At 44.6% G+C, this 144,179-nt stretch overlaps 3 protein-coding genes across 4 annotated transcripts in view; 2 read left to right on the top strand and 1 right to left on the bottom strand.

Moving 5' to 3' along the window:
* Positions 1-8,330, top strand: part of LOC139390172 (V-type proton ATPase 116 kDa subunit a 2-like) — an 18,844-nt gene extending 10,514 nt beyond the window's left edge. Inside the window, exons 14-20 of the mRNA XM_071137405.1 lie at positions 140-258; positions 452-662; positions 915-1,037; positions 1,208-1,327; positions 6,853-6,970; positions 7,200-7,371; positions 7,507-8,330. Of these exons, the coding sequence (XP_070993506.1) occupies positions 140-258; positions 452-662; positions 915-1,037; positions 1,208-1,327; positions 6,853-6,970; positions 7,200-7,371; positions 7,507-7,609 (966 nt within the window). The 3' untranslated portion in view covers positions 7,610-8,330. The remainder of the gene's footprint in view (positions 1-139; positions 259-451; positions 663-914; positions 1,038-1,207; positions 1,328-6,852; positions 6,971-7,199; positions 7,372-7,506) is intronic.
* Positions 8,331-38,156: 29,826 nt separating this feature from the next.
* On the top strand, positions 38,157-138,334 carry LOC139390178 (EMI domain-containing protein 1-like). 2 transcript variants are annotated; one of them, XM_071137423.1, is made up of 16 exons: positions 38,157-38,892; positions 56,256-56,369; positions 56,519-56,622; positions 109,090-109,200; positions 109,432-109,493; positions 109,773-109,905; positions 117,600-117,644; positions 117,754-117,843; positions 123,502-123,618; positions 127,745-127,834; positions 128,687-128,739; positions 128,886-128,948; positions 129,061-129,105; positions 129,414-129,458; positions 133,273-133,363; positions 136,738-138,334. In XM_071137423.1, exons 1-16 carry the CDS (start codon positions 38,705-38,707, stop codon positions 136,875-136,877), a joined length of 1,491 nt encoding a protein of 496 aa, XP_070993524.1. In that variant the 5' UTR covers positions 38,157-38,704; the 3' UTR covers positions 136,878-138,334. The 2 variants fall into 2 exon arrangements, with proteins under 2 accessions (XP_070993524.1, XP_070993525.1); XM_071137424.1 differs by lacking the exon at positions 133,273-133,363 and adding an exon at positions 133,000-133,084 and having other exon boundaries at positions 38,347-38,892.
* Positions 137,664-142,698, bottom strand: LOC139390179 (rhomboid domain containing 3). Its single transcript, XM_071137425.1, has 5 exons — positions 142,072-142,698; positions 141,586-141,969; positions 141,348-141,474; positions 140,927-141,172; positions 137,664-138,695 (listed from the first exon to the last, which is right to left on the bottom strand). The coding sequence occupies exons 1-5, from the start codon at positions 142,232-142,234 to the stop codon at positions 138,527-138,529; spliced, it is 1,089 nt and encodes a 362-aa protein (XP_070993526.1). The 5' UTR covers positions 142,235-142,698; the 3' UTR covers positions 137,664-138,526.
* Between the last annotated feature and the right edge of the window lie 1,481 nt (positions 142,699-144,179).

Here is a 144,179-nt window from a genome sequence, read left to right as displayed (position 1 = left end):
CAATACAGTAAATCATGGATCATTACTAATTTTAATGTTCTTATAACAATATTTGTTAACAATCCCATCAATCTGACTGTGATGTAGTCTGTCCATACCTCAACCTGACAGGGTTTTCCGAATTCCTTCCACTATGTAGATTTGGAACTTAGCGTCAAATCGTCTGACCTTTCTGAACTCCTACAAGATGAAGATGTCTGTGATTGTGGGTATCATTCACATGAGCTTCGGGGTCATCCTAGGTGTCTTCAACCACTTGTGAGTTACAGCACACACATTCCCCACAATATCAGCACTGGAATGCTAAGAACTATATAAGATTATGGCCAATTTAAAGATACAGAATGTTCTGCTCTGAATCCTAAAAGCTCTGTTTATCCATGCAGGCACTTTAAAGCCCTGTTTGTGCCTGTGCAGACACTTTAAAGCCCTGTTGTCTGTCTGTCTGCAGACACTTCAGAAAGAAGTTCAACCTGTACTTAGTATTCCTCCCGGAGCTGCTATTCCTGCTGTGTCTGTTTGGCTACCTGGTCTTCATGATCATCTACAAGTGGCTGGCCTTCTCTGCCCGTGACTCCCAGATGGCCCCCAGCATCCTCATCCACTTCATCAACATGTTCCTCATGCAGGGGGACGGGGTGCCGCCCCTCTTCCCAGGACAGGTACAAAGATGGTGGATCGCACAGTTCCTGCGTCCCAAATGGCATCCTATTCCCTATATAGTGCACTACTATAGAGCCCTGGTCAAAAGTAGTGTACTATATAGGGAATAGTGTGGCATTTCGGACGCACCCACTGGGAAAAGGGAGTGGTTTTCCCAGTGGGTGTGAAGACATGTATACAAGCCCAACCCGCTCCAAAGTTACTTCGGTGAGACTAACAGACCTGTCTGTTATGTCCCTCTGCTACGATAGGTTGGGCTGCAGGTGTTCCTGGTGGTAATTGCTCTACTATCAGTGCCTGTCTTACTGCTGGGGAAACCAGTTTACCTCTACTTGCTGCACAATGGAGGAGCCAACCTCATGGGAATGTACAGGGTGAGGGTTTGTGTGTGTGTGTGTCTGTTTCTGACCTCAAGAGTCATGGGCGTGTGTGTAGTTTGTCCATATGGGTCTGTGTTCTGGTTGTAACAGTATGCTGGTGTGTAGTCTGTTTATAGGAGTGTGTTCTGGTTGTAACAGTGTGGTGTTTGTGTGTCCCTCCCCAGGGTTATGAGCGTGTGCGGCGGCACAGCGAGGAAGAGCTTTCCCTGATGAGGGCTCATGACATGGAGGAGGGCAGTGTCCACAATGACCTCTCCACTAGCAGAGAGCAGCAGAAAGAGGAGGTTAGCTGATGACAACACCATCACCACCTCCCACTAGCCTCTCATTCAGGCATCAGTACATTACAGTATGGGTACTAGGGTTGAATGGCAGGAACCCAGTTACTGCCCAAAACCACTCCCTTTCCCCGGGGTAAATAACTGAGAAACCAGTAAATTGTATGCAATGTCTAAATATTTTCTACGGCCTCATGATGAATCAACGCTCAGGGTGGGAACAGACAGCCCATCTCAGTATGTTTAGTGTAGTTCACAATGCATGCAGACCTACTTGAAGTATAATCTCATCATGGTAACTTTTTTCTTGTGACAGGTAGACCTATATTTGCTGCAGCATATTCCACAGTAATATAGAGACTTAATACGTGTCTAATATACCCATCTCTATCTGGCTTTTGCGGGTCACCTTTTTTTAATCATAAAGATTAAAAAATAATAATAATTGCAGCTGCTGTGTTTTAAAACAGCTTATCACTCGAATATCGTTGCTTTAAATCCATGCACCCGTGAGCACTCTGTCGTTCTCTCTCGCCATCAACTCCATTCAAATTGCATCCACAATGGATCATCCTGTTCTAGATTGATATATAGATGTCCTAGCCTACCCCTTTCAGGTAATCAATTCAATGCAATATTAGCCTTGTATTTACCGCATTAATAATGGGTTATGCATAATAAGCTTAACTTATAGCCTCTCTCTCTTGCGTAGTACGTAACCACCTGTGCTCCGCTGGCCTTTCTCTTGGAGTCCCATGCAGGAAAACTAGACTAGATTAGTGTAACCGATGTGAAATGGCTAGCTAGTTAGCGGGGTGCTCACTAATAGTGTTTCAATCGGTGACATCACTCGCTCTGAGACCTTGAATTAGTTGTTCCCCTTGCTCTGTAAGGGCCGCGGCTTTTGTGGAGTGATGGATAACGATGCTTCGAGGGTGGCTGTTGTCGATGTGTGCAGAGGTTCCCTGGTATGAACCAAGGTAGGGGCGAGGAGAGGGATGGAAGCTATACTGTTACAATAGCTTGCTGGACATTCCTTTTTTTTTTTTTGCACTTCTTATACTGAAGAGGGATGCAAGCTCTGTTTTGCTGAATGTTAAATACAGCAACCAATAGAACTCACAGGTATTTTGAAAGAAGAGTGAACGCGTAATGGCGGTAGGCTATAGCAGTTATTTATTCAGACCGATTTTTTTATGAGCATGTTCTCATTTACAACTGCGACCTGGCCAAGATAAAGCAAAGCAGTGCAACACAAACAACACAGAGTTACACATGGAATAAACAAACATTCAGTCAATAATACAGTACAGAAAGTCTATATATACAGTGTGTGCAAATGAGGTAGGATGACGGAGGTAAGGCAATAAATAGGCCATAGTGGCCAAATAATTACAATTTAGCAATTAAACACTGGAGTGGTAGATGTGTACAACTAGAGATACTGGGGTGCAAAGGAGCAACAATAAATAAAATAGATAAAAGTATGGGGATGAGGTAGTTGGATGGGCTATTTACAGATAGGCTATGTGCAGTGATCTGTGAGCTGCTCTGACAGCTGGTGCTTAAAGCTAGTGAGGGAGATATGAGTCTCCAGCTTCAGTGATTTTTGCAGTTTGATCCAGTAATTGGCAGCAGAGAACTGGAAGGAAAGGCGGCCCAAGCAGGAATTGGTTTTGGGGGTGGGTGACCAGTGAAATATACCTGCTGTAGTACGTGCTACGGGTGGCTGCTGCTATAGTGAGCTGAGATAAGGTGGGGCTTTACCGAGCAAAGACTTATTGATGACCTGGAGCCAGTGGTTTGGCGACCAATATGAAGCGAGGGCCAGCCAACGAGCGCATACAGGTTGCAGTGGTGGGTAGTATATGGGGGTGGCACTGGGGGTGGCACTGTGATAGCAAATTGGATGCATTCTGAGTAGAGTGTTGGAGGCTATTTTGTAAATGACATCGCCGAAGTCAAGGATCGGTAGGATAGTCAGTTTTACGAGGGTATGTTTGGCAGCATGAGTGAAGGATGCTTTGTTGTGAAATAGGAAGCTGATTCTAGATTTAATTTTGGATTCGTGATGCTTAATGTCAGTTTGGAAGGAGAGTTTACAGTCTAACCAGACACCTAGAATATGTGGACAACTACAAATACCTAAGTCAAAACCGTCCAGAGTAGTGATGCTGGGCGGGCGGGCAGGTGTGGACAGCAATCGGTTGAAGAGCATGCATTTAGTTTTACTCGCATTTAAAAGCAGTTGGAGGCCACGGAAGGAAAGTTGTATGGCATTGAAGCTCGTCTGGAGGTTAGTTAACTTCTCTAGGGTAGGGGGCAGCATTTGGAATTTTGGATGAAAAGCATGCCCAAATTAAACTGCCTTCTACTCAGGCCCAGAAGATAGGAGATGCATATAATTAGTAGATTTGGATAGAAAACACTCTAAAGTTTCCAAAACTGTTAAAAATAATGTCTGTGAGTATAACAGAACTGATTTGGCAGGTGAAAACCTGAGAGAAATCCATTCAGGAAGTAGGATTTTTGTTGTTGTAGTTTTCTATTCAATGCCATTACAGTATCCATTGACTTAGGACTCAAATTGCAGTTCCTATGCATTCCACTAGATGTCAACCGTCTTTAGAAATTGTTTCAGGCTTGTATTCTGAAAAATGAGGGAGTAAGAGCAGTCTGAATGAGTGGACCCTGCAGTGTCACAGAGATTTTTCATGCGCGTGACCAAGAGTGCCTTTCTTGTTTACATTTTATATTGATGACGTTATTGTCCAGGTGAAATATTATCGATTTATTTAGGCTAAAAACAACCTGCGGATTGAATATAAACATCGTTCGACATGTTTCTATGAACTTTACGGATACAATTTTGATTTTTTTGTCTGCCTGTTGTGACTGCGTTTGAGCCTGTGGATTACTGAAGAAAACGCGCAAGGTTTTCGGATATACAGAGAGACTTTATCGAACAAAAGGAACATTTTATTGAATAAATGAATGTCTTCTGAGTGCAAACATATGAAGATCATCAAAGGTAAGTGATTAATTTTATCTCTATTTCTGACTTGTGTAACTCTTCTGCTTGGCTGGTTACTGTTTGTAATGATTTGTCTCCTGGGCTATGTTTTCAAATAATTGTAAGGTATGCTTTCGCGGTAAAGCATTTTTTAAATCTGACACCGTGGTTGGATTCACAAGAAGTTCATATTTAAACCTATGTAAAATAGTTGTATCTTTTCTGAATTTTTATCATGAGTATTTCTGTATTTGAGTTTGGCGCTCTGCAATCTCACCAGATTGCATAGCGGAGAAGGTATGGTGGATTTCGAAATGGTCGGTGATCTGTTTGTTAATTTGGCTTTCGAAGACCTTAGAAAGGCAGGGTAAGATAGATAGGTCTGTAGCAGTTTGTCTAGAGTGTCTCCTGGTCTCTCGCGGTCATCCCCCTCTTCAAAGGGGGAGACACTAAAATCACATTCCTATCTTAACAAAAACATTCATATTGGATGAAAACTTAACAGATATAGGGGGCATCCATTCCAAGTTACAGTATTTGGTCCATACAGTTTTTAATAACATCACACAATGAAAAACAATATTACATTAGTTTTCTACATCTCCCCACTGACCATTCCCCAAATTCTTTGTTAGAATTGTTCCATTCTCCACTTTTGGGATGGTAGAGTTTTGGATGGGCAAAAGTCTCTGGGGACTAAAGTACATTCCTTTAGTTCAGTGGTCGCCAACCGGTCGATCGTGATCTTCAAGGCATTCCTAGTCGATCACCAAATATTTCTGTAGAAAAGCCAACAAACAATAAAGGCTTGCGTTCCTTTTTAAAAAATCGTGTTGAGCTGTTGCCGGTAGGTGCACTTGATTCAAAAGTCTTGCGCACCGGGTAAACAAAGTGTTCCCATGAGACAAACTCTGCCTACCTGGCAAACCGGAAAATCTGTGACTAAATCGAGTGCTCCTGCTCTGCTGCCCAATCGGCTAGCTCAAATCACCGTTGCTACAGAGCTTCCATGACCCTGGCCACAGCCAAGTTTAATAGGCTACTAGCCTACGTAAGATTGAATCACTTTTAAGACCATGACCACCGAGAGACTCAACGATTACAGCAAAGCACTGCTGTTTTTCTGATTTGAGTTTAAGTTTATATTCAGCACTGTCACTTTATTCAACACTATTACGAACGCTCTTCTCCGTACTTCCGCTCTGGCTGCAGCTGCAATGAATGAGTTGCCAAGTATTGATAGCCCTGCGTTTTATTATTAGCAGCTCGTCGTGTCGATTTTATAATATTAAGGAATATTTAACTTTCTCTGGTCATAGGAACAACATGAATTTGTGCATGAGGCAGATGCGGTGCGACTCGAGTTTTGCCAACTGGTGGAAGACTGTGTCCCCTCTCTTTGGGCAGTCTCACCGGAGGAAGGGAAGGAAAGAGCAGGTGGAAGACGCTGTCCCCTCTCTTTGGGCAGTCTCACCGGAGGAAGGGAAGGAGAGAGCAGGTGGAAGACGCTGTCCCCTCTCTTTGGGCAGTCTCACCGGAGGAAGGGAAGGAGAGAGCAGGTGGAAGACGCTGTCCCCTCTCTTTGGGCAGTCTCACAGGAGGAAGGGAAGGAGAGAGCAGGTGGAAGACGCTGTCCCCTCTCTTTGGGCAGTCTCACCGGAGGAAGGGAAGGAGAGAGCAGGTGGAAGACGCTGTCCCCTCTCTTTGGGCAGTCTCACCGGAGGAAGGGAAGGAGAGGGCAGGGACCGTGAGAGGAGGTTGGGGAAAAAAAATAGTTTTGAACGGTCATCCAACTCGGGCATCTTTCTAGAGCTCTGACTTTTCGACCTGAAGATCATTGAGGTAGTGATTTGATCTCGTTGACCATCAGATGCAGGTACCATCAGTCCTGTAATATAAAAAAGCTAACTATTTGTATTCATGCTCCACAGTGCCTCACAAGTGCTAAACCAACTGATCTATTTTGTTTTGCGAAAAAGCTTGAGTTTTGCAATATAAAATGGTCTGACTAACAATATTGGCAGGCCAATCATATAGCCAATATGCTGTGATAATGTATTAGGCCTACTGCCCAAACCTCATTCTTACAAAACTGTTTGTGAGTTAATGTAAAAAATAAAATATATAGATATTTTTTTATCTGAGCAGTAGATCTCAGCTTGCTTTTTGAATGCGAAATGTTTATTGACTCAAAGGTTGGTTACCACTGCTTTAGTTGATACTAAAGGGTAAAGAGTACCCTCCTGCTTAATTTCCAACCGTGTGAACGGTCGTCCATCCAACTGCTTAATTTCCAACCGTGTGAACGGTTGTCCATCCAACAACTCCCCCATCTCCCCTCTTTGGGAGAGAGAAAGAGGCCTGGTTACTGTCTGATGTGACCCATTCTGATCATCAGAGGACAGTCATGACAAGAGCATATAGCTAGCTACATCTATGGGCTTTTGTTTTTCTTTTGTGTGTAATGTGCAATAGCCCATATGTATTAGATAACGGCACAATCTTTTTTTTTTTTCAGTTTGACTTTGGGGATGTGTTCCTGCACCAGTCTATTCACACCATAGAGTACTGCCTGGGCTGCATCTCCAACACAGCCTCCTACCTGCGCCTCTGGGCTCTGAGTCTGGCACATGCCCGTGAGTATCAGCGCACCTAAACAGTTTGGTAAATTCATCTTTCTGATGGATGAGCATTTAAAGTTTATTTTATTGTGAGAGTGGAACACATTGGAAATAAGCCTTGTGTTAACTTATTACAAACATATATTTTTTTTTTGTCTCTGACTTGAAGCCTTCTTTTTAGTTAACAAATACATTTAATTAAATCAGAGACTGATGTGATGTTTATTTGTCCTTGCTCCCCCAGAGCTGTCGGAGGTGCTGTGGTCCATGGTGATGCGGGTGGGCCTGCGGATGGACACCAGTCTGGGCATCATGTTTCTGGTGCCATTGTTTGGGATATTCGCTGTGCTCACTGTGTCTATCCTCCTGGTTATGGAGGGACTGTCTGCCTTCCTCCATGCTCTCAGGCTGCACTGGTTGGTTACTTACGAAACTTGCAGAATTGACAGTGTAGTATAGGAAATCTGTGTAAAAATGCAACACATCACGCCTTTATAATGCTTTGATTAATTCGTACTCTATATTCAGTGATCTCTGTTCTCTCTCCATAGGGTGGAGTTCCAAAATAAGTTCTACGGTGGGACTGGAATCAAGTTTGTTCCCTTTGCCTTCTCCCTCCTGCCCTCTAGCTTTGAACATGATGGCTTGCTGTGAATGTGATACAATGCTCCCGCCCTCTGAGGCAAACTGCCACAATGTACCAGCAGGATCCAGTGCTATTGAGCTAGCCTGCGTACCAGTCTCTTTGTGCCATCATGCCACTCCTTTTCATGCCAAACATGATCATCTACAAGTGGCTGGCCTTCTCTGCCCGCAACATGTGATGGCACAAAACGATTGGTACCCTAACTACTATTGAGCCTCATCGATGTACAGTTCAATTTCATAGTGGTTTTTTTATACTATTTGTTGTACTGACTGACTGCCTTACATATGTACAAACAAATGTCAACATATCATGCTCTTTTCAATTGAATGATATTCTGGGTTACCAAAACTTTGCAAAGAAAAGCCTCATTCAGTCTTGGTTGAAAATGAAAAGTATTTTTAGATGAATGTAGGAGCGGGATGTACATTTTATTTTATAAAAATAAAGTTGGAATGAGAGTTTAGCATTTGAAAGACTACCACATGCTTAACTATAGTGGTGCATACATTCAAGAGAAAATGTATGCATACTGTTGTGCTAAATGTTAGCAAAATGTCCTAACACATGTTGCCTATGCCTCCATCGCTTTGTGGGAGACTACTCTTAAAACTGTACATTCCATCGATGGAAATTGAATGTATAGCTCAAGACATCATTCACAGAGATAGTTCTGCTGGTCAAGAGCCGTTTTAATGACACCAACAATCCCCGATTAGGAATAAAGCAGGTACTGGACCAGTGCAGTGATCAATTCTTGCTGAAGCCTTTTCTTATATTCCCATCCTGTAGCATCATAGCAGGAGAATGTCGTTTTTGTTGTTGGATAATGGCATTGTACCTTTAAAGATGAAAAGAGAAGGGGTATAATTTATTTTATATATATATACAGTACCAGTCAAAAGTTTGGGTTTTTATTTTTACTATTTTCTACATTGTGGAATAATAGTGAAGACATCGCAACTATGAAATAACACATGGAATCATGTAGTAACCAAAAAAGTGTTAAAAAAATCTAAATATATTTTATATTTAAGATTCTTCGAAGTAGCTACCCTTTGTGGTCAAATAGCCCTTACACAACGTGGAGGTGTCTTTTGGGTCATTGTCCTGTTAAAAAAAACAAATGATAGTCCCACTAAGCGTAAACCAGATGGCATGGTGTATCGCTGCAGAATGCTGTGGTAGCCAAAGCACCATCACACCACCTCCATGCTTCATGGTGGGAACCACACATGCAGAGATCATCCATTTACCTACTTTGTGTCTCACAAAGACACGGTGGTTGGGACCAAAAATCTCACATTTGAACTCACCAGACCAATGGACAGATTTCCACCGGTCTAATGTCCGTTGTTCGTGTTTCTTGGCCCAAGCACCTCTTATTATTGGTGTCCTTTAGTAGTAGTAGTAGTGGTTTCTTTGCTGGAATTTGACCATGAAGGCCTGATTCACGTGGTCTCTGAACTGTTGATGTTGAGATGTGTCTGTTACTTGAACTCTGAAGCATTTATTTGGGCTGCAATTTCTGAGGTGCCGTTAACTATAATGAACTTATCCTCTACAGCAGAGGTACCTCTGTCTTCCTTTCCTGTGGCAGTCCTCATAAAAGCCAATTTCATCATACCATTTGATGGTTTTTGCGACTACATTTTCCAGATTGACTGACCATGTCTTAAAGTAATGATGGATTGTCATTTCTCTTTGCTTATTTGAGCTGTTCTTGCCATAATATGGACGTAGCCCTATTTGGTAAAATAGCATCTTCTGTATACAACACAACTAATTCGCTCCAATGCATTAGGAAGCAAAGAAATGTCACAAATGAACTTTTAACAAGGCACACCTGTTAATTGAAATGCATTCCAGGTGATTACCTCATGAAGCTGGTTGACAGAATGCCAAGAGTGTGTGAAGCTGTCATCGAGGCAAAGGGTGGCTACTCTGAAGAATCTCGAATATAATGAATATTGTGATTAACACTTTTTTGTTTACTGCATGATTCCATATGTTTTCTTTAATAGTTTTGATGTCTTCACGATTACTCTACAATGTAGAAAACAGTCAAAATAAAGAAAACCCTTGAATGAGAAGGTGTCAACTTTTGACTGCTACTGTATATATTTTGTATTTTCTAAATGGTATTAAACCCTTTGAAGAGGAGCTAATTGATTTAATTGTGATTACCATGTAACAGAACTTTATGGGGAGCTTGCACCATTTCATTGTAAACTGATTTTCTGTGTTATCAAACCTCAATGAGCTGTATGTTATTGATGCTTAAATATGCTCCTAAAGCAGGATTCTATGGGAAATGCTGCTGTGAAGTTGAGACTAGGTAATGTCAAAATAGTGGCTAGAAAGACTTCTACAACTATGATCACCACTAATTCTTAGAGAGGTGTAGTATGTCATTAGCTTCTTGTCATCTAATCCTTGATAACACAATCTGTGTGGTTTGTTGAAGGGTTGCTGTAAATGTCTGTTCCTGGTCTAGATGTAATCATATTTATTTTAAAGAGTAATGTAACTACTTGATTACTTTGCGCCATTAAAAAGTCCATACTTAGGGGTATCCATACATTCCTCTGTTTTGGCTTTGCATAATTATTTTCTTTTTTATAATGGTGAACATGTCAAAATATGACATGTCACTTGTGAATAAACCTGATGATTTGATTGAAAAAGTATAGAGGCCTAGCATTCCTGACTGAATTTGGACACGCACACTGTTTTTGAAAGCAAAAATTGCTTTCAATCATAACTCGACTTGAAATTAGCCAACACAGACAAGGACATGCTTTTCGAGTGTGCTGAGGAGTAAGATGTCAGGAGTGACCGGGCAACTACTAGACTAGTAACATTCAATTGTCACAGCTGCATTGACCTAATGTAACCTCCATTATTTGTGATCTGGAATCTGTTCTATTCCATCTAAGGCAAAGAGGAAAATAGTTCCAAAAAGCCAGGGGAGCAGGGCACCGATACAACTGCTGGTCAGAGATTTACCTCTTGTATGTTGGTTCTCTATGCATATCTGTGATGTGCTGGTTAGGTCTAACGAGTCAAACTGGAGTAAGTAAGAAAGGTTGCATGGATAGTTTTATTCAAATAGGCCTATCGTAACAATTCTTGTGAGTATAGTAATAAGAGATGAAGGTTTTGATTTCTCTGTTTTTTTTGCAAAGGCGCTCGTCTTTGGTATTGAGTAATAAACACCTGGGCACAGGATTAGCTCCTGGAGAAGAAGGCTGTTAAGGCTGCATTCAGTCCAGGCAACAAGGATGAGATGGAATACTGCTACCCAATTCTCATCTCATTCCTGTGCAATCTGACTGATAGGTATGTTAGGCCTGCATGTTTTGCTCTAGCCTCACATACAAGAAACTGCCAAAATATAGGAAACACCAACATAAAGTGTCGTTAGGCCACCACGAGCCAGAGCTGCTTCAATTGGCATAGATTCTACTAGTGTCTGGAACTCTATTGGAGTGATACAACACCATTGTTCCATGAGAAATTCCATCGTTTGGTTGGTGGTGGTGGTAGAAAAAGCTGTCTCAGGTGCCACTGCAGAATCTCCCGTAAGTGTTCAGTCTGGTGACTGAGACAGCTATGGCATATGGTTTACATTCAGTTCCTCATCGTTGGAGGGAGTACGTTTTACTTCAGCCTCAGTCATTGAAAAGATCTCGAGTGAAGGGTCAAGTGAAGAGTTTCAGATAAAGGCCACCAAGAAAGTCAGAAAAATACTGATAAAATCCGTCAATTGCTTCCCCAGCAAAGTTGATTGAAGCCAGAAAGATTCTAAGATTCTAACATCCACCATTTACTTGAAGCATACAGGTTCAGCTGCTTTTGAAATTGTTGGATCAAATGCGAACGTTATGAAGATAATTTTCCTGCCCACAGTCTTCTACTACTCTATGGCAGGCAGACTTTATCCTTCAACAGAGTGATGAGAAAACGTCAGAAGCCACCGAGCCCACAGCAGTATGATGTGGACACCAAGGAACTTGAAGCTCTCAACCTGCTCCACTACAGCCCCGTTGATGAGAATGGGGGCGTGCTCAGTCCTCCTTTTCCTGTAGTCCAAAATCATCTCCTTTGTCTTGATCACGTTGAGGGAGAGGTTGTTGCCCTGGCACCACCCGGCCAGGTCTCTGACCTCTTCAGCATGTTAGTGGTGAGACTTTGAACAAAAATACAAATCCAAACCCAGTTGACATTGCATGCAAGTCACAAGACCAGGGTCCACATCTACAAAGTGTAGAGCATGTTCGGAGTACACGTTGTGGTAATCCGTCTGGCCCTGCAGCCTTGTGAATGTTGACCTTTAAAGGTCTTACTTACATTGGCTATGGAGAGCGTGATAACACAGTCATCCGGAACAGCTGATGCGCTCATGCATGCTTCAGTGTTACTTACCTCGAAGCGAGCATAGAAGTAGTTTAGCTCATCTGGTAGGCTCGTATCACTGGGCAGCTCGCGGCTGTGCTTCCCTTTGTAGTCTGTAATAGTTTGCAAGCCCTGCCCCATCCAACGAGCGTCGGAGCTGGTGTAGTACAATTCAATCTTAGTTCAGTATTGACGCTTCTCTTTAATGGTTCGTTTGAGGGCATATCGGGATTTCTTATAAGCTTCCGGGTTAGTGTCCCTCTCCTTGAAAGCTGCAGCTCTATCATTTAGCTCAGTGAGGATGTTGCCTGTAATCCATGGCTTCTGGTTGGGGTATGTACATTCAGTCACTGTGGGGACAACGTCATTGATGCACTTATTGATGAAGCCAGTGACTGATGTGCTGTACTCCTCAATGCAATCGGAGGGATCCCGGAACATATTCCAGCCTGTGCTGGATATAATAATGGTCAGATTTGCCAAATGTAGGCCGAGGGAGAGCTTTGTATGCGTTTCTGTGTGTGGTGGTCTAGAGTTTTTTTTCCCCTCTGGTTGCACATTTAACATGCTGGTAGAAATGAGGTAAAACGGATTTGAGTTTCCCTGCATTAAAGTCCTCGGACACTAGGTGCACCACCTCTGGATGACCGTTTTCCTGTTTGTTTATGGCTGTATACAGCTCATTGAGTGCGGTATTAGTGCCAACATCAGTTTGTGGTGGTATATAGACAGTTACGAAAAATACAGATGAAAACTCTCTTGGTAAATAGGGAAGTCTACAGCTTATCACAAGATACTCTACCTCGGGTGAGCGAAACCTTGAGACTTCGTTAGATTTCATGCACCAGCTGTTGTTTACAAATATACATAGACCCCACCCCTTGTCTTACCAGAGGCCGCTGTTCTATCCTGCCGAAAAAGCTTAAAACCTGCCAGCTGTATGTTTTTCATGTCGTCATTCAGCCACGACTCGGTGACACATAAGATATTACAGTTTTTAATGTCCCGTTGGTAGGTTATACATAATCGTAGTTTGTCTATTCAATCGATTGATTGTACGTTGGCTAATAGGATCGATGGTAAAGGTAGATTACCCTCTCGTCGACGGATCCTGTCTCTTTCTCCTGCGAATGATGTGGATGAGGCCCTTGTTGGGCATCTGAAGTAAATCCTTCCTGTCTGACTCGTTGAAGAAAAAGTATTCCTCCAGTACGGGGTAAGTAATCGCTGTCCTGATATCTAGAAGCTCTGTTCGGTCATAAGACACGATGGCAGAAACATTATGTACAAAATAAATTACAAATTACGTGAAAAAACATACACTATAGCACAATTGGTTACGGGATAGTAAAACGGCAGCCATCTTCTTCGGCGCCATTCTCAAGTCGGATCCCTCTGTACTTTGCTCAGTTCATCTTTCCCTCGATCTTGGCTAGTCTCCAAGTCCCTGTCGCTGAAAAACATCCCCACAGCACGTTGCTGCCCCCAACATGCTTTACGGTAGGGATGGTGCCAGGTTTCCTCCAGACATGAAGCTTGGCATTCAGGCCAAAGAGTTACATTTTTGTTTCATCAGACCAGAAAATCTTGTTTCTCATGGTCTGAGAGTCCTTTAGGTCCCTTTTGGCAAACTCCAAGCGGGCTTTTAAGTTCTGTTTACTGAGGAGTGGCTTCCGTCTGGACACTTACTTAAAGGTCTGATTGGTGAAGTGCTGCAGAGATGGTTGTCCTTCTGGAAGCTTCTCCCATCTCCACAGAGGAATTCTGGAGCTCTGTCAGAGTGACCAACAGGTTCTTGGTCACCTTCCTGACCAAGGCCCTTCCAGCCCGATTGCTCAGTTTGGTCAGGGAGCCAGCTCTGGGAAGAGTCTTGGGGGTTACAAACTTCAAATCAAATTTTATTTGTCACATACACATGGATAGCAGATGTTAATGCGAGTGTAGCGAAATGCTTGTGCTTCTAGTTCTGACAATGCAGTAATAACCAACGACTAATCTAACCTAACAATTTCACAACAAATACCTTATACATACAAGTGTAAAGGGATGAAGAATATGTACATAAAGATATATGAATTAGTGATGGTACAGAATGTCATAGGCAAGATGCAGTAGATGGTATCGAGTACAGTATATACACATGAGATGAGTAATGTAGGGTATGTAAACATATAAAAGTGGCATTGTTTAAAGTGTCTAGTGATACAAGTATTACATAAAGATGGCAAGATGCAGTAGATGGTTTAGAGTACACTATATACAGTGGGGCAAAAAAGTATTTAGTCAGCCACCAATTGTGCAAGTTCTCCCACTTAAAAAGATGAGAGAGTCCTGTAATTTTCATCATAGGTACACTTCAACTATGACAGACAAAATGAGAAAATAAATCACATTGTAGGATTTTTAATGAATTTATTTGCAAATTATGGTGGAAAATAAGTATTTGGTCACCTACAAACTTCTTCTTTAAGAGGCTCCTCTGTCCTCCACTCGTTACCTGTATTAATGGCACCTGTTTGAACTTGTTATCAGTATAAAAGACACCTGTCCACAACCTCAAACAGTCGCACTCCAAACTCCACTATGGCCAAGACCAAAGAGCTGTCAAAAGACACCAGAAACAAAATTGTAGACCTGCACCAGGCTGGAATAGGCTTGGTTTGAAGAAATCAACTGTGGGAGCAATTATTAGGAAATGGAAGACAGACAAGACCACTGATAATCTCCCTCGATCTGGGGCTCCACGCAAGATCTCACCCCATGGGGTCAAAATGATCACAAGAACTGTGAGCAAAAATCCCAGAACCACACAGGGGGACCTAGTGAATGACCTGCAGAGAGCTGGGATCAAAGTAACAAAGCCTACCATCAGTAACACACTACGCCGCCAGGGACTCAAATCCTGCAGTGCCAGACGTGTCCCCCTGCTTAAGCCAGTACATGTCCAGGCCCGTCTGAAGTTTGCTAGAGTGCATTTGGATGATCCAGAAGAAGATTGGGAGAATGTCATATGGTCAGATGAAACCAAAATATAACTTTTTGGTAAAAACTCAACTCGTCGTGTTTGGAGGACAAAGAATGCTGAGTTGCATCCAAAGAACACCATACTTACTGTGAAGCATGGGGGTGGAAACATCATGCTTTGGGGCTGTTTTTCTGCAAAGGGACCAGGACAACTGATCCATGTAAAGGAAAGAATGAACGGGACCATGTATCGTGAGATTTTGAGTGAAAACCTCCTTCCATCAGCAAGGGCATTGAAGATGAAACGTGGCTGGGACTTTCAGCATGACAATGATCCCAAACACACCGCCCAGGCAACAAAGGAGTGGCTTCGTAAGAAGCATGTCAAGGTCCTGGAGGGGCCCAGCCAGTCTCCAGATCTCAACCCCATAGAAAATCTTTGGAGGGAGTTGAAAGTCCGTGTTGCCCAGCAACAGCCCCAAAACATCACTGCTCTAGAGGAGATCTGCATGGAGGGATGGGCCAAAATACCAGCAACAGTGTGTGAAAAACTTGTGAAGACTTACAGAAAACTTTGACCTCTGTCATTGTCAACAAAGGGTATATAGCAAAGTATTGAGATAAACTTTTGTTATTGACCAAATACTTATTTTCCACCATAATTTGCAAATAAATTCATTTAAAATCCTACAATGTCATTTTCTGGATTTTTTTTCTAATTTTGTCTGTCATAGTTGAAGTGTACCTATTATGAAAATGACAGGCCTCTCTCATCTTTTTAAGTGGTAGAACTTGCACAATTGGTGGCTGACTAAATACTTTTTTGCCCCACTGTACATATGAGATGAGTAATGTAGGGTATGTAAACATTATATTAAGTGGCATTGTTTAAAGTGGCTAGTGATACATTTTTTACATACATTCTTACATTATTAAAGTGGCTGGAGTTGAGTCAGTATGTTGGCAGCATGTTAGTGTTGGCTGTTTAACAGTCTGATGGCCTTGAGATAGAAGCTGTTTTCAGTCTCTCGGTCCCTGCTTTGATGCACCTGTACTGACCTCGCCTTTTGGATGATAGCGGGGTGGCAGTGGCTTGGGTGGTTGTTGTCCTTGATGATCTTTATGGCCTTCCTGTGACATCGGGTGGTGTAGGTGTCCTGGAGAGCAGGTAGTATGCCCCCGGTGATGCGTTGTGCAGACCTCACTACCCTCTGGAGAGCCTTACGGATGTGGGCGGAGCAGTTGCCATACCAGGTGGTGATACATCCCGACAGGATGCTCTCGATTGTGCATCTGTAAAGGTTTGTGAGTGCTTTTGGTGACAAGACAAATTTTTTCAGCCTCCTGAGGTTGAAGAGGCGCTGCTGCGCCTTCTTCACCACACTGTCTGTGTGGATGGACCAATTCAGTTTGTCCGTGATGTGTACGCCGAGGAACTTAAAAGTTACTACCCTCTCCACTACTGTCCCCTCGATGTGGATAGGTGGGTGCTCCCTCTGCTGTTTCCTGAAGTCCACGATCATCTCCTTTGTTTTGTTGACGTTGAGTGTGAGGTTATTTTCCTGACACCACACTCCGAGGGCCCTCACCTCCTCCCTGTAGGCCGTCTCGTCGTTGTTGGTAATCAAGCCTACCACTGTAGTGTCGTCTGCAAACTTGATGATAGAGTTGGAAGCGTGCATGGCCACGCAGTCGTGGGTGAACAGGGAGTACAGGAGAGGGCTCAGAACACACCGTTGTGGGGCCCCAGTGTTAAGGATCAGCGGGGTGGAGATGTTGTTACCTACCCTCACCACCTGGGGGTAGCCCGTCAGGAAGTCCAGGACCCAGTTGTACAGGGCGGGGTCGAGACCCAGGGTCTCAAGCTTGATGACGAGTTTAAAGGGTACTGTGGTGTTAAATGCTGAGCTGTAGTCGATGAAAAGCATTCTCACATAGGTATTCCTCTTGTCCAGATGGGTTAGGGCAGTGTGGTTGCGATTGCGGTGGAGGTGATATGGTCCTTGACTAGTCTCTCAAAGCACTTCATGATGACGGAAGTGAGTGCTACGGGGCAGTAGTGGTTTAGCTCAGTTACCTTAGCTTTCTTGGGAACTGGAACAATGGTGGCCCTCTTGAAGCATGTGGGAACAGCAGACTGGGATAAGGATAGATTGAATATGTCCGTAAACACACCAGCCAGCTGGTCTGCGCATGCTCTGAGGACGCGGCTGGGGATGCCGTCTGGGCCTGCAGCCTTGTGAGGGTTAACACTTTTAAATGTTTTACTCATGTCGGATGCAGTGAAGGAGAGTCCGCAGGTTTTGGTAGCGGGTCGTGTCAGTGGCACTGTATTGTCCTCAAAGCGAGCAAAGAAGTTGTTTGGTCTGTCTGGAAGCAAGACATCCTGGTCCGCGACGGGGCTGGTTTTCTTTTTGTAATCCGTGATTGACTGTAGACCCTGCCACATACCTCTTGTGTCTGAGCCGTTGAATTGCGACTCTACTTTGTCTCTATACTGACGCTTAGCTTGTTTGATTGCCTTGCGGAGGGAATAGCTACACTGTTTGTATTCGGTGGTTCACGCTTTCAGTTTGACACGAATACTGCCATCAATCCATGGTTTCTGGTTTGGGAATGTTTTAATAGTTGCTGTGGGTACGACATCGCCGATGCACTTGCTAATAAACTCGCTCACCGAATCAGTGTATTCGTCAATGTTGTTGTCTGACGCAATGCGGAACATATCCCAATCCACGTGATCGAAGCAATCTTGAAGCGTGGAATCAGATTGGTCGGACCAGCGTTGAACAGACCTGAGCGCGGGAGCTTCCTGTTTTAGTCTCTGTCTATAGACAGGGAGCAACAAAATGGAGTCGTGGTCAGCTTTTCCAAAAGGAGGGTGGGGGAGGGCCTTATATTTTTTATTTAACCTTTATTTAACTATGCAAGTCAGTTAAGAACAAATTCTTATGTTCAATGACGGCCTAGGAACAGTGGGTTAACTGCCTGTTCAGGGGCAGAACGACAGATTTGTACCTTGTCAGCTCGGGGGTTTGAACTTGCAACCTTCTAGGTTACTAGTCCAACGCGTACCCTGCCACCCCAGGGTACGCGTCGTGGAAGTTAGAATAACAATGATCCAGGGTTTTACCAGCCCTGGTAGCACAATTGAATTTAGAATTTAGGGAGTCTTGTTTTCAGATTAGCCTTGTTAAAATCCCCAGCTACAATGAATGCAGCCTCAGGATATGTGGTTTCCAGTTTACATAGAGTCAAATAAAATTCGTTCAGGGCCATCGACGTGTCTGCTTGGGGGGAATATATGCAGCTGTGAATATAATCGAAGAGAATTCTCTTGGTAGATAATGCGGTTGACATTTGATTGTGAGGAATTTTAAATCAGGTGAACATAAGGAGTTCCTGTATGTTGTTATGATCTCACCACGTCTCGTTAATCATAAGGCATACCCCCCCGCCCCTCTTCTTACCAGAAAGATGCTTGTTTCTGTCGGCGCGATGCGTGAAGAAACCAGCTGGCTGTACCGACTCCGATAGCGTATCTCGAGTGAGCCATGTTTCCGTGAAGCAAAGAATGTTACAGTCTCTTATGTCTCTCTGGAATGTTACCCTTGCTCGGGTTTCATCAACCTTGTTGTCAAGAGACTGGACATTGGCGAGTAGTATGCTCAGGAGCGGTGCGCGATGTGCCCGTCTCCAGAGCCTGACCAGAAGGCCGCTTCGTCTGCCCCTTTTACAGCAATGTTGTTTTGCTTCACCGGCTGGGATCCGAAACATTGTCCTGGGTGGTTGGAAAAACAGAGGATCCGCTTCGGGAAAGTCGTATTCCTTCGTAATGATGGTGAGTTGACGTTGCTCTTATGTCCAGTAATTCCTCCCGACTGTATGTAATAAAACCTAAGATTGCCTGGGGTACCAATGTAAAAAATAACACGTAAAAAAACAAAATACTGCATAGTTTCCTAAGAACGCGAAGCGAGGCGGCCATCTCTGTCGGCGCCGGAAGTATTCTTACATTTAAGAATGATAGAGACCACTGTGTTCTCGGGGACCTTCAATGCTGAATATTTTTTTTGGTACCCTTCCCAGATCTGTGCACTGTCAACTGTGGGACATTATATAGACATGTGTGTCCCATTCCAAATCTTGTCCAATCAGTTGAATTTACCACAGGTGTACTCCAATCAAGTTGTAGAAACTTCTCAAGGATGATCAGCAGAAACAGGATGCACCTGAGCTCAATTTTGAGACTCATAGCGAAGGGTCTGAATACTTAATACTGAATATTTCTGCTTGAAATAAAATGTTTATAAATGTTAAAATGTTATAAATGTGCCGAATTTCTAAAAACCTGTTTTTCCTTTGTCGTTATGGGGTATTGTGTGTAGATTGATGAGGAATTTGTTTTATTTAATCAGAATGCTGTGGTAGCCATGCTGGTTAAGTGTGCCTTGAATTCTAAATACATCACAAACAGTGTCACCAGCAAAGCACCCCAACACCATACACCTCCTCCTCTATGCTTCACGGTGGGAACCACACATGCGGAGATCATCCGTTCACCTAGGCTGAGTCTCACAAAGACACTCAAATTTGGACTCATTAGACCAAAGGACAGATTTCCACTGGTCTAATGTCCATTGCTCATGTTTCTTGGCCCAAGCAAGTCTCTTCTTATTATTGGTGTCCTTTAGTAGTAGTAGTGGTTTCTTTGCAGCAATTTGGCCATGAAGGCCTGAATCCCTCAGTCTGCTCTGAATAGTTGATGTTGAAATGTGTCTGTTACTAGAACTCTGTGATGCATTTATTTGGTCTGCAAACTGAGGTGCAGTTAACTCTAATGAACTTGTCCTCTGCAAGGTAGGGGTGGTATATTCCGGGTCTTCCAGAGATAACTCCGGGTCTTCCTTTCCTGTGGCGGTTCTCATGCGAGCCAGTTTCATCATTGTGCTTGATGGTTTTTACGACTGCACTTGAGGAAACTTTCACATTTTCCGGATTGACTGACCTTCATGTTTTTAAGTAATGATTGACTGTCGTTTCTCATTGCTTATTTGAGCTGTCCTTGTCATAATATGGACTTGGTCTTTTACCAAATAGAGCTATCTTCTGTATACCACCCCTACCTTGTCACAACAGAACTTATTGGCCCAAGCGCATTAGGAATTAGAAATTCCAGGTGACTACCTCATGAAGCTGGTTGAGAGAATGCCAAGAGTGTGCAAAGCTGTCATCAAGGCAAAGGGTGGCTACTTTGAAGAATCTCAAATATAAACTATATTTGGATTTGTTTAACCCTTTTTTGTTTACTACATGATTCCATTTGTGTTATTTCTTAGTTTTGATGTCTTCACTATTATTCTACAATGTAGAAAATAGTCAAACTAAAGAAAAACCCTTGAATGAGTAGGTGTGTCCAAACTTTTGACCGGTACTGTATATATACACATGCACACTATGCACTTTTCATGCAAGTGTCCTATTAGACCTCCACAATAGTCCCTCCACTGCTTTTTGTTCTTGGTTGTTTTTGTTGTCTCCTTCTAGCCTTCATTACACTACACTCTTGACTTTCTGGTGCTCTCATATGAATATCGCAATACTGTCAGTCTGTCAACCAGCTGAAGCTGACTGATGGAGGCTACCAGCAGGGGGCAGCAGCCTCCTAGAATAAGGAGACCAGTGGTGATGGGAACGGGGACAAGGATGAGAAACCTGTGGAGTCAAATTGGTTACCTAATGATTCGTGATGAGTTACTCAAGAGCTGTCACAAGTTCCTGGGTCACATCGACAGGATTCTCCAGCAGCTGGAAGGTGTGTGTGTCTGTGTTTGTGGATCATAGCTACCATGGGCTCTTGAGTGGCGCAGCGGTCTAAGGCACTGTATCTTGAGGCATCACTACAGACACCCTGGTTTGAATCCAGGCTGTATCATAACTGGCTGTGATTGGGAATCCCATAGGTGGCGCACAATTGGCCCAGCAACGTCTGGGTTTGACCGGTGTAGGCCGTCATTGTAAATAAGAATTTGTTCTTAACTGACGTCCCTAGTAAAATAAAAAATTGTCCCTCCTCACAGACAGGACCCACCCAACCATCAACAGGGTCAGGACGTAGTTCATCAACCAATCTACGTGATGTGTGTGAATGCATGCATACATCACGTAACAAGTGCACTGTTTTTCATTGGTGTTTTACACTGTATCTGAATGTTTTTGTAGTGAATGTTTATGTGGTGAATGATAATGCCGTTGCCTCTCCATTGCAGGTGAGATTAAGTTTCACATCCCTGAACTGGAACTGGATCCGGAGGTGGATGTGCTGCTGACCACTCCAGAGGTGATGGAGAAGATGGAGCAGTGTGTGTTGAACTAGCAGACTCAGATCACCATTGTCGTTGAGGAGCAGCAGAAGAAGAAACCACAGGCGAGAGAGGGAATAGCTTTTTGGATCCATACTTTTCATTCAGACCTTTTATGATTTCAAATGAAAATGAATTGAGTAGAAATGGCTGGTTAGTACTATTACTGGTTGTTTTATACATTCCCAGGCACCAGGCCCCATAGCAGACATAGAAACCTGGACCTGTCCATGACCGAGCTAAGCAATCTCCATGTGGGGATTGTGCGCTTCCTTAGCACACTGGAGAGACACTTCAAGGTGGGCTTATAGTTCTGAGGAACAGGCCCTGTTCTCCCCAAGCTTCACATTATAGCAGAAACATTCCATGTGTTATTGAAATATGTAATTCATTCATTCAAGGGTTTCTCTTTATTTTTTCTATGTTCTACATTGTAGAATAATAGTGAAGACATCAAACTATGAAATAACACATATAGTAAAGTCATGTAGTAACCAAAAAAGGATTCAACAAATCAAAATATATTTTATATTTGAAATTCTTTAAAGTAGCCACCCTTTGCCTTGACAGCTTTGCGCACGTGGCATTCTCTCAACCATCTTCATGAGGTAGTCTCCTGGAATGCATTTCATTTAAGAGGTGTGCCTTGTTAAAAGTTGATTTGTGGAATTTCTTTCCATCTTAATAAGTTTGAGCCAATCAGTTGTGTTGTGACAAGGTAAGGGTATTATACAGAATAAAGCCCTATTTTGTAAAAGACCAAATCCATATTATGGCAAGAACAGCTCAAATAAATCAAATCAAAGTTTATTTGTCACGTGCTGTTATGGCTGTCGGAAAGAGACCAAGGTGCAGCGTGGTAGGCATACATTTTTAATGTATTAAATGATCACCAACAAAAAAACAAGATAAACGACACGTAAAGAATTGTAGCGCTAAACCAGCAACTAACAAAAACAAGGTCCCACAACAGAAAGTGGGAAAAAGGGCTGCCTAAGTATGATTCCCAATCAGAGACAATGATAGACAGCTGCCTCTGATTGGGAACCATACTTGGCCCAAAAAATATATAGACAATATAGAATACCCACCCCAACTCACACCCTGACCTAACCAAATAGAGAAATAAAACGTCTCTCTAAGGTCAGAGCGTGACACATGCGCCAAATACAACAGAATATGCTTACTAACAGGCTCTAACCAATAGTGCAAAAAAGGTATTAGGTGAACAACAGGTAGGTAAAGAAATAAAACAACAGTAAAAAGACAGGCTATATACAGTGCCTTGCGAAAGTATTCGGCCCCCTTGAACTTTGCGACCTTTTGCCACATTTCAGGCTTCAAACATAAAGATATAAAACTGTATTTTTTTGTGAAGAATCAACAACAAGTGGGACACAATCATGAAGTGGAACGACATTTATTGGATATTTCAAACTTTTTTAACAAATCAAAAACTGAAAAATTGGGCGTGCAAAATTATTCAGCCCCTTTAAACGTCCCAAGGAGCACTGTGCAAGCGATAATATTGAAATGGAAGGAGTATCAGACCACTGCAAATCTACCAAGACCTGGCCGTCCCTCTAAACTTTCAGCTCATACAAGGAGAAGACTGATCAGAGATGCAGCCAAGAGGCCCATGATCACTCTGGATGAACTGCAGAGATCTACAGCTGAGGTGGGAGACTCTGTCCATAGGACAACAATCAGTCGTATATTGCACAAATCTGGCCTTTATGGAAGAGTGGCAAGAAAGCCATTTCTTAAAGATATCCATAAAAAGTGTTGTTTAAAGTTTGCCACAAGCCACCTGGGAGACACACCAAACATGTGGAAGAAGGTGCTCTGGTCAGATGAAACCAAAATTTAACTTTTTGGCAACAATGCAAAATGTTATGTTTGGCGTTAAAGCAACACAGCTGAACACACCATCCCCACTGTCAAACATGGTGGTGGCAGCATCATGGTTTGGGCCTGCTTTTCTTCAGCAGGGACAGGGAAGATGGTTAAAATTGATGGGAAGATGGATGGAGCCAAATACAGGACCATTCTGGAAGAAAACCTGATGGAGTCTGCAAAAGACCTGAGACTGGGACGGAGATTTGTCTTCCAACAAGACAATGATCCAAAACATAAAGCAAAATCTACAATGGAATGGTTAAAAAAATAAACATATCCAGGTGTTAGAATGGCCAAGTCAAAGTCCAGACCTGAATCCAATCGAGAATCTGTGGAAAGAACTGAAAACTGCTGTTCACAAATGCTCTCCATCCAACCTCACTGAGCTCGAGCTGTTTTGCAAGGAGGAATGGGAAAAAATGTCAGTCTCTCGATGTGCAAAACTGATAGAGACATACCCCAAGCGACTTACAGCTGTAATTGCAGCAAAAGGTGGCGCTACAAAGTATTAACTTAAGGGGGCTGAATAATTTTGCACACCCAATTTTTCAGTTTTTGATTTGTTAAAAAAGTTTGAAATATCCAATAAATGTCGTTCCACTTCATGATTGTGTCCCACTTGTTGTTGATTCTTCACAAAAAATACAGTTTTATATCTTTATGTTTGAAGCCTGAAATGTGGCAAAAGGTCGCAAAGTTCAAGGGGGCCGAATACTTTCGCAAGGCACTGTACATGTAGATATGGATAAAGTGACTATGCATATATGATGAACAGAGAGTAGCAGTAGTGTAAAAGAGGGGTTGGTGGGTTGTGGGTGGGACACGATGCAGATAGCCCGGTTAGCCAATGTGCGGGAGCACTGGTTGGTCGGCCCAATTGAGGTAGTATGTACATGAAAATGAATAGTACATGAATAGTACATGTACATGAATAGTTAAAGTGACTATGCATATATGATAAAAAGAAAGTAGCAGTGGTGTAAAAATAAGCAAAGAGAAACTACAGTCCTTAATTACTTTAAGACATGAAGGTCAATCAATCCGAAAAATGTCAAGAGTTTCTTCAAGTGCATTCGTAAAAACCATCAAGCGCTATGATGAAACTGGCTCTCACGAGGACCGCCACAGGAAAGGAAGACCCGGAGTTAACTCTGCTGCAGAGGATACATTCATTTGAGTTACCAGCCCCAGAAATTGCAGCCTAAATAAATTCTTCACAGTGTTCAAGTAACATCTCAACATAAACTGTTCAGAGGAGAATGTGTGAATCAGGCCTTCGTTGTCAAATTGCTGAAAAGAAACCACTACTAAAGGACACCAATAATAAGAAGAGACTTGCTTGGGCCAAGAAACACGAGCAATGGACATTATACCAGTGGAAATCTGTCCTTTGGTCTAATGAGTCCAAATTTGAGATTTTTGGTTCCAACCGCTGTGTCATTGTGAGACTTAGCCTAGGTGAACGGATGATCTCCGCATGTGTAGTTCCCACCGTGAAGCATGGAGGAGAAGGTGATCTCCGCATGTGTAGTTCCCACCGTGAAGCATGGAGGAGAAAGCGTGATGGTGTGGGGGTGCTTTGCTGGTGACACTGTCAATGATTTATTTAGAATTCAAGGCACACTTAACCAACATGGTTACCACAGTATTCTGCAGCGATCCGCCATCAAATCTGGTTTGCGCTTAGTGGGACTATAATTTGTTTTTCAACAGGACAATGACCCAAAACATACCTCCAGGCTGTGTAAGGGCTATTTGACCAAGAAGGAGAGGGATGGAGTGCTGCATCAGATGACCTGGCCTCCACAATCACCTGACCTCAACCCAATTGAGATGGTTTGGGAAGAGTTGAACCGCAGAGTGAAGGAAAAGCAGCCAACTAGTGCTCAGCATATGTGGAAACTCCTCCAGGACTGTTGGAAAAGCATTCCTCATGAAGCTGGTTGACAGAATGCCAAGAGTGTGCAAAGCTGTCATCATGGCAAAGGGTGGCTACTTTGAAGAATCAAAAATCTCAAATATATTTTGATTTGTTTAACAATTTTTTGGTTACAATATGTATTATTTTATAATTTTGATGTTTTCACTACACTGTAGAAAATAGTAAAACATTAAGAAAAGCCTTTGAATGAGTAGGTGTGTCCAAACTTTTGACTGGTACTGTAGGTCTGACTTTTCTGCTGCTGACATGCTCTTTTGATATGTTGTCCTTCTATCCCTGAGGCTAAGTTGTAGGCTCTTCTCCATGCCCAGAGACTAAGCATTTGTGTTGTGTGTTCCAGAACCTGGCCACCGGGGCAGACTTTTCTGTGATTCTGGACACCATCCCTCTGATGATGAACTGTCTGTTCATGGTGTGGATCATCTCAGCTACTACAACAAGGACAAACACATGGAGCCCTTCACGGAGCGCATTGCCTGGGAGCTGTCTGTGTGTGTGGCTCATATCATCAATGCTCTGTTTGTGCACCAGCTTTCTGCTATGATTATGAATACATGGGGCTGAATGGTCATCTGGTCATCACCCAGCTGACTGACCGCATCTACCTCACCCTCACACAGGTCTAATACCTGAACCTCAACAAAGATTTTGTCTAACTTAGCTACCACTGTGTTTGTGCTTGCCTCAGGCCCTGTCCATGTACCTGGGTGGAGCCCCTGCAGGGCTGGCTGGAACAGGGAAGACAGTCCACCAAGGACCTTGCCAAGCTTTTACATTATTAGCGCTGTTGCAGGTATGGTTATAACGGCAATAACGGCAATTGTAGTCAATATTAATGGTTTCTTTATTTACCTTATGTATTAATTTCTCATATTTCTCCTCTCCTCTGTCTTCCCCCTCTGTGTCCAGGCTGTGGGTAAGATTTTGTCTTGCCTGGCCCAGTGTGTTGCCTGGTGCTGCTTTGATGAATTCAATCTCATCGATGACTCTTGCTGTCTGTCATCTACTCCCAGATCCAGATCATCCGCAATGCTCTCATCCTGCACCTCAAAGTGCTTCCATGTGGGTTATTATGGCACACAGTCATTTCTTTGATGTCTGGAGACTGCCAGGACAGTTCTGGATTGGGAGAGGCTGTTACAAAAACATTGCAATTTGAGTAAGTAGCTAGAAACAATTGCTACTGAACATCAATGATGTACTTATGGCAAGGTAATAACAATTTTGAGACGTTTTCCCTAAAGACTGTTGGTGACATTGACTCAGGAGGCTTTGAACTCAGTTTTGTTGTGGGTGTCAGTTTTCAGGGCCTGGAGATCAGCATGGACGACCGCATGGGAATCTTCAGCACTATGAACCTTGGCTACGCTGGACTCACAGAGCTGGACTCACAGAGCTGGACTCACAGAGCTGGATGCACAGAGCTGCCTGAGTCAATCAAAGCCCTGTTCAGACCTGTGGTGGTCATGGTGCCTGACCTGCAGCAGATCAGTGAAACCATGCTCTTCTCAGGGGGATTCCTCTTGGCCAAAATGAGCAGCATATCATCTCATCAACACACACACACACACACACGCACGCACGCACACACACACACACACGCATACACTCACATGCACAGACACATATACTGTTATAGATAAATGTTGTATCTGACATTGTTAGACAGTCACATTACTCAGTTAGTGATCTTCATTTGAATGCAGATTCTGGCCAAGAAGATGACAGTGCTGTACAAGCTGGCCAGGGAGCAGCTGTCTAAGCAGTTCTGCTATGACTTTGGACTGCAGGCTCTGAAATGTGTGTTAGTGATGGCAGGAGAACTGAAGAGAGGTTCACCAGATCTCAATGAAGACCTGTGAAAGTCCACTGTGATCCATCCGATTCCTCTGTATTTTATTTACAGTAAGTAGACAAAGAGAGCATTCATGATTTTCTGGAAATTGTGGGTGGTTTCATTTCTATGCCCTTGAAGATGTCTTAGACAATTGTTCTTCTCTCTCCCTCTGTTTTTTTAAAATGATCTTTCCCCTTCTCCTTCCCCGACTCCTTCTCACCCTCTCTCTCTCACTGTTTCTCTCTCAGGATGTAGTGTTGATGCGTGCCCTGTGTGACATGGACCTGCCTAAGTTTGTGTTTGAGGACGTGCCTCTGTTCCTGGGGCTGATCTCAGACCTGTTCCCGGGGCTTGACTAACCCCGTGTGCGCTACCCCAGATTCAACGATGCTGCAGAGCAGACCCTTCTCTGTCTCAACGTTAAATCTCAGGGCATAGGAAACTTTGTGAAAATGACCATTAGCATTATACAATTGAAAGATGACAAATTCTGTTATTATTTCAACACATGAAACTGGAGATGTTAAGTCCCTATCCTAATGCTGTGGTGTGTCTGTGGTGTTCAGGTGGACAAGGTGGTGAAGATGTACGAGACCATGATGACCAGACACACCGCTATGCTGGTGGGCCCCACAGGTGGAGGCAAGTCAGTGGTCATCAGCACTCTGTGCCAGGCCCAGACCAGGTCAGTGGTCATCAGCACTCTGTGCCAGGCCCAGACCAGGTCAGTGGTCATCAGACCACTGGGACAGCTGGCTTCCCAACAGCTTGGCTTCTCAAAGCATTCAAAAGAGAGTGTTTTGGGGGATAGTAGCCCTCATAATTGTGGTTGTTTTCATGCCTACAGGTTAGGCTTGGTGACCAAGCTGTACTCCCTGAACCCTGAAAGCCATGAGTGTCATCAAGGTGTACGGCATTCTGGACCCTGTCACCAGAGACTGGACTGATGGGATCCTGTCCAACATCTTCAGAGACATCAACAAGCCCACCGACAGAAAGGAGAGGAGGTAAAGATCATGTCTGACTGCATCCCAGTTGGCACCCTATGTTGGCACCCAGTTGTCCCTATAATTTCTAAGCAAACAGCTGGAGGCAGGGCTTTCTCCTATAGAGCTCAATTTTTATGGAATGGTCTGCCTACCCATGTGAGAGACGCAAACTCGGTCTCAACCTTTAAGTCTTTACTGAAGACTCATCTCTTCAGTTGGTCATATGATTGAGTGTAGTCTGGCCCAGGAGTGTGAAGGTGAACGGAAAGGCTCTGGAGCAACGAACCCGCCCTTGCTGTCTCTGCCTGGCCGGTTCCCCTCTTTCCACTGTGATTCTCTGCCTCTAACCCTTTTACAGGGGCTGAGTCACTGGCTTACTGGTGCTCTTTCATGCTGTCCCTAGGAGGGGTGTGTCACTTGAGTGGGTTGACTCACTGATGTGATCTTCCTGTCTGGGTTGGCGCCCCCCCTTGGGTTGTGCCATGGCGGAGATCTTTGTGGGCTATACTCGGCTTTGTCTCTCGATGGTAAGTTGGTGGTTGAAGATACCCCTCTAGTGGTGTGGGGGCTGTGCTTTGGCAAAGTGGGTGGGGTTATATCCTTCCTGTTTGGCCCTGCCCGGGGGTATCATCGGATGAGGCCACAGTGTCTCCTGACCCCTCCTGTCTCAGCCTCCAGTATTTATGCTGCAGTAGTTTATGTGTCGGGGGGCTAAGGTCAGTTTGTTATATCTGGAGTACTTCTCCTGTCTTATCCGGTGTCCTGTGTGAATTTAAGTATGCTCTCTAATTCTCTTTTTCTCTCTTTCTTTCTCTCTCTTGGAGGACCTGAGCCCTAGGACCATGCCTCGGGACTACCTGGCATGATGACTCCTTGCTGTCCCAGTCCACCTGGCTGTGCTGCTGCTCCAGTTTCAACTTTTCTGCCTGTGGCTATGGAATCCTGACCTGTTCACCGGACGTGCTACCTGTCCCGGACCTATTATTTGACCATGCTGGTAATTTATGAACATTTGAACATCTTGGCCATGTTCTGTTATAATCTCCATCCGGCACAGCCAGAAGAGGACTGGCCACCCCTCATAGCCTGGTTCCTCTCTACGTTTCTTCCTAGGTTTTGGCCTTTCTAGGGAGTTTTTCCTAGCCACCGTGCTTCAACACCTGCATTGCTTGCTGTTTGGGGTTTTAGGCTGGGTTTCTGTACAGCACTTTGAGATATCAGCTGATGTAAGAAGGGCTATATAAATTAATTTGATTTGATTTGAGTCTGAATACTTTCCAAATGCACTGTATGCTGTAGGTAGAGAACATTGAACAGCACAAGGCAATGTCAATAACTACATTTTGACAAAATAGATAGAACCTTATAGTCCCCAGCTCTCGAATTGTCCCCCATCTGTACTTGGCACAATTAAACAGCACCGTCAGATATCAGAACTTCATTGTGTGTCCAGTCCGGATCCTTGTCTTTGTGTCAGTGCTGACCTGCCCCTGTCACTGTTCTGTAGGAGATCCTGGAGGAGTACATTGAGAACAAGTCCAGAATGAACCTGGTTCTGTTTGATGACGCCGTGGAGCACCTGACCATGTGGAAGACAAAGCCAAGGATATCGAGGAGCAGAACAAGGTAATTGCTGTGGGGAAGAGGGATGCTGACTTGCTGAGAGCTCATTGGCTGAGGCCCTGTCTGCCTGCCCTGGGCCGCCTGTGCCCCCCTCCCTAGTTCTGTGTTCCACAAGTTCAACACAGGCTGAATTCCAAATGGCACCCTGTTCCCTATGGTGCACTACTTTAGACTGTACACTATATAGGGAATAGAGTGTCATTTGGGAGGCACCCATAATGTACTGGTGACACTCATATCAGATAGCCGGGCCCGGAGTCTGCAGTCTAGTCCTGATGAAGTGTTACGTTGTCATCTGGCCCGTTCCCCGGCTCTTGGTCCTCAGGAAAATAGGAAAATTGTGTCATAGGAAAATTACAGATGATTTGGGGAAATGTCTGATGTTGATTAATGGAACAAGTTGCTCAGTGGCTTTAACTTACACAAAGCATAGCAGACCTCCAGGAGCAGGACTAAACTGAACTAAACACACATGGTTCAGACCCCTAACCTCCTAGATAGAGGAGGCAACTGTGGTTAGACACAAATCAATGAAAACATATTATAATTAAACACAAATCAAATGCATGTCATTCCCACACATTAAAAACATTAGCTGGGAATACGTTTAGTTTTTATGCCATCTGTTGAAGGAGGATGTAAGTATGAACCTAGTGTGACCTATGCTTTTTTTCCGTTATCCTTACCCTTATTCGTTGAAAACTCCATTTCAACAGTGCTCCAAAGAACATAAATCCTGTTTTACAGATTGCATTGTTGTGTTTAGAGGCTGTATATTCCTCCCTTGGGGGGGTGTAGGATTTGCAAATCCTATTCATTGTACACTTAAATGATGGATAAAAACAAAACAAATATTTTCTGGTTTAGATCGTTTTCCTGCTTGACTCCTTTAAAGCTGGAATCCATGCTTGGTGAAACTGCCACGTCCGTTTGGGATATTATAACGACCTATTATAACAACAAATAAATTACTCCCGAGTCGAGCAGAGGTCTAAGTCACTGCATCTAAGTGCAAGAGGCGTCACTACAGTCCCTGGTTCGAATCCAGGCTGTATCACATCCGGCCATGATTGGGAGTCCCATAGGGCGGCGCCCAGCGTTGTCCAGTTTTGGCCAGGGTAGGCTGTCATTGTAAATAAGAATTTGTTCTTAACTGACTTGCCAGGTTAAATATTATTATTATTTTTTAATTCTTCAAACAACGAACACTGTTTTTCCCCTCAGACATCATTGCTTACGCAATAGAACAGCAGAGTATGTACTGTGATTTTTTTTACCATGATGCCGGACTTTCCTCTCCTCCATTTCATCAACAAAACAAAATAATAACAAATGTGCTGTGGCGAAACAGTGGCACTGTTTTACCTTATCCAAATTGCCTTAGAGCTCCATTCATGTCCATTGATTGTTGTTTTCTTGTCTCTCTAGTTGTGCTTCTGTTTACTCGTCTGACACGCCACCGCTGTGCAAATCGTTTGTCAAGCCACCCAATCAGGTCCAGGTGGTGTGTGAGTGCATCCTGGTTATGCGAGGCCAGGAGATCAGCTGGAAGTCAGCCAAGAGCATGATGGAAATGTACTGGGATGCCATCAACACCAGCCAGGTCAAGACTGTCAGAGGTAGGTCACTTCTGTTCTGTGGTGTTCACACCAAACAGGACAACAATAGGCCTAACAAAATCCACATTGCAACTTTAACATGAGCCATAAAATAGCAAATATACCATTTTACATTAGTCTGACATATGTTCACTCTATTCGCCATGTGTTTCCCCTTGGCCAAACTCTTGGAGAACCTGAACACCAGCTTTGAAGAAATGCAGACTATCAGTAAGGCTGGTTCTGGGATGTTCAAGTTTGTGGAGGCTGTCATGGGCTACTGTGACGTCGCCAGGGAGATCAAGCCCAAGAGAGAGAAGGTTACATGACCCAGGCAATATGATCGAGATAGTGTAAACAGTGTACATTACTTTGACCAGCATTGGGGACCTTCCATAGTTATGAATCTCTTCTGTTTACGTAGGCATAACACTAACCTGCACATGGCCCATGGCAGTTATATGGCACCAGCCAATGAGAATTAGCAGTGTTGTGTTAGTTAGTGGTTTTTCACTCCCCCTGGCTGTCTGTTGCAGGTGAGGTGCACAGAGAAGAACATCTTCCAGAGTAAGCGTGAGCTGGAGCGTATTCAGAACCATCCATAGGGAGCCGGGGGCGCTGGGGGACAAGTACAATACTGCCATGGGGAGATGCAGTTGCTGCACAAAGAGGCTGAGGTCATGGAGAGGAGGCTGATCGCTGCTGACAAACTCATCTCAGGCCTGGGCTCAGAGAACAAGTGGAGTGGATATATTCACACACAGAGAAGACAGCATGGCTTACAGACAGTTGAAAGGCTGAGGACCATGTTGATATGTTCCATTTTCTGACTACCTTTTCTGTATCTTCCAGCCCTTCCACTTCTTCCACAACAAGGAGATGGACTACAAGATCCCTCCTGACGGGCCCAAGAAAAATGATGTTGGTCAGTGGATTAAGTTCATCACTGATCTGATATGCAGACGACAAATGTAGCTTTTTACACACGAGCTCTGCTGCACGACCATTGTTGTTATTAACTTGTCATCATCTTCCATGTTCTCTGATTGACTTGTTATGTGTCACTGGGGAGACTGGGACCCTGCCACTGGCCAATACTACAGAGGCTCATGATCTCATACGTTCTTTCTAACACACATCTCATAGAATATGCAATGAGTGTACAAAGCATTAGGAACACCTGCTCTTTCCATGACATAGACTGATCAGGTGAATCCAGGTGAAAGCTATGATCCCTTATTGATGTCACTTGTTAAATCCACTTCAATCAATGTAGATGATAGGGAGGAGACAGGTTAAAGAAGGATTTTAAACCTTTAGATAATTGAGACATGGATTGTGTACGTGTGCCATTTAGAGGGTAAATGGCCAAGACAAAATATTGTGCCTTTGAACAAGGTATAGTAGTAGGTGCCAGGTGCACCGGTTTGAGTGTGTCAAGAACTACAACGCTGCTGGGTTTTTCATCAAGAATGGTCCATCACCTAAAGAGCATCCAGCCAACTTTGCACAACTGTGGGAAGTATTGGAGTCAACATGGGCCACCATCCCTTGTAGAGTCCATGCCCCAACGAATTAAGGCTGTTCTAAGAGCGAAAATGGGTGCAACTCAATATTAGGAAGGTGTTCCTAATGTTTGGTATAGTCAGTGTATATTATTAAAAGTTGCACTGTCTCAGTATCAAAGCAGCCATGAATATGCACATCTCGTCATAAACAGATACAAAATACAACACTGTGTATACAGTATGTGCATGCATGTTGTGTATGTACTGTGTGTGTAGTTATGTTGTACTGAATGGTTCTTCCTTCCAGGTGGATGAAGTGGAGGCCCAATGGGATGTGGTTATCTGGGTTGCAGGTCCCAGAGTCCTACCTGACTGCTCTGGTTCAGGCCACCTGCAGGAGGAACAGCTAGACTGCTCCACACTCTATACACAGGTCACCCAGTACAGCACTGAGGAGGAGGTCAACGTGAGACCTGGACAGGGTGAGAATCCTTTAACAGACACACACACACACACTGTCACGCCCTGGCCATAGAGAGGCTTTTATTCTCTATTTTCGTTAGACCAGGGTGTGACTAGGGTGGGCATTCTATGTTCCTTATTTATATTTTGTATTTCTTTGTTGTTTGGCCGGGTGTGGTTTTGATAAGAGAATTTTGTTCTCCAGGTACATAACCCAATTTAATTATATTACTCCGTCTGCAAACCAGAATTTGTAAGATCCTGGTTGAATGAAACAGACGGAGGCCCAGCTACAATAGATAGTCAAAAAGGTTTATTCACAGGAACGTCCTCAAGTCAGGAATACAAAACAATTCATTTTATACTGACTTCTCACGACCACACATTCACACAACCATACGCACACACACACACACACACACACATGCATACAAACAGACGCACACACATGTCCTGCTCCCTGTCCTTCTCCCAAATCTCTAGTCAGGTCAGCACCAAGCTCAGACAGTCTGTGTTTATAATACCATAAAGACATATTGTCTTTACCCTAATTCTGACTAGACTACACATTTATTGATTATGATGTTATACATTCTAATCACTTCCATACAATTATATGTTTCAGGGCAGAATATTCTAATCATTCAATTAACCGATAATTCTCACCTAACAGGTTCTCAATCAGAGGCAGCTGTCTATCGTTGTCTCTGATTGAGAACCATACTTAGGTAGCTTTTTCCCACATGGGTTTTGTGCATAGTTGTTTTCTGTTTTTGTGTCTGCACCAGACAGAACTGTTTCGGTTTCATTTATTCTCTTGTTGTTTTTGTTAATCAGTGTTCAAATAATAAAGATGAACACGTACCACGCTGCGCTTTGTTCCACTCCTTCCAACAGCCGTTACACACACACAGTGATGCTTTGATACTGAGGGTGCTGTTTGTGTTCCCCCAGGCTGCTTTGTGTCACGCCTGTATCTGGAGGGAGCAGACTGGGACATAGAGAGGGGTTGTCTGGTCAGGAGTAAAACCATCCTCAAGGTCATCCCCATAGAGGCACATCACCACAAACTACAGTTAGGGGGAAGCACCACCTTATCTGTTTAGAATCTGGATATCTGGGATATCTGGCTGAGCTACTGTCCTCTCAAGCTACTGTCCTCTCAAGCTACTGTCCTCACTAGCTTCTGTCCTCTCTAGCTACTGTCCTCTCTAGCTACTGTCCTCTCTAGCTACTATCCTCTCTAGCTACTGTCCTCACTAGCTAGTGTCCTCTCTAGCTACTGTCCTCTCTAGCTACTGTCCTCTCAAGCTACTGTCCTCTCTAGCTACTGTCCTCTCTAGCTACTGTCCTCTGTAGCTACTATCCTCTGTAGCTACTGTCCTCACTAGCTAGTGTCCTCTCTAGCTAGTGTCCTCTCTAGCTACTGTCCTCTCTAGCTGCTGTCCTCTCTAGCTACTGTCCTCTCTAGCTACTGTCCTCTCTAGCTGCTGTCCTCTCTAGCTGCTGTCCTCTCTAGCTGCTGTCCTCTCTAGCTGCTGTCCTCTCTAGCTGCTGTCCTCTCTAGCTGCTGTCCTCTCTAGCTACTGTCCTCTCTAGCTACTGTCCTCTCTAGCTGCTGTCCTCTCTAGCTACTGTCCTCTCTAGCTACTGTCCTCTCTAGCTGCTGTCCTCTCTAGCTACTGTCCTCTCTAGCTACTGTCCTCTCTAGCTGTTGTCCTCTCTAGCAAATGTCCTCTCTAGCAAATGTCTCTTTTGCCATTTTCTAACTGTGTCCATGATGTCAGTGTATATGTCTCTTAGAACACTCGGAGGACTCCAGTGTACACCACGTTCATGAGGACGAATGTTTTGGGTCTGAGGCTTGTGTTTGAGGCAGACCTCTTCACCACCAAGCACATCTCCCACTGGGTGCTGCTGGGAGTCTGTCTGTGCATCAATGTCGACTGTTTCTGTTTTTGTTTTATATTTATATGTAGATAATTTAAAGGCTGATTTTATTATATCACTACAACACAAATAATTGTTTGGGAAACTATCACATATCGCATTTGATGACATGCTTATAAACTTACTATTACTTAAATAAAAATCTTTCAGAAAATGGATTACTCCACAGGTGTTCTTATTATCGCTCTAACACTAGGTGGCAGCCCACCCCAGTCCCTGGTCCTCTCAGGGTAGTGTAGTAGAGCCCCACAGCAGAACTCCTGTCTCCAGTCAGTCCTCTGGAGAGGTGCCAGTGGATCTCAGAGCCTCTAACCCGAACCCCTGCTATTTTTAATCTCTGAAGACAGATTTCTTTATTAAGTCCTCTGTCTGCTTTATTCCGTGTGACATTTCTAACGCCCAGCATCTGTGCTCAGGTCACCCTGACCAACTGACGGGGGAGATAAATCCACAAGGAGAAGAAAGTCTGCTTTGTATTCGTTTTAATTAAAATCTTAACATTATTTCTCCAGGTTATATTTCATTCTCCCTCCTCCTTTTCCCTGACTACATAGATCTGGCGTATTGGGGGAGGAGGCCCTCAATTCTGATTCAGACTGAAGGGAGATGTTTTAAAATATATATCCCCACAGATTAAATGTAGATTTAGGTCTGAAACTAATCGTACAGGTCAGATGTGTACGTGCTGTCTCCATATGTTTGTACTTGAGTTCTTAGAAACATGTCATTTTTTTCATACATAATCCAAAATGTCTCAAAAGGAATTCAGTCAATGTTTAAAGATTAATGGATTATAGCTGTCGCATTGGGAAAACCAGGAGTCTGGAAAATGTGTATCTGAGTGAAACATTGACCAAAGTGCGCACTGTGAAACTTTTCCACAAACTTATCCTAGACCTCCTATATTCTTATCCTTTTTCATTATTTGACTAAGCTCTGGCTATAATCTTTGCCTTTGTTCTCTCCCTTAAAGCTATTCAGAGTGAGCAAATAGACTTTATGATATTGACTAATCTCAGGTAGTGAGGTGAGACAGCAGTCTGGGTCACAGAGGGTCTCCAGGGTGACCATGACATCAACATACAGCACATGTACAGGCAGTTCTGTCTGGAATGAATTGGCTAATTCACCCAGCTCAAGCTCTGTACTGTATAATCCCACAGCAGTGAACAGTGAGCAATGTGACTTTAGTCCTCCTGACAGTGTGCGGCAATGGTAAGAGAGTGGGAGCCAGACCAGAGAGCACTCACTGGTTTCACTGGTACTCTGTCATAAAGCAGACAGCACTGTGGACAGGAGCGGAGCAAGAAACACTTTTATTAGCCTACTCAGGAAGGGGGGGGGGCAGTAAAAAGTCTGTGTTGCCACTCCATAGAATAGGGAGTGGGAAAGGTCTACCTTTTAGTATATGTGCACAGCAAATTAGTCAAAGGAACTTCAGTAATTCAACCTTAGGGAGGCAATAGGTAAAGGAACTATTTATGTTTGATTGCACAGTGGAGAGAAGAAAAAAGGGTAGGAAAAAAAACTCCATGAAAACGACTCCCACCTCCCCCTTCAGAGGCCAAGATTATTTTCAGCTGCGAGGGAGGGATTTACATTAACCCTAAACTCTTCCAGTTCCTTCTTGGCACCGCTCTGCACCGGCCTGCTGCCTTATAATATGCCACCAGTGCCCTGAATCAAAAAATACAGACACATCACTAGCCCCCCCGCTCCCCGGTGTGATTGGGAGCAGGTGAGCCTAGGAGAGAGTAGACCAGAGCTCCCACTGCGCTGCGAGGAGAGCCCTGTGCCAGTCCTAAACCATGCCCATCTGTGCCAGGGTGTCTCTGAGTCTGCACCCACCCTGTTACAGCCACAACTACAGACACTACATTAGGGAAGCTTGGCCAGTGGCCACCTAATGTGTGTAAGTGCTACCTAATCGCATCATCACCAATGCAGGAGTGAACCACCACACAACATAATGTGTGCCCTCAGGAGGACAGGATGCCAAGATGTCTGTCCTGTGTTGTGGTGTAACTGTGTGCTGGTATGAATCATGCTCTTAGATGGCCTCTCTTCCTATTTGGCGTCTCTTCCTATTTGGCGTCATGCCTGCAGTGGTGAACGCTACTGTGCTGCCCATTGGGAGACCTGAGAAGTGTAGTCACTCTGACCACAGATATAGATTACTGGTTTCCAGGCTGCCAGGTGTTTAGCTTGGAGCCGTCCCACAGCCCTGTGGTTAGTGGCTGTTTGGACAGAAACCCTCCAAGTTCCACCTCCACTGGGTACGGGAAAGAGGTTACAGAGAGCTAACCTCCCCTGCTGTCTGGCTCTGTCTGCCTGGACCATGCCCAAACATTGGTGTTTGCCCGCACGGGCTGCTGAGTTATGATGCCAATGGCAACCACATAGCTCAAGGCTGGACAAAGGCCAAGATTAGGTGGGAGGAAGAAGGATACAGAGAAAAGCGAGAACAAATAGCATGTCTCTAAAAGGGTTGGGGTCAATTTAATTTCAATTCCAGTCAATTCAGGAAGTACGCTGACATTCCAATTCCAATTAAAGTCAATGCTTTTCAATTAGGAAAATGTGTAATTGGAATTTGGTTTACTTTCTGAATTGCCTGGAATTTAAATGGAATTGACCCCAACCCCGGTCAATATAAACCAGATGACACAATGCAAAAGTGTGTCTGGCATATGGGTCTTTTGTCCTACAGTAAAGCATGCTAATTTATATGACACTCAATGACAATCAATAACAAAGACTTTAATTTAAGGTCATCAACACCACCATAATATTAAACTACAGTATGTGTATGTATTCATGTTTATTATCATCACTTTATTATCATCCTATTCACTTCTTTATTTCACAATCATGTGCACATGATTCCCACTTGTACCATAGTAGACTTTCTAAACTAAATGATTACTGAGGAATATCAGTCACTCTGGGGTAGTTCAGTGTTTAGTGTAATGACGTGATGACAGATGCGTAAAGCGAATCCGTGTTGTTGTAGGCATGCCTTGTCCGCGGTGAAAGGTTGAAACGGGGAATGGGCAGGGTAAAAGACTGCAGGCTCTGCTTTTAAAAGACTCACGTAGAGTATAAAACTATAGTTTCTTGCCCATTGTGAGACGCTCGACACGAGACAGGCTACATTACGCACAGACGGGGGGAGGGAGAGTTGATATTGAAAAGAAAAGAGACTGACCAGTCACAATTCCAAGTTTACTTCGTCTGGTTGCTTCGGAACACTGCTGATAGATTTGGGCATGTGGGGAACTTTCGGCTAAGTCCGTGATTTTGGTTTTTGTGCGACATCACGGGGTGTCATTGTCACCTTTCTTTTCGTGGCATTTAAAAGGCACCCACTTAATTTTTTGCTATTATAACGGTACGTGTAAATTATATATTTACATTTTATGTATTTGGTTGATGATGGAATGCGCTCCCTCTCGGTGACGCAAAAACCTGGACTTTAAGGCATATAAATATTTCACTCACTAGCTCTGCTTTCGGGTCAGCCTGAGCTTTTTAGGAACGTTTCTGCCTGTGCTTTTTTGAGGCCGCGGAAATGGGAGCGTGTCAACGGGACGTTGTGTCCGCGCTTTGCCGAAAAAGTTTCCGTTGGATTGTGCTGCTGCTGTGGCTGACCTCTGCAGCTCATGCCACCTGGAGAACAGGGCTTTACAAATATTCAGCTGGGACCCAACTCAACAGAGAGTCGTCCGCAGCGTCTCAAACCTCTATTTATCAAAAAAGGTATGGATACATGCATGATCATTTATTGTTGTTTATCTTCTAATTTCGTGTATTAGAGGCTAATTATAACATTTCATGGAAATGTTGATGATACTGTAAGTAGGCTAGATCATCATAAGGCATAATAAAACAAACGTGTCAAAGTCTCACTCAAAGGTTCTGTGTCCTTCAAGCATCCGTTCAGATGAACTACCTGCTTTAGTGTGCGTACCATTCTTAATGCATATTCACAATGTGACACATTCATAGACTGTGCTACATTTAATGTCCCTAAATAAATACTCTATCCACAACTCGTTTTAATTGACTAAAATGCTATTATTTATTTTCCAATATACTTATAATTAACCTCCTATTGTTATCAATTCCATCCATCTCCTCAAAGTCCCCTTTTCTGCCTGTTTATACAACCAACAATGACAGAGCTTCCCCATCCCTATCCTATCCATCTAGCAGGTCTCATTGTCTTCTTCACACTGGGTTTTCCTTTTTCCTGTCCAAGCAGCACACTGTCCCATCCTCATTGTCTCTGCGTTCCTGCCTGGCCTGCCCACTGTCGCTCTGGGTGGCCTATTGGCTCCTGTCCTGTGAGAGAAGCGCTGTCTCTAAACTGTGCTCTAGTCTGTCCAGCAGCACCTCTCTCTTCTCTCCAACATCTGCTGCCGCTCAGCTGTCAGGAACCTCCTCACATCTGACCAGGCTCAGTCCTCAGTCCTTTGAGGCTCTTCCACTAAGCCCCATACACATCCTTAACGACAGGCACAAACCACAAACTCAACACTCTCATCTGGGGAGTTCTACAATGGGAATGGGTAGTGAATGGACAACACTGGTCTGTTTTATGTTATAATAAAGTGGATCTGCTGAATTAAGGTACTATTTATCATTCTTTGCACAAATATACAAATATTTTGTGTGAACTCAAAAGATCTCTGTTTAGTACTCTCTCTGTCAGTGTTTTGTATTTCACCCTTTGTGTGTTCCTCCCCTGTGATCCTCAGAGGTGAGTGTTCCACATGACAGCAGGGTTGTTGATGAGGGTGGTTCTGTGAGCAAAGCCCTCAGACTAAACACAGAGGGGGAAAACACCAGCTTCCCTTTAGAACAAGTTTTTCACAGAGCCCAGACAGCCAATGTGGATGTGATTAAGTTCCCCATCACACTAATATTTACGCTCTCAGGTTCTGAGTGGTGGGGGGCAGTGGGTGGAGGATCCTCCTGATGGGTGAAGTGTCCCTGGGAAGTGTCCAGATGGTGCAGAGAGATCCTGGTTTTGGTCCGCTGGTGCTGTGTTCACTACCCCACCCTGAGCCTCTCTCTGTCATTAATGTGCCGTGGTTGGTGGACATGTTTGCTAAGCACATGCAGCTGCAGCCCTAATGCATCTGGACTTGGAAGAGGTGAAGTTTACAGTTTACTCGGCTGCTGTTTGAAGGTTACTTGGGCTAGTGGGGAAGGGAGGGTGGAGAGGGGGGTATTCTAGTGAGTCAGCCCTGGTCTGAGGATGGGATCAGTGGGTTTGACATGACATTAGAGGAGCTGCATAACTAATCTCCCTCCACCTGCTGTCTGTCTAGGCTGCTTTATGTAGACAGGCATGTTTATGGTGTGTGTCAACAAGACCAGTTGGGGGCATTATCATTAGCTATGTGTAGGACAGAGGGCTGTCCTCTCCGCTCACATGGCCATAGTAGGAGCACTGTAACATTCCTAAAGGCCCAAGTCCTTTGTCCACATACAAGGCATTGAACAATGTATTGACAACAGAGGTACTGAGAGAGATAAAAGTTGATTTCAACAAGGGAAGGGTGGTCAAGAGATAATGAGTATTGGTCAAGAGATAACAATGACTGAAAGAAGTCTCCAGTCATACCTACCTAGTGCTAGATTCAGAACAGCAACCAGAACGGCATAAAAAATAATAAAAATAAAGAGAGACCTGGACCAAGACCGCATCATGAACACGTCAGCAGTTGTGTAAAGCACATAAGTAAAAATACTTTAAAGTACTGCTTAAGTAGTTTTTTGGGGAGCTGTACTTTACTTTACTATTTATATTTTTTACAACTTTTACTTCACTACATTCCTAAAGAAAATGATGTACTTTTTACTCCATACATTTTCCCTAACAGCCAAAAGTACTTGTTACATTTTGAATGCTTAACAGGACAGTAAAATGGTCCATTTCACGCACTTATCAAGAGAACATCCCTGGTCATCCAAACTGCCTCTGATCTGGCAGACTCACTAAACACAAATGCTTTGTTTATAAATTATGTCTGAGTGTTGGAGTGTGCCCCTGGCTATCCATACATTAAAAAAATCTTAATATAAGGGTTTTTAAATTATTCGTACTCTTTCTTTTACTTTTGATACATACAGTGCCTTGCGAAAGTATTCGGCCCCCTTGAACTTTGCGACCTTTTGCCACATTTCAGCCTTCAAACATAAAGATATAAAACTGTATTTTTTTATGAAGAATCAACAACAAGTGGGACACAATCATGAAGTGGAACGACATTTATTGGATATTTCAAACTTTTTTAACAAATCAAAAACTGAAAAATTGGGCGTGCAAAATTATTCAGCCCCCTTAAGTTAATACTTTGTAGCGCCACCTTTTGCTGCGATTACAGCTGTAAGTTGCTTGGGGTATGTCTCTATCAGTTTTGCACATCGAGAGACTGACATTTTTTCCCATTCCTCCTTGCAAAACAGCTCGAGCTCAGTGAGGTTGGATGGAGAGAATTTGTGAACAGCAGTTTTCAGTTCTTTCCACAGATTCTCGATTGGATTCAGGTCTGGACTTTGACTTGGCCATTCTAACACCTGGATATGTTTATTTTTGAACCATTCCATTGTAGATTTTGCTTTATGTTTTGGATCATTGTCTTGTTGGAAGACAAATCTCCGTCCCAGTCTCAGGTCTTTTGCAGACTCCATCAGGTTTTCTTCCAGAATGGTCCTGTATTTGGCTCCATCCATCTTCCCATCAATTTTAACCATCTTCCCTGTCCCTGCTGAAGAAAAGCAGGCCCAAACCATGATGCTGCCACCACCATGTTTGACAGTGGGGATGGTGTGTTCAGTGTGATGAGCTGTGTTGCTTTTACGCCAAACATAAAGTCTTGCATTGTTGCCAAAAAGTTCAATTTTGGTTTCATCTGACCAGAGCACCTTCTTCCACATGTTTGGTGTGTCTCCCAGGTGGCTTGTGGCAAACTTTAAACTACACTTTTTATGGATATCTTTAAGAAAAGGCTTTCTTCTTGCCACTCTTCCATAAAGGCCAGATTTGTGCAATATACGACTGATTGTTGTCCTATGGACAGAGTCTCCCACCTCAGCTGTAGATCTCTGCAGTTCATCCAGAGTGATCATGGGCCTCTTGGCTGCATCTCTGATCAGTCTTCTCCTTGAATGAGCTGAAAGTTTAGAGGGACGGCCAGGTCTTGGTAGATTTGCAGTGGTCTGATACTCCTTCCATTTAAATATTATCGCTTGCACAGTGCTCCTTGGGATGTTTAAAGCTTGGGAAATCTTTTTGTATCCAAATCCGGCTTTAAACTTCTTCACAACAGTATCTCGGACCTGCCTGGTGTGTTCCTTGTTCTTCATGATGCTCTCTGCGCTTTTAACGGACCTCTGAGACTATCACAGTGCAGGTGCATTTATACGGAGACTTGATTACACACAGGTGGATTGTATTTATCATCATTAGTCATTTAGGTCAACATTGGATTATTCAGAGATCCTCACTGAAATTCTGGAGAGAGTTTGTTGCACTGAAAGTAAAGGGGGCTGAATAATTTTGCACGCCCAATTTTTCAGTTTTTTGATTTGTTAAAAAAGTTTGAAATATCCAATAAATGTCGTTCCACTTCATGATTGTGTCCCACTTGTTGTTGATTCTTCACAAAAAAATACAGTTTTATATCTTTATGTTTGAAGCCTGAAATGTGGCAAAAGGTTGCAAAGTTCAAGGGGGCCGAATACTTTCGCAAGGCACTGTAAGTATATTTAAAACAAAATACTTTTTGACCTTTACTCAAGTAGTATTTTACTAGGTGACTTTCACATTTACATGAATCCTTTTCTATTAAGGTATCTTTACTTGTACTCAAGTAGGACTATTGGGTACTTTTTCCACCACTGCACATCAGTATCACACAAACAGGTACATGACATACAATCAGGCAAAAATGACATCAATGCAATAAGCAGCACGTCAGTAAAGAACATGTACACGACACAAGCCAGAAAAATATCAGAGTGCAATACGTCAAGCATCAGAGCTTGCAAAAAATCACATGGCTATTACATTTTTCCAAAATATTTTTAAGTAAACCACTATGCATTCTTACAATAGAGGCATGCTGACTAGTGACAGCCAGTGGCAAGTAGAAACACTAAAGTATTAAAGCCATTACAGTATCAAAAATAATCGTACTAAACAACTATGCTTTCTTACAATAAGGCAATGCAACTAATGACATTGGATAATAACTAGAAACAACTGCATGCCTCAAAAACCTGTTCAATAGAAATAGTACCACCTATGCAAATGGAAGGGGTTAACTGTACTTGAGTGAGCTCTTGACTTGTACCGTCCCTCTGTTGAGTAGCCAGCCCAATGCAGCAGTTTTTTCAACCGTGGCCTTAATGAGGGCTATTGGAGCCAAGCAGAGGGAAGGGTTAAGACAGCAGCTATTTCCTGTGCTGCCTGAGGAGGGGAAGTCATGGTCTGACTGCCAGACAGCCTACTCCCTGTGGGACCTTTAGAACCTGACCCATCACCACCTCCACTCAACCTCACCACGCATTCCCCTGAACTACCCCCAACAGAGGAGCTGACAGTCACACACACACACACACACACACACACACACACACACACACACACACACACACACACACACACACACACACACACACACACACACACACACACACACACACACACACACACACACACATCACAGGTGAACTCCAACCTGTTGTCTTGGCCACAGCTGGGCTGGATGAGGATGGGTCCATTCAGGCTCACTGTGTCAGACTGCTGTGTGATACCCACTTGTCTTCCAAAACCCCTTCAAGGCCTCGCTCTGGTACTTTGATGGTGTCTAGGTGTTTTCATTGGGCGTTCACTGACCCAGGGCAGGGACGTTTATCCAGTATGGAAAGCCCTTTTGCCGGCTCTGCTTGGCCCCCTCCTCTCATTCACCTTGGCCTGACTGGCCCCTGACATGTCCTTTGAACCTGATTGAACCAGCAGCACAATAGGCCACCCCTAATGTCCCCAATTAAACTCTCTCATTCAACACCTCCTCTACACCACTGCAGTATTTCAATCCACAGAGCAGTGCCGTGAAGACCATGAAACTTTCCATATTAGTATTACTTATATCATCTTTACTTTTCTTTGGCGTTATCTTTTTCTATTGATCTCTTTTGCGTTTCTCTATCTCTATTAGTGTGGTTTTCTAAAAGAAAATACCCTTCTTATCTAACTCTGTGTTGTATTCTCTGATATCCTTGATAAAAAATCAGTCCTTCTAACTTTCCCTCTAGCTTTGTGCAGAATAATGTATTTAATTTGTTGACTAGCTAGTCTAGAAGCTCGCTCTCATTCTTTCTAGCTCGTTCTCTCCAGTATCAAAAGTATCAAAAGTAAAAGTGAAAATAATTTCTAATTCCTTATATTAAGCAAACCAGACAGCATCATTTTCTTGTTTTTTATTTATTTACGGATAGCCATGTTCTTTTGATAAGTGTGTGAATTAGACCATTATCAATGTCCTGCTAAGTATTTGTGCGTACCTTTGGGTGTAAGGGAAAATGTATGGAATAAATATACATTAATTTCTTTAGGAATGTAGTGAAGTAAAAGTAAAAGTTGTCCGAAATATAAATAGAAAGTACAGATACCCCAAAAATCAACTTAAGTAGTACTTTCAAGTATTTTTACTTAAGTATTTTACACCACTGTTAATAAGGCTAGGGGTTCCTCGACAACAACCGCTGAAAAGGCAGAGCGCGAAATTCAAAAGCTTTACGAAAAAAGCACTCCATGCAATAATCTGAGTACGGTGCTCAGACACAAAAACAAGCCATACAGATACCCGCCATGTTGTGGAGTCAACAGAAGTCAGAAATAGCATTATAAACATTCACTTACATTTGATGATCTTAATCAGAATGCACTCATAGGAATCCCAGTTCCACAATAAATGTTTGTTTTGTTCGATAAAGTCCATCATTTATGTCCAAATACCTCATTTATGTTAGCGTGTTTAGTTAACAAACTCACAAGGCGCGGGCAAGTCCAGGCGAAAGTTCAGACGAAAAGTCCAAAAAGTTACATTACAGGTCGTAGAAACATGTCAAACGATGTATAGAATCAATCTTTAGGATCTTTTTAACATAAATCTTCAATAATGTTTCAACCGGAGAATTCCTTTGTCTTTAGAAAGGAAAAGGAACGCACCTACCTCTCACTGGCGCACGCGAGACTGAGCTCATGGCACTCTGCCAGACCTCTTACTCAATCAGCTCTTATTCTCTCCACCTTCACACTAGAAGCCTGAAACAAGGTTCTAAAGACTGTTGACATCTGTTGACCCCATTTGATAGGCAATGAGTTGAAAACCTACAAACCTCAGATTTCCCACTTACCTGTGCCTTTGGACCCAAAGTGCATCCTAATTGGTCCATCCTCTAACCCCTTGTCTGTCCTACTGGGGGCTTCCTTTGTGAACTCTATGGTAAAATGACCTCTGCCTCCTCCTCTCCTCCTCCTCTCCTCTCCTCTCATCTGGCTGTCTGCCAAATCTGTCTATTGTCATTTGTTCTCCACAAGCGCTTTTCCCACAGCCAGAAATCTAGAGAAAATCTGTGAGATTTTTTATCATACTAAATTTCATATTGTTTTGCATTCTACCCTCCTCACACAGCATAGGGGTGGAGAAAGAAGGGAAGAAGGGGGGCTGGGATTCTTAAACTCTGTCCCAAAGGCAGAGAGTTATTGAGAGGGAGAGGGACTGAAACAGGAAGCTCAGTGGGGAACGCACCTGGACGTTATTCACCCTAACCTGGCCTTCTTCTGTACTCTGTGAGCCTGCCTGCCTCAACTACTTTTTCTTTCTCTTTGCATCTGAGGGCTTAGCTCTGGGGTTGTTCCTCTCTTTATCTCTCTCACTCTCTCTGTTGTTGTTCATCTCTTTCCAATGTCTCTCTTAAAGCTTAAAGTGTTATTACCTAACTATATATGGTCTTGAAGGAGCCTCCTTGTGTTAACAGTCCCCAGCCACACTGCAGTGAGGGGACAACAGCAGCAAATCTCTTTTTGAAGAGTAGAATCTTGTCATCAGCATCACGCTCCCCCCTCTATTTTACTGTCTTGGCGAGATCTTTCTCCCTTATGGATTTCTATTTTCTTTCTCCTTCTAAACATTGGCTGTGATCTGTTTGAGTGCTCATGGTGCTTTGTGATTTACATGGTTTTGGCCCGGCATCAGGAGTAAAGGAGGGAGGCAGGGAGGGAAGCTGGCAGGAAGGGAGGGAGTGTGGGGTGTTTGCAGAGAGACCTGATACCCACTGTGGGCCTGCCTGCCTGCCTGCCTGGTGCCAGTGCCAGTTAAACACAGCCGTGCTGTTGGGTTTCACACCTTGTACCCATGGGAACAGCTCAACGCTGTAGAAGGTTTGCACTAGAGGTCTTCACGGGTCCAAAAAGTTGGACCTGTTTCGAAATAGATCTGTAGCTTTCCCACCCGACCTAATGTGCATAAATATACTGTATATATTTTTAAACATAGACCCGTTCCGAAAAAGGCCCATTGGAAAAACAGACCCAAACAGACACGTGCCGGTTCGGATCCAAGAGAGCAGTATCCACATTGGATGTAGTGATCCTAATATAATAGCCATGTCTAGAAAAACCAAAGTTCCCGAAGACTGGACCTAAAATTGTGTATAAACAATCAAACAAGAGATTTTTCAATGATTCCTACATCGAAGGCATCACTTGAAGCATTTATTAAACTGCTTCTTCCGGTTACTGATAGGCATGCATCCATCAAGAAACTGACTTTTAGAACTGCCAAATCCCCATGGATAGATGATGAATTGAAAAACTGTATGGCTGTCACGCCCTGGCCATAGAGAGGTTTCTATTCTCTATTTTGGTTAGGCCAGGGTGTGACTAGGGTGGGCATTCTAGTTTCTTTATTTCTATGTTGGTGTGGTTCCCAATCAGAGGCAGCTGTCTATCGTTGTCTCTGATTGGGGATCATATATAAGTTGTCCTTTTTCGTTTGGGTTTTGTGGGTAGTTGTTTTCTGTTAAGAGTCTGCACCTGACAGGACTGTTTCAGTTATCCCTTGTTGTTATTTTGTTCGAGTGTTTTTAGTATTACATTTATCATGAACACTTACCACGCTGCGTTTTGGTCCACTCCTTCATACGACGATCGTTACAATGGCTGAGAGGGATGAGACAAAGGGAATAGCAAATAAGTCTGACAACACAGCAGACTGGCAAACACACAGTAAATTGAGAAATCACCAAACTAAACAAAAAGAAGAAGAAACTATACTATGGAACAAAAATAAATGACATAAAGAATGATAGTAAAAATATATGGAGTACTTTAAATGAAATTCTAGGCAAAAAGAGAGCTTGGCTCCATCCTTCATGGAGGTAGATGTCTTGTTCATAACAAAAGTCTTTGATATTACCAAACTAGTAACATTTTTGCTGACAAGATTAGTAAACCTAGGTATGACATGTAAACAACAAATGCTGAGTGTTCATATTCATGCATAAAGGACCAAATAATGAAAGACAAGCGCTGTAGTTTTAAGTTCCACAAAGTGGGTGTCGAAGAGGTGAAAACATTGCTGCTGTCTATATATAAGTACAAACCACCTGGTACCAACACCTGGATGGTAAATTGCTAAACGTTGGTATCGGAATACATTTGGACTACATATTGTGTGTATGTATTGATATGTAGGCTATGTTTGATGTTTTAAATGTATGTATTTCAGTCCTGGACTAATACTATTCTGTACTATGTATTGTGTCATGTTTCATGTGGACCCCAGGAAGAGTAGCGGCTGATGGGGATCCTTAGAAATACCAAATACCCATTCATTTCTGAGAGTAGAAAGAAAGAGAGAAAGAAATCTCCCACCGGGCACTGCCAGCGCCATCAAATGACTGAAAATGGCCAAATGATCCACAGTTACTTGTCCTTAAAACCTGCCTAAAACAAATTACAAAAAAATATTTATTGTGTTTCGTTGTGTAGGATATTCAAAACTTTATAGCCTATTGTTTTATTCATTTTTACTTTCCTAAAACAATAATTGTTCACCTCACGGTTCAGCTGTCAGAGATTTGAGCACTAAATGCATCAGGGCACTACATACATATAGGCCTATAGGCTTAGGCGTCTCCACTCTACAGTAAATGTATATATTTTATAAATATAATGCTTAGGCGTCTCCACTCTACAGTATATTTAGATATTTTATAAATATAATGCTTAGGCATCTCCACTCTACAGTATGTTTATATATTTTATAAATATAATGCTTATATTTAGATATTTTATAAATATAATGCTATGGCATCTCTACTCTACAGTATATTTATATATTTTATAAATATAATGCTTAGGCATCTCTACTCTACAGTATATTTATATATTTTATAAATATAATGCTTAGGCGTCTCCACTCTACAGTAAATGTATATATTTTATAAATATAATGCTTAGGCGTCTCCACTCTACAGTATATTTAGATATTTTATAAATATAATGCTTAGGCATCTCCACTCTACAGTATGTTTATATATTTTATAAATATAATGCTTATATTTAGATATTTTATAAATATAATGCTTAGGCGGCTCTACTCTACAGTATATTTATATATTTTATAAATATAATGCTTAGGCATCTCCACTCTACAGTATATTTATATATTTTATAAATATAATGCTTAGGCATCTCTACTCTACAGTATATTTATATATTTTAGAAATATAATGCTTAGGCGGCTCTACTCTACAGTATATTTATATATTTTAGAAATATAATGCTTAGGCGGCTCTACTCTACAGTATATTTATATATTTTAGAAATATAATGCTTAGGCGGCTCTACTCTACAGTATATTTATATATTTTAGAAATATAATGCTTAGGCCTATCCTTAGAGACCGAGAGAAATATAGACATATTCCGGCGCCATGTTCCTGACACCGACATGCATTTATACTTGTCAGATAGGCTACTATTGCTATAGAGATATAGGCGTACAGAAGGATAAGCATTATTGTTAGATTAAAGTCTGGTAGGCCTAAAACCTTCTTCCTCAGCTCAAGTTCAACTGTCGGAGTCAGTTGAAACACTGGTGCGCATTGCCTTCATAAGCCTGCAGTAGTCAAACCTAATAATAGCCATACCACACCAAACCTTCACAAACGTTTCTTAACTTTATTAGTGTAATACCAAAAGTAGACCTAAGTCAAGTCATACAAGCAAGTTATTATATTGCAGCATTGAATTAAGTTTTGCATCTCGCCCTCTTTGGTTTTTCCTTTTTATGGTTTTGAGTGCGAGTAGCCCCAGGCCTACCAGTAATTCTGTTATATTGCGGCAACATAACATGAACATAACATGAACAAAGAAAATGGCATTAGACACATGTACCTTGTGCTGGGGACAATAAAAGTCCACTAGAATGTGCAGTTTTGTCACACAACCCAATGCCACAAGTTTTGAGGGAGAGGGCAATTGGCATCCTGACGGCAGAAATGTTCACCAGAGCTGTTGCCAGAGAATTTTATGTTCATTACGCTACCGTAAGCGTGTGATATCCAATTGGTAGTTACGAACTTGTCTCATCGCTGCAACTCCCCAACGGACTCGGGAGAGGCGAAGGTCGAGAGTCATGCGTCCTCCGGAAACATGCCAAGCCGTGCTGCTTCTTAACACACTGCTCGCTTAACCCGAAAGCCAGCTGCACCAATGTGTCGGAGGAAACACTGTCCAACTGACAACCGAAGTCAGATTGCAGGCACCCGACCTTTCACAAGGAGTCGCTAGAGAATGATGAGCCAAGAAAATCCCACCGGCCAAACCCTCCCCTAACTCGGATGACACTGGGCCAAGCATACGCCACCCAAGGGGCTCCCAGTAATGGTTGGCTGTGACAGAGTCTGGTATCGAACCTGAGGCTGTAGTGACGCCTCAGCAGTACAATACAGTGCCTTAGACCGCTGCGCCAGTTGGGAGGCCGTTTTAGAGAATTTGGCAGTATGTCCAATCGGCCTCACAACCGCAGACCACGTGTGACCACGTGTAACCACGCCAGCCCAGGACCTCCACATCCGGCTTCTTCACCTGTGGGATCGTCTGAGACCAGCCACCCAGACAGCTAATGAAACTGTGGGTTTGCACATCTGAAGAATTTCTGCACAAACTGTCAGAAACAGTCTCAGAGAAGCTCATCTGTGTGCTTGATGTCCTCACCAGGGTCTTGATCTGACTGCAGTTCGGCGTTGTAACCTACTTCAGTTGGCAAATGGCCACTGGCACGCTGGAGAAGTGTCCTCCTCATGAATGAATCCCAGTTTCAACTGTACCGGGCAGATGGCAGACACCGTGTATGGCATTGTGTGGGCAAGCAGTTTGCCGATGTCAATGTTGTGAACTTGGTGCTCCATGGTGGCGGTGGGGTTAGGGTATGAGCAGGCATGAGCTACGTACAATGAAAACAATTACATTTTATCAAAGGCAATTGGAATGCACAGAGATACTGTGAGATGTTGAGGCCCATTGTTATGCCATTAGTCCACCACAATTGCCTCATGTTTCAGCATTATAATGCATGTCCCGATGTTGCAAGGATCTGTACATGATTCCTGGAAGCTGAAAATGTCCCATTTCTTCCATGGCCTGCATACTCATCAGACATGTCAACCATTGAGCATGTTTGGGATGCTCTGGATCGACGTGTACGACAGCGTTTCCAGTTCCCACCAATATCCAGCAACTTCGCACAGCCATTGAAGAGGAGTGGGACAACATTCCACAGGCCACGTTTCCTAAACGTTTCCACTTCACAATAACAGCACTTACAGTTGACCAGGGCATCTCTAGCATGGCAGAACTTTGACGAACTGACTTGTTGGAAAGGTGGCATCCTAAGACTGTGCCATGTTGAAAGTCCCTGTGCTCTTCAGTACGGGCCATTCTACTGCCAATGTTTGTCTATGGAGATTGCATGGCTGTGTGCTTGGTTTTATACACCTGTCAGCAATGGGTGTGGCTGAAATAGCCGAATCCACTAATTTGAAGGGATGTCCACATACTTGCTGCACGAAATCTAAGGAAGTCTCTAGATTTACTCGTCTGAAGTAGAATGTCTTATGATGAACTGTAGACACACTATTTGCCAAGAGAGTTTCCATCTATACTTTTCATGGCTGTCTATTTACCACCACAGATGGATTTTGGCACTAAGACCGCACTCAGTCAGCTGTATAAGGAAATAAGCAAACAGGAAACCATTCACCCAGAGGCGGCGTTCCCAGTGGCCGGAGGCTTTAATACAGGGAAACTTAAATCAGTTTTACCTAATATCTATCAACATGTTAAATGCGCAAAAAGAGGGGGAAAAATTATAGATTACCCGTACTCCACACACAGAGACACGTACAAAGCTCTCCCTCGCCCTCCATTTGGTAAATCTGACCACAATTCTATCCTCCTGATTCCTGCTTACCAGGAAAAATTAAAGCAGAAAGCACCAACAGTCTATAAAAAAGTGGTCAGATGAAGCAGATGCTAGACTACAGGACTGTTTTGCTATCACAGAATGGAATATGTTCTGGGATTCTTCCGATTGCATTGAGGAGTACACCACATCAGTCACTGGCTTTATCAATAAGTGCATCGAGGACATCATCCTCACAGTGACTGTACGTACCTACCCCAACCAGAAGCCATGGATTACAGGCAACATTCGCCCTGAGCTAAAGGCTAGAGCTGCCGCTTTCAAGATGCGGGACTCTAACCCGGAAGCTTATAAGAAATCCTGCTATGCCCTCCGACGAACCATCAAACAGGCAACGCACCAATACAGGGCTAAGATTGAATTGTACAACACCGGCTCCGATGCTCGTCTTATGTGGCAGGGCTTGCAAACTATAACACACTACAAATGGGAAGCACAGTCGCGAGCTGCCCAGTGACACGAGCCTACCAGACGAGCTAAATCACTTCTATGCTTGCTTCGAGGCAAGCAACACAGAAGCATGCATGAAAGCATCAGCTGTTCAGGACGACTGTGTGATCACGCTCTCTGTAGCCGAAGCCGAAGTGAGTAAGACCTTTAAACAGGTCAACATTCACAAGGCCGCGAGGTCATACGGATTACCAGGACGTGTGCTCCAGGCATGTGCTGACCAACTGGCAGGTGTCTTCACTGACATTTTCAACATGACGCAATCTCTGTTGCACTCCACACTGCCCTTTCCCACCTGGACATAAGGAACACCTATGTGAGAGTGCTATTCATTGACTTCAGCTCAGTGTTCAACACCATAGTACCCTCAAAGCTCATCACTAAGCTAAGGAATCTACTAAACACCTCCCTCTGCAACTGGATCCTAGACTTCATGACGGGCCACCCCCAGGTGGTGAGGGTAGGTAGCAACACATCTGTCACGTTGATCCTAAACACTGGTGCCCCTCAGGGGTGCATGCTTAGTCCCCTCCTGTACTCCCTGTTCACCCATGACTGCACGGCCAGGCACGACTCCAACACCATCATTAAGTTTGCAGATGACACAACAGTGGTAGGCCTGATCACTGACAACGATGAGACAACCTATAGGGAGGAGGTCAGAGACCTGGCCGGGTTGTGCCAGGATAACAACATATCCCTCAACGTAACCAAGACTAAGGAGATGATTGTGGACTACAAGAAAAGGAGGACCGAGCATCGCCCCCATTCTCATCGACGGGGCTGTAGTGGAGCAGGTTGAGAGCTTCAAGTTCCTTGGTGTCCACATCACCAACAAACTAGAATGATCCAAACACACCAAGATAGTCATGAAGAGGGCACAACAAAGCCTATTCCCCCTCAGGAAACAAAAAATATTTGGCTGGGTCCTCAGATCCTCAAAAGGTTTTACAGCTGCAACATCGAGAGCATGGTTGCATCACTGCCTGGTACGGCAACTGCTCGGCCTCTGACCGCAAGGCACTACAGAGGGTAGTGCGTATGGCCCAGTACATCACTAGGGATAAGCTACCTGCCATCCAGGAACCTCTACACCAGGCGGTGTCAGAGGAAGGCCCTAAAAATTGTCAAAGACCCCAGCCACCCCAGTCATAGACTGTTCTCTCTACTACCGGAGAGCAAGCGGTACCGGAGCACCAAATCTAGGACCAAAGGCTTCTCAACAATTCAACCCCCAAGCCATAAGACTCCTGAACAGGTAATCAAACGGTTACCCAGACTATTTGCATTGTGTGTCCCCCCAACCCCTCTTTTACGTTGTTGCTACTCTCTGTTTATAATATATGCATAGTCACTTTAACTATACATTCATGTACATACTACCTCAATTAGCCCGACTAGACACATTGGCTACCCGGACTATCTGCATTGTGTCCCGCCACCGACCACCCGCCAACCCCTATTTGACGCTACTGCTACTCTCTCTTTATCATATATGCATTGTCACTTTAACCATACCTACAATTGGCCTGACTCACTAGTGCCTGTATAGAGCCTCGCTACTGTATATAGCCTCGCCACTGTTATATCTTTTTACTCTGTTTTTTTTTTTCTTTTTTTTTCTTTACTTTGTCTATTGTTCACCTAATACCTATTTTTTACTTAGAAATTGCACTGTTGGTTAGGGCCTGTAAGTAAGCATGTCACTGTTTTACCTGCTGTATTCGGCGCATGTGACAAATAAACTTTGATTTGATTTGATTTGCATTGGACCTTTAACCCTACCTGACCACAGCTCTGTCGAGACTGAATGGTACTACTGTGTGACTTCACCTGGCTTCGGGAAGGTGGAGGCTCTAACAGTATTAAATAGGGAAAAGTGACAGTAGCTGTTGTCGTGGTCTGTGTCAGGTGGATCAGTGTTTCCCCTAGGATTTTTTTCAGCAGCGGTGGCAGAGTTAGCAGGGTTGGGCGTTTTCCTGGGGCATACGTCTCTATAGCTACACAGTAGATGGTGCGCCACTGACTCTGCTTAAAACATATTGGAAAACCTCTGGGTGGATGAATAAGAAGCAAGAGTTTAGCACTAGCATCCAGAAGTATGTTAGTTAGACGAAAAACATGTAAAGAAAGACTTCATTGTTCTGCTTGTGCTAATTCACCATGAAAGAGATCATTGTGTTTGCACAATTACGCATATTAAGTGTGTAGGTGGGAGGAAGACCTGTGCTCACGCATGGCCACTAGGAGCTGCCAATAGTGTCCTGCTGCATCCCACCTCCCCTCCTCTGTCTTCTAACGCCAATAAGGAAGTTGCATTTAGGATTTTATGCCCTTGGAAATTGCTCAAATAGTTCAAACTGGTTCCCTATATCATACAGCCCTAGTAGGGGCTTGTGTACGGACACCACAGCATGTGTGGATTGTTACTGTGAGCTGTTGGCATTGTCCAGCAGTGTACACACACACACAGTCTCACACACATTCAGTACAGTCATTGGTTGAAACATTGTGACTCCAGTGTTACTGTATCACATCTATTCAGCCCTAGCCATATGAGGGTAATCAGGGTATTTGTGCACTTCATTGTTAATAAAGGACTGCTAACACATGTTTTGTGGAATAGCCTCCGTACGTTCCTCATACATTACATTTCTCTAAGTGCCACTCCATGTTTCCTTGATTTATGGTTGTTGGGATGGCTGAAGAGGAAAAAAATATGATTTAATCCATTTTAGATTAAGGCTGTAACGTAACAAAATCTGGAAAAAGTGAAGGGTTCTGAATCCTTTCCGAATGCACTGTAGGACATGTTTAACGAATACCATGGAGAGGTTTTCCCCTTTATTTCTGAGTATTGTTTCCCTTGTTAGCATTTTCTTCCGACCAATAATGCAGTGATTGAAACCATCCCATAGCTCCTCTCCAAATCCGACTCAGATATCTATTCTACACGGCACAGCCCAGGGAAACAGATCTAGTCCTGGTTGACTAACATGGACAAGAGCTGGTCCAGGCTAACTGATACACTACTGCACTGACTCCCTGTTCTTTGTCCTTGGCTGCAAATGGTTCAAAAGAGGTCCGAAAACCAAGAGCTTCGCTAGTAGTGAGAGCTTCAGAAGTAGTGAGAGTAAGTATACAAAGCCTTTATAGAGACTATATAAAAACTTGAGGTAAATGTGTATAACTTATTCTTAAAAGACACATTTTGACTAATGAGGGCTCCAGCATCTGGTGTTGACCTGTGACCTCTGGGTAAGCTGTTTTCCTGGCAGGTCATCCCGCTCCCAGCCTTTCCAGCTGTGCAAAGCAATTCCTGATAACGTATTACGAAAGGAGTCGTCTTGGAAAAGGAGTGGGCCTATGACCTACTATTAGCCTGTGTTTGAAAACTCACTCTATTCTCTGTGTGAGACCCTGCCCCCTCTGGTCCCCCTCAGTGACTCTGCCTCTTCTGAGACCCAGGCGGGAAAAAGCCAGCGGATGTGTATTGATAGGGGAAAGACCGCAATATAAACACAGCCTACAATGCACTCCCGCAAGTGTCACGGCTGATTGAACTCATGTAAACACCATAAGGACTTTGAAAAGAAAGAGGGCAGAGAATGAGAAAAGAGATTCAAATCCCAGAGTAGACGGCTTACTGAGTGCGAGGGCACGGCTAATTTCCCTTTGTGTGTGTGTGTGTGTGTGTGTGTGTGTGTGTGTGTGTGTGTGTGTGTGTGTGTGTGTGTGTGTGTGTGTGTGTGTGTGTGTGTGTGTGTGTGTGTGTGTGTGTGTGTGTGTGTGTGTGTGTGTGTGTGTGTGTGTGTGTGTGTGTGTGTATGTGTGTGTCTGTGTGTCTGTCTGTGTGTGTGTGTGTCTGTGTGTGTGTTTGAGAGAGGGAGAGAGAGATTGCAGGGTGTGTGTGTTTTTATCAGATAATGATATGACCACCTGTGGCTTGTATTTTTTTTTGTACAGGTGTGGAGCCAATAGTGTGTTTCTCTTACCCTTTGTCTTGTTGAATTTGAGTGTGCATGCTGAACCTGCTCTGTGTCCCACTTTCTCCCTCTCTCTCCCTCTCTTTCTCTCTCTCTTCCTCTTTCCTCTCTCTCAGGAACTGGTGTCCCCATACGGTCACTAAGACGGTGACATGCCAGGTGCAGAATGGGACAACCCTGCAGCGTGTCTACCAGACATGTCGCTGGCCACAGGGATGCACAGGGGGCAGGTGAGTCTGGGACCTCTTATCCAAAACACTGCATGTCAAAACCTCACCAAACACACCCGACATCTACACCTTGATGAATGAGCCACAAGATCAGAGGAACTGTTTCCTCCTTACACTGTTTGTGATGTTGGCCTGTGTGTGTTCCCCAGCTACCGGACAGTGGTCAGACCCTCCTATAAGGTGGTGTACCGTACCATCAACTCTCTGGAGTGGAAGTGCTGTCCAGGCTACAGCGGCACGGCCTGTGAAGAAGGTAAGAGGGCAACAGAGGTCAACATCTTCTGGGATTTATGCACTTACAGATTTCTCTGTTCTTCTCCAGCTGAGCACATCTCTGTACTTCTCTGTACATCTCTGTACTTCTCTGTACTTCTCTGTACATCTCTGTACTTCTCTGTACTTCTCTGTACATCTCTGTACTTCTCTGTACTTCTCTGTACATCTCTGTGCTTCTCTGTACTTCTCTGTACATCTCTGTACATCTCTGTACATCTCTGTACATCTCTGTACTTCTCTGTACTTCTCTGTACATCTCTGTACTTCTCTGTACATCTCTGTGCTTCTCTGTACTTCTCTGTACATCTCTGTACATCTCTGTACTTCTCTGTACATCTCTGTACTTCTCTAGTTTCTGGTCCCTGTAGTGCCTTTCTCTCCTCTCTCTGCATCTCCCTCCCCCCTCAATGCTCACAACTGAAAACACATGAATGTGAACAGAACAATGAGGACATGAGATTTTGGTGCGAGGAGAGAGAGAGACCAGAGGAGGTGATGGTGATTAAGGGCTGAGGTAGTGAATCCTAGGCATGTGATATGTAGTCCTGGAGCCTGGTTCTGACGCAGCTCTGAGCGGGGGCCAGCCCATCAGCCATGTTGTGGTCGGAGAAACCATGAAGACCAGACGGCTGCCAGGACTGCCTTAGCTCTCCCCCACTTCCTCCTTCTTTCCACTCTCACTTCCCCTTCTCACTCTCTCTCGTATGGTTCACTTTCTCACTCTCAAGTTTGATATCTCTCTCATTTCTCTCTTTTTTTGTCATCCCTTTCTTCCTGTCTGTAAGTTATCTTTTCTCACTTATCTCAAGTTCAATAATGTATCTTTGTCTTCGTTCCATTCCCCATTTCAACATATCTCTCTATCTCTATTTTCCTCGGTGTTATCCAGTATCCCCAGTTCCTCACTGTTAGCCTCTTAGGGGTTCCTCAAAGCTAATAAATGAGTAACATGGATAAACACTAGGATATCCCTCTGTTTGCCTGCATATCAATACACTCACTCGCCAGTGGTCTAGAGAAACCTCACATCAGCATTTTAGGGCAGAGCCAACAGCCCCCAGTTTATTCATCTTTTAGGTTTTTTAAGTGTCCAACTTGACTGTAATTGAATTGCATAAGGTCAATTATTTTGTATGGTTTTGCGTTTTATGGTCCATCTGCAAGTATGGTTTCATCCCCTTAAAATGCCAACACTCTGTTATTGCTATTCTGATCCTTTCAACTCCAGTAACTCCCCCTGCCTACACTCCACACACACTTCTCCTCACACCACTCACCCAGAACAGAGCCTAATAATTTCCCTTGGCGCTGGCTGGCCCCCTGTCTGGTGTAGAGGGTGGAGTGACTGTTTGCCCCAGGACCCAGGGCTGATTACAATAACCCTTTACTGTGATAAAACGTTGAGGTCTCAGTGGTGTTGACATGGGACTACTGTTTCCCTCACCAGCCAGCCCACTCCTCCCAGGTGAGCTAACAGTCTCTCTGGGGGGCTCACCTGCTGAAGGGTGCTTTAATAGGGCCTCATTTGGGAGAAATTACCCCACTTTTCCCACCAGCAACCCCTTTACACATGTGCCTAGGGCTGTGGTGGTCACGAAATATAGTCAGCTGGTGAATGTCAAGCAAATAACTGTCAGTCTCACGGTAATTGACCGTTAATTAACATAACACATTTATCATCTCCTGGCTTCCACACAGTGGCCTACAAGCCACTGAAGCAGACTTTTGGAACATCTACATTTTGAAAAGTCTAATAAATCCATATAATATAGCCTACACCTTCACAAGAAATCCATTCTTTATTTTAGACAGTTCAAAAGAAGCATGATATGAAGAAAATGTAGTCTATTTCAGAAGAACAAAATAGCATACTCTGAGATGTCCTTATGTTAGGTCCTTATCTGGCTATGCCATATGGCTTTGGGCTATACTAGTTAATTTAGCAGACAAGATTTGCTTAGAATCTTGTGGCATTATTTGATATTATTTTATAGTATGAAGAATACAATTGAACAAAGCTGAATAAGATATAAAGGATATTTTCTCCAAAATATTTGAGGGAGTGCGCACATGCAGCTATTCTGGGTTGAGTGGTTAACGAAGATATGCTTCTATATGCTTAATTTCTAGTTATTAATGTAATTTTATTTGTTCTACATACGTTGGGCTATTTGTTTTGATTTTCAATACACTGTAATGCTGCGTGATGCGACTCTAATGATTATTTGAAAAAAGTTGCTTGAAGGGCATGTGCTCTGCTTTGTTTTTATGCGCAGGCTGTACACACTCAGTCTCTCATTCACAATTTGGCAAGCACTTGATAATGCCTCGGATTTCACAGCGGCATCCCCTATGTGTGGATGTAATGCACCCTACAAAAATCCATGCTTTTTTAAGGCCAATGGCTGCGGTGCCTGGGCCCGGAGTGCTGCATTGTGCCCTTCTCCCTGAGTGCTGCACGCTCTGAAGCACCTCTCACTCACATGGCTCTCCATCCGTCTTTCTCACAGGCTACAAGTGAAGACAGGCACATCAGGGATGCAACTGCATGCGTCCTTATCCAATTCCGAGGTGCATATTGAAGATATTGGAAGAACTGTCCACATTTACTTTTCGTCAGCCGACAAGATAAGTAGGCCTAATGAACAGCAAAAGCACTAGCCTATGTCAATCTACAATCCCCCAAAGTACAAAAGTCAACCCATTCTTTTCTGTGCGAGAAATAAAAATTCCAAACATAGTCTGGAACAGTTGTGGGATGCGATGGATCCCAAATGAATACCACTAGCATCAAAAATACTTTTTTATGCAATGTGGCTGACACAATATCAGAACGTTTAGCTTGAAATGTTGATAAACTATTTCTTCACATTATAAGCGCAGCAATGCGTACATGGCAGAAGGCTATAAGCGCAAATGTTCCATTAGCGGGAAAACACTATTATCAAAAGTGACCACAAATGTGATTATGCATATAATGCTTTTATTATAAAGGTGCATTTTTATTGTGAAAATGATCTTCCCCAAACTTGAAACTCAAGTGCTGCTTATATAAATCAAATCAAATCAAATTCAAATCAATTTTTATTTGTCACATACACATGGTTAGCAGATGTTAATGCGAGTGTAGCGAAATGCTTGTGCTTCTAGTTCCGACAATGCAGTAATAACCAACAAGTAATCTAACTAACAATTCCAAAACTACTGTCTTATACACAGTGTAAGGGGATAAAGAATATGTACATAAGGATATATGAATGAGTGATGGTACAGAGCAGCATAGGCAGGATACAGTAGATGGTATCGAGTACAGTATATACATGAGGTGAGTATGTAAACAAAGTGGCATAGTTAAAGTGGCTAGTGATACATGTATTACATAAGGATGCAGTAGATGATATAGAGTACAGTATATACGTATGCATATGAGATGAATAATGTAGGGTAAGTAACATTATATAAGGTAGCATTGTTTAAAGTGGCTAGTGATATATTTACATCATTTCCCATCAATTCCCCTTATTAAAGTGGCTGGAGTTGAGTCAGTGTCAGTGTCAGTGTGTTGGCAGCAGCCACTCAATGGCCTTGAGATAGAAGCTGTTTTTCAGTCTCTCGGTCCCAGCTTTGATGCACCTGTACTGACCTCGCCTTCTGGATGATAGTGAGGTGAACAGGCAGTGGCTCGGGTGGTTGATGTCCTTGATGATCTTTATGGCCTTCCTGTAACATCGGGTGGTGTAGGTGTCCTGGAGGGCAGGTAGTTTGCCCCCGGTGATGGGTTGTGCAGACCTCACTACCCTCTGGAGAGCCTTACGGTTGTGGGCGGAGCAGTTGCCGTACCAGGCGGTGATACAGCCCGCCAGGATGCTCTCGATTGTGCATCTGTAGAAGTTTGTGAGTGCTTTTGGTGACAAACCGAATTTCTTCAGCCTCCTGAGGTTGAAGAGGCGCTGCTGCGCCTTCTTCACGATGCTGTCTGTGTGAGTGGACCAATTCAGTTTGTCTGTGATGTGTATGCCGAGGAACTTAAAACTTGCTACCCTCTCCACGACTGTTACATCGATGTGGATAGGGGGGTGTTCCCTCTGCTATTTCCTGAAGTCCACAATCATCTCCTTAGTTTTGTTGACGTTGAGTGTGAGGTTATTTTCCTGACACCACACTCCGAGGGCCCTCACCTCCTCCCTGTAGGCCGTCTCGTCGTTGTTGGTAATCAAGCCTACCAAATCAAATCAAATCAAATTGATTTATATAGCCCTTCGTACATCAGCTGATATCTCAAAGTGCTGTACAGAAACCCAGCCTAAAACCCCAAACAGCAAGCAATGCAGGTGTAGAAGCACGGACGACCACTGTTGTGTCGTCCGCAAACTTGATGATTGAGTTGGAGGCGTGCGTGGCCACGCAGTCGTGGGTGAACAGGGAGTACAGGAGAGGGCTCAGAACGCACCCTTGTGGGGCCCCAGTGTTGAGGATCAGCGGGGTGGAGATGTTGTTGCCTACCCTCACCACCTGTGGGCGGCCCGTCAGGAAGTCCAGTACCCAGTTGCACAGGGCGGGGTCGAGACCCAGGGTCTCGAGCTTGATGACGAGCTTGGAGGGTACTATGGTGTTGAATGCCGAGCTGTAGTCGATGAACAGCATTCTCACATAGGTATTCCTCTTGTCCAGATGGGTTAGGGCAGTGTGCAGTGTGGTTGAGATTGCATCGTCTGTGGACCTATTTGGGCGGTAAGCAAATTGGAGTGGGTCTAGGGTGTCGGGTAGGGTGGAGGTGATATGGTCCTTGACTAGTCTCTCAAAGCACTTCATGATGACGGAAGTGAGTGCTACGGGGCGGTAGTCGTTTAGCTCAGTTACCTTAGCTTTCTTGGGAACAGGAACAATGGTGGCCCTCTTGAAGCATGTGGGAACAGCAGACTGGTATAGGGATTGATTGAATATGTCCGTAAACACACCGGCCAGCTGGTCTGCGCATGTTCTGAGGGCGCGGCTGGGGATGCCGTCTGGGCCTGCAGCCTTGCGAGGGTTAACACGTTTAAATGTCTTACTCACCTCGGCTGCAGTGAAGGAGAGTCCGCATGTTTTCTTTGCAGGCCGTGTCAGTGGCACTGTATTGTCCTCAAAGCGGGCAAAAAAGTTATTTAGTCTGCCTGGGAGCAGGACATCCTGGTCCGTGACTGGGCTGGATTTCTTCTTGTAGTCCGTGATTGACTGTAGACCCTGCCACATGCCTCTTGTGTCTGAGCCGTTGAATTGAGATTCTACTTTGTCTCTGTAGTGACGCTTAGCTTGTTTGATAGCCTTGCGGAGGGAATAGCTGCACTGTTTGTATTCGGTCATGTTACCAGTCACCTTGCCCTGATTAAAAGCAGTGGTTCGGGCTTTCAGTTTCACGCGAATGCTGCCATCAATCCACGGTTTCTGGTTAGGGAATGTTTTAATCGTTGCTATGGGAACGACATCTTCAACGCATGTTCTAATGAACTCGCACACCGAATCAGCGTATTCGTCAATATTGTTATCTGACGCAATACGAAACATGTCCCAGTCCACGTGATGGAAGCAGTCTTGGAGTGTGGAGTCAGCTTGGTCGGACCAGCGTTGGACAGACCTCAGCGTGGGAGCCTCTTGTTTTAGTTTCTGTCTGTAGGCAGGGATCAACAAAATGGAAGTCGCGGAAGTTAGAGTAACAATGATCCAAGGTTTTTCCACCCCTGGTTGCGCAATCGATATGCTGATAAAATTTAGGGAGTCTTGTTTTCAGATTAGCCTTGTTAAAATCCCCAGCTGCAATGAATGCAGCCTCCGGATAAATGGATTCCAGTTTGCAAAGAGTCAAATAAAGTTTGTTCAGAGCCATCGATGTGTCTGCTTGGGGGGGGATATATACGGCTGTGATTATAATCGAAGAGAATTCTCTTGGTAGATAATGCGGTCTACATTTGATTGTGAGGAATTCTAAATCAGGTGAACAGAAGGATTTGAGTTCCTGTATGTTTCTTTCATCACACCATGTCTCGTTAGCCATAAGGCATACGCCCCCGCCCCTCTTCTTACCAGAAAGATGTTTGTTTCTGTCGGCGCGATGCGTGGAGAAACCCGCTGGCTGCACCGCCTCCGATAGCGTCTCTCCAGTGAGCCATGTTTCCGTGAAGCAAAGAACGTTACAGTCTCTGATGTCCCTCTGGAATGCTACCCTTGCTCGGATTTCATCAACCTTGTTGTCAAGAGACTGGACATTGGCGAGAAGAATGCTAGGGAGTGGTGCACGATGTGCCCGTCTCCGGAGTCTGACCAGAAGACCGCCTCGTTTCCCTCTTTTTCGGAGTCGTTTTTTTGGGTCGCTGCATGGGATCCATTCCGTTGTCCTGGGTGAAAGGCAGAACACAGGATCCGCGTCGCAAAAAAAAAAAAATATTGGTCGTACTGATGGTGAGTTGACGCTGATCTTATATTCAGTAGTTCTTCTCGACTGTATGTAATGAAACCTAAGATGACCTGGGGTACTAATGTAAGAAATAACACGTAAAAAAACAAAACACTGCATAGTTTCCTGGGAACGCGAAGCGAGGCGGCCATCTCTGTCGGCGCCTAGATCCTATATACACACACACACACACCAGTTAGGCTCTACTGTACACCCCTTGTATTGCAAAGCAGATTAATGTGCTTAATTTTAAGAAGTTTTTTGGCCACTTTAGTTGTGATACAAACCTTATCAAAAAATATAGCCCTACACTCTACATAAGGTGTGCCACTATGATTAGAAAAAGTTGCAAAAAAAGGCATTGTTTCTTATGCTGGGCATCATTCATTCTAGATTGAATCTTGTCTTTACATATACTAAATAATATATGTGTGAAATTTGTTTTGATTTAGAATGGACCATTATTATGCACCTGTCTTGAAATACATGCCCTCTATGCACTTAAATAGCGAATGGAGGATGCTTTTCCCATGGTTTATTTTCATGCCAGCCAGGTAGCCTGTATTCCTGTTGTAAAGATAAGCAATGTGCTTAATATTAGGAAAGTTGAGAAATAAAAATAGTAGGCCTAGCCTATAGAAAGCTGATGGGAGCCTCCTCTTTTTAGTAGAGGCCATCCCTCTGTTTTCTCGTACAATTGCATAGCCTACAGAAATGTTGCACAACATGAGGTCATGGGCTCTCATGAAGTGTTTGAATCGATTTTTGATTACATTTGCATTGATGTCAGAGTTATTAAAGGGACAATAGAGTGCTGAGTACCAGGCAGTTAGCAAGATTGGTAGGCTATTAATCACCATCAGCAGCATCAGAGCTTGGAGAAGCCTAATTACCGTGACTGCCTTCATGAGTCGTGACAGCCGGTGTGGCGGTAACATGGTCACCGCAACTGCCCTACATGTGCCTACACATGTTGACACAAGGTGTACCGGTGGAGGCTCCTCAGAGGAGGAAGGAGAGGGCCATCCTCTGTAAATTTCATAAAAACAAAACATTTTAAACATTGAAAAAGTTATACTTTTTAGATAAAACTATACTAAATAGAATCACGTCACCAAATAATTGATTAAAACACACTATTTGGCAATGAACGTCTACAGTAGCCTTAACAGCACTCTGTAGGGTAGCACCATGGTGTAGCCGGAGGACAACTAGCTTCCGTCCTGCTCTGGGTACATTGCCTCAGTACAAAACCTAGGAGGCTGATGATTCTCACCCCCTTCCATAGACGTACACAGTAATTATGACAACTTCCAGAGGAGGTCCTCCAATCTATCAGAGTTCTTGCATCATGAACATGTTGTCCACCCAATCAAAGGATCAGAGAATTAATATAGTACTGAAAGCATAAGCTACAGCTAGCTAGCACTGCAGTGCAGTGCATACAATGTGGTAAGTCGTTGATTCAAAGAGAGAGAAAGACAAAAGTTGAACAGTTTTGAACAAATCCATTTCTTCCAAAATGAAGTAGAAGCAAGTGAAAGATAGATACATCATTTATTTTTTAACTTTCAGTTTCACTTACTTAGCTAGCAAATGCGGCTAGCTTGTTTAACCTACTCAAACACCTTGCTCAAAAATAAGGATGCTATGTTAGCTAGCTGGCGATGACTATCCAACAAAACACGAGAACTCTTCAAAATCAAGGTAAGCTTTTGGTTTTACTAATTTATTGCTACCGGGCCTGCCGGTGTAAGAGCTAAACTGCTTACTGACTGTAGACTGTAACGTTACTGTAACATCTTTTAGCTATGTTGACTATGACGTTACTTTAGGTAATATGGTGACAACGATGTAGGCTGTGTGTAGTGGTTATGATATGGTTTGGCTTGGAAAGTTTTTTTCGCTTGATCACATACAGCTGATGTGTTGTGCATTGAAGTCTACAAGCGAAGGGACAAGGTGATAGGAGGAGAGAAGGAATACAACTCTGCTATGAAAGTGAACTGTGAAATGTGATCAGAGGTGTATTCATTCTGCCGATTCTGTTGAAAAGAGTTTCTTAAACGGAAGCAAACGGAACAAAATGGGGATAGACGTACCTACATTTGTCGAATAGAAACTCTCGTTTGCAACTGTTGGACTAATGATTACACCTTATATCAGCTAGATGCAGGCAAGACTGTGCAAGGCTGCATTTAATGTGTCACTGTCTGTCCATGTGTCACTGTCTTTCACCTTAAATGTATCTCTCGACCTGTGTGCACCTACTTTGTCAAATTTAATTCATAGGCTAGGTTGTAGCAACCTCGTGATGACTATAGGGACATTTTTAGTATCATGTAGTAGCCTAAACCTCTCGCTGTTACATTGAACTGGGTGAATGGGATATGATTGACAGTCATCCAATATGCTATAAATATAGGCCATTCTCATGAAAAAATAAATCTTAAATGTCACTGACCACCACTGAGGTGTACATATGTCCTCTGATACAGCGTATGAGACACTTAAAAACTCCCACACACGCATGGACAGACTACCGAGATACACACACACAGACACACACACACACACACACACACACACACACACACACACACACACACACACACACACACACACACACACACACACACACACACACACACACACACACACACTGTCAAAAGACCTAGAATTATCCAGTTAAGTAGTACTAGAGGGCCATGGTGGGGGTTTGTCTGGGGGGGTTGAGACAGGGACAGGGATGCTGAGATTAGACACTTATGAGAGCGCCGTTCCGGGTGTCTCAGATCACAAGCAGCACTGAGTGGAAGTGTCAGCTCCTATTCAGAGAGCCCTACTATGCAGCGGGTCGATAGCATCCAGGACCGCCGCCGGGACTGTTTAGGAGAGGCCCCTGCCAGCCCCCAACCTGATACCCCTCCTCTCAGCCCCCTCTTCAACTACCGTAAGGACAAATACAAACCAGCGACACTGGATGACTGGAGATGAGACAGCACATGCACAAATTGTTGCCATTGTGTTGCCAAGGGAAGTTAGTGCAGCATTCTCAGTTGATGCAGCATTCGAGTGCGAGGTCAAAGATGAGCTGTGTGTGACGTTGTTGTGATTGTTAGGCTCTAGCTTTGCGGATACATGGCCTAGAGAATGTATTTGTGTGTTTTAGACACATAACATAGATAGATGTATGTTATTCATTATTCGTTGAAGTGGACATACGGGATATATCTTTGGTCTGAAGTTGAACTAATGTGATGTCCTGTTCTCTTGATCTATGACCCATTCAAAGTTCCAGTTAAGAGTAGTCTTAGGTGTTCCCCCCTTCCTTCCATCTACACACTCCCTCTGCTGCCTGTCTGCTGTCTGCCTCTCACAGACTGTGGAAAATGTGCATGATCCTTTGATTTACTTTACCTCCCCTAACTTCTCTGTACTGTACCACTACCCTGACTGACCCCCCTCCCAGGGCTGGTCTGAATTACTGCAGCCATCACCACAGCAGACAGGCCAGCTGCAAACTGGGACTGGGACTGGGGACTGGGGACTGGGGACTGTGGACTGGGGACTGGGACTGGGACTGGGACTGAGATTATCACTGGGAGGGTGAGAGTTAAGGTGAGACTGAATGATGACAATCCTCCTCATTCAGGAAAGCCAGAGCGGTGAGGGCGCTGTAATCGTAGCGTTGATTGTTGAGGGTTGTTTTCACTTTTGTTCCTTCACTCACTTAGCTGAGTTCTTTCCCTTAAATGCGTGTACTCACTGACCTTGTTAGGTGCTTTGGAGTTTGGTCCCCTGCCTGTTGTCAGAGTGGCTGACTAGGGTCCAGTCTGTCTGGTGTGTCTGACCTAGAGATAACACGTCTCTGTTTTAGTTTAGAACCTCTTGAAGTGTTTCCCCCAGTCCCAATGGCCCGGGTGCAGAGTGCCCAGACCCAGGATGAGTGAGTGAATACTATTGGATGGGTTCAAGTCACTCAAGTCACTCCAGAGGATCCCGTGGGATCTGTGGCCCGTTGGCTCCACCACATCCAGCCCATGGGCTCCAAAAACAAAACATTACATCACACACAGGCTGATAACAGACAAACCCACTGAGTCAGAGAGAGTCTATGTGGAGTAAGATAACACTGTATTAAGACAGCCACCCCTCATATTTCTCTCTGTTTCTCAAGCCCCCAACCAAATCTCAAGCCTTGGCTGAAATTCCAAACCAGTGGTGTAATTACCTCATCGTAATTGTTTTCTATGAGGTTGGGGAGATATTGTCTTACTGCTGGACCTGCATTACAATGGTCTTTATCTCTGATTGAGCTTGAAAAAACATCTAAGTATTTGCAGATGGAGGCACTTTTATAAACTGCCAGAGAACATGGATATAATGTATGCCTGGATCGCATCACCCTTCCAAGCAACACAACTCTTGTTTTCACTGGGGATATCCCAAGTTACAATACATGAAATAACGCTATCAAAATGATACCCCATTTTATTACAACAGAATATCAAACATATTCTGTATTCCTTATATTTCATTATGACATTGGAGTTTATGGTTGACTTCAGGAAGCATAAAGGGAACATACCCCAATCCACATCAATGGGACTGTAGTAGAGAGAGTCACAAGTTTTAAATTGTTCGGCGTCCACATCACCAAGGACTTTCATGGACCAACATCACCACCTCCCTTGTCAAGGCGCAACAGCGTCTCTACTTCCTATGGCGGCTGAAGAAATACGGCATTCTGCCCCGGGTCCTCTCAAAATACTACGGCTGCATCATCGAGAGCGTCCTGACCGGTTGCATCACAGCCTGGTACGGGACTTGCTCTGTCCACGAAAACAAGACCCTCCAGCGGGTGGTGAAGACGGCCTAGCACACCCCTGGGATCGTGCTTCCACCCATCCAGGAAATCTACTGGAAATGGTGCCCGAAGAAGGCCGCAGCATCATCAAGGACCCCACACCCCAGCCACAAGCTGTTCACTTCTTTACCATTGGGCAGAAAGTATTGGAGGTCTGATACCAACAGGCTCAGAGACAGTTTCTATCTACAAGCCATCAGACTGCTGAACACTTGAACCTGCTGCTGCTACCAGCTGTATACGCATATGCGCTGTGATAGTATTCCTGTCTCCCTGACATATACGCTGTGATAGTATTCCTGTCTCCCTGACATATACGCTGTGATAGTATTCCTGTCTCCCTGACATATACGCTGTGATAGTATTCCTGTCTCCCTGACATATACGCTGTGATAGTATTTCTGTCTCCCTGACATATACGCTGTGATAGTATTCCTGTCTCCCTGACATATGCGCTGTGATAGTATTCCTGTCTCCCTGACATATACGCTGTGATAGTATTCCTGTCTCCCTGGCATATACGCTGTGATAGTATTCCTGTCTCCCTGGCATATACGCTGTGATAGTATTTCTGTCTCCCTGACATATACGCTGTGATAGTATTCCTGTCTCCCTGGCATATACGCTGTGATAGTATTTCTGTCTCCCTGACATATACGCTGTGATAGTATTCCTGTCCCCCTGGCATATACGCTGTGATACTATTCCTGTCTCCCTGACATATACGCTGTGATAGTATTCCTGTTTCCCTCAGGTCAGGTGTGTTAGTTGGCCTCCTGCCCTTTTCCCCTGCTGTGACTGAGTTATGTGAGGATAGAGTGTGAGAAAGAGAGGATGACAATGGGAGGTTCCAGTTGATATCACAGACTGAACATGATTTATAAAGACAGACACGTGAAACAACACAACACCGGGCAGCTTACCTCAGGAGGGGGCCGCAGGCAGCACATTGAGACATTAGGGAGGCAGTGGAGGCTGCTGAGACACATAATAATGTCTGGAAATGAGTTAATGGAATAGCATCAAACACATGGAACCCATGTGTTTGACATATTTGATACCATTCCACTCCAGCCATTACCAGGAGCTCCAGCCATAACCAACCTCCTGTAAAGGGAGGAGGTTTTGCTGAATTAGTGCGGCTGAAAGAGCCCCATCAAGCCATGTTTCTCAGCCAAGCGGAGGCTGCGGTTTCTGGGCTGCAATTACGGCGTGGCCGAGAGGCAGAGGCTCCGCATCTTTAATAAGCCGCAAAAATGTAATCTGTGTTTTCACAGCTCAGCTCGGCTTATCAGAGGCCTACACTCTAAGCCCCTCACTTTAAACATCGCTGGGCTGCAGCTTGCCATTAGCAAGGGGAGTGTGAGAGTACGTGGGGGCTGGTGTGTTCAGGGTGTGTGTGTGTGTGTGTGTGTGAGCGTGCGTGCGTGTGTGCCTGCGTGCGTGTGTGCGTATGTATACATGAGTGTATATGTGTGGGTGGGAGAGCGAGGTGTTGAGCATTTGTATGATGAAGGATGCAGCTGTTAAGCGTGATTAGCCGTTTTAATGACTGTAGTTTTTAGTAGCTGTAAGTGGAAAGACCCCAGTGTGAGGTCACGGGTGTGGGAGCCGCACGAGACCAGTTCCTCTCTCTCTGAGTGCTGACCACTCCCACTCCTCTTGGATCACACAAAGGAACACTGTCAAAAACAACATATTATGACCCAACATAAAGCCACCACTTTCCAGAGCTGTCTCTGAAGTGGCCCTTCTCTCTCCTCTCAACCACCCCCCTGGTCCCACAGTCGCCTTGTTTGCATTAAACAGGTTTTAAAACCACTGGAACACTGACACGGGACATACACATACACATACACCCAAACACACTCACACATACACATACACCCAAACACACTCACACATACACATACACCCAAACACACTCACACATACACATACACCCAAACACACTCACACATACACGCAAACACACTCACACATACACACGGATTTATTTAGAAGGAAACATAGACACACACGTCACAAATTACACACATAAGCACTTTCAGATGCACACACATACTCCTGCACGTACACGAACACACACTCACCGTCAGCCACAAAACACTATTTGCACAGACACACATAGCCATGAAGGCATCCTATACATCCACACAGACAGGCATGCTCCCAGCCGTATGCAGACAGGCCTGTGCTGCGGAGATTCATGGCTGTGTAAATGGCAAGCGACAGCAGCACAAGTGCTGAGCCCAAATTGGAAGCAGCTGAGGCCAGGCAAGGCAAGGGGAGGAGAGCAAAGGGTCCCAGATGAGATTAGAGACGAGAGAGTCCAGCCCCTGGCACCTCGCTTCTCCACTCAGAGGGGATTAGTCACAACAGTCATTCATTACCATACGACACCAGCCGATTTATTAGTGGGACCAGCCATCGTTTAACTAAAGCAAACAGGGGAAAGGAAGCTATTTCTCTCTCTCTGTCTGTTTTGCGTGCTACTCTGTTGTTGTGTGTTTGTGCTCATTTGTTAAGATGGAAATGGTAAAGAGTTGTTTTAGACTATTTCAAAGTATATCTTAGAGGAAACCAACTATTGCCACAGGTCAGATGAAGGTTGAGATTCCCTGTGCTGCAGGTCAGTTTATTTATGGTTTCGCTGGCTTCCCTGGAGTCCCAAGGCATCGTGGATTATTGAAAATCATGCTTCTTCTTCTGGGGAAATGGACCCAGCAGGCAGAGATAGAACTGTGTGCATGCCTGCCCTCTCCACCACGCACTCACACATACAGACACACACACACACACACACACACACACACACACACACACACACACACACACACACACACACACACACACACACACACACACACACACACACACACACACACACACACACACACACACACACACACACACACACACACACTCCTGCCCTAGCCCAATGGCAGCCACTATGCGCTCCTCTGTACCCAATAAATGAGAGGCATTACCTCTTACCCTGCAGTTCAACATGACCTGTGTGCTGCTGTATGAGTGACCCACAAGCAAAGGACTATCAATGAAAATGTGCAGAAAGGAGGAGAGGCGGGGGGAGAGTGGGGGAACAAACATAAATTGGGTTTAAACATCTAAAAGAGAACCCGTCAGATATCCTATTCTTTTTGTTTTGGGTCTGATCTCCCTGTGTTAGCCTCAGTTCTCAGGTGAAGCTTGTGGTGTAAAGAAGGTCAGCCATGGTGTGGAATTGTGCTGCAGCCCTCGACTGTCTCTGCTCTACATCCTGACTGAGTGATGTCATCAGAGGTGCGCTAGGTCTGTCTGATGAGTCTAAACCTATTACCTTTACTGTAGCTTTGATGGATTATGACAAGGCCGGGAGGTATATTTCTAAATGTTTTGACATCGTTGAGGCTGAGACAATGGCAGCATTAATGGGACTGGCCTGTGCTCTCAGGGTGCTGGTGGTAATGTGCTGTACATCCCTGATGAGTTCACCTAGCCCAGCGCTGGCTCCCAATGGGATTGCCCTCCCTTCGTCTGTGGATCTCTTTCACGGAAGGACCTCCACTCATTCCCTCAAGTTGGGGCGGCACACAATTGGCACAGCATCGTCCGGGTTTTGCCAGGGTAGGCCGTCATTGTAAATACGAATATGTTCTTAACTGACTTGCCTAGTTAAATCAATTAAACCTAAACTATCTTTTCTCTTTTCTCAATCTATCTTCTACCTCTCTCCTCACCTTACCCTGTCAGTCTCTCCACTCACTTCTTCTCTCCTGTCTTCTTGCATCCTCATTCCTCGCCTCTCCTCTTTCCTCTTATCCTTTCGTCTGTTCCTCTCTTATCTCTACTTCTCTCTTCCCTCTCGCTGTGCAGTGCGTCAGTCCTGGCTGCCTCTCAATCCTCCACACTGCCAACTCTCTCTCTCTGACTGATCCCTTTATCATTTTATTACAGCCCTGGGCAGCTGCAGATATTAATCCAAATTAAAATTGAATTATGCCCCTCCCTCCTCCTCTCCTCTTTCCTCCCTCCCTCCTGCAGTTGTCCAGATGCTGCAAAGCAAAATGTTTAGTATGAAACCAGCATGGAAACTATGCTAGCAGTTGCTATGCTGGTGCTGTGTATCATAGTGTATATGCAGTATCTGTTTGAGGTTTTGCATACTCCCAGAAGTCTTAATTGTCTGATTGCACATTCGTCATCTTTACATGAGTTCATAAACATATACGACGCCACATGAAAGGGACTCAAAGAATTGTGGTCCAATTGGTGTGGATTGAGAAAGCAGCTATCTAAACCAAACCATGCCTCCCACTACTACACTCCCCTATCCCAAACCACAGACAGACAGACAACCACAACAAAGCATTGGGCTGCGGTGGATGGATGGGTGGTGTTCATTTCAGGGACCTCCCAAAACCCATCGTCTTGCTGTTCCTCTACAACCCAATCCTTCAAACCTGCAGCCACTGGATAAATAGGTAGACTCAGGTTGCAGTCACATTGCTATCCCCACTCTGCCCTTTGTGAACACTATTTACGGTTCCTCTCCTCTCGTCTGCGTATGTGGTGGAGTGAGGTGGTGCTGAGTCAGAAAGAGAGAGGTTTGGTGATGTTAGTGATTCATTATGGGTTGGAGCTGGAGAAGGGGTTTTGGATGAGCTGCACTTGCACACAGGCTAATTAGAGACAAGCCTGGTTCTGTGAGCAGCAACCAGAGACTACAAAGGACAATACTTCCCTCTGGCCTCTGTGGAACCAATCGCCTTGACTGGGGGAAAATGACTTCACCTCATAGGCTGGAACAGGGAACAGTGGAAGGTATAGGAGTGTCTCTAACGATCCGATTACTGGAATACAGTATGAGGCCAAATTAGGGGTGTGAACATTTAAACGTTTAAATGAAGTTGGGATCCTTAAAGCTGCAATATGTAACTTTCTGGGCGACCTGACCAAATTCACATAGAAATCAGTGGAGGCTGCTCAGGGGAGAACGACACATATTAATGGCTGGTATGGAGTAAATGGAATGGTATGAAAAACATTGTTTTCATTTGTTTGATACCATTCCATTTACTCCATTCCATCCAGTAAACTCCATTCCATTTACTCCATTCCATCCAGTAAACTCCATTCCATTTACTCCATTCCATCCAGTAAACTCCATTCCATTTACTCCATTCCATCCAGTAAACTCCATTCCAGCCATTATTATGAGCCTTCCTCCCAAGTCTAAGAAGCGGTAGATATGCTCTAATGGCGATATTTCTATGCTTCTTGTGCTTACGTTTAGTTTTTTTTACATCTTTTACTTTCTGTTTTGTTCACCAGCTTCAAACAGCTGACAATATAATACTTTTTTAATGGGAACTCTATTTCACAGAGGTTTAGATGGTTCAATGATTCTCTACGCTATACTTGCTTGTTTTGTCACATAAACTGAAATTAGGTGAACTATTCACATTTTTGAAACCAGGAAATGGCGATTTCTGCATCTTTAACGTTAAGGGCATCTTTAACGTTAAGAAAACTCCCTAGCCGACAATATGCTATAAAGTCCTTGGGTAAAGTTGTGTAATTTCAATAAAACAGAGAGGAAGAGCTAAACTAAGCTACTTTGGTGACTCACTCTCCCTCGCGCTGGCTCGCCTGCTTTTGCTCGCCTGCTTTTGCTCTTCGCCAATGATTGCAAGTGTGTATTCAGTCTTCAGTCTGTTGCGTGTAAAATATATTCTCCTATTAATTGATGTTAGGCCCTTCTTTACTGAAATTGCAAGATACAGCATTCCATTGTGAGATACAGCTTTTGATTGCCGATAGATAGCCCTAATGCACGTTTCTGACTGTCTGCCTTGTGGCCGACCTGCTTATACTGTGCCCCTCACCTCTCTTTCCATCCCTCGCTAGCTCGCTATGAAAAGATGTGGGTTCTCGGAAGTATGGCAACTAATCAGTGTTAGGGTTAGAATTAAGCTTAGGGTTAGGGTTCGGACGTAGAGTTAGTTTTAGAGTTAATGTTAGGGTTAGGGGTTAGGGAAAATAGGATTTTGAATTGTGTGTCCCCACAAGGTTAGTTATACAAGACTGTGCGTGTGTGTGTTGTCAGGCCCTGGCTGTGAGCTCAGTGTGAATGAGTGAGAGGATCATAAACACCTGAGGAGGCAGGAACACACAGCTCTCTCATTAGGCTGTATTATGTTCCTGACCAGAGTGGAGCGGGGGAGTCCACTGTTGGCTCTGCATGGCCGTGGAAGGCAGGCGGGGGTCCAACCATAACACAGGGCCATTAACCCATTCTGGATGAGTCCCAGAGGGTAGCAGGGCGGGGCAGGCGGAATGCAGGCCTGGGATTGGAGGGTCAGGGGTACGTCCTCTTGTTAATGATCTCACCCTGAAGAGACTCTCTGGCCAATAAGTTCTCACAGTTTCACTTCAGAATTAAACGTTCATCCATGTTTCTCAAACGTCAAATTTCTAAGTTGTCCCAAACGTCGAAATTCAAAGGGTTTTTAAGGTTAAGTTTAGGCATTAACTCGGTAATCTTAAGGTAAGGGTCAAAAACAACTGTCACACTCTGACCATAGAGAGCCCTCGTTTCTCTATGGTGTTTAGGTCAGAGCGTGACTAGGGGGGTGTTCTAGTCATTTATTTTCTATGTGGCTGGTTTGTATGGTTCCCAATTAGAGGCAGCTGGTAATCGTTGCCTCTAATTGGGGATCATATTTAGGAAGCCCTTTCTCCCACCTGCTTTGTGGGATATTGTTTTGAGAGAGTGCATGTAGCACTTCAGTACTGCATGGTCGTTGTTTGTTTCTTGGTTTGTTTAAGTTTCACTAAAATAAAGATGTGTAACTCCAATCCCGCTGTGCCTTGGTCCGTCTCTCCACACGACCGTGTCAACAACTTTCTATGGCTGGATTCAAACTTGCAACCTTTTGCACCAGAGGCAGATGCTATGCTTACCCCCATCCGCCATCCCTGTCCACAACGCCCTAGCAAAACTGAAACCCACTTGAAGGTAACAGCGCTCACTGTTGCCCCTAGTGGCTGGTTTCCATGTCAACTCCTGACGTCCTCAGACACGGATGGGCGTCGAATACTGACTTGTATCACGGGTGACCCGGCTGCTCTGACATATCACAGGTGACCTGGCTGCTCTGACGTATCACGGGCACACTGCTCTGACGTATCACGGGTGACCTGGCTGCTCTGACGTATCACGGGTGACCTGGCTGCTCTGACGTATCACGGGTGACCTGGCTGCTCTGACGTATCACGGGCACACTGCTCTGACGTATCACGGGTGACGTGGCTGCTCTGACGTATCACGGGCACACTGCTCTGACGTATCACGGGTGACCTGGCTGCTCTGACGTATCACGGGTGACCTGGCTGCTCTGATGTATCACGGGCACACTGCTCTGACGTATCACGGGTGACCTGGCTGCTCTGACGTATCACGGGTGACCTGGCTGCTCTGACGTATCACGGGTGACCTGGCTGCTCTGACGTATCACGGGCACACTGCTCTGACGTATTACGGGTAACCTGGCTACTCTGACATATCACAGGTGACCTGGCTGATCTGACGTATCACGGGTGACCTGCTCTGACGTATCACGGGTGACCTGGCTGCTCTGACGTATCACGGGCACACTGCTCTGACGTATCACGGGTGACCTGGCTGCTCTGATGTATCACGGGCACACTGCTCTGATGTATCACGGGCACACTGCTCTGACGTATCACGGGTGACCTGGCTGCTCTGACGTATCACGGGTGACCTGGCTGCTCTGACGTATCACGGGTGACCCGGCTGCTCTGACGTATCACGGGCACACTGCTCTGACGTATCACGGATGACCTGGCTACTCTGACGTATCACGGGTGACCTGGCTGCTCTGACGTATCACGAGTGACCTGGCTGGTCTGACGTATCACGGGCACACTGCTCTGACGTATCACGGGCACACTGTTCTGACGTATCACAGTCACACTGCTCTGACGTATCACGGGTGACCTGGCTGCTCTGACGTATCACAGGCACACTGCTCTGACGTATCACGGGTGACCTGGCTGCTCTGACGTATCACGGGTGACCTGGCTACTCTGATGTATCACGGGTGACCTGGCTGCTCTGACGTATCATGGGCACACTGCTCTGACGTATCACGGGCACACTGCTCTGACGTATCACGGGCACACTGCTCTGACGTAACACAGTCACACCATCCTTCTCTTTCTCCAGCCCTGAACCCATGACCTGGGAGTACAACACACTCCCTGACCATCACTTGGAAATCTCTGTACCACAGATCTAATCCTCTTCACCAACAAATTTCTATTCTCTAGTGAGGCAGAAGGCAAAAGACAGTGCCTAAGTTTGGTTCTGCCAAAGTCCCCGCCCCTCCATTCTGGGCTTGAAGGAGAGAATATATGTGCGTGTGTGTGTGTGCGCGCTTGCGTGTGTGCGTGTGGATACATGCGTGTGTGGTTTGTGTATGTGTGTGTGTGTGTGGTGTGTGTGCATATGTGGGTGTGTGTGTGTGTGGGTGGGTGGGTGCGCGTGTGCATGTGTAAGGACAGTATGATGGAGACTCTGAGGTGTGACAGTGAAGGAGTCAGGACAGAGGATATATGAGCTCTTTCTTAAATGATGCATGTCTTACACGCTCTATTAACACAGAGTAAACCCTGCAGAGGGAAACGCTCCTCTGTGTGTGTGTGTGTGTGTGTGTGTGTGTGTGTGTGTGTGTGTGTGTGTGTGTGTGTGTGTGTGTGTGTGTGTGTGTGTGTGTGTGTGTGTGTGTGTGTGTGTGTGTGTGTGTGTGTGAGAGAGAGGGAGAGAGAGAGAGATAGATAGAGGCAGATAGAGAGAGAGGCAGAGAGATAGGGAGAGGCAGAGAGAGGCAGATAAGCAGAGAGAGATAGAGAGAGAGATGAGGTCTAGACATAGTATAGTCTCAGTGCTACTGGGTGGGAGCACAGCAGGGCCTCCCATCACAGCCCTGTCTATCTGCTGCTGTCGTTGTAGTGAGGTAGGGAGAAGGGTGGCTGTATTATTTATGTTGGCTCACCTCCATGTTGTCTGTCTGAAGGGTTCACCTGACAGGGACTGCACTATCTGGGACTGTCAGTCAAATAACTGCTTATTCTGGAGATAGATACCTGCCTCTCACCTAATGAATGAAATGAAATAATGCCCTGGTTCTCAATCATCTCTGAGATGATCATCAGACTGTACACAAATCTCTCTCTGTCTTAGTCTCCTTAAATATTATTATTCCTCCCTGGACATAAATCCTTCATTACATCCTATTTAGAAATGAACTGAAACCTTATTCCCAGCTAATGCGTTTTGTATGAAACCTCCACTTTGGCTGTGTAAATCTAGCTGCTGGTGTAAACAGAGACACATTCAGACTGTGTTACTGAAACTGTAGCCAGATGGGTTCAGAGACTGTTGAGAAGGGCTGAAAGTCCAAGCTCAGTTTAGATCCTCCTCTCATCTCTCTCCTCTTCTCTTTCTCCCTCTCTCTCAGACAGGTAATAGTCTATTCACCCCAGTTGTAGATGGAGAGAGAGAGGAGCTATTTTGGCAAACTGTAATTCCTTTCTCCTGACTGCACTTGACAGAACAGAAACCTGACCCACTCCTAACAGTTTCATAGAGCTGCGGTGTTCCGTAGTGTTCCATAGAGCTCCATAGTGTTCCATTGTGTTCAATATAGCTCCATTGTGTTCAATATAGCACCTTAGAGTTCCATAGTGTTCCATAGTGTTCCATTGTGTTCCAAAGAGCTCAATAGTGTTCCATTGTCTTCAATATAGCTCCTTAGTGTTCCAGAGTGTTCCATAAAGCTCTATAGTGTTCCTTTGTGTTCAATATAGATCTATAGTGTGCCATAGTGTTCCATAGTGTTCCATAGAGCTCTATAGTGGTCCTTTGTGTTCAATATAGATCTATAGTGTTCCATGGTGCTCTATAGTGTTCCTTTGTGTTCAATATAGATCTATAGTGTTCCATAGTGTTCCATAGAGCTCTATAGTGGTCCTTTGTGTTCAATATAGATCTATAGTGTTCCATGGTGCTCTATAGGGTTCCTTTGTGTTCAATATAGATCTATAGTGTTCCATAGAGCTCCATAGTGTTCCTTAGAGCTGCATAGTGTTCCATTGTGTTCAATATAGATCTATAGTGTTCCATAGAGCTCATTAGAGCTCCATAGTGTTCCATAGAGCTCTATAGTGTTCATTTGTGTTCAATATAGATCTATAGTGTTCCATAGTGTTCCATAGAGCTCTACAGTGTTCCTTTGTGTTCAATATAGATCTATAGTGTTCCATAGTGTTCCATAGAGCTCTACAGTGTTCCTTTGTGTTCAATGTAGATCTATAGTGTTCCATAGAGCTCCATAGTGTTCCTTAGAGCTGCATAGTGTTCCATTGTGTTCAATATAGATCTATAGTGTTCCATAGAGCTCATTAGAGTTCCATAGAGCTCTTAAATGTTCATTTGTGTTCAATATAGATCTATAGTGTTCCATAGAGCTCCATAGTGTTCCATAGTGTTCCTTAGAGCTCCATAGTGTTCCATTGTGTTCAATATAGATCTATAGTGTACCATAGAGCTCCATAGTGTTCCATAGTGTTCCTTAGAGCTCCATGGTGTTCCTTTGTGTTCAAAATAGATTTATAGTGTTGCTATGGAAGCAGCCAAGGAGCCCGAGGGTTCTATCACAACATGCACCCTCGCCCCCCTTTCCACCCTCATCCACCCACAGAAATATGGTAAAATGCTTTAGTGCTGAAATTGCTGTAAATTACTTTAGCATCTCATCTCACCACCAAGTGATGTCATTTATAATTACAAATCTTTTATAAAGATTTTAAATTAAATACTTTTTACGACGGCTTTGTGTAACGACCATTTTGATATAGATGGGAGTATAATGACTTTAAAATACTTATTTTAACATGATTGTCCTAAATTGTCACTTGTGATTTTTACAGATTTCATGAGTAGTTTAACAGGCTGCTGATAAAACATAGATAGTCTGCTAAGTCAAGGACCTTGTTCTTATTAAACTCTACCAAATATATCAAAACATTTTATACTCCCTGAAAAAGGACTTAGGAACTTCAGTTCAATTATACCTTCATAAACCCATTAAGTCCCAACAAAGAGTTGAAGATGGAGAAGGAGAAAGGGAAAGAAAGGATGAGTGTGTGGACTCTTCACTGGTCTTCTTCCTCTTCCCACTGTTGCATCGTTTAGATTAGAGTTACTGTCCAACGGTTTGTATGACAGCTGGATCCAGGATCACCCCATCACTCAAAGCTACGCTCACCATGTAGACACATACTCACACACTCTCACTTATCCACATCCACACACCCTGTCCTGCTTACAGTACCAAACATACGCTGTCACATTCTCTCACTCAGAGACACATGAACACGCACACACTCTCTCTGTCTGTACCTGGATGCCACTATGTTTGATTTATGTTTCTTGTCTCACCAGTTCCTGGGCCAGGAGTGTGTGAGACAGTATACTATATATCCATTCTGCTTTACTACATTACACTGCCATACGCCTAGGGACCTAGGTCTCTCCCAGCCAAGACCTCTGGGCCTCCTCCAGAACACAACACACACTGCCAGACACATCAGGAGGACACACACACACAGAGGAGAGATACAGTGGAGCAGACAGAGAACGTTATGGCTGGATGTTTTATAAAGTCTCTGTACGTGTGTCACAGCACTGCGTCTGGCTGAGTGAAGAGTGCTAGTCTCTGGAGCGTGGAGCTGAGCTGGGCAGGTTTCCATTGTGACGGCTTAGAGGGACTGGGACCACTCCAATAAATCACCCCGACCCCAGTAACCATGGGGGGTCCTGCCTGCACATGATTTAGACCTTATAAACAGTTACAGTTAGCAGCCAGAAAACACTACTTTAACTGCAAGTCACTAATAACTCGTAAATGCAGGAGATTTTCTCTGGTGACCATGTTTGCGTCCAATAAAATCAGGTAATGAAATTATACCCAGTCCCCTACTCGATATCAATGATTTGATAATATTACACCATGTTCCAATTTGTTAGTGTTTCTTTATTATGCCCCCCCCCCCCCTGCTACATGAAAGCATATGGCTAACAGCAATGGGTCATTCACATTGGTTCACCCTTCCACCAAGGCTGATGTGTGTGGGAGGGAATGTAGTACTTAGTGGTTAAGGGCTAAGAGTGGGGGAGCATGTGTTCTTTTGAACCAGTGTGCTGAGATAAGGGCCCCGTCCCACACGTATTCCCCTGCTGGGCCCCTGAGGGTGAGCTGACCCATGTTGACCCTGAGTTGTGATCAAACAGACCCTGTTTTATTAGCTGACGAGAGAACAGCTTTCCACAGATGGATGGCTCTGGATATATATATTCATTATTTCCCTTCGTTGTAGTTTTCTCTACAGTAAAGCCAGTGATAGTTCTATTTTTTGTTCCTTTTCCGTTTAGATCTGCCTCCTCTATTGTCCCTCTCTCTTGATCCTCTAATCCTCTTCCACAATCCTGCATAGGAACCTCCGCTCTGTGCGTGCGTGTGTGCGTTCATGGCGCACGTGTTTGAGTGTGTGTCCTTTATCCCTGCATGTCTTCACATACACAGCTCTGTCTGAAGGCATGTTGTGTTAATGTGCTTTTCAGAGATAAGATAAGACCCTCATCATTCTGCCTGCTGGGAAAAGGAGGGAACAAGAAGGGGGCGAAGACACCGTGAATAGAATCCTCCCGCATTCTCTCTCTTACTCCTGTCCTTCTTTCACTCTCATTCAGTTTCCCTGCCTCAATTTCTCTCTGTCTCTTCCTGTGGTTGACGTGTAGTGTTGAGGTGGTCCAGTGTATTGAGAGAGCAGGCATGTGTCTCCATCATGCTGTTATTGAACCCCAGCCTCAGCTGTATTGTTGCCTGGCGCTTGGGCTGAGAATGAATGTCAGAGGAAGGCTAGATCACTTTATCACTGCAGCAGCATCTCAACAGCTCAGGCTGATAGATGGAAGGGAGTTGGAAGAAGAGAGAGAGAGGAGAGAGGAGAGAGAGAGAGAGAGAGAGAGAGAGAGAGAGAGAGAGACAGCAAGAGGGAAAGGGGGAGAGAGGGAGAAAGAGAGAGAAGGGGAGAGAGAGCAGCCGTCTCTATGGGCCTCTCTCGGAGTCCTCTACTGGCCTTGGTGTATTTCAGCCAAGACGCTGAGAAAGCCCAAACCCCCACGTCTGCTATAAGACTCTGAGAGCACTCATCACACGCTTAATAAATTCGACCTTTAAAATAAACAACTCCCTCTTTTAGCCACAGTAAAACAATAATGACAGGGAGGGGTGCATGCGACGAGGGCATTTTGTGTGTGTGTGTGTGTGTGTGTGTATGTGTGTGTTGGTGTGACTGGTGACATTTTACTGGTGCCTACACCTTGTTTTATTCATGCTTTCATTTACATTTTAGTCATTTAACACACACACACACACACACACACACACACACACACACACACACACGCATGCACGCATGCACACACACTGCTCATGCACACACACTGCTCTCTCCAGTTACTTAAGTGTCTACATTGCAGTCTGCCACTGAGTAAACACTCATTTGGACACTTAACTCTGAGAAAGGCCCCATGTTGAACCAAGTAGCCATCCCCAGTCCTCTCTCCTGATCCACTGGCCCCCGCTGACCCCTTCTCCCCCAGCTCTTCTCTCCCTCCCCAGCCCTGCTCTCTCCCCAGCCTTGCTCTCTCCCCCAGCCCTGCTATCACCCCAGCCCTGCGCTCTCTCCCCAGCCCTGCTCTCTCTTCCCAGCCCTGCTCTCCCTCCCCAGCCCTGCTCTCTCTTCCCAGCCCTGCTCTCTCTTCCCAGCCCTGCTCTCTCCCCAGAGCCCTGCTCTCTCCCCAGCGCCCTGCTCTCTCCCCAGCCCTGCTCTCTCCCCAGCCCTGCTCTCTCCCCAGCCCTGCTCCATCCCCAGCCCTGCTCTCTCCCCAGCCCTGCTCCATCCCCAGCCCTGCTCTCTCCCAGCCCTGCTCTCTCCCCAGCCCTGCTCCATCCCCAGCCCTGCTCTCTCCCCAACCCTGCTCCATCCCCAGCCCTGCTCTCTCCCCAACCCTGCTCCATCCCCAGCCCTGCTCTCTCCCCAGCCCTGCTCCATCCCCAGCCCTGCTCTCTCCCCAGCCCTGCTCCATCCCCAGCCCTGCTCTCTCCCCAGCCCTGCTCTCTCCCCAGCCCTGCTCTCTCCCCAGCCCTGCTCCAACCCCAGCCCTGCTCTCTCCCCAGCCCTGCTGTCTCCCCAGCCCTGCTGTCTCCCCAACCCTGCTCCATCCCCAGCCCTGCTCTCTCCCCAACCCTGCTCCATCCCCAGCCCTGCTCTCTCCCCAGCCCTGCTCCATCCCCAGCCCTGCTCTCTCCCCAGCCCTGCTCTCTCCCCAGCCCTGCTCTCTCCCCAGCCCTGCTCCAACCCCAGCCCTGCTCTCTCCCCAGCCCTGCTGTCTCCCCAGCCCTGCTGTCTCCCCAGCCCTGCTGTCTCCCCAGCCCTGCTCTCTCCCCAGCCCTGCTCTCTCTCCAGCCCTGCTCTCTCCCCAGCCCTGCTCTCTCCCCAGCCCTGCTCTCTCCCCAGCCCTGCTCTCTCCCCAGCCCTGCTCCATCCCTTCCTCTGTCATGTTTTGGATGCCTGTCCTCCCCTTATCATCCCTTTGTGCTCTACACAGAGCATGCACACTTATCTCCAATGGTGCAAAACACAAACAGCTTGCGGGCCAGAGGGCTCTCTCTATTTCTGTCTGTCATGGAAATCAGATGAGAGACAGACCCACGCGCCTCTCTAACACTGTTCAGGAGAGGGGGGCTGGGGTGGCTGGTTCAGATCGGGATGAGATAAAAGGTGTAGATGCATAGATCTGTAGCACAAAGGACCAGTGTGGAGATTAAATGAGATGAGAGGGCTTCCATCTGGGCTGATATCAGTGAGACAAGAACAGCACACACAGAGAAATAAGATAACACTACACAACCATCCACACACACACACACACATTCTCAGTATTTGTCTTGGCTTACCCATTCATTAAATGCCAGGGAGGGGGAGTTGTGCCAGCTCCCGCCTGCCCGCCTGCCCGCCTGCCTGGTCGCGCTCACCTGGTGCTGAATGCTCAGGTCCTTTAAAGGTCAATTAACTGCTATTCATTCTTCTCACAAAGCCATTGGATTTAGTTCAACTAGCATATTTACACTTATGAAATAACATATGTATTTATCTTATTACAATAGTCTTGTTACATTTATTCAGTGCCCACATGTTACCCACCAAAACAGCAGAATGTGTTGTGATTATTATTAAAGTGTGTTCTGCACAGACCTCCCAGTCTATTGTATGGTTCATTTGTGTCCATATGCCAATGTGCCAACTATTTGAATGACTCCTATTATCTCTCCAATCTGTTTGTTGTCGTAGAGCAAGTGGGTGTGTGGGTGTGTTCGTGCACTCATGCGTGGGTATGTGTGTGTGTTGAAGTCTGTCACATTGTTGTGCTATATTTAGGTTGAGGTAGAGATGCACCGAATATCTAAGGCTATACGTGGATATTCCATTGAAATTCCTGCACGCAAAGAACACGGTTGTGAATGTGTGTGTGTGCTTGTGTGTGGGTGTTTTCCCTCTGTGTGTGTGTGTGTGTGCGCATGTGGACACACTGAACTGCCATGTATCATGTGTTGGTGAAGTGGCCTGTAGGCGCAGTAGAAGCAGGTTTATTTCCAGAGTGTGCCCAGGGGGGCCTCATAAAGCCATGCTAATCTTCCTCTTGTTTATCTCCATGTGTTCCCGGCCAGAGGGAAGAGAGACAGACAGAGTGCTAGGATCTCTGCCAACTCCACCTCTACTTGAGCTGCTTCACTTCCTGACTTTTACACAGTCTATTTTGATGATAAAGACTTGTCATTGCAGAACAGAGGAAAACCCTTCAGTTAGACATACTATTGAGAAATCTGCTCTTTCTCTCTCTGTGTCCCTCTGAGAGTATTTAACCTTTATTTAACTAGGCAAGTCAGTTAAGAACAAATTCTTATTTACAATGACGGCCTACCCCAAACCTGGACAAACCTGGACAACGCTGGGCCAATTGTGCGCCGCCCTAGGGGACTCCCAATCACGGCCGGATGTGATTCAGCCTGGATTCGAACCAGGAACTGTAGTGATGCCTGAGATGAGATGCAGTGCCTTAGACCGCTGTGCCACCCGGGAACAATTCCACGGAGTGTCTGCTGGTTTTTGCTCCAACCTTGTACTTGATTCATGAATTAAGGTCATTAATGAGTAAGGAACTCCCCACACCTGGTTGTCTAGGTCTCAATTGAAAGGAAAAAACAAAAACCAGCAGACACTTGGCCCTCCGTGGAATGAGTTTGACACCCCTGGTCTAAAGTAATGCCCTTCTATGACAGTGGTTCACAACTGTTTTTTCCTCGGGACCCAAATTGAACCAGGTTGTCTCAGTGGCGATCCAATATTTATGTGCCAAAATGCAGTCTGGAAAACTATGTTTAATGCTATATTGATAGTAAATGTACCAATTATATGACAAGGGAACAACACCTTTTTCATTGTCAATAATTCCATTTTGGTTTGAGACCACAAAATCAATAAAAATCCGCTGAATTGCGCTGCTAATAACTCTATGTTGAAAATACATTGATTGATAAAAAATAGTTGAGAGTATATACAAAATATACAGATCTGGAAAACATTGAGACCACTGCAAAATGATCAGTTCCAAATAAATATATTGGCATTAAGAGCATTTATTTGCAGAAAATGACAACTGATCCAAATAACAAAAAAGATGCAGTTTTGTCAGACCTCGAATAATGCAAAGAAAATAAACAACACAATACTGATGTTTTAACTTAGGAAAAGTTCAGAAATCAATATTTAGTGGAATAACCCTGATTTTCAATCACAGCTTTCATTCATGAAATTTGGTGGCGGATCGGTGATGATTTGGGGGTGCTTCAGCAAGGCTGGTATTGGGCAGATTTGTCTTTGTGAAGGCCGCATGAATCAAGCCACGTAGAAAACTTGCTTCCTTCTGCTCTGACAATGCTCCCCAATTCTGAGGATTGGTTTTTCCAGCAGGACAATGCTCCATTCCACACAATCAAGGTGTGGATGGAGGACCACCAGATCAAGACGCTGTCATGGCCAGCCCAATCTCCAGACCTGAACCCCGTTGGAAACCTCTGGAATGTGATCAAGAGGAAGATGGATGGTCACAAGCCATTAAACAAAGCCGAGCTGCTTGAATGTTTGTGCCAGGAGTGGCATAAAGTCAGCCAACATCAATGTGAAAGACTGGTGGAGAGCATGCCAAGATGCATGGAAGCTGTGATTAAACATCTGTGTTATTCCACCAAATATTGATTTCTGAATTCTTCCTAATTTAAAACATTAGTATTGTGTTTATTTTCTTTGCATTATTCGAGGTCTGACAACACTGCATCTTTTTTTGTTATTTTGACCAGTTGTCATTTTCTGCAAATAAATGCTCTAAATGACAATATATTTATTTGGAATTTGGGAGAAATGTTGTCATTTCCGTTACAGCCTTATTCTAAAATGTATTAAATTGTTTGCTTTTTCTCGTCAATCTACACACAATACCACATAATGACAAAGCAAACAAAAATATGAAATGTTTGCAAAATGTGTAAACAACTTAAATAACACATATGACATCACAGTTTTCAGACCCTTTACTCAGTACTTTGTTAAAGCACCTTTAGCAACAATTATAGCATCGAGTCTTCTTGGGTATGACGCTACAAGTATAGCACACCTGCATTTGTAGAGTTTCTCCCATTCTTCTCTGAAGATCCTCTCGAGCTCTGTCAGGTTGGATGGGGAGCGTCGCTGTACAGCTATTTTCAAGTCTCTCCAGAGATGTTCGATTGGGTTCAAGTCCTGGCTCTGGCTGGGCCACTCAAGGACATTCAGAGGCTTGTCCCGAAGCCACTCCTGTGTTGTCTTGGCTGTGTGCTTAGGATAGTTATTCTGTTGGAAGGTGAACCTTCGCCCCAGTCTGAGGTCCTGAGTGCTCTGGAGCAGGTTTTCATCAAGGAACTCTCTGTACTTTGCTCCGTTCATCTTTCCCTCGATCCTGACTAGTCACCCAGTCCCTCCTGCTGATAAACATCCCCACAGCATGATGCTTCCACCACCATCCCTCACGCTTTGGCATTCAGACCAAAGAGTTCAATCTTGGTTTCATAAGACCAGAGAATCTTGTTTCTCATGGTCTGAGAGTCCTTTAGGTGCCTTTTGGCAAACACCAAGTGGGCTGTCATGTGCCTTTTACTGAGGAGTGGCTTCCGTCTGGCCACTCTACCATAAATGCTTGATTGGTGGAGTGCTGCAGAGATGGTTGTCCTTCTGGAAGGTTCTCCCATCTCCAAAGAGGAGCTCTGGACCTCTGTCAGTGACCATTGGGTTCTTTGTCACCTCCCTGACCAAGGCACTTCTCCCCCGATTACTCAGTTTGGCCGGGCGGCCATCTTTAGGAAGAGTCTCGGTGGTTCCAAACTTCTGTCATTTAAAAATGATGGAGGACACTGTGTTCTTGAGGACCTTCAATGCTGCAGACATTTTTTGGTACCTTTCCCCAGAACTGTGTTTCGACACAATCCTGTCTTGGAGCTCTACGGACAATTCCTTGGACCTCATGGCTTGGTTTATGCTCTAACATGTGTTGTCAACTGTGGGACCTTATATAGACAGCTGTGTGCCTTTCCAAATTGTGTCCAATCAATTGAATTTATAATAGGTGGACTCCAATCAAGTTGTAGACACATCTCAAGTGGAAACAGGATGCACCTGAGCTCAATTTCGAGTTTCATCGCAACTGGTCTGAATACTTATGTAAATAAAAATGTCTAAAAACCTGTTTTCGCTTTGTCATTATGGGGTAGTGTGTGTGCAGATTGATGAGAAGAAAACAAATATTTACTACATTTTAGAATAGGACTGAAACGTAAATATGGTATTTTTATTGTCATTATGGGGTATTGTTTGTAGATTGATGAGGGGAAAAAAATATTTAATTCATTTTAGAATAAGGTTGTAACGTAACAAAATGTGGAAAAAGTCAGGAGTTCTGAATATTTTCCGAATGCACTGTATTTACAGTACCAGTCAAACCTACTCATTCAAGGGTTTTTCTTTATTTTTACTATTTTCTACATTGCATAATAATAGTGAAGACATCAAGACTATGACATAACACATGTAGTAACCAAAAAAGTGTTAAACAAATCAAAATATATTTTATATTTGAGATTCTTCAAAGTAGCCACCCTTTGTGTTGATGACAGCTTTGAACACTCTTGGCATTTTCTCAACAGCTTTACCTGGGATGCTTTTCCAACGGTCTTGAAGGAGTTCCCACATATGCTGAGCACTTGTTGGCTGCTTTTCCTTCCTTTGGTCCAACTCATCTCAAACCATCTCAATTGGGTTGAGGTCGGGTGATTGTGGAGCCCAGGTCAGCTGATGCAGCACTCCATCACTCTCCGTCTTGGTCAAATAGCCCTTACACAGCCTGGAGGTATGTTTTGAGTCATTGTCCTCTTGAAAAACAAATGATAGTCCCACTAAGCGCAAACCAGATGGGATGGTGTATTGCTGCAGAATGCTGTGTTAGCCATGCTGGTAAAGTGTGCCTTGAATTCAGAGTTGCAAAGAAAAAGACATATCTCAGACTGGCAAATAAACAGAAAAGATTAAGATGGGCAAAAGAACACAGGCACTGGACAGAATAACTTTGCCTTGAAGGCCAGCATCCCAGAGTCGCCTCTTCGCTGTTGACGTTGAGACGGGTGTTTTACGGTTTCTATTTAATGAAGCTGCCAGTTGAGGACTTGTGAGGCGTCTATTTCGCGAACTAGACACTCTAATGTACTTGTCCTCTTGCTCAGTTGTGCACCGGGGCCTCCCAATCCTCTTTCTATTCTGGTTAGAGCCAGCTTGCTCTTATAATCTCTACCCGGCACAACCAGAAGAGGACTGGCCACCCCTCAGAGCCTGATTCCTCTCTAGGTTTCTTCCTAGATTCCTGCCTTTCTAGGGACTTTTTCCCTAGCCAACATGCTTCTACATCTACATTGCTTGCTGTTTGGGTTTTAAGGTAGGTTTCTGTAGAAGTTGAAAATAAAAGAGAGCTGCACACTCTAGGAGCTCAGATGCAAAAATTTAATTTCCAACGTTTAATTTAATTACCAAATCTAAATGATTTCTTTATTCAGACGAAAGGTACTGCTATGGGATCCCCCATGGCTCCTAACTATGCTAATTTGTATGTGGGTTACATGGAGAAACAGTCTATTTTCAATCCTCTCAAAAATGTTTTCTTGCCTCACATCATTATTTGGAAATGGTATGTTGATGATATTTGTGTTCTGTGGAGGGGTGATGCAAAACAGCTCCAGGCGTTCCATGCTTTTCTTAACTCCTGTTCTGAGCATCTGAGATTTACTATGAAATCTGATACACGTCAAAATCAGTTTTCTTGATCTTCTGATGAAGATAATGTTCTATACACTGATCTTTACAGGAAGCCTACTGATCGTAACAGTTTGTTAAGGGCTGATAGTTGTCACCCACTTCCCTTGAAAAATAGTTTGCCCTGAAGCCAATTCTGTCAAATCAAAAGAATTTGCAAAAAACAATCAGATTTCAACAGAAATATGGCTGAGATGCAAAGAAAGTTCAAGGAGAGGGGCTACAAAAATGATCAGATTAATATTGCAATTGAGAAAATTCTAAACGAAACGAGACATGACCTTTCAAAAAAACGCATTCTTGCGTTCTAACTACCCGCTATTCAAAGTGCTCTGAACAAATTAAGGGAATTGTTCACAAACATTGGCACATCCTAAAATCCGATGATAGTCTCGGTAATGTGTTTTCGGACCTTCCCTTGGTCGTATTCTCGCGGGGCAGAAATCTCAGAGACCAATTGGTAAACTCTGATTTACCACCCCAAGATATTCCTGAACAACGTCTATTTGCGCCCCTACTGGATGGAAATTACAAATGTAATGGCTGTGCTCAATGCAATGGCACTTATAAATGTAGATCCTTCAAACACCCACAAACAGGGAAATCGATCCCAATCAAAGGTGTTATTACGTACTCCACTAAGACAGTTATTTATCTTATAACTTGTCCGTAAAAATTATGTAGGTAAAACAAACGCGAATTAAAAGTACGTATCTCAGAGCATCGTAGCACCATTAGGTGTAAAAACTTTACTTATCCGGTTGCGGCCCACTTCTTGGAGGCAGGCCACTCGATTTCGTCTCTGCGTTATATTGGCATCGAACATGTCACCCTCCCTAGGAGAGGGGGTCACCTTGATAATGTATTGTTAAAACGAGAGGCTGCCTGGATCTTTAATTTAAAGACCCTTGCGCCCTTCAGTCTCAATGTAGACTGATCTGAAGCCATTCTTGTGATTATTGTGACTTTGCCATTGTAATTGTTTGTAAGCTTGTGTAGTCAAATTAATCTATGATTGTATGTTATCCATTTGTTTGTATGCTGTTCTTTATATGACAGTTTAATATTTGATTATTAACCAATGATATTAGGCCACTCTTGGCCATGATTACAGACACCTGTGTCTTTTGACACTATATAAACGAGTCATCCCGCAGTGTTTGTGATTATACCCTGATGAAGACAGCTTGGCTGTCGAAACGTTGGTAATTAAATTATTGCATCTGAGCTCCTAGAGTGTGCGGCTCTCTTTTATTTTCAAGTTTTCTACTCCGCTAGCCAGCACCTCGTCTTAATAGGTGTGCGTTTCTTTTTCTTCTAGGTTTCTGTATAAGCACATTGTGACATCTGCTGATGTAAAAAAAGCTATATAAATAAATGTGATTGATTGATCGATTAAAGAATTCTAGATTAAAATCAAAATAATTTCTAATTTGTGTTCCTTGTTTGTGTAACCTCCAGTAACGGAGGTCTCGAATAATTTATTGTGTAAACCCAGACCCAGGGCCAATCTGTCAGTCATCACAGCTCAGGTTAGCAGTGACACGAATTAGGTCAGATTTGACCCCCACCGGGTGTGTGTGACCTGTGTTAGTGTCTCATGTCTTTGCCGTGGTGTCAGGTTTCCATGTCCCCCTGTCAGTCTCAGGTGAGTATGGGCTCAGTGTTCCTCACACCACCACCCTGGAGGCCACAGCCCAATCAGCTTTGATCCCGCCCCACTGCCTCTGGAAGTAAATGGGTTCTAATCCCCAGAGAGCCCTATAAAACACAGAGGAATGCCTGGCACACAGGAGACCATTCAAGCAGGGATTTCACAGAAAGCAGCTCAGTCTCATGCGACCATTACCCCGCTGTGCGTGCGTGTCCGTGCGTGCGTGCGTGCGTGTCCGTGCGTGTGTGCGTGCATACATGTATATACTGAAGAAAAATATAAATGCAACATGCAACATTTTAAATATTTTACTGAGTTACCATTCACATGAATGGGACTCCAGTCTAAGGCACTGTATCTCAGTGCTAGAGGCGTCACTACAGACCCTGCTTCGATTCCTGTAACAATTGTCTTCCTCTTCTGATGAGGAATAGGATGGATCGGACGAAAGTGCAGCGTGGTACGTATTCATAATCATTTTAATAAAGATGAATACTGAACAAAGACAACAACCTGACAAACAAACAGTTCTGTAAGGTGCAACAAAAACACTAAACAGAAAATAACTACCCACAACCCATAGTGGGAGAACAGGCTTCCTAAGTATGGTTCTCAATCAGAGACAACGATTGCAAGCTGCCTCTGATTGGGAACCATACCAGGCCAAACACAAAGAAATAGAAAACATAGAACACAAAACATAGAATGCCCACCCCAACTCACGCCCTGACCAAACTAAAATAGAGACATAAAAAAGGAACGAAGGTCACGACGTGACAATTCCAGGCTGTAACACAACCGGCCTTGATTGGGAGTCCCATAAGGCGGCGCATAATTGGCGTTGTCCAGGTTTGGCTGGGGTAGGCTGTCATTGTAAATAAGAATTTGTTCTTAACTGACTTGCCTAGTTATATAAAGGTTAAATTAATTAATTAAAAAATATATAAGGAAATCAGTCAATTGAAATAAATTCATTAGGCTCTAATCTATGGATTTCACATGACTGGGAATACTGATATGCATATTTTGGTCACAGATACCTTTAAAGAAGGTAGGGGCATGGATCACAAAACCAGTCAGTATCTGGTGTGACCACCTCATGAAGCGCGACACATCTCTTTCGCATACAGTTGATCATTCTGTTGATTGTGGCCTGTGGAATGTTATTCTTCTCCTCTTCAATGGCTGTGTGAAGATGCTGGATATTGTCGGGAACTGGAACACGCTGTAGTACACGTCGATCCAAAACATGATGAGTATGCAGGCCATGGAAGAACTGGGACGTGTGTACAGATCGTTGTGATATCAGGCTGTGCATTATCATGCTGAAACATGAGGTGATGGCGGCGGCTGAATGGCACGACAATGGACCTCAGGATCTCATCACTGTATATCTGTGCATTCAAGTTGCCATCGATAAAATGTAATTGTGTTCATTGTCCGTAGCTTATGCCTGCCCATAACATAACCCCACCGCTACCATGGGGCACTCTGTTCACAATGTTGACATCAGCCACACAACGCCATACACGTGGTCTGCGGCTGTGAGGCCAGTTGGACGTACTGCAAAATTCTCTGGCAACAGCTCTGGTGGACATTTGTGCAGTTAGCATGCCTTTTGCGCACTCCCTTACAATATGAGACATCAGTGGCATTGTGCTGTGTGACAAAACTGCACATTTTAGAGTGGCCTTTTATTGTCATGTTGCATTTATATTTATGTTCAGTATATGAGTGCCAGTACCAGATCACTGTGCAGGGGTATGAGGTTTTTGAGGTATATATGTACATGAAGGCAGGGTAAAGTGACTAGGCATCAGGATAATAAAAAGGGTTTTGTGTGAGACTGTCAGTGAAGTGAGTGTGTATATCACGGTTTCCCAACTGTCGGGCCAGATTTGGCCAGAATGGTTCCCACAGTGGTGTCAAGTTGGCTGGATGTCCTTTGGGTGGTGGATATTTATCAGTGGAGGCTGCTGGTTTCAATGTGGTTGATACCATTCCATTGACTCCATTCCAGCCATTATTATACATACTCTGAGTGTACAAAACATCTTTCAATGACAAACTGACCAGGTGAATCCAGGTTATGATCCCTTATTGATGTCACCTGTTAAATCCACTTCAATCAGTGTAGATGGAGGGGAGCAGACAGGTTCACAAAGGATTTTTAAGCTTTGAAACAATTGAGACATGCATTGTATATGTGTGTCATTCAGAGGGTGAATGGGCAAGACATGAGATTTAAGAGATTTAAGTGCCTTTGAACAGGGTATGGTAACCGGTGCCAGGCACACTGGTTTGTGTCAAGAACTGCAATGCTGCTCGTTTAATCACGATCAACAGTTTCACATGCGTATCAATGGTCCACCACCCAAAGTGGCACAGCGGTCTAAGGCATTGCATTTCAGTGCTAGAGGCGGCACTAGAGACCCTGGTTCGATCCCAGGCTGTATCACAACCGGCCGTGATCAGGAGTCCCATAGGGCGGCGCACAACTAGTCCAGCGTCATCCGGGTTAGGGGAAGGTTTAGCCGAGGTAGACCGTTATTGTGAATAAGAATTTGTTCTAAATTGTTCTTAACTGACTTGTCTAGTTAAATAAAGGTTAAATAAATAATAAATAAAAGGGACATTCAGCCAACTTGACAACTGTAGGAAGTATTGGAGTCAACCCTTTCGACACCTTGCAGAGTCCATGCCCCGACAAATTGAGGCTTTTCTGAGAGCAAAGGATGTGTAGTCCTGTGAGTGTGCATAGTCAGTGCAAGATACGATTCGTGCAGATAGTCTGGGTAATAATGAACTATTTAGCGTTCTTATGGCTATTTATCAGTCTTCTGGCTTGAGAGTAGAAGCTGTCTCAGAGCCTGTTGGTCTGAGAGCCGATGCTCCGGAGTCGTGTGCCGGACGGGGGCAGAGGGAACAGTCTATGGCTTGGGTGGCTGGAGTCTTTGGCAATTTTTCGGGCCTGACACCGCCTGATATAGAAGTCCTGAATGGCAGGGAACTCGGCCCCAGTGATGTACTGGGCTGTCCGCACCACCCCCTGTAGCACTTTGTGGTCGAGGGTGGTGCATTTGCCATACCAAGCGATGATTCAGCCAGTCAAGATGCTCTCGATGGTGCAGCTGTATAACTATTTAAGGATCTGAGGGCCAATGCTAAATCTTTTCAGCCTCCTGAGGGGGAAGTGGCACTGTCGTGCCCTCTTTACGACTGTGCAGATGTGTGTGGACCATGTTATGTCCTTAGTGATGTGGATGCCATGGGCTCCACTACATCCCTGTGGATGTGGATGGGGGTGTGCTCTCCCCTCTTTCTCCTGTAACCCACCATCAGCTCCTGCTATTCTTCATATTATCTAGTGGAAGAGACATACTGTTCTTTTAGATGTAGCTATTATGCACTAAGGTTTTACAGTCGGCCCAAATCGACTGTGACGTTTTTATATGTGAAGAATATATAGGCTATCTAAATCAAGGCCTCTGAGACCCAGCTATCTGTCCGCTGTAGTCTGTGTCTCTGTGAGTCAGGACCACAACAAAGATCTTCTACTGTTAACATAATTACTGGCTGCCTTACTGCCTGGCTGCCTGGCCCGCAGACACTGTAACCATCCAGTCTTCCATGTCTGTCTTCCATAGCCACAACCTCTGCTAGGAAACCAGAGGACCCAGAGTGTAGAGCTGTATACACAGATGGACCATAAGTGCTATTGTACATGTCAGTGTGGTGCCATCTCTGCCTGAATACTTGGGAAACTTATACATCAGCATTATGTCTGGAACTACTGATGCATAGCACTGAATTTACAATAACACAATGAATATAAACCAGGAAGTACTGTGTACCTAGCACTCTTTCCGGGCACTCTCCCTCTGCTCTGTACAAGTGTAACGGCTTTCCTCTTCCTCTTCTGAGGAGGAGTAGCAAGGATCGGACCAATACGCAGCGTGGTAACTGTTCGTCTTAGTTTTTTTAATAAGAATAATGAACACTGAACAAAACAATAAACGACCACGTGAAAAAAACTAAACTGAAACAGTTCCGTGTGGAACAAAACACAAAACACTTACCCCCCCCCCCGCCCCCCCCCCCCCCATTGTGCCTGTCTCTGCTGCTTGGCCCCCCTCAATGTCCCTGTTTCTGCTGCTTGGCCCCCCCTCGCCGTGCCTGTCTCTGCTGCTTGGCCCCCCTCAATGTGCCTGTTTTTGCTGCTTGGCCCCCCTCAATGTGCCTGTCCCTGCTGCTTGGCCCCCCTCAATGTGCCTGTCCCTGGTGCTTGGCCCCACCTCACCGTGCCTGTCTCTGCTGCTTGGCCCCCCTCAATGTGCCTGTCTCTTGCTGCTTGGCCCCCCTCAATGTGCCTGTCCCTGCTGCTTGGCCCCCCTCACCGTTCCTGTCTCTGCTGCTTGGCCCCCCTCAATGTGCCTGTCTCTGCTGCTTGGCCCCCCTCAATGTGCCTGTCCCTGCTGCTTGGCCCCACCTCACCGTGCCTGTCTCTGCTGCTTGGCCCCCCTCACCATGCCTGTCTCTGCTGCTTGGCCCCCCCCTTACTGTGCCTGTCTCTGCTGCTTGGCCCCCTTCAATGTTCATGTCTCTGCTGCTTGGCCCCCCTCAATGTGCCTGTCCCTGCTGCTTGGCCCCCCTCAATGTGCCTGTCCCTGCTGCTTGGCCCCCCTCAATGTGCCTGTCCCTGCTGCTTGGCCCCCTCTCAACGCGCCTGTCTCTGCTGCTTGGCCCCCCCTCACTGCGCCTGTCCCTGCTGCTTGGCCACTCCTCACCGCGCCTGTCCCTGGTGCTTGGCCCCCCCTCACCGTGCCTGTCCCTGCTGCTTGGCCCCCCCTCACCGCGCCTGTCTCTGCTGATTGGCCCCCCTCAACGCGCCTGTCTCTGCTGCTTGGCCCCCCTCACCGCGCCTGTCCCTGCTGCTTGGCCCCCCCTCACCGCGCCTGTCTCTGCTGCTTGGCCCCCCTCAACGCGCCTGTCTCTGCTGCTTGGCCCCCCTCAACGCGCCTGTCTCTGCTGCTTGGCCCCCCCTCACCGTGCCTGTCCCTAGTGCTTGGCCCCCCCTCACCGCGCCTGTCTCTGCTGCTTGGCCCCCCTCAACGCGCCTGTCTCTGCTGCTTGGCCCCCCCTCACTGCGCCTGTCCCTGCTGCTTGGCCCCCCCTCACTGCGCCTGTCCCTGCTGCTTGGCCCCCCCTCACCGCGCCTGTTATTTAACCTTTGTTTAACTAGGTAAGTCAGTTATTAAGAACAAATTGAAAAGACAAAAGCCCCTGCAGCGGGGATGGGGGCCTGGGATTAAAAATATACCACATAAATATAGGACAAAACACACATATCTACAAGAGAGATAACACTACATAAAGAGAGAACTAAGACAACAACATAGCAAGGCAGAAACACAACATAACAACAACATGGTAGCAGTAAGGAAGGTTTATGGTTTGCTTTTGGAGCAGAATATCACAGAGAGGGGAGTTGGAATAGCTACGTCTGGCAACCGCAGCCTGGCTTGGGGAGCTGTGCAGTCACTCTCATATAGTCAGTCAATGCATTAAAGCAAAACCTTTGTTTTTCGTTGCCATGGATACAGTTGCGCTGTTGTCATAGGGGGCTCTTGATTTTTGCTGGTTATTTGGGTGGGTGGTGACGGGAGGGGAAGCTGGAAGTGTTTTAAGCCTTTTATTAATAAGCCTTGCCCTCATCTGCTCTCACGGACAGATCAGCTCTCTCTGTAAGGAAAACACAGTGCTATGGGCTGATGGAGCAACACCAGGCCCCAGAGCTATAACAAGTGATCTGGGTTTTACTGTGGCATATAAACTATGTGTGTTGGAGTCGGCTTGTCCTTCAAACATTTAGGCCACAGCGTGTACTCCCACAGAACCTTCTGTATATAGCATTCGACATGGGGCAGGATGTTTAGCTGCATGGCTGGACTGGGCTGCTTTATGCTTGACTGGCGTTGTGGGCAGAGTGGGCTAATTTGAATGTGTCCCAAATGGCACCCTATTCCCTATATAGTGCACTAATTTTGGTCAAAAGTAGTGCATTACATAGGGGCCCTGGTCAAAGTAGTGTACTAAATATGGAATAGGGTGCCATTTGGGACTCAGCCCATGTCACCCCCAGGGTAATGAGCAAGGCCAGAGTACAGAATTCACTGGCCAAGATTAGGGTTCTTACCTGGGTTTAAGATCAGTGTTCTTACCTGGGTTTAAGATCAGTGTTCTTACCTGGGGTTAAGATCAGGGTTCTTACCTGGGTTTAAGATCAGTGTTTTTACCTGAGTTTAAGATCAGTGTTCTTACCTGGGTTTAAGATCAGTGTTCTTACCTGGGGTTAAGATCAGTGTTCTTACCTGGGGTTAAGATCAGTGTTCTTACCTGGGGTTAAGATCAGTGTTCTTACCTAGGGTTAAGATCAGTGTTCTTACCTGGGTTTAAGATCAGTGTTCTTACCTGGGTTTAAGATCAGAGTTCTTACCTGGGTTTAAGATCAGTGTTCTTACCTGGGATAAGATCAGGGTTCTTAGAATAATAGCTACAAACTTTCCTTTTCTCACAGTTTTCAAAAATGTTCAAGCCAAGAGTGCAATACACTACATGCCTCTTAAGGCACTTCTAATAACTGTGTGTATATTTACTATGTATTGTCAAATTTAGCTAATCAATTCCTCAGTGGGTGTGATTTTGTTTTAGAATTTATGCATCGTGAGCATGGACTTCATATCTGTTAGGAGTGTGTATTGGAGGCAAAGTCAGGTGCAGGAGAGCAGAGTGTAGTGAACAGGCGCACCATTTATTCCGCTCACAAAATGTATGAACATATTAGAGATACATATTTCCCTCAGATTACAAAGACCCACAAATAATTTGAAAACAAAGAATTTTTATAAATTCCGCACAAAGTATCATAAGATGTGCCCAAACACAGAACATAGACAAAAAGTAATGCGCGTAACAATATCCACAATTCCAAAATACACGTAACACAGACAATCTTACACAAAGACATGATGGGGAACAGAGGAATAAATACATACGGATTGATTGGGGAATGAAAACCAGATGTGAAGGGAACAAGACAAAACAAATGGATACATGAAAAATGGAGCGGCGATGGCTAGAAAGCTGGTGATGTCGACCTCCGAACGCTGCTCGAACAAGGAGAGGAGCCGACTTCGGCGGAAGTCGTGACAATATCTCATTGCGAAGTATTAATACATAGTAATGCATAGTAATGCACAGGATCGGAGCTGCTCTGTACTTGCTGTGTCCAACCTCAGTGAGCAGGGAAAGGCTGTGGCTATATGTGTCTGTGTATGTGGTTTTATCTGTGGCCGTGTATGTGGTTATATCTGTGGCTGTGTCAGTGGTTATATCTGTGGTTACATCTGTGGTTATATCTGTGGTTATATGTGTGGCTGTGGCTGTGTCTGTGGTTATATCAACGGCTGTGTCTGTGGTTATATCTGTGGTTATATATGTGGCTGTGTCTGTGGTTATAGCTGTGGCTGTGTCTGTGGTTATATCTGTGGTTATATTTCAGCTCACTGGTCACCATAGCAGCAACATCCGTAGCACGCGCTCCAGCAGGTATATTTCACTGGTCACCCCCAAAGCCACTCCTCCTTTGGCTGCCTTTCCTTCCAGTTCTCTGCTGCCAATGACTGGAACAAATTGCAAAAATCACTGAAGCTGGAGTCTTGTATCTCCCTCACTAACTTTAAGCACCAGCTGTCAGAGCAGCTTACCGATCATTGCACCTGTACATAGCCCATCTGTAAATAGCCCACCCAACTACCTCAACCCATATTGTTTTTTGTTTTTTGCTCCTTTGCACCCCAATATCTCTACTTGCACATTCATCATCTGCACATCTATCACTCCAGTGTTTAATTGTTAAATTGTAATTATTTCGCCACTATGGCCTATTTATTGGCTTACCTCCCTAATCTTACTACATTTGCACACACTGTATGTAGACTTTTCTGTTGTGTTATTGACTGTACGTTTGCTTATCCCATGTGTAACTCTGTGTTGTTGTTCGTGTCGCACTGCTTTGCTCTATCTTGGCCAGGTCGCAGTTGTAAATGAGAACTTGTTCTCAACTGGCCTATCTGGTTAAATAAAAGTGAAATATATTTATATATTTTTAAATATATATATCTGTGTCTGTGGTTATATCTGTGGCTATGGAGATGGTGTGTGTATGGAAATAATTAGGCAGGCCGATTCCTGGACCCAGTTATTTTTGGAACACTTGTTTGTTGAGCCGTTTGTGGCTGTGTGTTGGCTGAGAGGACGGGGTTTTAATTGCTGTGCTGTGTCAGGACAAGAAGGGAGGATGTCACAGACGGTCCCTCCCTGTCACTCTAAACACACAACAGAGGATAGTGTGGTTTCACCCAGGCACTGTCAGTAGTACAATGCTCCTGGTTTTAATGGTCTCCCTGGTGACCATTCAAGGGGAATGAGGAGAGGGGGAGGAGGAGGGAGGGAGGGAATGCTAAGACACATCACAGGACAATACTCTTCTTGGGTTCAGAGAGAGAGAGAGAGACATTTCCTCAGAGAGAGATGTACATTTCCTCAGTGAAAACAATGTACTGAGCAAATGTCAAATTGGCGTTTTACTAACTTATCGTACAACAAACCGCATATTCATCCTGCACACCCTAATTTGACAAACAAACAAACCAAAACAAAGGCAAAATCTTGTCATGCTTTGTTGATTTCAAAAAAGATTTTGACTCAATTTGCCATGAGGGTCTGCTATACAAATTGATGGAAAGCGGTGTTGGTGGGAAAACATACAACATTATAAATCCATGTACACAAACAACAAGTGTGCATTTAAAATTGGCAAAAAACACATTTCTTTCCATAAGGCCATCGGGTGAGACAGGTATGCAGCTTCAGCCCCACCCTCTTCAACGTATATATCAACGAATTGGCAAATTAGAACTAGAACAGGCTGCAGCACCCGGCCTCACCCTACTAGAATCTGAAGTCAAATGTCTACTGTTTGCTGATGATCTTGTGCTTCTGTCCTTGACCAAGGAAGGCATACAGCAGCACCTAGATCTTCTGCACAGATTAATTCAGACCTGGGCCCTGACAGTAAATCTCAGTAAGACAAAAAATAATGGTGTTCCAAAAAAGGTCCAGTTGCCAGGACCACTAATACAAATTCCATGTAGACACCGTTGCCATAGAGCAGACTAAAATGATACATACTTCGGCCTAAACATCAGCACCACAGGTAACTTTCACATGGCTGTGAACGATCTGAGAGACAAGGAGAGACAATTCGACATCCCAATTAGGATCTGGCTAAAAATACTTGAATCGGTTATAGAACCCATTGTCCTTTATGGCTGCGAGGTCTGAGGTCCGCTCACCAACCAAGAATTCACAAAATGGGACAAACCAAATTGAGACTCTACATGCAGAATTCTGCAAAAACATCCTCAAATATCAAAAATATATCAACATCCAGAAAAGAGCCGTTAAATTCTACAACCACCTAAAAGGAAGCGATTCCCAAACCTTCCATTACAAACCCATCATCTACAGAGAGATGAACCTGGAGAAGAGTCCCCTAAGCAAGCTGGTCCTGGGGCTCTGTTCACAAACACTAACAGACCCCACAGAGCCCCAGGAGAGCAACAGCAACACAAGCAGACCCAACCAAGTCATGAGAAGACAAAAAGATAATTACTTGACACATTGGATAGAATTTACCAAAAAAACAGAGCAAACTGGAATGCTATTTGGCCCTAAATAGAGAGTACACAGTGGCAAAATATCTGACCACTGTGACTGACCCAAAATTAAGGAAAGCTTAGACTACGGACTCAGTGAGAATAGCCTTGCTATTGAGAGAGGCCATTGTAGGCAGACCTGGTTCTCAAGAGAAGACAGGCTGTGTGCACACTGCTCACAAAATGTATGAACATATTAGAGATACATATTTCCCTCAGATTACAAAGACCCACAAATAATTTGAAAACAAAGAATTTTTATAAATTCCCATATGAATTGGGTGAAATATCACAATGTGTCATCACAGCAGCAAGATTTGTGACCTTTTGCCACAAGAAAAGGGCAACAACAAACACCATTGTAAATACAACCCATAATTATGTTTATTTATTTTCCCTTTTCTACTTCTACCATTTGCACATTGTTATAACACTGTACATAGACATAATATGACATTTGAAATCTCTCTATTCCTCTGAAACTTTTGTGAGTGTAATGTTACTGTTAATAGTTTTTATTGTTGATTTAACATATGTGTCCTATGCCAATATATCTTTTTGAATTTAATTGAGAGAGGAGGGAGAGGGTGATGAGGGAGGCGTCTGCATGCAGGTCAGCTGGGGTCACGAGACGGGGGCATGAAAGGAAGGAGATTTTATAGTTTTCCAATGTTTTTGTGTCTGTCTTAATAAAAAGTGATGTTGGGATTTGGTAACGTCAGCCTTTGCCTCACGTATTTATTGGACATCTGTTACTTTCAAGCGGAGGAAATGTTTAAAAAGCGTAGAGCGAATTTGTGGTGCAGCCCATCCCAACCGCACACCGTCTCAAACGCAGCATGCTTCATTTCCCCAGATGTGCCTGCTGCTAATGTTTGCCACTTTACACAGACCACAGCGTTGTTTGTTTTCGCGGCACCAAGATAATTGTTTCCATTGTGCCGTACACTAACAATCCCTATGTTTTGGGGGATGAAGGGGAGAGCATTGTCTTATTATGTTTCTACTTTTAAACTCCACGTTTTTAAACCATGTTTAGCCTTGCATTTTCACATCTGTTTGTTGGAATATACGATTCCAGAATAGTTGTATTTCCTGTGGCTTGCTCTGTGAACACACCCAGTTGTTGTTGTTGTGGGCATCCAGACATCATGTTGGTAAGATGAAACTTACTGAGAGGACTGGCAGAGTGCTGAAGCAGATAAGAGAAAAAAAAGAAAGGGATATTTTGGAGAGAGAAATAAAGTGGTCAGGCAGCAAGAGAGGGAGGTACTGTAGTTAGTATACTCAAAGGTCAGAGGGAAAGTGAGGGGAGAGAGAGATTATGAAACAGCTCATGGTTTCTGTATTCACTATTATAGTCATTATTATTTATGAGAGCGCCTTGGAGCGATTCTCAGCAGTGAAAACTGTCAGGGGGGCCAGAGGACTGCACTCCAGTGTAGGTAACCACAGACCAGGCAGTTGGGAAATAATAACCAGAGGGTCAGAGAGGAGTGGAAGGAGAAGTGGGAGGGGAGCGAAATTAAGTTAAAGGCTGTCCATAGCAACCAGTCAGTCGGACAGGGTCCCAGTAGGAGCAGATGTAAATGTTCTAGACAGACAGATGAACAGACAAACAGGCAGGCAGGCAGATAGACACCAGTGCAGCATACAGCCAGGCCAGGCTCTACTCTGTAGTTGTAGACTGCTGCCTGCCAGGGAGAAGGTTGGGGGGGCAACCAGGCTCCACAGAGCCATCTGGGACCCTGCCCCTGCCATCAGCCTCACCACAGGTATGGGAGAGAGAGGGAGGGAGAGGGAGAGGGGGCAGGAGAGAGGAAGAGAGGGGGCAGAAAGAGCAGCCCCTGTCTGGGAAGAGGAGGCGGGAGATTAGAGGTCCGTCTGCGTGCACATCTGGATGGAATAGATGAGCTGACAGGGCTGACAGACCAGCACTACACTACTGTAGGAACTTGTGTGTATGTGCGTGTGCACAGGAGCTTGTGCGCGTGTATGGATGCGTGTGTGTGTTTGTGTGTTTGGCTGTGCTCCATATTATGGGACAGCTTGGGCATGGGCTGCTTTAGGGTTAGTGCCACCCTGCTGAGTCTGTATGTCTACTCTGTAGAGGCCAGGTGAAGGTAAACTCAGCGATATGACGTAGGTGCATAAAGTAAACAGCATAGTGGGTCAATTTCTGCAATAACTAAGAGTGTTGAAGTGCGAGGCTAAACTCCCCACTGTTTTGGTCCCGTACTAATCTCTCGTGGACAGATTCATGTGTAAATGGAAAGTGACAACTTTTCAAGATTTTCTACTTCTGGGTGACCGAGATTAGTCCCACACCTACCACGCTCTAACAGCATCGAAGTGAACCCATACACATGCGCAGACACTGTGTGTGACAGTGTGGGAGTGAAGTCTTGCATCTCACTTATCGCAATTTCTGCAGTGGTACTCGTGGCAATGTAATTTAGCTGAGTCTACCTTTATCATCTTAACTGGAATCAGAACACACAGGTGTGTTCTAGAACAAGAGGAAAGCATTAGAATGAAGTCAGTAACTGCAACCACACAAGTTCCAACACTCCATTGAGTGGCCAGGCGAAGTGTTTGTTAAAGATCCCAGGCAGTTTTAGTCTGTTCTCAGACCCATTAGCGATGGAGTTATGAAGGTCTAGACTAGTGGAGGTGGAGGGGGGGGGGGGGGGGGGGGGGGGGGTCTGGAGGCCAGGGATCTCCTGTCTGACTGTCTGGTCTGCCTGACGGCCTGCTGGTGTTGACTGATGAAGTGAGATGTGTCTGTAGGAGGCGAGAACCCCTCCCTGACCCCCCCACCACTCCACCCCTCACCTCAGGGTCCTAAAGGCCACGTCTGGTTTCAGTTGCAGTTTGGCTGGCCCAACACCTCTGCAGCAGGTCTGCTCACAACAACAGCCTTAGCAGTGTGTGTTTGTGTGTGTAGCCAAATATGTGTGAGTGTCCGTGGAAAGACTCTCTGAGCTTAACCTACCCTTATAGTGAATTCTGGAGATAGTCCATGTTGGCCCAAGGACCCCCCCTTCCCCTTCCCCATACAACTGCCCCTAATTACAGAGTCCCACAGGAACCCAGCGGGCACTGCAGTGTGAGAAGAAATTGTGGGCCTCACCACTGCAGGCTGAGGTGGGGGGTCACTGGAGAGTGGCAGTTCATGATGTAGGCCACCCCTCCCTCTCAGCCAATCACCTAATTAAAGCAAAGCTGGAATCCTGGGAAAGCACTATAAACGCTGGGGTGCAGGGCAGTTTGGGGTTGGCCCACTGAAGATGAGTCTCGGGTTGGTCACAGTGACGATAACATGGTCCCAACGCAATTTGGGAGATGGAAGCCATGTGTAGAGAGAGAGCGAGAGAGAGAGAGAGAGAGAGAGAGAGAGAGAGAGAGAGAGAGAGAGAGAGAGAGAGAGAGAGAGAGAGAGAGAGAGAGAGAGAGAGAGAGAGAGAGAGAGAGAGAGAACTGGAGGAGCATCACCCAAATTTGTTATCATCTACAGATGCATCCAAATCTTTGTCCACATGCACCAGTGGTCTTTAGTCTTCATGAAGGCTTCAACAGCAGCGTGACAGATAAAAACTCCCTGGCCTGGCTGGTCAGCAGCACCCGGTCACTCTCTGAGCAGACAGAGATGGATCAGATCAGGACGATTCCTCCCCTCCTCAGCCCGGCCCAGCCCTGTGTTGACTGGATGGTCTGTGTCCACAGCTGCTCGCCGCTCCCTCAGACCCCATACCTCCTTCTGGGAACCTCTGGCTCTGAGCTAAACCAGTCTTATGAAACTCAAGCTAAAGGAGGAGGAGGAGAAGGTGTAGCCAGAGCCCCAGTCCCCTCTAACAAGGTTCTGACCTGTGCTGTGGTAAAATCACATAGTTTCAATGTACACCTCGTTGTTGATTAAACTCCATCAAGGCCACCACTGAGACGAGATGTGTGTGAGCTTGCATATAATCACCCTCCCACCATTACTGACCATATGTATTGAGAAACAAAGAGACATTTTAGCCATAGAAATACCTCTAGAAGACAGGCCTTCCTAGCACGAGGGCTGTCTGTCTGCACATGGCTATGTCTTTTGCATATCAAAGAGAGAATAAATAAACCAGGGCAAATAATGAGCTAAGGAGAGGGAGCCTAGAGTGAGTTGGAGCGTTAATGGGCTCTGTAAAGAAAAGAAGGAGGAAATGTGCTCTCTGGGCAGGCTAGGCTGGCTGGGCTGGCTGCAGAATGGTCTGGTTTATTTTCACTGGGAAAGTAACACTGGAGGACTGAACTTGGACCATTAAACACAAATACACACACAAATACACACACAAATACACACACACACACACACACACACACACACACACACACACACACACACACACACACACACACACACACACACACACACACACACACACACACACACACACGTTTGTTGTACTATCCTTAAGGGGACCAAAACATGTATTCCCTAAACCTTAACCTTAACCCTTAATGTACACTAGCGTTCAAAAGAGCGGGGTCATTTAGAGATGTCCTTGTTTTTGAAAGAAAAGCTTATTTTTTGTCCATTAAAATAACATCAAATTGATCAGAAATACAGTGTAGACATTGTTAATGTTGTAAATGACTATTGTAGCTGGAAACTGCTGATTTTGATTGGAATATCTACATAGGCGTACAGAGGCCCATTATCAGCAACCATCACTCCTGTGTTCTCTTTGGCACGTTGTGTTAGCTAATCCAAGTTTATTGTTATTATTTATTTATTTATTTATTTTTCACCCCCCTTTTTCTCCCCAATTTTCATAGTATCCAATTGGTAGTAGATACAGTCTTGTCTCATCGCTGCAACTCCATTATGGACTCGGGAGAGGCAAAGGTCAAGAGCCATGTGTCCTCTGAAACACAACCCAACCAAGCCGCACTGCTTCTTGACACAATGCCCATCCAACCCGGAAGCCAGCCGCACCAATGTGTCAGAGGAAACACCATACAACTGAAGACCGTGTCAGTGTGCACTGCGCCTAGCCCGCCACAGGAGTCGCTAGTGCACGATGAGACAAGGATATCCCTGCCGGCCAGACCCTCCCTAACCCAGACGATGCTGGGCCAATTGTGCACCGCCCCGTGGGCCTCCCGGTCGCGGCCGGCTGTGACAGAGCCTGGACTCAAACCAGAATCTCTAGTGGCACAGCTAGCACTGCGATGTAGTCCCTTAGATCACTGCCCCACTCGGGAGGCCAAAAGTTAATCATTTTAAAAGGCTAATTGATCATTAGAAAAACCCTTTTGTAAGCACAGCTTAAAACTGTTGTTCTGATTAAAGAAGCAATAAAACTGGCCTTCTTTAGACTAGTTGAGTGTCTGGAGCATCAGCATTTGTGGGTTCGATTACAGGCTCAAAACTTTCTTCTGAAACTCATCAGTCTATTCTTGTTCTGAGAAATGAAGGCTATTCCATGCGAAAAATTGCCAAGAAACTGAAGATCTCGTACAACGCTGTGTACTACTCCCTTCACAGAACAGAGCAAACTGGTTCTAACCAGAATAGAAAGAGGAGTGGAAGGTCTCGGTGCACAACTGAGCAAGAGGACAAGTACATTAGAGTGTCTAGTTTGAGAAACAGACGCCTCACAAGTCCCTATCAATGTCTACACTGTATTTCGGATTAATTTGATGATATTTTAATGGACAAAACATTTTATTTTCTTTCAAAAACAAGGACATTTCTAAGTGACCCCAAACTTTTGAACGGTAGTGTATATGTATATTTATATTTCAGACTTTTTCTGGATTATGTGTGTATCGTTTTTTTATATTGCTAGGTATTACTACATTTCACTACACCTGCGATAACATATGCAAATCTGTGTACACGACCAATAAACATTGATTTAATATGACACACACACACACACACACACACACACACACACACACACACACACACACACACACACACACACACACACACACACACACACACACACACACACACACACACACACACACAAGCCTGCTGGTTGGTGAGATGGCTCCCAGCCCCCTCTCCCTGTGACTGTGTGCTGTCAGGGGCCTCCCCCGGACTGCCATGGAGGGCCCTCAGGGGCTGCTTAAAGGGTGTTGGAGGGAGTTATTTTGATAACCACAGTCACAGGGGGGGAAGGCGTTATGCTCCTACTGCCAGTACTGACACATACACACACACACACACACACACACACACACACACACACACACACACACACACACACACACACACACACATATGTCAGTGGAGGCTGTTGAGGGGAGGACGGCTCATAATGGCCGGAACGGAGCAAATGGAATGGCATCAACCACCTGGAAACCATGTGTTTGGTGTATTTATACTGTTCCAATGATTCCACTCCAGTCATTACCACGAGCCTGTTCTCCCCAATAAAGGTGCCACCAACCTCCTGTGACACACACACTCAGAGCTGTGGATAATTGTATAACACTAATGAGATTTTAATTAACCCTGACACAGCAGTGGTGTGACCTTCACCCCTCTCCCTCTGTCTCCTGAGAGAGTTTCACCAGGCAGGCCAGGCCAGTGGGGAGGAAATGACTTGTCAGTGTTTGTAAACAGTGGAAAACTCCCCCTTGTGCTGTGCTCTGTGTCCTGTCCTGTCCTGTCAGCCACAGAGCCTGGAACCAGACACAGAGCTGATGTCAGGACAACCTCTCCTCTCTCCACAGGGGTCTCTTCTAATGAAGAGCTCTGATTCAAACCTTGATTGGGGCCCAGAGCATCACAGGGTCAAGGGTCAAATGCACTCAGGCAAGTCTCTCTGACCCCCCCACCCCCCCCCTTTAGCCGAGAGAGAGAGAGAGAGAGAGAGAGAGAGAGAGAGAGAGAGAGAGAGAGAGAGAGAGAGAGAGAGAGACCAGTCACAAGCCCCGACATTGTTACTCTTGGCCCAGATGAATAGATCACACTCAGCACATCCAAGTCAACACACACTGCTTCACAGACACTGTCTATGGGAATATAGGAAATAAGTTGACTTGTTATCCTGTGATTTCTCAAACTTGAGACATGGACAGGCAGAGTGAATGAAAGAGAGAGTGAGAGAATGGAAGTTGGGGTGTGTGGGGGATGGTTGTCTGAGTGCCAGAGCCAGCTGAACGTTTTATACAATGTGTTTAAGTGTGGGAGGGTGGATCTTGGCACGTGAATGGTCTATAATCTAAAGAGAAAATAAGTGCTGTCTGTCAGAAAGGGAGTCTGGGTTAGAGGTGCCCAGTGCGTTCTGGAGCAGGGGTATATTATCAATTCCGAGCCTATTTGAAATCCGACACTGTCATCAATATTACCTGGTCTCCATAGGACATCTCCATTGAGTCCCGCCCCACCCCACCCCTACCATACGCACACACACACCCTCACATAGACAGGCAGACAGACGGACATGGAGCAGAATGAAGACTGTGTTATTTCCCCACTCGAAGTTCGCCGCTAATTTTGCATTCTTACTGAAATGGAAGGTAGGGCTTTTAGCAGTACATCTTTACACATTTCTCAGAACATACCATTGATTTACAGTCTCAGCTTGAACCTTGTTTCATTTCCACATGTGCTAGTAGTAGCCCACTGAGAAAGCCTTTCAACCCAAAACATAGAAAATCAAATCCACAAAGATTGAGGGCAAGTGTCTGGAGCAGGACCCATTTACACTGTTAATTTCCCTTTCTCCTTCTCTCTCTTTATGGGCACTAACTCTTTCTGTTGTGCTCTCTTTTGTCCTCTTTTGCTTTCTCCCACTGAACTCTGAACAGAACATGAACTCATTGTACTGTATTTCTGTCTGTGCTGTCACTGACGAGCATCAGTAGCACATAATATATATTACAGTAAGTGTGGCTGACTGTGTGAATGACAGAGAGAGATTGAGTGAGCTCAGGCAGAGCTCAGGCAGTGTTGGCCAGTGGTTTGCAGTGTGTTTGGCTCCAGCTGACTCTGAGAAGAGGTGTTGGCTGGCGTCTAACGAGGTGCTGAACCCAGACTCTTGTTTGTGTCCGCAGAACCTGGGTCATACAGACACAACAACACTAACACACACAGAGGAGACAGTGTGGAACTCCTCAAAGGTCTGCCCATTTAAAACATCCCCAACCCGCAGGAACACAAACTCCCACAGGCGAGATAGAACAGAGCACTTAGAGCTGAAACTGTTTTTATATTCAATCAAATCATACCAACACGAAAGCAGTTTGGCCAAGTGTAGCTTTTGTTGTGTGTGAATATGATACAATTGCAGTGTACAAATCATTTGATCACTCTTTTGTTGCTGAGAATCTTTCTGCACAGCAGGAAATGCAAACTTGTAGTGTATTCAAGGTATAAAAAGGCTTCTAAAGTTTGTAATTTTCCCTTTAAAATGCCAGACTTGATTTGCCCTAAGAAAAATGTATCCATTAATTATAATCCACATAATAATTCACATTTCCTGTTGTTGCAGGATTATTTCCTTGCTGTAGCAAACTGACTTAAATTAAGATCCTACTTCTGTAGGATGTTTACAGTATGGTATTTGGTATTTTATCAGATAAAAGTCACGCCTGCTCTAGCATTATCATCCCTCTTTCTATCCATTCCTCCATCCGTCCATCCCTCTCCCTTGTGTTCCTCACCTGCTAGCCCACCCTGACAGTGGTGTTGGTGAGGTCACCTGGTAGAGAGAAGCTCCCAGTCTCCTTGCAGTCACAGGACGCTAGATAGTTTTTGTCCAGGGCTTTCAGAGCAGAACTCTCTCATGCAGTCCAACTAGCCTGCCACTGTGCTTCATCATAATCAGAATGACAAATCATGTGAATAAAAATAATGGAATTAAAAAAGAATACTGAATTGACAAGGGAACTGAGCATTCTGAAATTGAGTGAAAATACTTTGTGGGAGGGTTGGTATTTTCTTGTTGATGTGGACTGATTGTGCTGTTGTCTGGAAGCCTCACTGCTTATAAGGGCCATTTGCATGACTGACTTAGTGCATCATAACGGAATGACGACTGTATGAACTCACTGTGTGGTCTACTGAAATGACTCCTCTTCAACCTCCCCTTCCTCTTCTGCTACAGAGTCAGGAAACCAGCTGGTGGCTCAGGAGGCGGTGAGGAAGCCGTCCACTCTCCGCCGACCTCCTGCCTCTGCCCGCACAGAAGCAGGAACAGGGGAGCAGCTCTCTACCAGTAAGAACCAGGACCCTAACACTCTCTCATACTGTACTATGACACCTGGAACCATATTTCTCTTTTAAATATCATCAGATTCAGAACACCTGGGATCCAATTTATCTCCTTTACAATGTTTTGCTTTAACACTCAGGCCCCATGTTTCTCATATTCATTGAAGTACATTTTTGGAAGTGCTTTTTGCAGATATCGACACTTGTAGTATTTTTTTCTTTGTCTGTTCTCCAGATTGCCTCAACTGTAGTCGATTCACAGCCCTGACAGACAGACTCCGCTCACTGGAGGAAAAGGTACAGTCATGGACTCCTCTACTGAAAACTGTGCTGCAGCGAGAGGCTACAGTCTCTGATCATGAGTCCATTTGAAAGGCATTGGCATTTCTCTGATAGATGAAAACACACATCACACTACAATAAATTCTAAGTATTTTATCTGTATTGTCTTTTTCGTTATGTGTCGGACCCCAGTAAGACTAGCTGTCGGCACTGGTGTCGGATAATGGGGATCCTAATGAAAATGTAAATTAAAACATCTCTTCAAATTTCTCTCTTCCCTATTTTATCCAATAGGTCCAAGTGCTGTCCTCTCCTGGCTCCACTTCTCACCGCCACCTACAGGGTGAAGAAGGAACGGCACCGGAGTCTTCCTCACAGACAGGGGCTCCACAAACCAAAGGAGCCCCTGGCGAGCAGGGATCCGTAGGTACGTACAAGTCTCCTATACACATGTATGGGCAGGTTTTAGGAACAACCATGTATTCCTACTGATTTGAGTGAAGTGGGTTATGTTTGATAATTTCTTAGAAAATCACTCTGCACGACTCTCTTCGTGTGCTGTAATTCGTTCTAAATTGCATCTCAAACAGCTCTCCTCCCCAATATCATATTTCTTCTGTCGCTAAAAGAGAGACGTGCACACACGCAGGCACGCACGCAAACACACACACACACACACACACACACACACACACACACACACACACACACACACACACACACACACACACACACACACACACACACACACACACACACACACACACACACACACACACACTAATTTCCAGTTGTCTGCGCTGCTCTCTTTCAGGGTTCTGTTGTGTGGAAAGTGAACACTTCAGGGCATGAAAGCCCTCTCCTTCCCTGGAGCTCAGCCCAGCGTTGGCTGCAGCTAGAAAGATAGAGTGTTCTGCTGGTGCACTTTCAAAAGGCTTTTCAATAGTGTATCAACTTCCATCCAATTACATTCAAATCTGTTTTAGCCAAAGGCTCTCTCAGGTTAAGATCCTCACTGGCCTTCTGAGGCCTGTAGAAGAATGTAAATGCACCATTATGTTTGTCCTGCCACACAGACAATGTTTGTGGGTCAGTCTTAGTAGTTTTGAGAGAGAGAGAAATTATCTGCTCCGTGTATACAGTACCAGTCAAAAGTTCTGACACACATACTCATTCAAGGGTTTTTCTTTATTTTACCATTTCTACATTATATAATCATAGTGAAGACATCAAAACTATGAAATAACACATATGGAATCATGTAGTAACCAAAATAGTGTTAAATATATTTATATTTGAGATTCTTCAAAGTAGCCACCCTTTGCTTTGATGACAGCTTTGCACACTCTTGGCATTCTCTAAACCAGCTTCACCCGGATTGCTTTTTCAACAGTCTTGAAGGAGATCCCACATATGCTGAGTACTTGTTGGCTGCTTTTCCTTCATTATGCGGTCCAAACTCATCCCAAACCATCTCAATTGCGTGATTGTGGAGGCCAGGTCATCTGATGCAGCACTCCATCACTTTCCGTCTTGGTCAAATAGCCCTTACAGAGCCTGGAGATGTGTTGGGTTATTGTCATGTTGAAAAACAAATGATAGTTCCACTAAGCACAAACCAGATGGGATGGCGTATCTCTGCAGCATGCTGTGGTAGCCATGTTGGTTAAGTGTGCTTTGAAATCTAAGTAAATAACTGACAGTGTCACCAGAAAAGCACCCCCACACCAGCACACATCCTCCTCTATGCTTCACAAAGGCAACCACACATGCAGATATTATTCGTTCACCTGTTCTGCCTCTCACAAAGACCCAGCGGTTGGAACCAAAAATCTCAAATTGGGACTCAGACCAAAGAACAGATTTCCACCAGTCTAATGACCATTGCTCATGTTTCTTGGCCCAAGCAAGTTTCTTATTATTATTATTGGTGTCCTTTATTTTTTGTATATATTTTACCTTTATTCAACTAAGCAAGCCAGATAATTTACAATGATGTCCTCCCCCTGCCAAACCCGGACGACGCTGGGCCACTTGTGCACCGCCCTATAAGACTCCCAATCACGGCTGGATGTGATACGGCCTGGATTCAAACCAGGGACTATAGTGTCGCCTCTTGCACTGGGATGCAGTGCCTTAGACCACTGCGCCACTTGGGAGCCCTTTGGTAGTGGTTTCTTTGCAGCAACTCGACCATGAAGGCCTAATTCACTCAGTCTCCCCTGAAAAGTTGATGTTGAGATGTGTCTGTTACTTGAACTCTGTGAAGCATTTATTTGGGCTGCAATTTCTGAGGCTGGTAACTCTAATGAACGTATCCTCTGCAGCAGAGGTAACTCTGGGTAATCCTTTCCTGTGGCAGTCCTCATGAGAGCCAGTTTCATCATAGCGCTTGATGCATTTTGCAACTTTTTTTTTAGCAAGATGGCGCCGATAGAGATGGTCGGCTCACTTCGAGTCCTTAGGCTGACCCAAAACAACAGCGCCGCAGAAGGGGCAGACGGAGCGGCCTCCTGGTCAGGCTCCGTAGACGTGCACATCGCCTACCGCTCCCAAGTATACTACTCACCAATGTCCAGTCTCTTGACAACAAGGTTGATGAAATTCGAGCAAGGTTTGCCGTCCAGAGAGACATCAGAGATTGTAACATTCTCTGTTTCATGGAAACATGACTCTCTCTGGATATGTTGTTGCTTCATGATTAACGACTCATGGTGTAATCATAACAACATACAGGAACTCAAGTCATTCTGCTCACCCGACCTAGAATTCCTTACAACCAAATGCCGGTCATATTACCTCCCTAGAGAATTCTCGTCAGGTATCGTCATAGCTGTGTACATTGCCCCTCAAGCAGACACCAAGATGGACCTCAAGGAACTCCACTGGATTCTATGTAAACTGGAAACCATATATCCTGAAGCTGCATTTATTGTAGCTGGGGATTTTAACAAAGCAAATCTAAGAACAAGGCTATCTAAATTCGATCAGTATATTAATTGCACTACACGCGGGGTAATACACTCGATCACTGCTACTCTAACTTCCGCGATGCATACAAATCCCTCCCCCAGCCTCTCTTCAGCAAATCCGACTACAACTCCATCTTGCTCCTACTGTCTTATATGCAGAAACTCAAACAGGATGTACTAGAACCATTCAATGCTGGTCTGACCAATCGGAATCTACGCTTCAAGATTGTTTTGATCACGTGGACTGGGATATGTTCTGGTCAGCCTCAGAGAACAACATCGATCTATACGCTGACTCGGTGAGTGAGTTTATAAAGAATGCATTGGAGATGTTGTACCCACTGTGACTATTAAACCTACCCTAACCAGAATCCGTGGATGGATGAAGGCATCAGCGCAAAACTGGAAGCGCGAACCACCTCATTTAACCATGGAAAGAGGTCTGGGAATATGGCTGAATATAAACAATATACAGTGCCTTGCGAAAGTATTTGGCCCCCTTGAACTTGTTGACCTTTTGCCACATTTCAGGCTTCAAACATAAAGATATAAAACAGTATTTTTTTGTGAAGAATCAACAACAAGTGGGACACAATCATGAAGTGGAACGACATTTATTGGATATTTCAAACTTTTTCAACAAATCAAAAACTGAAAAATTGGGCGTGCAAAATTATTCAGCCCCTTTACTTTCAGTGCAGCAAACTCTCTCCAGAAGTTCAGTGAGGATCTCTGAATGATCCAATGTTGACCTAAATGACTAATGATGATAAATACAATCCACCTGTGTGTAATCAAGTCTCCGTATAAATGCACCTGCACTGTGATAGTCTCAGAGGTCCGTTAAAAGCGCAGAGAGCATCATGAAGAACAAGGAACACACCAGGCAGGTCCGAGATACTGTTGTGAAGAAGTTTAAAGCCGGATTTGGATACAAAAAGATTTCCCAAGCTTTAAACATCCCAAGGAGCACTGTGCAAGCGATAATATTGAAATGGAAGGAGTATCAGACCACTGCAAATCTACCAAGACCTGGCCGTCCCTCTAAACTTTCAGCTCATACAAGGAGAAGACTGATCAGAGATGCAGCCAAGAGGCCCATGATCACTCTGGATGAACTGCAGAGATCTACAGCTGAGGTGGGAGACTCTGTCCATAGGACAACAATCAGTTGTATATTGCACAAATCTGGCCTTTATGGAAGAGTGGCAAGAAGAAAGCCATTTCTTAAAGATATCCATAAAAAGTGTCATTTAAAGTTTGCCACAAGCCACCTGGGAGACACACCAAACATGTGGAAGAAGGTGCTCTGGTCAGATGAAACCAAAATTGAACTTTTTGGCAACAATGCAAAACGTTATGTTTGGCGTAAAAGCAACACAGCTGAACACACCATCCCCACTGTCAAACATGGTGGTGGCAGCATCATGGTTTGGGCCTGCTTTTCTTCAGCAGGGACAGGGAAGATGGTTAAAATTGATGGGAAGATGGATGGAGCCAAATACAGGACCATTCTGGAAGAGAACCTGATGGAGTCTGCAAAAGACCTGAGACTGGGACGGAGATTTGTCTTCCAACAAGACAATGATCCAAAACATAAAGCAAAATCTACAATGGAATGGTTCAAAAATAAACATATCCAGGTGTTAGAATGGCCAAGTCAAAGTCCAGACCTGAATCCAATCGAGAATCTGTGGAAAGAACTGAAAACTGCTGTTCACAAATGCTCTCCATCCAACCTCACTGAGCTTGAGCTGTTTTGCAAGAAGGAATGGGAAAAAATGTCAGTCTCTCGATGTGCAAAACTGATAGAGACATACCCCAAGCGACTTACAGCTGTAATCGCAGCAAAAGGTGCCGAAAAAGGTGGCGCTACAAAGTATTACCTTAAGGGGGCTGAATAATTTTGCACGCCCAATTTTTCAGTTTTGGATTTGTTAAAAAAGTTTGAAATATCCAATAAATGTCGTTCCACTTCATGATTGTGTCCCACTTGTTGTTGATTCTTCACAAAAAAATACAGTTTTATATCTTTATGTTTGAAGCCTGAAATGGGGCAAAAGGTCGCAAAGTTCAAGGGGGCCGAATACTTTCGCAAGGCACTGTAGTTATTCCCTCCGCAAGGCAATCAAACAAGCGAAATGCCGGTACAGGGACAAAGTGGAGTCGGAATTCAACGGCTCAGACACAAGACCTATGTGGCAGGGTCTGCAGGAAATCACGGACTACGAAAAGAAAACCAGCCACGTCACGGACACCGACGTCACGCTTCCAGATAAAGCAAACACCTTCTTTGCCCGCTTCGAGGATAATCCAGTGCCACCGTCACGGCCCGCTAACAAAAACTGCACCCTCCCCCTCTCTCCTTCTCTGTGGCTGACGTGAGTAAAACATTTAAACGTGTTAACCCTCGCAAGACTGCTGGCCCAGACGGCATCCTTAGCCATGTCCTCAGAGCATGCGCAGACCAGCTGGCTGGTGTGTTTACAGACATATTCAATCGCTCCCTATCCCAGTCTGCTGTCCCCACATGTTTCAAGATGACCACCATTGTTCCTGTACCTAAGTAGGCAAAGATAACTGAACTAAATGACTACCGTCCCGTAGCACTCACTTCTGTCATCATGAAGTGCTTTGAGAGACTAATCAAGGATCATATCACCTCCACCTTACCTGCCACCCTAGACCCACTTCAGTTTGCATACCCCCCCCAACAGGTCCACAGACAATGCAATCGCCATCACACTGCACACTGCCCTATCCCACCTGGACAAGAGGAATACCTATGTAAGAATGCTGTTAATTGACTACAGCTCAGCATTCAACACCATAGTACCCTCCAAGCTCATCATCAAGCTCGAGACCCTGGGTCTCAACCCCGCCCTATACAATTGGGTCCTGGGCTTTCTGGCGGGCCGCCCCCAGGTGGTGAAGGTAGGAAACAACATCTCCACTTCGCTGACCCTCAACACTGGGGCCTCTCCAAGGGTGCGTGCTCAGCCCCCTCCTGTACTCCCTGTTCACCCACGACTGCGTGGCCAGTCTCAATCATCAAGTTTGCAGATGACACAACAGTAGTGGGCTTGATTACCAACAATGACGAGACAGCCTACAGGGAGGAGGTGAAGGCACTCAGTGTGTGCTGTCAGGAAAATAACCTCTCACTCAACATCAACAAAACAAAGGAGATGATCGTGGACTTCAGGAAACAGCAGAGGGAGCACCCCCCTATCCACATCGAAGCGACAGCACTGGAGATGGTGGACAGTTTTAAGTTCATTGGCGTACACATCACAGACAAACTTAAATAGTCCACCCACACAGACAGTGTGGTGAAGAAGGTGCAACAGCACCTTTTCAACCTCAGGAGGCTGAAGAAATTTGGCTTGTCACCCAAAACTCTGACAAACTTTTACAGATGCACAATCGAGAGCATCCTGCCGGGCTGTATCACAGCCTGGCACGGCAACTGCTCCGCCCTCAACCGCAAGGCTCTCCAGAGGGTGGTGCGGTCTGCACAACACATCACCGGGGGCAAACTACCTGCCCTCCATGACACCTACAGCACCCGATGTCACAGGAAGGCCAAAAAGACCACAACCACCCGAGCCACTGCCTGTTCACACCGTTACCATCCCACTAGTCACTTTAAACAATGCCACTTTAAATAATGCCACTTCAATAATGTTTACATATCTTACATTACTCATATGATATGTATATACTCTATTGCACCTTGCCTATGCCGGCTCGGCCATCGCCCATCCATATATTTATATACTGTATACATATTCTCATTCACCCCTTTAGATTTGTGTGTTGGGAAATTGTTAGATAACTTGTTAGATATTACTGCACTGTTGGAACTAGTGGCACAAGCATCTCGCTACACTCACATTAACATCTGCTAAAATCATCTGAGTTGATTTGATTTGAAGAAACTTTCAAGGTAATTTCTCTTTGCTTATTTGAGTTGTTCTTGCTGTAATATGGACTTGGTCTTTTACCAAATAGGTGTCACGGCTTTCTCCCTGGGAAGGAGAGGCGGACCAAAACGCAGCGTGGTTATAGTTCATGGTTTTTTAATAAGAAAACTCAAACATGAACACAACTACAAAACAAGAAACGGGAAAACTGAAACAGCCCTATCTGGTGCAGTAAACACAAAGACAGGAAACAATCACCCACAAAATACCCAAAGAATATGGCTGCCTAAATATGGTTCCCAATCAGAGACAACGATAAACACCTGCCTCTGATTGAGAACCACTCTAGGCAACCATAGACTTACCTAGACAACTAAACTGAACACAACCCCATTAATCTAATAAACCCCTAGACAAGACGAACACAATAAATCACCCATGTCACACCCTGGCCTAACCAAAATAATAAAGAAAACAAATATAACTAAGGCCAGGGCGTGACAATAGGTCTATATTCTGTATACCTCCCCCTACCCTGTCACAACTCAACGGGTAGCCTCAAACGCATTAGGAAGGGAAAAAAATCCACAAATTAACTTTAAACAAGGCACCCCTGTTAATTGAAATGCATTCCAGGTGACTACCTCATGAAGCTGGTTGAGAGAATGCCAAGAGTGTGCAAAGCTGTCATCAAGGCAAAGGGTGGCTACTTTGAAGAATCTCAAATGTAAAATATATTTTGATTTGTTTAACGCTTTTTTTGGTTACTACATGATTCCATGTGTTATTTCATAGTTTTGATCTATTCACTATTATTCTACAATGTAGAAAATCGTAAAAACAAATGAAAATCCCTTCAAACTTTTGAATGGTACTGTACGTTTTGAGTTTCACTACAATATAGGAGCTTTAATTTCGCAGAATCTGCTGCCCTGTGTGGGACTCTTGGGTTTTAGTCTCCCCTGACTAGCTAAGGGGTTTGTTCCTCTCTGGCACCTCTGTGGCCCTAATTAACATCTCAGTGCTTAGTCTTTCAGCCAGTCTATCTAATCCAGTCCACGGCTCAGCTGCTCTGCCACCTCCATCTGGTAACCCTTCACCTCAGGAATCGCTCAACGTCTAGTCCATTTTTCCACACAAGGCAATGGAACCCCTTTCTCTCCCTCTTTCCCTGGACCCTTGTCTGCTCTCTGACGCCTGTCTATTTCTTCCCAAACACACAGGTCCACAGGGCGATAGAGGCAGAGACGGTACCCCTGGACAAGATGGTAGGTTTGAGGTGTCAAGTCAGTCATTGCTTTGTAACACAAACTCTTATTTGTGGCTGTATCAGTATGGCTCAATGGTTACTAGTGTCTGTCCACTGTCTTTGCTCAGGGAAGCTAGGGTCTCGGGGACTGCCGGGCCCCAGTGGCCCCAGGGGCGAGGCTGGGATGAGAGGCCCTTCTGGGACCCCAGGACTAGTGGGTAAGATACTTACTGTAACTAGACAATGACAGAGTGTATGATTTATAACAACCACTGATTTCACTGTAAAATTGTGTAAACCTCCAAATGTGTGACAGTCATTCCTTTTGGCTGAAATATGATAATAACAGACTGTACTCAGTAGATGTTTGTTTCATGAATAACAGATACATTCCAGATTTCCAGTTGATTAAGCAGGGTGCACTGATGTCAAACAAATGCTTCTTGTCTTACAAGACATTGACACTGTTTGTCAATAAATACGCTTGTGGTAAAGATGGTGAAGATCAGTGTAGGGACAGGGGGATTGTGTGTGTACCCACCCACTTAACCCATTGTCTCCAAGACAGCTATGACAGTACTCTCTGTCTGCCAGGGCAGACAAGAACCTGTTGACTTAAGGCCTGAAACAATTGTGGAAAAGTCACTCAGATCTCAACAAATTGCATCATGACATCCTGCATCAGAGTGTTTGTCTTTCTGTGAAACCACTCTGCCATTCCACAAAGCCATGTGTAGTCCATAAAAAACACAGCAGTTCCTCTGCGGACAACATGGTGATAACTTACAGACTTTTCAACCATAAGACTTACTAAATGCAAAGTTCGCTGATTCAGCATGGTTTCCAGCAGCCCGCCAAAAATATTTCTCTTCAGACTACACAAAACTCCCCTATGGCTCGCAATGCTCGCTGTTGTTCCTGCCTGCTGACTAACCAGATTCGATTCGTTCAGCAACATAAAGAAAAGCAGAAATCTGTTGCTTATATTCGAGGGTAAATGGTTACGGACAAATAATAAATAACAGTCCGAAAACAAGAAATCCCTAGACATTCCTGAGCAGCTATGAGTTTAATGACAATAAAATACATAGTAATATAAGTTTGTCATACATGTGCTCCTGTAAGTTGCGTCTGCTAAATTACTCAAATGTAAACGTAGAATGTTGGAGCTGGTGGCTGTGGTTCTGGTTCCTCTCTGTATGGAACAAGCAGACAGTGTACCCCTCCCTCTCTGAGGGACATATGACCCCTGCTCTCTGCCTGCTGCTGCTTGGTAGAAATGAGATGTAGAGCAAAAGTTAAGCTACAAACCCACTTTTTGAGAAACACCATGTGAATCCAATCTGAAATGAACATGAGCTATGTGTATAAATCCTGTCTCCTTATGTCTTCCATATGTCTGCGGTGTTATTGTTGTCCCCCATGATGAAATCGGGGAGGGAACTGTGGATCTGTCTCCATCCGTACGTACATTCATTCGTACATTCGTTCATACGTTAGTCACATGCGATATCTCAGACAGCACTGGGCTGATTTTGACTAAACTTGGGTGAATGATGTGTCTTGCCATAGAGATCCGGCATATACAAAATTGTACTGATTGGCCCAAGGTGGGAGCTGTAGTAATTCACAGAAATGTGTTAGTCACAAGGTGCATCAGTGGTGGGGGACGACGTGTTTATTGTTGCCTTGTTTATAGGGTTTCTATTACAAACAATTTGCTCCCTATATGTTGAATTCTTCCTGTACATTGCACATACTAGAAATGATAACATTGACAAAAATGTGTTTGATGTTACTGAAACCCTGAGCCTTATGAGAGCATGTTTGGTAGCAAGAGTTTAGGAGGAAGGGAAATGAATGATCTCAGCAGTGGTGTAAAAGTGGTTCAGACAGATTCATAAAGAGGCAAGGGGAGACTGTTGTCACACTCAGGGACTTCCGCAGTCAGGGAAGCAGTGTGAGGTTGGAGTTAGGGTTGAGGTGTGTGGAGCCGTGCACTGATGTATTTTGGGTTGTTTTTCCCTGAATCAGCGCAAAGACAGGACATGTGTTTCCTGTACAGAAGAACTACGATTTCCTTACAGGCATGCACGCACACAGGCACCCAGACACACACACACACACGCACACACACACACACACACACACACACACACACACACACACATATGCACACACACAATTTTACTCACACCTTGACACTGTAGCCCACAGCTGCTCCAGGGCCCCATTATCCTGCTGGAAAAATAGAGCCTAGTTTGCCTTAACGTCATGCTAACACACAGACTCTGGAGATGGAGCCACTTTGACTACCCAGCTGTGCCACTGTGCTGCTGACCATGGGTTATGGTCCTTCAGGTGGAATTGGGTGTGTGCAGAACCACAACACAGTCAGTCTTTGCATTAATGTTTACTAAAGCAAAGTGAAAATGAATCAGCGAGGTGTCAAATCCAATTAGAGCTGTAATAACACTCTTCTATGCCAAGTTATTCATAGTTGATAATACAATCAATGATAGCTGTTGTCAGTTGCATCACCCTCCAGAGCATTATTCGGGTTCACAAGGCAAAGAGATAGGAGATAGAGGGGGTGTGTGTGTGTGTGTGTGTGTGTGTGTGTGTGTGTGTGTGTGTGTGTGTGTGTGTGTGTGTGTGTGTGTGTGTGTGTGTGTGTGTGTGTGTGTGTGTGTGTGTGTGTGTGTGTGTGCAAAGCATTACCTCAGGAAAGTGCAAACAATGATGTCAGATGTTGTTGTGGTGGGGAGGTGAGGCACTTTGTTTGGGTTTGTGGATGGAGCAGGCCAATCCAGCTGGGCCACAGGGACAAGTCACATCTCAGCTTTTCTTTCTCACCTTTTTTCAACAAAAGGAGAAACCGATGTGGGAGGGAGAGAGAGACACTTTCACGAGCTGGCTTGTTGGGACTGGTTGTGCACACACACACAACCGTGAGCGCTCTCATACTCCGGCTCATGCAGATGCAGGCAGCATTTAATTTATTGCGCACCAGTGCCGCTAATATGCTCCAGCATTTAATAGTGTTTATTTGAGTTTTCCCAGGTCCTCCTTTGAGCTCCCACACAGACATTAAGAGCCTGTTAATTAAAGCTGAACAGCAGTCAGTCGCTCAGCCCGCTCTCTCCTCTCCTTGCCTGCTGCTGATGTTAACCACCAAGCACGGAAACCTAATACACCATGCATCGCTCACTTCCTCTCTCCCTTCACATTCTCTACTATACATCTATACAGCCCTGTACCCTACCAATTTGTCTAGGTTCACCAGGGCTCCCCTGCCATTGTGCGGCATGCCAGGAAAGGCAACACAGGGTGAAACCTCTTCATCATGGGTTCACCTATCTGGTGCCCTTTGAAATGATGAAAAATCGAATGATATACCAAAAGAGAATAAAAGTTTCTCTCCGGACACCGGGCACTTTCCCCACTAAAAACTGAAGAAACTTCTGAAGAAAAGTAATCTAGATTCTTCAGCTCTTAGCAATTTCCGGCCAAAATACCTTCCATTTTTAAGCAAAATTCTGGAGAAATTGGTTTTCATACAGCTAAATCATTTTTAAAGTGCCAACTGTATATTTTTTAAATTCCAATCTGTTTTTTGTCGTTTTTGTGCCCACCACAGCACAGCCTTAGTTAAAGTGGTACATTATCTAAGAGCCAACACAGATGCCAAACAGCTCTCTGTCCTTGTGGATTTAAGTGCTGCATTCGACAGTGTTGACCATGGTGTCCTTCTGGACAGACTGGAGAGGTGGGTTGGCCTCTCCAGTCCAGCTCTAAATTGGTTTAGAACCTATTTAACCGGTCAAGAGTTTTTTTGTAACCGTTGGTGAAGATAACTCAGAGAAAATGCATATCACATGTGGCGTTCCACAAGGTTCCGATTTTGGGTGCGGTACTGCTCAGTTTACATATGTTAACCCTTGGCAGCCTTGTAAGAAAGCACAGCATATCATGACTCAGGATATGACATATGACCCAGATGCAGACACAGGATGCGGATAGTACAGTTCTCAATCATTTATTATAACACGGGGCAAAGGGCAGGTCGAGGGCAGGCAGAGGTTCGTAATCAGGTCAGAGTCAGGCAGGTACAGGACAGCAGGCAGGCTCGGGGTCAGGGCAAGCAAAATGGTCAGAGTTGGGAAAACTAGGAAACAAACACTTGAGAAACAGGAAACCGGGAAAGCATGCTGGTAAGACCTGACAAGACAAGACAAACTGGCAACAGACAAACAGAAAACACAGGCATAAATGCTCAGGGGATAATGGGGGAGATAGGCGGCACCTTGAGGTGGGTGGAGACAAGCACAAAGACAGGTGAAACCGATCAGAGCATTGATTTTCACTACTATGCAGACGATACAAAACTTTACATTTCTGTGTCACCAGAGGATATTAACTCCACGGATAAATTATTATACTGTATTAGTAATTTAAATACTTGGATGGCTCACAACCTCCTCCAGCTAAATCAAGACATGACGGGAGTACTTATTGTTGGAGCCAAAGCACAGAGAGAGAATCTGGCTGCACATTTTAATTCACAGGCAATAAAGATAAAACACCAGGTAAAAAACCTAGGTGTCATTTTTGATTCTGAACTCAATTTTGAATCACACGTGACCAAAATAGCTTTTTACCACCTGAGGAACAAGGTGCTGTCATTTCTCTCTCAGGCGGATGCAGAGAGCTCATCCATGCTTTTATTACAAGCAGGCTTGACTACTGTAATGCTCTCCTGTCTGGTCTACCCAAGAAAGCCATTGGTCAACTGCAAAACGTACAAAATGCTGAATGCAGAATGCTGACCAAGACCAGACGTAGAGCACACATCACACTGGTTTTAAGGTCTCTGTACTGTAAAACATACAGAATTCTGCAGCACGGGTACCGACCAGACGGAGAGCACACATTACACTGGTTTTAAGGTCTCTGCACTGGCTGCCTGTGAGTTTTAGAATTCATTTTAAGATAATTATATTGGTTTTTAAATCAATCAACGATTGTGCACCCCAATACATGTCAGACATGCTCTTAAGTTATGTACCCAGTGGGTCCTCAGGTCATCTGGCACTTTTTTTTTTTTTGAATTTTTACCCCTTCTACTATCTTGTCTCATCGCTACAACTCCCGTACGGGCTCGGGAGAGACGAAGGTTGAAAGTCATGCGTCCTCCGATACACAACCCAACCAAGCCGCACTGCTTCTTAACACAGCACGCATCCAACCCGGAAGCCAGCCGCACCAATGCATCCGGCCACCTTGGTTAGCGCACACTGCGCCCAGCCCGCCACAGGAGTCGCTGGTGCGCGATGAGACAAGGACACCCCTACCGACCAAGCCCTCCCTAACCCGGGCGACGTTAGGCCAATTGTGCGTCGCCCACAGACCTCGCGGTCGCGGCCGGTTACGACAGAGCCTGGGCGCGAACCCAGGAACTCTGATGGCACAGCTGGCGCTGCAGTACAGCGCCCTTAACCACTGTGCCACCCGGGAGGCCCGCACTGGCCTTTTAAAGCCTAGGACCAAGAGGCATGGAGAGACAGCCTTTAGTTACTATGCCCCCAGCCTCTGGAACAGCCTGCCAGAGAACCTGAGGGGGCCGAAACTGTGGACATATTCAAAAGACATTTCAAAACACACCTTTTTAGCTTTGCTTTTCCTTGGGGTGCTTTTTAGTCTTATTCAGTTTGTATTGGTATTCTTAGTTTTTTATCCTAAAGCTTGATTTGATTTGAATGCTGTCCCAATGCTGATTCTTGCTTTTGTCATGGAGTTTTTTCCTACCCTTTCCATTGTTGTCATGCCAATGCTGTCCCTCAGTGAAACAGTGCGGTGTATCTCCCCTCCCCCAGGACCCAAAGGTCCATCAGGTCTCCCAGGAGAGAGGGGTCTACCTGGGCTTCCTGGACCTCCTGGACCCCCTGGACCCCCGGCCCCAGCCAGCGCCCGCATCCCAGAGCCAGACCGGGGTAAGAGAAGCACCACTATACCCTACAGACATATCCATCACCACACACACTCAATTAATCAGATTAACAGTTGTGTTATGGACCACTCAAATCATTTGTTTATAAATATAATCTTGGTGGGGCAAAATATTATTTTTATTTTTCATGCATGGGCTACTAACAGTTTATTACACAACATACACTTATTATTACTTTCTTAGCTACAGTATACATATCTCCCTGGCATGTTACATAATTTATGCAACAGCATACAATAAATTTTTGGACTCACCTTGTTGTGCTGTGCTCACTTGAACAGGAAGGTGGGGCGGCAGTTCATCAAACTTTGTCATCAAAGTTATTCTCTGGATTTATTATATTTTCAAGACAACTCAGATCTCTGAAAAAGGTCCAATCATGATGACGTCAGTGATCTTCAGGTTGGAGCTCTAGAAAGAGGCCTGAGTTCCCGACTTGGAATTCCGAGTTGGATGACCGTTCAAAACATATTTTCCCAGTAGGAGATCGTTTCCAGTTGTCTTGAACTCACGGAAGTCAGATTTCCCTGTTCTGAGTTCCCAGTTGTCTTGAACTCACGGAAGTCAGATTTCCCTGTTCTGAGTTTCCAGTTGTTTTGACCGCGGCAGAAGTCATGCTGGATTGACAGCATGGCCAATGTTGAATGTTTATCCTTTTAAGTTTGGAAAAGAGACCCACACACCCATTCCACTGAATAGCAGGCTAGTGATTGCTTTGCAATGCTTGCAGTTAGCCACTGATTCCTTCAAAATCACTCATTGTTGAATTTGCGAATTCCAACATGTTGTGTAATGTCCAATGGCCGATGAGCACCAATACGTTTTATCTATAATTTCTCTTACATTATTTCTCTTCATATGACAACGATTAAAAAGGATTTGCCAGTAGATTTTCAACTAGATTCAACTAGACAGATTTTGAAAGTATGATGTCAACATGATCAGTCCAATCAAAGCTGCTGTAGATATAAGATGATTTGACATTTTATCTGTGGCCAATGACCTTGAGACTTATAGGATGGGCACTTCTAATGTAACTCTATGGCAGCGCCCAAGGGGCTTGAATTTTCGAGCTCTACTCTTAGATTTGGTGGTAACGTATTGTCCCCATGACTGACAGAACACTGAGCCAATAACGGCACAACTAGAGAACATTACCAACCCCTACGCTCCATATTTTCCACTGGCTACCCCACCACAACAGAAAGCACCGAGCTAGGTTGAAACACCTGCATTTTGGAGCTACCTTACTCAAGAAAGCCAGAAAGAGACAACGTTTCTATGCAGCTTAATTAACTTTTTTTTTACATTGTTTGCCCACTGATATGTTACACGTATTAATGCCAAAATAACATGCAAAACAGGCATGCCCAACCTGCCCTGAATGACAGGTAGCCACTGTCCATGGGTAGGCCAATGTGCTTGCCTTACAGCCCTAAGTGCTCCATACCACCCTCGCTCATGCCCATCTGGGTACAATTTTCCATTCAGTGGGTATGTGTGAATATGGTAGACCATTCTAGTGCAGCTCATGAGTTTTCACACCCCAGTATTATGGACTTGGAGATGTCCCAGAAGAAAAAAAACGGATGGATAGTCAGCCCCTGTCAGACAACCACCCTCACCCCTCCCCTTCTCACAATAGGTGGTCTTTTTCTGGGCCAAACTGGAGGAAGTGACCTCAGTCCGCACATAATCAATTCCAAAATGATTGGAGCTGCAGAGACAGTAGTTTTCGTGAGAGGTGTGGGCTGAGGATTCTACCTTGCTTAGATCTTTAAATAGGTGATACTGTTTATTTCCACTGAAAATCAACATGTTCCCAATGTCTATTACATTACATAGAGTCATGATGAGCATCTATTTGAGTTAGAAGGGAGGGAGGGAGGGAGGGAGGGAGGGAGGGAGGGAGAGAGAGAGAGAGAGAGAGAGAGAGAGAGAGAGAGAGAGAGAGAGAGAGAGAGAGAGAGAGAAAAAAACTGAAGGAGAAACAGAGAGAATGGCAAAGGGAATAAAAGTAAGGATATTAGAAAGAGACAAATGTATGCAATGTGTTTTAACGGACTCTCCCTCTCCCTCTCACCTGTCACGTGTGCCTGCCAAAGGCCTGAGAGGAAGGTGATTGAGTGGTTGAGAGGGTCTGAGTCTGGGGAGAGAAAGAGAGTGGCAATGGCTTGACCCAAACGTCACATGCTGGGATAAGGACCTGTCCGCCGCTGATGTCACTCAGCCACTTCCAGATGTGGAGTTGAACCAGCTGGAGGGGGGGGGGTTCATAAAGCCTCACTTAAGGGTTGGAGCCCAGGCAGTGAGAAGGGATGAGGACTGAGAGGAGGAAATGTGTTGAACAGTGGAGACCAGGCAGTGAGAAGGGATGAGGACTGAGAGTAGGAAATGTGTTGAACAGTGGAGCCCAGGCAGTGAGAGGGAATGAGGACTGAGAGTAGGAAATGTGTTGAACAGTGGAGCCCAGGCAGTGAGAAGGGATGAGGACTGAGAGTAGGAAATGTGTTGAACAGTGGAGCCCAGGCAGTAAGAGGGAATGAGGACTGAGAGTAGGAAATGTGTTGAACAGTGGAGCCCAGGCAGTGAGAAGGGATGAGGACTGAGAGGAGGAAATGTGTTGAACAGTGGAGCCCAGGCAGTGAGAAGGGATGAGGACTGAGAGGAGGAAATGTGTTGAACAGTGGAGCCCAGGCAGTGAGAGGGAATGAGGACTGAGAGTAGGAAATGTGTTGAACAGTGGAGCCCAGGCAGTGAGAAGGGATGAGGACTGAGAGTAGGAAATGTGTTGAACAGTGGAGCCCAGGCAGTGAGAGGGAATGAGGACTGAGAGTAGGAAATGTGTTGAACAGTGGTGCCCAGGCAGTGAGAAGGGATGAGGACTGAGAGTAGGAAATGTGTTGAACAGTGGAGCCCAGGCAGTGAGAAGGGATGAGGACTGAGAGTAGGAAATGTGTTGAACAGTGGAGCCCAGGCAGTGAGAAGGGATGAGGACTGAGAGTAGGAAATGTGTTGAACAGTGGAGCCCAGGCAGTGAGAAGGGATGAGGATTGAGAGGAGGAAATGTGTTGAACGGTGCACAGATGTGTAGGTTGACAGAATAATTCTAGCTGTGGGTAACTTATTGAGAATTCTGAGACTGTGAACTGTTTCTTTCACACCAAAGTGAAAGCAGCAGATGCAGGGGTTATGTGCTAGGCTTCCTTTGGAAAACCCTGGCTTATTGGCTGTCCCGTCTGGATCTGGAGGCTGGAATCTCCTGCAGCAGAATTGGACTGAACCCTCCAACTTTAAGCTGGGACAGGGTCACAGGTAGAGAAGAGGAGGATAAGGGGATGTAGGAACCTAGCCATCTTAGAAAATCATATGCATTACATTGTAGAACACTGTGGGGTTGGAAAGTACATGGACAGAGACTCACTATCAGAGAGGGTGTTGAAGTACAAGAGCTGGAGATGAAGATAAAATCATGTTTCAATAGAGACAGACAGGCAGGTGGACGGACAAGCAGACAGGTAGGCAGGCAGACAGACAGACGGACACCTCTTTTCCTGGGCTATTGTTAGCAAGGTTATGTGGGGCTGGAACAGGGATCAGTCAGTCTGGCAGCTGGAGGATGTGCCTCGTTGACAGTCCTTCCCCTCACTGTGGTACTCCATCAGCACAGTGCTACCTGTCAGCCTGAGACAACCCTTTAAAACCACACACTTCCACCTTTCACTGGACATTTCCTACCCTTCTCCCTCTCTCTTTCCCTACAGATAGATATAGGTCAGCTCAGAAGTGCTCTGTCAGCACAATGTTAATGGAGGTGACACAAGTCTTTCTTAATAAATACTGTTCCATGTGTACCTGTAGGACATGAAGTACACATACAATGAGTGCAAACAATGTGATAATTATGATATTCAGCCATATATATATATATATATATATATTACATTTACCTTTATGAAAGATGGACAGTGTAAAGGTTTGATACTTTATGGTGCTGAAAGAAGCCTGAACATTTGTGCGAGAACATCGCCCCCTGTAGGTACTTTTCAGGTATGTGGTTCAGCCCTCGTTTGTCCTTTTTATTAACCACTCAATCTTCTGTATTCCAGGTCAGGGCAAGGAGCTGCTCCTCTCCAACACATTCCCTGACCCACGAGGGATGCCTGTCCAAGGCCCACAAGGCCCTGCTGGACCTGCTGGTCAGTATGTCTGTTTTTCTCTCCTGGTCGCTAGCCACTAGCCAGTAACATATTGGTTTCATTATCCTGTCAGTGTAGTGATTAAATTCAGTATTAATTTGGGTTAATACTCAAAAGTCTCCATTCTCTGTCAGATTCACTGAAACACAACTCCCCTGTCCTCAACTCTCATCTGGAGATGCCTGACTTCCTCTTTAGAGGAAGTTGGATTTGCTCCCAGTCTCTCAAATGTTGGATTGATTTGTTGTTTGCCTGTCCCTCTTGCCTCAGTTTGCATCAACAGTGTTCCATCAAATCATGTGTCAAGATGAGCCTTTTCCATTCTCATTTTTAAAGTGAACTGTAAGTGAGCTTCGGCCAGCTCCTACTATTGATCGAATTTAAGACTTATCCAGCATCACTTCTATCATGACCAAACAAGGAAGATTTAAGAGTGTTCATTATAACATTATAACAAGCATGTCCATATTTGTAATGGTTTGCCAAAGCCAGTAATTCTATACACACCTATGGTGGGGGTAAGAATAGAAAGACAATGTGGACACAGTTGTTAGTATTCATCTGAGATTTCTGGATATTTTCTTACTTTGTTTATAGTGGTTTATGTCATAGTCCAAATACCTTTGCATAATCTGATTGTCTTAACCCTGCATCTGTTCCTCAACACACATGTAACATGAAACCCTTTCCTATCGTTCATCCATAATTCATAATTTTTTCCTCCTTTATTTTGTCTCTCTTTTCATTCTCAATTTGCCTTGTGTGTCTGAGAAGAACCTATCTTGGCCTATAAAGGCAACCTGACCGAAAGGCTGCCTATTAGGTTGATGCTCACAGTCCTTATGTATACAGGTCCTCCAGGCCCCAAAGGCCCCGTGGGACCCCCTGGCCCAGCAGGACAGAACGTAAGATTTTGCCTTAGGACTATAGTGGGCAGTGTGTAATGGAGCAATGGAAATAATAATAATATGAGTGAGATTAGATCCACTTACTGTCCACTTTAACAAATGTGTTTGTGTCTGTTTGAACCTTTTCTCCTGTCTCTCTACAGGGGAAGTCAGGTTCCCCCGGGTTACAGGGCCCGGTGGGGCCAGAAGGAGAACGTGGGGAGAGAGTGAGTACCATGCACAGGCCAGGGCCCAACCACACCTAATGTTTCCTCCCCATTCTTTCCATCACCTAGATAGAGAGACAAAACTCCTTCTAACTTGCCTCTGGCTTCCTAGGGTCCTCTGGGTTATCCAGGAGAGAGAGGTTTCAGAGGAGAGCCGGTAAGCCACCTACTTCCTGTCTAGCTGTGGCCCTAATGAGTGTGGCAAAAACCAACACGTCGCACCCGATTACACCATGGTCAACTATACAAACCAGTGATCTCACAAACTCGGAGAATGGGTTTTACTGCTGCTATTTCATCAAAAGAAAGGGAAAGGGGGATACCTAGTCAGTTGTACAACTGAATGCCTTCAACTGAAATGTGTCTTCTGCATTTAACCCAACCCCTCATAGTCAGTACTTTCATGCCAGTGATAACTAGTTATCACTAGTGTACCATTACTCTTGACTCAATGTTTCTATACAGGGAGTAGCAGGAGCCAAGGGAGAGCCAGGACAGAAAGGCCTGCCGGTAAGACCACCAGAGATGGGGCCGTAGCTCACCCTGTGCCTCACTGACTCTCACTGGGCTGTATAGGACCAGGAGCCAGGAGGGGAAATAGTGTCCGATTCCCAATGTCTTTCCTTGATTCCTTGTGTCTTCTATCCTTGCGTCCTTCTCAAAACTCATAGGAGGAGAATGTCTGAGGGGAGGAACCTTGGGTCTTCTCCTCCAATGGGGTTTGATAAGGATGCGAGGAAAGAGGATGCCAGCAATTGAGAAAAACACATTGAGAAGTAGTCAATTTCCCCACTGTATGCTGTTTAGACAATTATTCTGTGTCTGTCTAATCACTTATTTTCCTTTGCCTCTATCTCATTTTACAAGAACAATCTAAATGTAAGGGATTTATGAACCAAGTCACCGCTTGGTCCTTTTTATGATCCATGTCCAATCACCACATTTACATATTTATTATTTTTATCAAGTTTACTTTCCACTTATCTATATTGTTATTGGTGTTGTTCTGCAAATCGTCCTGCACTTGTTTTAAAAAGTACTCAATTACCCATAGTATGTCAGTTTGCGGCATGTGGGATTGTGGTTTTTGTTGTTTGTGTGGGCTCTGTTATGATGTTGTGATTATTGTGTTTTTTTGGTCCTCGGGGTGTGCTGTGGGGTGCTGCCCCTTGTTGAAAACACTGTCCTACTCCTGTCTGACCCTAAAGCTGCCTGACTCCCTCTGCAAGCTACTGTCTCCATGGTTACCTTTCACAGTCACATTCTGAGCATCTGAAGTTGGCATATACACACACACACACACACACACACACCTGCTGTTCCTACATCACGCATACTAAGGCATTTGCTGATTGAGGGAAAGAAAATAGAATCTATAAGAATCAGTGTCATGTAATACAGCATTGTATTGAGGATCAATATTTGGTCATGCCATGCTTTTACAAACACTTCTACCAATGATATAAATGATGCCAAGGATGACATGTTCATATGTCAAGTCAACTTGTGTACAGTACGTACTGTTTATACATTGTATAAATTAACGTTGGTATGTGTGGAATGTATATGCCAAATCACTCCATATAGAGTTATTGTGGGAACCGTGGTGGTGGGTTAGTGCTGGGTGGACTGGGGTTGGAGATGTGAGTGGATACAGCTATCCTCCAGTGTCCCACAATGCATGGCTGCATGGTCCCATCCTTAGTTACTGCACTGTTTTCCATGTATCTCTTGCTTGCCAAACTCATATGTAAACGCTTTAACTTAGTGTAACAATTCATCAATAACACAGGAACCAGGCAAGGTCACTCTAAATTGTATCTCAAACCAAAAATATATTTCCTATCTCCTCAATGGTCTCACAATAGCCCCGTTATCCTTTCAGCTCTAATCTGCTCCTCATCAATCAACCATGACTCAGAGGATCTTGTTATTGTGGAATCGTACAAACTGGACAAACACAAACACACTGGACATTAGTCTTTGATATGATTTATTGATATAGCTTAATGAAATCTTGCCTTTTGTTCCGTAGAGGTTTGTCCTTTGCTCGTTAATCAGTTTATTTCTTGACCCAAGAGAAAAATACTCCGGCATCCATACTAACGTCATATTGTGCATGCATTCTTTATCAACTGTCACTGACATGATTGCTTTTGTCTGTTTTCTTTCTGTTTATTTTTTTCAATGTTTCATATTTATTTATTAGGGGTTGACTCATAAAGCCAGTGGGTCTTTCTTGACAAGTAGATATTGATCTGTTTCTCATTTTAAACAGACTCAATAAAAATAGTAAAGGTTTACTGGCTTTATTTGGTGAGCATGTTTAATACAGTGAGTGATGGATGGGCAGCTATTGTGAACTCAGCTCTAATAACCGTTATGTAGATACAGTATACTGAGACTTCAGAAGTTTATTTTCAACCGTTTTAGAAAATCCCTCTGAAATGCAACAGAAACTTGCCTGGCTGAATAGCTGCTCATCTTGATCAAGTCCAGAAGGAATGCAGATGGCATGGTCAAACCTGAAGCCCTGGACCGTCTCCTCCACTTCTGTTATGTCAACAACATGGGAATGTCCTGTGATGTGCATGCTGTTTTTGCACAGCATGGCAAGGACTGGCCTGGTATGGCAGCATGGCCAGAGAATGAGGGAGACAGAGAGATACAGGGGAGGGATAAGGTACAGATGTAGGATCTTAATTTGATCACTATTTTGTGGCTGAGAATCTTCCTGCACCGCAGGAAATGCAAACTTAGTGTATTCAAGGTTTAAAAAGGCTTCTAAAGTTTGTAATTTCCACTTTAAAATGTCAGACTTGATTTGCCCTAACGGAAAATGTATCAATCACTACAAAAAATGTTAATTCACATAATAATACACACATTTCCTGTTGCTGCAGGAAAATGTTTTCCTGCTGTAGCAAAGTCTCTCAAATTGTCAGGTCTACTCCCGCTCCACCTCTCTGGCACTCGTTGTCATCAGTTTATTCATTATTACACACACCTGCCACCATCGTTATGCGCACCTGCGCCTCATGAGACTCACCTGGACTCCATCACCTGCCTGATTACCTCCCCTATATTTGTCACTCCCTTTGGTTCTTTCCCTAGGCGTTATTGATTATGTTCCTGTGTTATATGTCTGTACGCTACTCGTGGTTCTTGTTTTGTTCCATGTTTGTTTATTTATTAAATTCACTCCCTGTACTTGCTTCCCGATTATTAGCTTACTCGTTGGAGAATAACGGCTCGATTTTTTTTATTTTTATTTTTACTGGTGACGTTTGGTCCAAGGGCGGCTGCTGACGCAACCCGGGGATGCCTCAGCTAGCTCGTCAGGCTTCCATGCCTCAGCTGGCTTGACAGGTTCTCAAGCCTCGGTCGGCTCCTCAGGCTCCCATGCCTCGGTCGGGATCGTCAGGCTCCCATGCCTCGGCCGGCTTGTCAGGCTCCCATGCCTCAGCTGGCTCTACAGGTTCTCAAACCTAGGTTGGCTCGTAAGGCTCCCATGCCTCAGCCGGCTCTACAGGTTCCCGCGCCTGGTCCTCGGGACCGTCCCTCTGGTCGGCGCCACGTGTCAGGGAGGGGTTACTGTCACGTCTACTACCGCTCCCCCTCTCTGGCACTCATTGTTGCCAGTTTATTCATTATTACGCATACCTGCCACCATCGTTACGCGCACCAGCGCCTCATGAGACTCACCTGGACTCCATCACCATCCTGATTACCTCCCCTATATCTGTAACTCCCTTGGGTTCTTTCCCCAGGCGCTATTGATCCTGTGTTATGTCTGTACGCTACTCGTGATTCTTGTTTTGTTACATGTTCGTTTATTTATTAAATTCACTCCCGGTACTTGCTCCCGATTAGTAGCGTACACGTTACACAAATGAAGATCCTACATCTGTAAAGGTTGCGGGGTGGGTGCGTGGACTAGTTTTAACCTTCTAACTGCTGTATTAGTTTGATAGAGAAAATTACTTGCACCTTGGCGAGCAATATGTTTGGCTTGTGCTCCTTACCTTGACGGCTATATCTATCTTCACAGGGGGACGGGATACATCAGATCAGAGAAGCGCTGAAGATCTTAGCTGAGAGGGTTTTAATCCTCGAGACTATGATCGGTATTCATGGTGAGTAGGAGGCCTGAGGCAGCAGGGTCAGCTTTAGGCAGGGGTCAGACGAGGCTGGGTGTCACCCCACCCTCCACTCCTGGGCCGTGGGACAGTGGGTATGGCCAGAGTCAGACAGCCCCAGGACCAGGCCTGGTGTGTCCACACCCCACCCCTCACCCAGTCCCCTTGTCACTGTTCTCTGATAGGACATTAGTTTGAAGATGTTCCAAGACTTGCAGGCAGACCTGGAGCTTCTGGCTCGCAGGGTGACGCTGCTGGAGGCTATCATCTGGCCAGGTAACGCTGGTAACCATCCTCACCCCCAGGTCACACTAGTACATTATCTACTTCATTAGGCATGCAAGAACCATATGAAAAATATATATTTTATGTCTGTTTTGATTTAAGAGTTGTTTGTGTAACTGGACTCGCATTAGTGGGCACCTACTAGTACAATCTTATTAATTCACTAAATAGCTGATGTTACTCAAAGATTTAGACTTGTCTAGATCACTTTCATAGTTAGGCACATCATAATGATGGATACAGTGCATTCTGAAAGTATTCAGACACCTTGACTTTTTCAAACTGTTGTTACATTACAGCTTTACTCTAAAATTGAAAAACAAATCCTCATCAATCTACACCCATATCTCATAATGACAAAGCAAAAACGGGTTTTAGTAATGTTTGCAAATGTATTAAAAATAAAAAAACTGAAATATTACATTTACATAAGTATTCAGACCCTTTTCTCAGTACTTTGTTGAAGCACCTTTGGCAGTGATTACCTGCTCGAGTCATCTTGGGTATACAAGCTTGGCACACCTGTATTTGGAGAGTTTCTCCCATCTTCTCTGCAGATCCTTTCAAGCTCTGTCAGGTTGGATTTGGAGTGTCGCTGCACAGCTATTTTCAGGTCTCTCCAGAGATGTTCGATTGAGCTCTGGCTGGGCCACCCAAGGGCATTCAAAGACTTGTCCTAAAGCCACTCCTGTGTTGTCTTGGCTACATGCTTAGGGTCATTGTCCTGTTGGAAGGTGAACCTTCGTCCCAGTCTGAAGTCCTGAGTGCTCTGGAGCAGGTTTTCATCAAGGATCTCTCTGTACTTTGCTCCGTTTATCTTTCCCTCGATCCTGACTAGTCTCCCAGTCCCTGCCGCTGAAAAACATCCCCACAGTATGATACTGCTGCCACCATGCATCAGCGTCGGGTTGGTGCCAGGTTTCCTCCAGGCATGACACTTGGCATTCAAGCCAAAGAGTTCAATCCTGGTTTCATCAGACCAGAGAATGTTGTCTGATGACTCCAAGCGGGCTGTAATGTGCCTTTTACTGAGGAGTGGCTTCCGTCTGCCCACTCTACCATTAAGGCCTGATTAGTGGAGTACTGCAGAGGTGGTTGTCCTTCTGGAAGTTTCTCCCATCTCCACAGAGGAACTCTGGTTCTCTGTCAGGGTGACCATCGGTTCTTGGTCACCTCCCTGACCAAGGCCCTTCTCCTCGATTGCTCAGTTCTAGGAAGAGTCTTGGTTGTTCCAAGCTTATTCCATTTAAGAATAATGGAGGCCACTGTGTTCTTGGGGACCTTCAATGCTGCAGAATTGTTTCAGTAAACCCTCCCCAGATCTGTGACTCAACACAATCCTGTCTCAGAGCTCTACGAACAATTCCTTCAACCTCATGGCTTGGTTTTTGCCCTGACATGCACTGTCAACTGTGGGACGTTATATAGACTGGTGTGTCCCTTTCCAAATCATGTCCAATCAATTGAATTTACCACAGGTGGACTCCAATCAAGTTGTAGAAACATCAAGGATAATCAATGGAAACAGGATGCACCTGAGCTCAATTTCATAGCAAAATTTATGTAAATAAGGTATTTGTTTTATACATTTGCAAACATTTCTAAACCTATTTTCGCTTTGTCATTATGGGGTATCTGCGTAGCTTGAGGAGAAAATGTATTTAATCAATTTTAGAATAGGGCTGTAATGTAACAAAATGTGGAAAAAGTCAAGGTCTCAATACTTTCCAAATGCATGCACTGTATGGCAACATCATATAAATTCAGCAAAAAAAGAAACGTCCCTTTTTCAGGACCCTGTCCTTCAAAGATAATTCGTAAAAATCCAAATTACTTCACAGATCTTCATTGTAAAGGGTTTAAACAATGTTTCCCATGCTTGTTCAATGAACCATAAACAGCTAATGAACATACACCTGTGGAACAGTCGTTAAGACACGGACAGCTTACAGACGGTAGGCAATTAAGGTCACAGTTATGAAAACTTAGGACACTAAAGAGGCCTTTCTACTGACTGGAAAAACACCAAAAGAAAGATGCCCAGGGTCCCTGCTCATCTGCGTGAATGTGCCTTAGGCATGCTGCAAGGAGGCATGAGGACTGCAGATGTGGCCAGGGCAATAAATTGCAATGTCCATACTGTGAGACGCCTAAGACAGCACTACAGGGAGACAGGACAGACAGCTGATCGTCCTCGAAGAGGCAGACCACATGTAAAAACACGTGCACAGAATCGGTACATCCGAACATCACACCTGCGAGACAGGTACAGGATGGAAACAACAACGGCCCGAGTTACACCAGGAACGTACAATCCCTCCATCAGTGCTCAGACTGTCCGCAATAGGTTGAGAGAGGCTGGACTGAGGGCTTGTAGGCCTGTTGTAAGGCAGGTCCTCACCAGACATCACCGGCAACAACGTTGCCTATGGGCATAAACCCACCTTCGCTGGACCAGACAGGAGTGGCAAAAAGTGCTCTTCACTGACGAGTTGCGGTTTTGTCTCACCAGGGGTGATGATCAGATTTGCATTTATCGTCAAAGGAATGAGCGTTACACTGAGGCCTGTACTCTGGAGCGGGATCGATTTGGAGGTGGAGGGTCTGTCATGGTCTGGGGCAGTGTGTCACAGCATCATTGGACTGAGCATGTTGTCTTTGCAGGCATTCTCAACTCTGTGCATTACAGGGAAGACATCCTCCTCCCTCATGTGGTACCCTTCCTGCAGGCTCATCCTGACATGACCCTCCAGCATGATAATGCCACCAGCCATACTGCTCATTCTGTGTGTGATTTCCTGCAAGACAGGAATGTCAGTGTTCTGCCATGTCCAGCGAAGAGCCTGGATCTCAATCCCATTGAGCACGTCTGGGACCTGTTGGATCGGAGGTTGAGGGCTAAGGCCATTCCGCCCAGAAATGTCCGGGAACTTGCAGGTGCCTTGGTGGATGTGGGGTAACATTTCACAGCAAGAACTGGCAAATCTGGTGCAGTCCATGAGGAGGAGATGCACTGCAGGACTTAATGCAGATGGTGGCCACACCAGATACTGACTGTTACTTTTGATTTTGACCCCCCCCCCATTTGTTCAGGGACACATTATTCCATTTCTGTTAGTCACATGTCTGTGGAATTGTTCAGTTTATGTCTCAGTTGTTGCATCTTGTTATGTTCATACAAATATTTACACATGTTAAGTTTGCTGAAAATAAACACAGTTGACAGTGATAGGACATTTCTTTTTTTGCTGAGTTTAAATGCTTTATCATATGTAATAACGTGCTCTATTAACTAACTATTTTATATTTATGTCTCATATGTATGCATAGGGTAGCATGGCCCCAATTCTTTGTTTCTTCAACAGAGCCTGATCTAGGGTCTGGAGATGGTCAATACGGGACTGCATCCCCAGGTGGTTTCTACAGGGATAAGCGAGCAGGAGCTGAACCCTATCGGCTCATCTCCCCTCCTCTGTCCACAGACACCAAGGTTCAAGGGAAGTAGCATTGTTCCCTGCTGCATCTCTGAGGATCACAGGCTGGGTTTAACTACCCCCTCCCTTAGGTCTCTCTGGCACTCTACTGATCCAGACCTTATCTGATACCCTCTGTGGGCTGTACCATCAGACGAAAGGTGGGGGACACCTCAGGGAAGCTCCACTGGTGCTCCGGAGTCTACCCACCTCCATTGGGAACCAGTACCAGCCACCTTTACCCCAACATACACCTCCTCGTAGACCCATGGCTCCCGCTGTGTCCCATCCCTGTTCCCCCTGTGTCCCACCAATGTGGCTACAGCTAGAAAATATTTCAAGAAAATAACCTATAGGCCTCTGGAAAACATGCAAACATTAAAAAGCTTGATATGTTAAATGGTGCTCAATCATCTGAAAACAATTCTGGACTATAAGGGTCATTGCAGGATAGTATAAATTGCGGTAAATTAAAGGAGGAATTGAGTGTAAAAGAAAAGACTGGCTCTGAGAATTTGTTTGGACTGTAACAATGTTGGGAATCTGAGGTTTACTTATTTAAATATATTGAGCATGTACAGACTGCAAGGCACACGTACACAAAAAAAACTCTTCCTCTTATATTCCTTTTGTTTTGTTTCTATAATATTGTGTTAGTCCTTGCTATGTAGTGCACTATAAAGATGAAGACATGGCACACCTTTCCTATTGAGATGTCAGTTAGTAGTACCGTTATGGAAAGCATTGCTTATCAGTGCACAGCATTTGTCTTGGTGTCTGATAACCATCCCTTTAAATCAAACAAATCCAACAAGAGATTTAATGTATTTATTTTATTCACATTTTATTGTAGATTTGTTGGTGCACAAAAAAATGCAGTTATGTGTTTCTACACTCTTAGACAGTATTTGTTCTCAACAGCAGTGCTGGAATACAAAACTCATACCCATATAGCTAAGTATCTCCTTTACCAAAACTGATATGTGATCAAATTCCTGCATTTATTTCAAACCCCAAACTGCAGCTCCTGCATAAACTGGCAGTAGTTGACTTATTTTAAACCCACAAGCTAAAGCAATGACATCTCTAAGAACCCCCACTCATGGGACAGGTGTATCTTTCTCCTACAACAGCTTCAGTCCTACGCACACACACCACACAGTAGTACAGGACCTGTTGATGCAACTTGAATACATTTTTGTGTAACTTTGTACCATTATTACATTCTTATACTTAGACTGATTTCTCTGTCACAGTAAAAAAAAAAAAACTTATTCTTTGATAATTTGTTTCTTTATCTTATAATACAAATTGTGTGAATTATTTAAAAAAAGATAAATAGAAGCTTATTGTTTTGTATGCTGATATACAGTATGTAACATCATATGTATTTTCCATTTTGGGCATATTTGATATTGCTTGCTAATGTGTTATTGTGCTAAAATAATCTTCTAGATGGTTTTTATAATAAATAATTGTTTTGCTTTTTTAACAGGCCAATTGTCATTTTTTTCATAATGACATTAATTTGGGTACTCGTCTTTTCCTTTTAGCCCACAAGGTACATTCAGCTCAGCAAAGTTCAGCTCAGCAAAACTCAACAAAATATCAATATCATCATGCTAAATCACACCTTCTGTTCCAAGGTCCAGTTGGTCACCATGTGCTGATCTGACAGGCCTCAGGTATTTCTTGGTGGCAGGGGGATCTTCCCTTTGGATGTCATCACAGCCTCCTCCCCAACTCTGTCATCAATGAGCAGGGAGATGGCGCCATCTAGCTGTCTAGTTGCAGCCAGTGCCACCACAGCTTTATCTGTAGGAAACCCCATCTTCTCCAGTTGCTGAAGCCTGAGAGGGGAAAATAATGTACAAAAATACAAATACATATACCGTACCAGTCAAAAGTTAACACACCTACTCATTCAAGGGTTTTTCTTTATTTTTACTATTTTCTACATTGTAGAATAATAGTGAAGCCATCAAAACGATTAAATAACACATCTGGAATCATGTAGCTACCAAAGAAGTATTAAACAAATATCTTATATTTTTGATTCTTCAAAATACCCGCCCTTTGCCTTGACAGCTTTGCACACTCTTGGCATTTTCTCAATTAACAGGTGTGCCTTGTTAAACATTTATTTGTGGAATTTCTTTCCTTCTTAATGCATTTGACCCAATCAGTTGTGTTGTGACAAGGTAGGGGGGTATACAGAAGATAGCCCTATTTGGACCATATTATGGCGAAAACAGCTCAAATAGGCAAAGAGAAATGACAGTCCATCATTACTTTAAGACATGAAGGTCAGTCAACCCAGAAAATTTCAAGAACTATGAACGTTTCTTCAAGTGTAGTCACAATAACCATCAAGCGCTATGATGAAACTGGCTCTCACGAGGACTGCCACAGGAAAATAAGACCCAGAGCTACCTCTGCTGCAGAGGATAAGTTCATTAGAGTGACCAGCCTCAGAAATCGGCACCTCAGATTGCAACCCAAACTAATTCTTCACAGAGTTCAAGTAACAGACACATCTCAACATCAACTGTTCAGAGGAGACTGCGTGAATCAGGCCTTCATGGTCGAATTGCTGCAAAAGAAACCACTACTAAAGGACACCAATAAGAAGAAGAGACTTGATTGGGTGAAGAAACACAAGCAATGGACATCTGTCCTCAGGCTGATGAGTCCAAATTTGAGATTTTTAGTTCCAAATGCCGTGTCTTTGTGAGACGCAGAGTTGGTGAACGGATGAACTCAGCATGTGTGGTTCCTACTATGAAGCATGGAGGAGGTGGTGTGATGGTGCTTTGCTGGTGACACTGTCTGTGATTTAGAATTTAGAATTTAGAATTCAAGGCACACTTAACCACCATGGCTACCACAGCATTCTACAGCAATATGGCATCCCATCTGGTTTGCGCTTAGTGGTACTATCATTTGTTTTTCAACAGGACAATGATCCAAAACACACCTCCAGGCTGTGTAAGCGCTATTTAACCAATAAAGAGACTGATGGCGTGCGGCATCAGATGACCTGGCCTCCACAATCACCCAACCTCAAACCAATTGAGATGGTTTGGGATGAGTTGGACCGCAGAGTGAAGGAAAAGCAGCCAACAAGTACTCAGCATAGGTGGGAACTCCTTCAAGACGGTTGGAAAAGCATTCCAGGTGAAGCTGGTTGTGAGAATACCAAGTGTGCAAAGCTGTCATCAAGGCAAAGGGTGGCTACTTTGAAGAATCACAAATATAAAATATATGTTTTAAACTTTTTTGGTTACTACATGATTCCTTCCATATGAGTTATTTCATAGTGTTAATGTCTTCACTATTATTTCTGTAGAAAATAGTAAAAAAAAATAAAGAAAAACCCTTGAATGAGTATGTGTGTCCAAACTTTAGACTGGTACTGTATATTTTGCTCAGAATGTATTTTTTTAAATTATATATTTGATCACAGCTTGCATTTGGCCAGAATCAAAGTTAAGCATTATATGATAAACTACAAAAATTATTATTAAAAAAATATTGTACATACACTGAGTGTATAAAACATTGCTCTTTAGGCCTCTCGAGTGGCGCAGAGGTCTAAGGCACTACATCGCATTGCTTGAGGCGTCACCACAGACCCGGGTTCAATCCCAGGCTGTGTTGCAGCCGGCCGCGACCGGGAGACCCATGAGGCGGCGCAGAATTGTCCCAGCGTCGTCCAGGTTAGGAAAGGGTTATGATAAGTGCCTTTGAAAGGGTTACGATAGTAGGTGACAGGCAAACCGGTTTGAGTGTGTCAAGAACTGTAACACTGCTGGGTTTTTCATGCTCAACAGTTTCCCATGTGCATCAAGAATGATCATCAACTGTGTGAAGCATTGGAGTCATCATGGGCCAACATCCCTGTGGAATGCTTTCAACACCTTGTAGAGTCCATGCCCTGACAAATTGAAGCTGTTCTGTGGGCAAAAGGTTGTGCAGCTCAATATTAGAAATGTGTTCCTAATGTTTTGTACACTCAGTGTATAGGCTGCCACAAATGTGCTCTTCTATACTAGTAAATGTCAGAATAAACCTGACTGACCTCAGAAAGGACACTGAGGACTTTGACACCTCAACTTTGGTCCCTGGTTCCTCAGGAGCATCCTGTAAGGAGGCCAATATCCCCGCCCTCAGCATCTGCTCCTCCAATAACTGGGCCTCTGACACTGCTGCAGACCCGTCCAGCAGCCAATGAGGAACAGACGCTAACCAAGGCTGTGGGTTCACGGGTGGAAAGTCCTCCATGGGGGTTCTGTTAGAGGGAGATACCTGAGGGAATGGCCCAGATCTGTAATAAACAAAGTCTCATTGTTTCATTTCACTTTGTCCTGCATTCACTGTACAACCCTGCACATGTGACTATTAAATTCTCTCATCTCACTCATGCCACCAACTCCATTCCCAGAATAGGTAGTAGTAAATCAGGCTTCAACAAGCTACTGTAACTCATGAGTTGTTCTCACCTCTGTGAGGTGTTATAGGTGGGAAGCCTTAGCCTGGAGTAGTAAGGAACATAGGCCCAATCAGGGAGGAAGTTGAAAATCCCTATATTCTCTATTTTCTGCAAAACCCCAATAAAGGATGGGCGATCTTTAAACAAAGTCAAGGTACATAATCACAGAATGTAAAAGATACGGCAGAGACAATGGGGACAAAAACACTTTCCAATAATTTGTTGTATTTTTTGGCAGAGAAGGATACAGTTGTGTCCTATCAGTATGGCACAGAAGTGGAGCAGGCCCGGTGTGCTTGGAAGCAACACCAAATTGAGGAGTAAGAGAAGCCAGGGCAGGAACCAAACTGGTACACATCTGAGCAGCTTCCTTTGGGTCACCTGACGACACTGGGCTGTAAACAGAGCCAGTTGAGTGGCAGAGGAACCACAAACACGACTAGCCTCATCCCCACTGATGAAGAGTAGGATGGCATACAGTGGAGGAAGGAGAGCTATGGAGAGGAGTGAGAGGGCAAGAAAAGCCACTGTGCCCCAGCGTCGCTCCTGGCATGGTCCAAGCAACAGCAGGAGAATTGCGTTGTAGAGAAGAGAGGGCAGCTCCTCATGACTAAAGGCATAGAGTGACAGATCTGTGTGTGAGAGAGGGAAGGTTACTTTCTATTTTCTATTCAGGGGTAACAAATCAAATTCCATACCTGCTTTACTCTAGGTGTGTCTGGCAGATTACCTACCTCGGCACCCTGGGTACTGTCCACCTGGGCCTAAACTCAGACTGGCTGGAATACCACCAAGCCACATCAGCCCCATCAGAGTTAACAGAAACGTTGTTCCAAGAAAGAATCCCGGACGATTCGAGCCAAACCAAAACCATATTGAGCAAATACGGTCAACCATTGTAGCGGACTTACTAGTGCTTGTCGTAGAAGCACTGTGGTAAGCTTTCTAATCAAACACTTTCCCCATTCAAACGATATTCAGGACACACGAAGTTCTAATATGTTTTATGTCCAATAAAGACAATGGCACATATTTGACTTGAATATTTCTAAATATGACAACGCCATCTTCGCTTTATAACTGACAATATTCGCTTCATTAACTGACTGACAATATTCAAAATAAGATTGCACGACGTATCAGAAAGCGAGCATGATAGCAGCGAGAGGATTCCTACTGGTCCAAGTGTGTTTGTCCAAGGGTCGAAAGATGTACAATAAGTGTAAGTTACTTCAATGACATTCAGTATTTAGTTTTTCGTGTTAAAATTCATAAATCATGAACACTCAAGTATTTCCTTAGCCGATAAAAAAATGTGCCACTTTGCAATGTATCAACACTTCCTGTTTACGTTCTTGGACGAGTTCATTCACGACTACCTTAACGTAAAACCTCCTATTAAATCGAGTTATTATAATTGACTACATACGGAAAATATTTGTGGGGTGTTTCTGTAATTATTTGATTCATGAAATGTTTCTGCACCCTGATTTTGTAAATGTGTTGGTACCCACTGAAATATGGTGTATGCCAGAGACACAGATTGCACCATATCTCAGTGGATTACCACAGCCACAAAGTCATACCCCCCCTTATTTCTACAATGTATTTGATTAAAATCTGATTTCAAACCTAGCCCTAACCACACTGCTAAACGTATGCCTAACCTTAAATTAAGGGAAAAAACGTTTTTGTTTTCATGAATTTTTTTCGATATAGACCATTTTTACTTTGTGACTGTGGTAACTAGTGAAAACCAAGTGAAACCCTTCTAGTCGGTCTTAAAAACCAAAAAAAAAACGATTCGTTCAGTCATTCCTATGGGGAAAATGAATTGGGAAAGAATCGGTTCGGTTGCAAAGTAGGGTTTTGGCATAAACGCCGAAAATAAGGTCTGAGGTTAACACAGGTTTAGGATATCTTGGATATAGGATATCTATGCAGTGCCTAGCTCCACTCCTATTCCCCAGGCGCTCTCTTTTGATTACTTCTTTAACCGTAATAGCCTTGGTTTCATGCATGTTAACATTAGAAGCCTCTTCCCTAAGTTTGTTTTATTCACTGCTTTAGCACACTCTGCCATCCCGGATGTTCTAGCCGTGTCTGAATCCTTTAGGAAGACCACCAAAAATTCTGAACTACAACATTTTCACACAAGATATAACGGCCAAAGGGGGCGGTGTTGCAATCTACTGCAAAGATAGCCTGCAGAGTTCTGTCCTACTATCCAGGTCTGTACCCAAACAATTTATCTAAAAACAAGTCTCTCACCGTTGCCGCCTGCTATAGACCACCCTCTGCCCCCAGCTGTGCTCTGGACACCATATGTGAACTGATTGCCCCCCATCCATCTTCAGAGCTCGTGCTGCTAGGCAACCTAAACTGGAACATGCTTAACACCCCAGCCATCCTACAATCTAAGCTTGATGCCCTCAATCTCACAGAAATTATCAATGAACCTACCAGGTACCACCCCAAAGCTGTAAACACGGGAACCCTCATAGATATCATCCTAACCAACTTGCCCTCTAAATACACCTCTGCTGTTTTCAACCAAGATCTCAGCGATCACTGCCTCATTGCCTGCATCCGTAATGGGTCAGTGGTCAAACGACCTCCACTCATCACTGTCAAACACTTCAGCGAGCAGGCCTTTCTAATCAACCTGGCTGGGGTATCCTGGAAGGATATTGATCTCATCCCGTCAGTATTTTAAAAAATGCCTTCCTCACCATCTTAAATAAGCATGTCCCATTCAAGACATTTAGAACCAGGAACAGATATAGCCCTTGGTTCTCTCCAGACCTGAATGCCCTTAACCAACACAAAAACATCCTATGGC

Source organism: Oncorhynchus clarkii, chromosome 30 (genome assembly GCF_045791955.1).
Source record: "Oncorhynchus clarkii lewisi isolate Uvic-CL-2024 chromosome 30, UVic_Ocla_1.0, whole genome shotgun sequence".
NCBI lineage: Eukaryota > Metazoa > Chordata > Actinopteri > Salmoniformes > Salmonidae > Oncorhynchus > Oncorhynchus clarkii.
The sequence above is the reverse complement of the archived record's forward strand: the minus strand, read 5'-3'. Positions and strand labels throughout refer to the sequence as shown.

Excerpts from the sequence above, each read along its gene's own strand:
- LOC139390178 (XM_071137423.1), top strand. The coding sequence starts at position 38,705 with ATGGGAGCGTGTCAACGGGACGTTGTGTCCGCGCTTTGCCGAAAAAGT. Across the intron at positions 38,893-56,255 it reads ACCTCTATTTATCAAAAAAG|GAACTGGTGTCCCCATACGG; the intron begins GTATGGATACAT and ends CCTCTCTCTCAG. Across the intron at positions 123,619-127,744 it reads CATCCCAGAGCCAGACCGGG|GTCAGGGCAAGGAGCTGCTC; the intron begins GTAAGAGAAGCA and ends TCTGTATTCCAG.
- LOC139390179 (XM_071137425.1), bottom strand. The coding sequence starts at position 142,234 with ATGGTTGACCGTATTTGCTCAATATGGTTTTGGTTTGGCTCGAATCGT. Across the intron at positions 141,173-141,347 it reads ACCTATAACACCTCACAGAG|ATCTGGGCCATTCCCTCAGG; the intron begins GTGAGAACAACT and ends TGTTTATTACAG. Across the intron at positions 138,696-140,926 it reads TCCTCAGTGTCCTTTCTGAG|GCTTCAGCAACTGGAGAAGA; the intron begins GTCAGTCAGGTT and ends TTCCCCTCTCAG.